At 48.8% G+C, this 141262-nt stretch overlaps 2 protein-coding genes and 2 long non-coding RNA genes across 12 annotated transcripts; 2 read left to right on the forward strand and 2 right to left on the reverse strand.

The window, feature by feature from the left end:
* Positions 1-11962: 11962 nt before the first annotated feature.
* LOC148220003 (thioredoxin-like protein 1) lies at positions 11963-16825 on the forward strand. The gene is made up of 4 exons (XM_088155497.1): positions 11963-12029; positions 13027-13199; positions 13443-13547; positions 15662-16825. The coding sequence occupies exons 1-4, from the start codon at positions 12005-12007 to the stop codon at positions 15689-15691; spliced, it is 333 nt and encodes a 110-aa protein (XP_088011623.1). The 5' UTR covers positions 11963-12004; the 3' UTR covers positions 15692-16825.
* A 2345-nt stretch (positions 16826-19170) lies between these two features.
* Positions 19171-21977, forward strand: LOC148220004 (uncharacterized). Of its 6 annotated transcripts, none has more exons than XM_088155639.1 (5): positions 19171-19424; positions 19952-20188; positions 20282-20360; positions 20608-20678; positions 20777-21529. In XM_088155639.1, the coding sequence occupies exons 1-3, from the start codon at positions 19210-19212 to the stop codon at positions 20313-20315; spliced, it is 486 nt and encodes a 161-aa protein (XP_088011765.1). In that variant the 5' UTR covers positions 19171-19209; the 3' UTR covers positions 20316-20360; positions 20608-20678; positions 20777-21529. The 6 variants fall into 6 exon arrangements, 5 of the variants coding, with proteins under 5 accessions (XP_088011765.1, XP_088011763.1, XP_088011764.1 ...); XM_088155637.1 differs by having other exon boundaries at positions 20951-21529; XM_088155638.1 differs by having other exon boundaries at positions 20282-20341; positions 20611-20678.
* On the reverse strand, positions 20251-29583 carry LOC148220005 (uncharacterized). 3 transcript variants are annotated; one of them, XR_015799081.1, is made up of 8 exons: positions 29370-29583; positions 25933-26085; positions 24173-24352; positions 23041-23198; positions 21676-21833; positions 21215-21341; positions 20624-20698; positions 20251-20542 (listed from the first exon to the last, which is right to left on the reverse strand). It is a non-coding gene; the product is annotated as an uncharacterized LOC148220005 (long non-coding RNA). The 3 variants fall into 3 exon arrangements; XR_015799082.1 differs by lacking the exon at positions 20624-20698 and having other exon boundaries at positions 20251-20532; positions 29370-29582; XR_015799080.1 differs by lacking the exon at positions 20624-20698 and having other exon boundaries at positions 29370-29582.
* A 900-nt stretch (positions 29584-30483) lies between these two features.
* On the reverse strand, positions 30484-81059 carry LOC148220006 (uncharacterized). Of its 2 annotated transcripts, XR_015798964.1 has the most exons (8): positions 80690-81059; positions 78330-78586; positions 69140-69245; positions 64270-64339; positions 58938-59042; positions 53799-53859; positions 36697-36843; positions 30484-36623 (listed from the first exon to the last, which is right to left on the reverse strand). It is a non-coding gene; the product is annotated as an uncharacterized LOC148220006 (long non-coding RNA). The 2 variants fall into 2 exon arrangements; XR_015798963.1 differs by having other exon boundaries at positions 30484-36843.
* Positions 81060-141262: the final 60203 nt, after the last annotated feature.

Here is a 141262-nt window from a genome sequence, read left to right on the forward strand (position 1 = left end):
CGACATTGCCAAGATGGGAAAACGGCTGTGTCAGTGTGCAGCGTCACAGAGCAGGGTCAGGGCTTGTCTCACAGTTAAATCAAGCACTGAACCAACAGTTAAGAGCTTCCTTTTTCATTCTCTTCGTTTAGCAGCCTGTCTTACAGCCTTCTTGGAGAATAAAATAATTATCAGGGGCGGTGGTTTTTCTTTTCAGTTTCTTTCCACCCTTGGGTTTTGTCCTATTTTTCGTACCCATTTGATTCTGACATCCTTTCTTTTTCTCTTCATCTACGTGTATGAGCAATGTTAGACTCAGTAAGTAGGTTCAGAGTCTACCATAGAAGAGGATGATCTTGGAGGCATTCAGGAGAGATTAAGTTCTTTTTCTAAAATGGTACACATTTCCTTCAGCATGGATGAAAATAAAACCTTACATTCTCACTTCTTTTTCAGCTACACAAAGGAGTAAGCAAATATATGACCAGATGAGACTTGGCAAGCAAAATGTTTCTGAGATAAATTTTAGAATATCTATATATAAACATATTGAGTGTTCTTGATCAGTTAACACTTGTTTCTATAGAGAAGGAAGTGCGTGATGTTTTGTTTTGTATAGTATCTTCCATCCAACAATATTCTAAAACATCCCTGATTTATGAATCTATTTTGCTTTTTTAGACCATTTATGTGGGAGATATCAAGGGAATTGGGAGTCTCTTCTTGACAGCTTTCTAGACACAGGAAACTCAGCTGTTTTACTGTCCTTTAAAGATCTAGAAAGCGATTTTTGAGGTAAAATTCTGGAATTCGTTCAGGAGGATAAAATGGTGTGTGCACCAGAGGTCCGAATAGAGCAGCATGATGCACTCTCCTGTCTGCTTCCTGCATTTGGCAGTAGGCTCTGAATTGACGCCAATAAAATACCAGAACCACGCTGAAGGAGACTGGAAACCCAAAAGCACAAGACCTGAAACAATTCGCTCTTATCCGCTCACCCACACAGGTGAAAGCAGGCTGAAATTTTGCCATTTAGAGCCATTGGCATAGACACTGTCTTAGCTATTGTGCATGGAGGATTTGTAAAACCTCCTTTCAAAATGGAAACTCCTTGGAAAGTATTCTTTCCAGGCGTGGAAAGTTGCCCTCCAATCTACTGTGAGAATGCAAGAAAACATTCAGAGACTCCCAAAATTATAGATATTTAGCACTTTAGACTCTTCAAGTAAAGTCTCTTCAAATTATTTTGCTGCATGAACTCAGTGGAGGAAAGAAAATATGTTTCCTATTTGTAAGGACTTTCTTGAATTCTGTCCTGAAAATTATATTTTAATTCAAACCCAGTGACAGGGAAATGAAAGCTCAATAAAGAGAACAGAAAATGGCACACTGACCTGAAACACAATTGGATTGGCAGGGACTGAGAGCACTGACAGTACGATAATCTGTATAATCATAGTTCTGTACAATTTTAACAAATGAAATACCTTCATTGTCTCAAATTCTGCCTGGAAGTAGTTGGTTTAATTTCTCTGTCATTATTCTTATAAAAATGTCATTCTATTTTCCATAAGTCTCGTCAGTGAAGTCAAAACCTCTGTGAACACACAGTAACTATAAATCTCTCTTTCAACCTCCAGAGCTCTGAGCATTTGGACACATTAACAAGCCCACACTGGAAAGGGCAGAGGAGAGAAAAGGAAAACAAATGAGGCTCCAGTAATGAAAAAAGGTATGGGGAGAGCCACTGCTTATGCTAATAAACTTCTGAGGTGTCTTGTGTTGAACTTGTGGATTTTGAGCAGAAATGCAAGTGGCTGTGTCTATATCCAGAGGAGCTGTCTGGTCTCCTCCCATAGCAGTGATCAGTCCATGATTTTTATAAATATCCCTGAAAGCAAGCCTTTGCTTGAATTATTGCTGAATTATTTTCTGCGTCACAGGAGATGGGAATGCTGAAACAGACTGGGATTTTTGCACTGGTTGTGCTTGAGTATATATGCAGTTAATTAAATGCTGTGTGGAGGTCACAGAGGATTTTAGTTTTGATTTTTCCTGAGACCATGCCTTAGCATTTGAGCCTTAGCACAGCTTTAAAGCCACTCATTGAAGCCCAAGACTCACTGTTCTTGAGTTGTCACTGGAAACAATGGATAGGAAAAGCACTGGGCATCTTAGAGAGCATTACCCTTTTTCATTGTGTCTGTTTATCAAATCAGTGAAGGGAAAGTGGACTTTCAGAAATTTTAAGCCACATTTCAACAATCCAACCCCATTTCATCTCTACTTCAAGTCATCTGGAAGTAACAATTGTTCTTTTTAGAATAATAGAATTATTAAGGTTGGAAAAGACCTTTAAGATCATCAATCCAGCCTTTAAAAAACCCACTTTTTTTGGCAGAAGAATTTCTTGAAATGTACCACAGTTCAAAAAGGACAATTAATATATTGAGTCCCGGTTTTCTGTGCTTCATCTCCTTGTCATCCAGCCTTGAAGATTCTCCCTTGCTCCTCCTCCTAGGCCAGCAATCTGTGTATGAAGTGTATTGTTGAATTTCAATTACAATGTTAATTACACAAGACAAGTGGTTACTGAATCTTGCACCATAATTAATCAACCTGATATTTACTTACTCCGTTGTTCACACTGGATTAAGCTGGGTCTGGACAAGCAGGGCAAGGAAAGTGAGTGACAGGAGCATTATCATGGCACACTGCCTCCCATTGGGAAAGTTCATCTTCCTTCTGAAAGAGACGCCTTCAGGGATCATGGAATTTGAATTCCCTGTGAATTTAGTGTCATCTTAGCTTGACCAGCTCTGGAAGAACATATTAACCTCCTCTTGTGATTTTCAGAAAACCATTCTAATTTAGCAAGTAATTAAGGGTCACATGTAGGATAAAGAGCTAGATAAGCTTGGATTACGCACAGGAAGCTTTGTTTCCAAGGCAACCCGAGCAGAGGGGGTGTTAATGCTGAGGTCAGGCACTTAATGAACTGGGAATGGTTACTGGCTGCAAAACGTATTCGAACTGGGCAAGGCGGACTAACAACTGCATTACCATTTAATGATTTGATGAGAGAAAACAAATGCCTACAGAGCTACTTATCACGGCGAATACTGCAGACAAAGCTTACAGGCGGTGGCATCGTTGTGCTAAGTGAGGTCAGGAGAAGTCCAAAACAATGACGCTTGACAAGACCAAAATACTTGGGTCAGCACTGATGGATTTCGTGACTTCCCGGTGTGAAGGTGTCGCTGTTTGCGTCAGCTGCCGTTGCTGACACACTCACCCTGTGCTGGGTCTTCTTTTCCTCCCGAGGTTTGTCTTGCCCGGAGGTTGCTGCCTGTGGAATCACCCTGGGGGATTTAAGCACGCTGAAAAGCAAGACAGCTCTTCCAAGAGCTCAGGACGAAATCCACTCCTGGGACTTAAGACTCTGGGAATTAATCCCACGGGAGATTTGACAGGGCAAATCTCAGACACAAATACCATGGACATGGATAAAATAGCCAAACAGCTCATCTGTGGCAAAATAGATGGATTTAGTAAATCACGTTGATATTTTCAAAACGAATTCTTGCATGGTTTTGTTCTGTATGATGTAAGGAACGGTTGGGAATGAGATCACTGTGCCTGAAGAATATTAGAGAGTATGGAAAGTGGATATCACAGGATATTCTGTAACAGCTGGGGCAGTCTTGTGGCAGGAGCACATGCACCTCTAACTTTGTGCCATGCTTTTTGGAAATATGTGGATGTATATATCAGGGCAATTTTAGAGGCCAGCTGATCTCCGTTTTTCTTCTGTGTAGCCTTGGCATAAAAGCAGGTGATTTTGCATTCGGCCACGTGTTTGCACAGGGGAAATTGAAACGCTCTGCTCTCTCAAACATGAACTGTCGGACTTTCAGTTAAGGGTAAGACTGTGCTGAAGGTGAGCTGGCAAAACATACGCCATTCACAATATTCAAAAACAAGCCAACACACACAAAAAAAGCCACCAACCAAAAAAACAAGAAACAAACCAAGATAACAAATAAACATCCAGAAGGGAATTTACCTTCTTTGCCCACAGGTTTTCAGAAGAAAAAAAAAAAGTAATAGCCTTAAATAAGTTAAAGGTTTGAACAGTGGCAAGGAGAATTTATGCAAAGTATTAGGGGATATTTTGCTTTTCTTCCAACTGCCAAATACCTGGTGAGAAGGCCAACAAGGCCACAGCCTCTATACACGAGATTTTTGAGGATGCTGTCACAGGTTATATGGTTGGTTTTTGTTTGAGACACAATTTGATATTTATTCCTGGATCAAGGCTAAATCTTACAAATAGTGAGTGGGCATCTGTTAATAAAGGGCATCATGCCTTCCCCAGCCTGCTTCATAAAAGAGGCTAGATTTCAAAAGGATGCATCAATTGGGTGGCTAAATCCACAAAAGGAACTGCAAAGAGCTTAACATGCCTGGGAAAATCAAATGCCTTAATCTAAATTTGGAGGCCTCATGGTGGCAATTACTGTTTTGATAGTGACCAGAGTTAGGCCATCATGGGATGGAATGAAGCTAAACCATCCTCACTTTCCTCTTCAGTGAGAGACCCCCTTCTAACCTGTCCTTCTGTGGTGCTGGATGGCTCTTTTTAATTTGAATTTTATTAAAATGAACAATTGAGCCATTCATGTTTATCTCAAACAGGGATGAGCCAAACAGATTTAAAGCTGTCTTTCTCCAGCACATTTCTCTCTCTGTTGACTACAGGCCTTCCTTCAGCTCTAGCCAAGTTTCCATGTTCTTATTGTTTCTCTAAAGCCTACATGTCCCGGTCTCCGTGGGGAGGGCAATATAGGTCATGATCCCGAATGCATCTCTTGATAAACAGAGAACCATCCAGATCATTTTCAGTGCAAGCACATCACTGCCACTTTTCTCTGTTTCTGTATGTGAGCAGGAAGTCCTCAGTGGATTGCTACTCAAAAGAATAAGTCAGAGGAAGTCCCCTTCAATTGAGTTTTATTGAGAAGAGCTCTCGGAAATATCACGAAGAAGAAACCTGGGGAATTCCGGGCAAAATAGACACACCCACTGACACACCCACACCAAGTCCTTTGCTGTCTCCCCTTGTGCTTTTTGCCTTCAAACGAAATTCGTAAACCTATTAAACATTACACCATGTGAATTCTTATTGAAGTAACATTTCCAGAGTGACCAAAACTGAGGAAAAGCCATTTTCATACTAAGACAAAGCAGCAGGAAAGAGGACAGGGAAAGGCAGGGGGATTTAACTTCCTAGCCTCTCCTCTGCTGCTTGCTTTCTCCAGCTTTATTGATGGCAGCAATTGATGGATATGCTGCCATCTGCCACCTGTCCTGCAGGGATAGCTGCCAAATTCCCTATGAGGTAAAATATGAGATTTATTGGCCCCTGATGGTAGGAGCCACAGATGAGATGGCCTGAAAACGCACTCAGGTCTCATCAGAATGCTGATTACAAAGGTGATTTGGCACATGGCACTCCAGGAGCTTTGCAACCACTGACTTGCTCTCTGCCTCTGCAGGAAAAAGCAGGGTTTCCAGTTTTGCATCTTTCTTGGCTGTGCTGTAGCTGGATGACTGTGGGCACCCATTCGGAGGTACAGTTGTAACTTTGCTCTCTCGGAAATTTCTTTCTAGCAGCCAGCAAGAAATCTCTCATTTTTGGTGACAACCAAAAGAAAAGCATGCATTAAACGGAAAATAATCCAGTTCAGAATGTGAGTAGAGCTACAAGTTACCAAGCATAAATACAAACCCAAGGAACTCGCTGTTTGTAAACTGATTGGGTTTTCTGTGCACAGACAAAAAAAACAATTCAGGAAAGGAGGAGCCCTGACACTTTATTGCTCATCTACATAAACAGATTATCGAACTCGTCTTACTGAAAAGTTCATTGTCTTCTTGAGCTGACTGATGAAGTTTCTGCTCCACTTTCCTCTTTTCCTCCAATAGGAAAATGCTTAGCTGCTGGATTTTGAAGAATTTCGAGAGTTGATTGTTGGTCCTGAGCCTGTGCCAGAGACTCTGAACCTGTCATCGTTAGGCAGCCTCTTCCTGGAGCCTTAAAGGTGTTGCTTACCTGGACAAACAGCCTGAAAAAGCATCCTGTGCCCACGTGTGCCTAGACTGCATATAAAAAGAAATTTGGAAACAGCAGAGGATTGTGTTTTACACATGAATTTGCAGTGTAATCACAGAATTATTTCTGCGTCTTGTTAGGCAACACCAGCAATACAGCAAGGTCTATTTGTATTTTCCTTTAGCACTCAGAATACTCTCAGGAGCTGGGAACTACAGAATTGGTCTTGAAAAACAGGGGCTAGTATCAACCCACCAACAGAATACATGGAAAATACGGAGTATTTAATGTTATGCAAACCCTTTTTTAGGAAATGCATTTGGGTATGGCAAAGGCAGGACCTCCGGCTCCAGATTTAGTGACAACAACTTTACCACTCTGATGGCAGCACTTAAAAAAAATTAAAAGATGCCAAGGACGCTGAACTAAGTGTGGGCATTCACTTAGTGCTGGAATTGTCCCTTTCTCTCCCTAAACTCAAACCCTCACAGCCATTTCCCTCATGCAGTCATTTTGCTTCTTGGTTGTAGTTTTGAACAACAAGAGTTAGTTTAGGTTTAGGTTTTGAGATTGGTTGGTTTTAGTGGGATAGTGTGGTGGTTTCTTTGGTTTGTTGTTTTTTTTTTTTTTTTTTTTTTTGGGGGGGGGTTGGCTTCTTTTTTTCTTTTTTTTTTTTTTGGTTTTTTGCTAAGCCCTCATTAACTCCACTCACGCTGTCTTACTCTGTTTGCCTGTGCTTAAGTAGTGCTTTTTTAAAAAAGCAACCAATTAGCACCTCATCAGCTTCAATTAGAGGAGACAAAAGCAGTGTAAAGATAACTCAATGAGAGGGGGTGGCACAACATCATGTAATCACTTAAGACAGCGGTGAACATTCACTGTGCTGGCTCTGCCGGACTGGGCCTATTCACCTTTTTTTGCTTCTTTCTGGATGCATGTAAGACTTTTGTTTTTCCTCCCCCCCCTCCCGCCACCTTCTTTTTTTTTTTTCTTTTTTTTTTTTTTTTTTTTTTTTCTGGGAAGCCAGGCCTCCCAGGAGTCTCAGAGTGTGTCATTCAGGGCTACCTGTTTACAGCTCAGCGACCAGAAGGACCTAAACAATCCTATATTGTACGCCCAGTGCTTCCTTAAACTTAGGCCTCCACAAAGACATGTTTTCAGAAACTGGGCAGAATAAGTTAAAGGCTGGCTTTATACTCATTAAGTGTTCTGCTTGTACTGTCTTCTAATTACATGGCAGGGCAACAATGTCTTTTTTTTGTCAATGGCGTTCTTTGGAGCAGTTAATTTGGTGCCTGTACTAAATGCCCCCAAACATTAATTAGTGTGGAAGGAACCCTAATTTCCTCGGCGGCTTTCCTCTCCATTTACTTCCCTTGTTTTCACATAGGCTTGGATGAGCCTCTATAATGAAATTACCTCATTAATGCCTTTATTCTTTCAGAGTAATTCATTCAAGATCTACCATTTAGTTTTAATTTAATGCTGTCAAAAGCAAAAGGTGCATTCATGTCTTTGATTAGTGCATTTTTTTCCTCTCTAAAGAGTGGACAGATTTAAATTATTAAGATGGCAAGTAGTGAGTTATAATTGGATACAAGCAGCACTTCAGTGAATATTAAATGCTTTCATAGCCTGGCCTATCTGCTCTGCTGACTATTAACTGTGTCCAGTGAGTTCTTCTGTGGGGTTTGAATTAACGGCACATTAGCTACTGTGAAGCAAATGAAGTTTAATTTTGTTTATAAAAAACGTTGCAGTTGCATTTATCAACATGACATTTCCTTGTAGCAGAGCTCAGTTTGCCCCATTATCCTACCCTGACCTCATTGCTTGGTTAGTCCAGCTCACGTGGGAGCTCATCCTGGGCCCAGCTTTGCAAAGCTCAGGATGTCTGTCTGGAGACCTGCCTGGGTATGGCTTGGAGGATAAGACCTGGGAAATTCTTAATATTGTCACCCTAGCTGCATTTAAAGCACCCTGATAATTTGCTTACAGAGGAGAGGGGCACAAAGTGTATTTATAATTAGTGGGGAATGCAGAGGCGTGGATCGAGCAGGGAGGATTTAACACCAGATCCTTGATCTTTAATTATCTCTACCTTCCTTCCTTTCTTTCACAACTCATATCACAAACTACCTGAGATGTATCAGAGAAATACAAATGGCAGAAGACTTCTGCAACTTGCTTGGCATGTGCAATTTAGGACTAATTAATTAGAGTTTATTGGATGTCTGCCGTGCTCCAAGTGGTCAAAGATCAGTCACATACTTGGGCTGGGACCTCTGCAGGGCCCTGTGCTCCCAGGGCCTTTCAGTTTGGAATATCTCCAAGGATGGAGATCCCTCAACCTCTCTGGGTACCTGTTGCAGTGGTTACTCAGCTCCAGTGATGTTTTCCTTCAGTAATTGGCAGGGAAATATTTTATATTCAATGCAAGCATCAACTGTAATAGGATAGCATGAATTGATAATATTTTATAACTAACATCTATTATAAATGTATTATGTATCATATTTATTACAAATACCTGATCTATCTAGTGCATGTTACATAGGATACATATGCACTGTATTATACATCTATTATGACTGCAATCACAAGGCACACACAGAGCTGTGCTGTTTATCTTTAGAACCTTTCCCACCTGTGCTGTAAAAGTATCTTGGGCTTGGATTAATTTCTCCTCCCAGCATGAGCAGGAGCAAATCTTTGTATTTGTTTGATCTGCGATGGAGCAGAGTCGGGAATTTTGAAATAATTTCTGGAGGCTTGGCTTTCACGATATGCTGTGTCTCACTGCCCTCTCGTGGTTGGATTATCCATGGATATATTACTCTCATCTTAGGTTCTTGCATGAAGGTTCTGGCCAGCATCATCTCTCTGAATTCCTGCCTCTCTCGGCACAGCCAAATACCCCAACTCCGTCATTCCAAAGGAACTGTAGCATTTGACTCTTCGCCCTTCCCCTTTTCCAGCAGACACAGCTAGGACCGGGCTTTCAGAAACGTCATTCCCTAGGCAGTTAGTCCCAGCGGGTGGGAAAAGAGTTCCCGGGAACATGAACACAACCCCCACCTGTCTGAGCTCGGAGTCCATGCAGCACTCGCTGGGAGCTGCGGGGAGCTGAAATTCTCGCAGGAAAGCGCTGCCCGGCAAAGCCCGCACCTCCCACCTCTGCGGCCAAGAGCGGCCGCCTCCTCCTGCTGGCCGCTCTCGGCTGCGGCCGCGGTGGTGGCTCAGGCAGCTTCGCACACTGTACCGAGGGCAGGTGACATTGCTAGTGGGTCACACCGATACCGAGGAACCTCAGGTTGTTTGCAGGGGATAACCAGCCAGGCAGGGATGCTTTTCCACTGAAAGGGAACAAACAGGAACAAGAACTAAAGAGGCTGGGGCAGCACAGCCCCCAAACCTGCCCAGTCTCCTGCTGCCACACGCTTCTGTGAACAGACAGGACCCAAATCCACACCCAGAACAGCCTGGGGGGGGAGGTCCAGCTGCTCATTTCCAGTCATGCCCAAACATCCAGTGCCAGTGTCTGTCAACCCCTTCTCCTCTGTGTCCTGAACTACAGGTCCTGAGACGTATTGGCAGCACTGCATTGATTGAATACCCACAAGCACATATATTGCCAATATCAGATTTCTCTGCCCACCCAGGACATACCAGTTAGGTGTGTCCCTTTCTCTCACTCTCCCAACAGACACCTCCTCATTCCACCTCCCATTCAGGGTACAGCAACTTAGCCCTGGGAAACAAAAAATAACAAACATTCAAAAAATCATCCCTGCCTTGAGGCGGTCTAGGCCTGGGAGAAAGCCCTCCCCACCATCCTCTATGGCCTCTTCCTCCACTGGCCTTTTCCCAGTCCAAGTAACTGAGGAAATGCACATTCAACCCCAGAGCAGACAGGCTGGAATGTTGTCTCCTCACCAAACAACACAGCCCTGAGCACCAGCTCAGGATTGCACTTCACAGCCTCAGTCAATGCCACATGGGAAAGACAGGTGATTTTTTCTTTGCTGAGAGACAAGAAACAACAGCAAGGGCTGTCCCAGCTGACCTGGCCCTCATGGACAGCTGCATCACTGAATAAGATCATCCATCATGTCTCACTCTGCTATAGGAAAATAATTCAAGCCTTGGGTCTGGAGTTTAAAAGCTACTTTCAGATCAGCAAAAAGGTCTCTGGCTGGGACAATTCACTGAATTTACTGGTAAACCCCCAAATCCGTTTCCAGGTGCATAAAAACCCAAAGGAAAAAGCTTGAAGCAACTGGAAGGGATTTGGAAGCGTAAAAACAAGCTGAGAAGAGGTTCAGAGATCAGGGTGCTCACTGGCAGCAGGGGCTGGGGTTAGGGCTGAGCAGGAGCAAAGCCGGAGCACATCAACCTCACCTCGTGTTTTCTCGGGGGCTTTATGGCCCTGGCAAGAGAGAGATGTTCACTGACGAGTCCCAGGCCGAGCCGTGAGCACAGCATGTTGTGTTGGAGCTGGGGGTTTTTTTTGAGACGTTCAGCAGCCACACTCTCTAGTCAAGAGTCCTGAGGTTTGTTGCTGCTCCACTTTCATCCTCATATCCAGCTTCCAGCCCTTTTCTTCTCTCTGTCCAGTGTGTCTTTTGTGTTCCTTTCTTGTCCTGTGTGCTCCCCATCCCATTCCCGTTCCCTACGGAGGGGGAGGGTGTGGAGACTGGGGGCTCCGACGTGGTTTGGGGCACCCCAAGGTCCCTGGGAAAGGGAGCCGGGCTGCGCTGGAGGAGCAGGTGAGTCGGGCATGGGGGGGGGGGGGGGGGGGGTCATGCTGGGTGCCAGAACATTGACAGGGAGGGGTGGGTGTAGAATGCATGAAAAACAGAACCATAAAAAATACCTAAATATAGTCTAAAAGGAATGTTTAAATGCTTTTTATTTGGTTAGAGGCAGGGTTTTTTAGAAATAATATAAGCATAAAAAATATACAAATATACAATAAATATATACAGACACATAAAATGATAAATATCTAAATATATGTAAGTGTAAGTATATAAAATATAAATAAATCTAGGCGTATATATGCAGTATTTAATAGAAATAATATTGTATATATTATTGTAGTATATGAGAAGCTATAAAATACATAATATAGAAATATAAATTACAGCTATAAATATGAAAACTCTAAGTAAATATATTGAAATCACACACAGCTCCACTCCAGGGATTGCTTGGGGTCACAGGGAGCACAGGTGCAGGGAGTGTTTGGGATGACAGGGAACTCCTTTCAGGGAGTGTTTGGGATCACAGGGAGCTCCAGTGCAGGGAGTGTTTGGGATGACAGGGAACTCCTTTCAGGGAGTGTTTGGGATCACAGGGAGCTCCAGTGCAGGGAGTGTTTGGGATGACAGGGAACTCCTTTCAGGGATTGTTTGGGATCACAGGGAGCTCCAGTGCAGGGAGTGTTTGGGATGACAGGGAACTCCTTTCAGGGATTGTTTGGGATCACAGGGAGCACAGGTGCAGGGAGTGTTTGGGATGACAGGGAACTCCTTTCAGGGAGTGTTTGGGATCACAGGGAGCACAGGTGCAGGGAGTGTTTGGGATCACAGGGAATTCCTCTCAGGGATTGTTTGGGCTCATGGAGAGTTTTCACTGTAGCAGCTCTGAGGTAGGCTTGGACAATGTAAGAAAAGCTCGGTTACTATTTTGTAGTGTCAGTACTTTCCACACTGAGAATTCCGAAGGGACAAGTCCCTTTTCTCTGCTGGCATGTCAGGGGAATTCCAGAATGTGTGGAATACATCCCTTATCCTAATTTCCTGTGCTGAGTTTTTTCCTAATGAAGAAACTGATGTATAATGGTGGTTTTTCCCTTCTCAGCTGCTTATCACTGTAGCTTTTAGCCAGCCTGTCAAGCTGTACTCGATGAAACTGCAGGGGCCAGACAACGGTGAGTGCTGCACACAGCATTATTTATTATTTATTGATTGATTTATAGGCTAAGATTATAGATTGATATACAAATAAAAGTGTTTATTAGATCTTGATACACAAGTAGAAGTGTTTATTGTCGTTTGATACACAAATAGAAGTATTATACCTTGATACACAAAGAGGAGTATTTATCATACCTTGAAATACAATAGTATTTATTATAATTTGAGATACGCAAATATAGGTATTTATATACCTTGATACACAAATAAAGTATTTATGATGCCTTGATACACAAACAGAAGTATTTATTGTTTATTATTGATTGATAGGCAAAGATTATGGGTTGATACACAAATAAAGGTGTTTATTCTACCTTGATACACAAATAGAAGTATTTATTATAGCTCGATACACAAATAGGAGCATTTATAAAAAGTATTTTAGTATAAAGTATAACAATTTTAAAAGTATTTCTTGTAGATTGATACACAAATAAAGTATTTATTATACCTCGATACACAAATAGAAGTATTGTAGTTTGATACACAAATAGAAGTATTTATTATAGTTTGATACACAAAAAAATCTTGATTACACATTGATACATGAATAAAAGTACTTCTTGTCATTTGATAGACAAGTACAAATTTTTAAAATAGAATGGTACCCAAATAAAGTACTTATTGTCGTTTGATACACAATTATAACTACTCATAATAGATTGATACACAAATCAAGTGTTTGTTATAGCTTGATGCACAAGTATAACTACTTAAAATAGATCGATACACAAATACAATTCTTGATTGTAGTTTGATAGCCCAGTATAACTACTGATAGTTTCATCCCCTGCAAAGAGACATGGGGATGTAATTCCAGGCTGAAGTGAGACTCAGCTTTTCCCTTTTGCAGTAACTCAGTTTACATGGCACAGCAGCATTGCGTTCCATTCCATAAGGACAGGGATTGTGGAATAACGCCCACAGACAATCCCACCCCTCTCTCTCCAGGACAAGGCCCCAAGTACATCAAGATGTTCATCAACCTGCCACGCTCCATGGACTTTGAGGAGGCGGAGCGCAGCGAGCCCACGCAGGCCCTGGAGCTGGGCCCCGAGGACATCAGGGAGGATGGCATCATCCAGCTGCGCTATGTCAAATTCCAGAACGTCAACAGTGTCACTGTGAGTGCCTCTGTCCTGGGGCAGCACAGGGATCTGTCTCAGTCAACACAATCGACGCGTGTTCATTCACTTCCTGCCAGATCCCACTGAGGCTGGCACTTCTTGGGTGCTGGGTCTGAATGGGGAAATCCCAGCTGGGGGGGCTTGAGCACACTGCCAGGAAACAGCATTGAAACGAGCACAGAGATACAATTAGCATTGGCAGTTGTCATTTGAGTTGTTTTTGCCTTTTCCCCTGTGCAGTTGTTTGTGCAGTCCAATCACGGTGATGAGGAGACGACACGAATCACGTATTTCACGTTCATTGGCACTCCGGTGCAGGCCACCAACATGAACGACTTCAAACGAGTGAGTGCCTTGCTGAGCCCTGGGGAGCAAACACCGGGGAGGGGGACACAATTCACACCTGGGGTGCTTGGGGAAAAGCTGCAGCTCTGTCCTGCATTTCTGCTTTTAACCATCAGCTGGGTCAGAAGAAATGGTAAGGACTGAAAGCATGAGGGGCTGGCAAGTTACACGCACCGATTTTTTTGGTTGTTTTTTTAATAGCTGTGAGACTTAGATCTTGATTTTGGGATTCTCTTTATTGGCACGTTCCTTGTAAAAAGTCCTATTTCAAAATACAGTGCTTTAATAATGAACTGATGGTACAAGCACCCTCTAATTGCAGAAGGTGAAAAGCACTAACACCAACATGGCACCTACTTAATTTTTAGCAGCAAAACTTGATCTTAAGTAAACTTAAAACTTAATTCCTCTGCTGCTAATAAGTTAATAAAGGAGTTTAACAGCTTTTGCTGCCCTTCGCTGCCACTCAATTAAAAAATGTTTTACTGCTCTAAAATAAATACAGATTTTGGACCTCCCTCATTCTCCCCAGACTAGAAATACATGAATTGAATTTTGATCTTTTTCCTTTGGATTTCTGTGGCTGTTTAAGCTGCCTGGAGAAGGTGGATACAGCAGCCAGGGAATGATGCTGGGAAGGAAAATGCACTGGGAAGGAGCAGCAGTGGATTGGGAGCTGCCTTAGTCACAGCCTCATGGACAGTGTGGAATGATCATATTGCTGTTTTCCTTCCTGCACATGGAGTTTGAGGAGAAGGGAGCTCTTTGCCTTGAGGGAGAACGTGCTGCTGGTGTGCTCAGAGAGCAGTGGGCAGAGCCAGAGATCAATACTGGCTGGCTCAGGTGTGCTGGTGTCCCTCTGGAATAATCCCCTGCTTTCTGCTCGGCCCTGCTCCTTTGCAGGAGGCTTTGGACACATTCTGCTGCTGCTTTGCTTCTTGTACCACTCCTTCTGTTTGTTTTCCAGCTTAACTCCCCATTCCCACTGAACTAAACAGGCAGAAGAAATCCAAAGTAATGCTGCCATTGGTGTGGCCTCGCTCTCCTCCCTCGCTGTGCTCAAATCCTGCAGCATTCCACCCCTGCCTCACCAGCTCAGCTCTCCCTGCTCACATCCTGCTTTCAGTGCTGCTCTTTCCCAAATTCTGCCCCATTTCTGTGCTGGCCTTGGCACTGGGAGGTGCCACCAGGGAGTGCTGTAGGATCCAGCCTGGACTGAATGTCCTGGTGGGAGGGAGGAGATTGGATCAACCTGAGGGGAATAAAGAAAATAAAAGGGGGAAGGTGGGGTGGGATGGGATACTGAAATATCCATATCCATGTGCTGGGTTTTCCAGATAATACACATGGGCCACTTGTCCCTCTCTGCTTCTGACTGGTATAGAATATTTCTGTTGATATTCCATACTTGCTAACACCTAATCCTTAATCCTTTAACTCTGGTTTTCCTTTTTTTCCCCTCGCTTCTTCACCTAATCTGTGTGAACGGAGTTTGGAATCACGCCAGGAATAAACAAATTCACAGGAATGCCAAGTTTAACTCTGGCAGTTAAAAATGCTTTTCCTAGCAGCTCCTAATGATTGTGGGGTGCAGAACTCAGCTGGACAGGGAGAGTTCCTCAGCACAGGGAAGCAGCAGAACAGTGTTTCCATTTTTATGGTTATTCTGTGATTTCTGCAGCTCCATGGGGTTCAGGGTTGGGAGGGCTGGGGGTTTGTTTGGTAATAAGCGAAACCCATGGATTTCTGGGGGATTTTCCTGGGTTCTCCAATTTCCTGGGAGTTAAAACCCCATGGATTTCTGGGTGGTTTCCTGGGTTCTCCCATTTCTTAGGAGCTGCATGCTGAGGTTTTTGTCCTGAGGGAGGAAGGGAAGGGACCTGGAGCAGCCACGGGGGTTCTCCCAGCAGAGTTTCTCTGGGTATTAAACCTGGCTTGGGGTGTTCTGCAGGCCCAGCTCTAACTAGGCCAGGCCTAGCACTAAACCCAGCAGCTGTGTGTGATTTTCCAGCCCTTTAACCCCACAGGCAATCCCTGGGAGCTGCACTTCAATCTGCCTGAACCAAGGATGTCCTGCCCGGGTTTGAAACTTTGGTTTTTTTTCCCTTTTCCAGGTAGTTGGCAAAAAAGGAGAGAGCCACTAGGAAGCAAAGCTACTGGAAGGCCTTATCCCAGTCCAAATTCCCACTTTTCTCTCCAATTCCTGGATACATCCTTGACCATAAGCAGAGACTCTCCGTTTGATTTCCTGCCATTTCCAATAAATCATTGCTTTCAGCTGGAGTGTGTTCCTGGTCTCCTCCTCCTCCTGCTCCATGGATTTGTAAATAAAATTCCTGACTTTTGCCAAGTTGCATTTTGTTATTGCAGGAATTGAGGCTCTTTTGTTCCATTGAAAGTTCCCAAGCCTGCTGAGAGTTTCAGATGTCAAATACAAGTAAGATTGGAGTTATCCCCACAAAATACAGGAGTTTCTTGGGTAGGAGTAACCTCACGTGTTTAATTCCCACTTCCCCTTAAAACCAGAGCAGAGGAGGCAGATTTGAAATCCTCATGCCATGAATTTCCTCCAAATTCCTGCCTAGTCCAGAAGTTGTGTGTCAGAAATTCCTTGTTTTCCAGGCAAGCTGGGATTTGGAATTTGTTCCTTCCTTTTATTGGATGGCTTTCCTCTCTCTGATTTTAGTAAGGGGATATTTATTACAAATGTTAATTTTCCATCCTAATTGGAATTTTTGTACTATTAGGGCCCATTTCCAAAGAAATTGACCAAATTCATGTTGGTAAATCAGGCATCGATCCACAGAATTCTGTCAGTTCCCAGGAAAACCTGCTAAGTGTTTCACTGCCATCATTAATCTCTTTGGAAAGTTCAGTTTACTGCATATTTAATGACATAAATCCCATTGAAACTTCAATCCTGCCCTAATTGCTGCCCTTGCACACAATCTGCCTTGGCACGTTTGGATGTTCATCCCAAGTGAGTTTCCTGCTAAAATTGAGATCTTTTTCCAAGCAAAAGTGGGAATTGTGTAGGAATGCCTTTTTTCTGGGCTTTGTTTTCCCAGGCTGCTGCGGGCAGGAGCCGAGAGCTTGCCCTGCTCAGGGTCCCTGCTGTGTCCTGGGCGCTGTCACCCGTGCAGTGACACAGAAATAAATCACTTGTCATACAAACTCCGGGCTGCTTTGCTTCACTCGTCCCCCTGGCACTTCTGCCTTTGCATCTGAATATTTTAATATTCTAAATATAATTTTTAATAAAAAACCATTTAAAAATATTTAATGTATCTATTTATTTTTATTATTTTAAGACGTAATTATTTTATTATATTATTTTGATTTTATTTAAAGTATAATATGTGTCACCCATGGGGGGGGGGGGGGTCAGAGCCCAGCCCCGGTTAATAATATAATAGAAAAATAAAAATATAAACAAATATAAGAAATATCTAGTATATAATATAAATAATGCAAATATAAGAATATATGTAAACTATAAACATGAAAATAAAAATATAAAAATATTTTAGTATAGTTTAAAATGAATGTTTTACGGGTTTTCATTTGGTTGGAGGCAAGGGGTTTTTTATAAATAATATAAACAAAAAATAGAGAAATATATACAGACATAAAATTATTAACATATATGCATATCTAAGTATAGATGTAGTTTTTAATATAAATAGTATATGTAGTATATATATACTATATACATAAAATAGATATATAAATATAAATTACAGATATAAATATGAAAACTATAAATAGAAAAATATATTTAAACGTTATTTAAAATAAAGGGAGTTTTTGTTTTTATTTGGTTAGAGCCAGGGCTTTTAAATAAATAATAGTAAAAAATAGAAATATACAAATACACATATAGATATACATCAAATAGAAATAAATATTGCTAATATAAAGATATGTATACAATAACAAAAATAATATTATATATGGTGTAATAGAAGTTAAGTTTAAAATATATGTATAGATTACAAATATGAATAAAAATTAAATATTCAAAAAATAAATTTTTTTTATATCTAAAGAGGGTTTTTTTTGTTTTCATTTGGTTGGAGGCAGGGCTTTTTTAGTTTTGGTCGGGGTTGTTTTGGGGTATTCACTTGGGAGGATTTTGTGAAGGGTGGCGAGTCCCGGGCTGGGCTGTGCGGCAGGGCTGCCACCTTGTGGGGACAGAGCGGAACTGCAGCCGCCCCCCCCCGAGCCAACGCCATGGCAGGGCTGCCACCTTGTGGGGACAGAGCGGAACTGCAGCCGCCCCCCCGAGCCAACGCCATGGCAGGGCTGCCACCTTGTGGGGACAGAGCGGAACTGCAGCCGCCCCCCCCCGAGCCAACGCCATGGCAGGGCTGCCACCTTGTGGACACAGACCGGTACTGCAGGGTGCCCCTCTCAGGACGGCAGAAGGGACCGCATGACGGGACCCTGCCTGGTGGGACTGCGGCAACGCTCAAGAGAGCGGCACGGTGAGACCCCCCGGCAGAGAAAGGCGGACATGCTGCTGCCGATCGGCGCCCGCCAGCTCCCTCACGCCCGCGGCGCCGCCGAGCCCACGGCCCGTATCCATACGCTGGGAAAAGCCGCAAAAAAAATAGCACAGGGGAGATCAGTGTTAGTGCGTCACTCTGCAACGTGAACACACAAAAGAAGCGCCAGACCTTCTACCCTTTATAAAAAATCGCGGAACCCACCCCCCCCTTCCCCCCCCCCCCTTTCCCCCCCCTTCCCCCCCCCCCCCACACCCCCCCCCCCTATCCCCCCCCTTACCCCCCTCCCTTTCCCCCCCTTATAAAGAATCTCGGAACCTTATCCCCCCCCCTACCCCCCCCCCCTACCCCCCCCCCCTTCCCCCCCCACCCAGGCCCCCCCTTCCCCCCCCCCCTTTCCCCCCCCTTCCCCCCCCCCCCACACCCCCCCCCCCTATCCCTCCCCTTACCCCCCTCCCCTTCCCCCCCTTATAAAGAATCTCGGAACCTTATCCCCCCCCCTACCCCCCCCCCTACCCCCCCCCCTTCCCCCCCCACCCAGGCCCCCCCTTCCCCCCCCCCCTTTCCCCCCCCTTCCCCCCCCCCCCACACCCCCCCCCCCCTATCCCCCCCCTTACCCCCCTCCCCTTCCCCCCCTTATAAAGAATCTCGGAACCTTATCCCCCCCCCTACCCCCCCCCCCTACCCCCCCCCCCTTCCCCCCCCACCCAGGCCCCCCCTTCCCCCCCCCCCTTTCCCCCCCCTTCCCCCCCCCCCCACACCCCCCCCCCCTATCCCCCCCCTTACCCCCCTCCCCTTCCCCCCCTTATAAAGAATCTCGGAACCTTATCCCCCCCCTACCCCCCCCCCCTACCCCCCCCCCCTTCCCCCCCCACCCAGGCCCCCCCTTCCCCCCCCCCCTTTCCCCCCCCTTCCCCCCCCCCCCACACCCCCCCCCCCTATCCCCCCCCTTACCCCCCTCCCCTTCCCCCCCTTATAAAGAATCTCGGAACCTTATCCCCCCCCTACCCCCCCCCCCACCCCCCCCCCTTCCCCCCCCCCACCCAGGCCCCCCCTTCCCCCCCCCCACACCCCCCCATCCCCCCCCCCCACCCCCCCCTAACCCGCGCATGCGCTCAGCGGCCCCACCGGCCTCTGCAGGCCCCGCCCCGCGCATGCGCTCTGCCGCCACGCACACCTGTGCGGGCCCCGCCCCGCGCATGCGCTCTGCCGCCACACAGGCCCCGCCCCCAGAGCCCCGCCCCGCCCGCGGCCTTCAAGTGCGGCCGGGCCCCTCGCGCCCCGCTCCGTTCCTGGATGTCTCTCTTGGGATGCGGCGGGACCATCGCGGGGGCTGCTCCCGGTGCTGCGCGGAGCCTCAGGAGCTCAGGTACGTCCAGGGCTCAGTTCTGGGTCTTTGTCGGTGTCCGCTGGGGGCTCCGAGCGGTGCCGCCTCTCCCCGGGCCGGCCGGGTGCGGTTCGCGGGACCGGGCCGGCACCGGCATCGCCGCGGGCAGCGGGAGCCTCTCCCGGGTGCGGTTCGCGGGACCGGGCCGGCACCGGCGTCGCCGCGGGCAGCGGGAGCCTCTCCCGGGTGCGGTTCGCGGGACCGGGTCGGCACCGGCGTCGCCGCGGGCAGCGGGAGCCTCTCCCGGGTGCGGTTCGCGGGACCGGGCCGGCACCGGCGTCGCCGCGGGCAGCGGGAGCCTCTCCCGGGTGCGGTTCGCGGGACCGGGTCGGCACCGGCGTCGCCGCGGGCAGCGGGAGCCTCTCCCCTGAACGGGTGCTGGGGCCGAGCCCGGCGCTGCCGCTCCTGCTCCGTTTGGGGTCCGGGCGCGATCCCGCTGCGGCCGCAGGGGACCGGGGCTCTGTCGGTAACCGTACCCAGGAGAACAGCGGCCGAATCTCCGCGTGCAGCCGCTGGATCGCCGCTGGAACCGCCCGGGGCACCAGGAACGCCGTACCGACCCTAGAGCCCCAAATCTCGCCGCTCTCGGTGCCCTCGTGCCGCGGGTGTGCGAAGCCCCCGCAGCTTTCAGCGGAGAGCAGCGCCTGGCTCAACCGTGGGGCTCCCTGTGGAACGAGCGGGGCTGGAGCACCGTGGGTGGGGCCAGGCACTGAGTTCCACTCAGGCTGCTTCTCCAACAGCCGCAGGTGAGATGCTCCCCCCTCCCCTTGCTTTGTAACTCAAAAAAGCTGTGCAGCGGTAAAAAAAATTTAGCTGAGAGTTTTCCTCTTTACTTCCAGGTTACAGGATACATTGAAGATATATTGGGGTTGAGAGGATTCCTAAAACCTGACTCTGAAGTAAATAGGACGTTTCCTGCAGATGAGTATTACCAAAATGATGGCAGCTGCTGAAGCTGAGGCTGCTTTTGTGGCCCGGAGTGCACAGAGGTCTCGTGTCTCCTGCTCACTGCCAGCAACGTTCCTTGGTGTTTCTGTGTGTCTCAGCTGGCTGGGAATGCAGGGCAGGGGGAGGCCAGGAGCTTTAAGAACTTGAAATAACTTGGAAGAAAAAAAAAAAAAAAATTCACCTTTTTTCTTCTGTGGTTTTTTTTTTTTTTTCCTTTCAGATGCTGGACTTGCCTCTGTGGATGTGTGCTGAGCTCTCGCTGCAGGGGACTGTCAGGCCTGAATGGCTGTGAGTTTGTGGTGTTCTCACTGGGCAATCAGAAATTATTTTTAATTAGACCACAAAAATGCTTCCTGAAACCTTTCCCCTTTCCTGCCCCTTGCCAGGACTTCTGAATTTATAGCTGTTCCCTGATGTCACTTCCCCTGCCGACTTCTGTGCAGTTCCTAGCTGGGAAAAACTGGGATAACTTAGGATAACTGGGATAACAGAGGTGAGAAAGTTAGCTGGATTTTTCTACAATTTCTAATTCCATACTGAAATTATTTCCAATTCCCCAGGGAGAAGAGCACAAACTCACAGCCGTTCAGGCCTGACGGTCACCGAGGGAAATCTGACACAGTATTAATAAGTACCCTTTCCTCGGAGCAGTCAGCACCCCAGTCCCTCCAGCCTTGGCAAGTTTTTGCAGTGAATGGAATGCAGCCCCTCAGACCTTGCTCCCCTGAACACCAGGAGAGCTGGAGTTTCACCCAGATCCCACATTCCCATGGCAGTTAACCCCAGCAGGGAGGCAAAGAGGAACCCTGCATCCTCTGACTCACCCCACAGCACGGGCAGCACCAGGAGCCCTCCAGGCTCAGACCTCTGGTGCTGAAGCCTCTGGGCTTTGGCTGATCAAACACCACAGCTCTTGGCAAAGATGCCAGGAGAGTCGTGATTCTTCCTGTCCTGGAAGAGAGGAGGGAAAGAAAATTAAGTCGACTGCAGCAATCAAAGGATCTCAGCTTTCACACTTCAGCTCTGATTGCTCATTATGGGGTTTTAATCCATGACAGGTGACACCAATTCAGAGTGCCCTTAGTTAGGAATAAAAACGCTGGCAATTTCAGACATTAAAAGGCTGCTCATTTTTCTTATTGCATTCTTTGCTTATTTTTAACAGAACCCTTTTCATCCCAGACCCCACTTGTCAGTTCTTCAATCCTTTAGCACTGGACTTGGCACAAAGGGATACCCGTGGTGCTGCATCACAAGAAATCCCAAAGAGAAACCCCTTCCAAACCTGATGGAGAAAGCTTTCAAGGCACTCCAGAACACAGACAGCTTTTCCTGCCTTGTCAGGCCACACCAATTCTGTCCCATCCACCTGAACTGTGCAGGTGAGGCAAAAGCTCCCCTTCCTCACTGTCTGAGACCACAGATGTCCATCCCGGGCAGCACCTGAAAACAACGTGGGAAAGGTAAAATGAGAGTGTCTTCTGTCAGAAAAGGAGTAATAATAACAGTAATAATTATCATTAGAACTTCTGGACAAATTTTAGTAACATCTCTTTCGTATGATAAAGACAGGCCATGCCCATCCTTCCAGCCCAGGTGGAAACAGGAAGGAGAAGTACAGGAAAAGCAGAGTCCCTTATTTGGATGGATTTCCTAAAGACTCTGCTGCACTGTGTGCTCTTTGTGCTGGACACAAGATAAAAGCCTTTAGCTAACTCAGCTCTAGTCTGGAGTTCAGCCTTCTATGGGCATCTATAAAAGAGAAATCTAACTTGGACCTTACCAATCCATTTGCTTGTCCTCAGGAATTATTTTCTAGCCCATTTTCATGCAGCAAGTTGCTGCGTGAACACCTTTGCTGAGCAGCAGGTACAGAGGTGGAGCTCCCCCAGGGGCAGGGCTGGTACCCAGCCACAGCTCCTAAACCATGGAATATCACCCCAACAGTGCAGTGCTACCCCTGCTCCCCCAGCCAGGAGTCCTTGCCAGATTCTGCCAGTTCCCACACAGCTCTCCAGCTTTACAACTGCTGGACGTGGCTCCAAAACCTCTACACATCGTGTTTTGATCCACTGAACAGACAAGCAATGCTGGCTGCCCATGTGAATGTACAGCTTGCTTTCTTTAGGAAGCAGCTGTTAAAAAAAGACTAAAAATATCCCGAGTTTTGCCTGCTGTTCTGGTGCACAAGATAGCAGCAGCAAGGGAAGGGAAGGGAACTGTAAATCAGACAAGGCACTGCCTGTGATCCAAGTGCTGGCAGAACCAACAATGGAAGACTGTCTCTCCTTTTACCATACCTGCCTTCTCCCACAGAGCTGCCAAGAGACAACGAGAAACCCTACAAATCTAAAAAAATCGACCTTTCTTCAGACTTGGTTATATGGCGTTTTCCTTGCAAATAAAAAAGCTGCCGTTTGGACCACTCCTTTTCCCCACAGTAACAGCATTAGAACTATTCCAGTCTCACTCCAGAGTACCATTACCAAACGTTACAAATATTCCTTTTAAATAGTTACATCTGACAACAAGAGTAACTTGTAATTAGAAAACTCCAGGCTGAGGATACAGATTTACAGGAACATCCCAGAACTGCTAAAACCAGTAAAAAACTCCAAGTATTCTCAAGTATGGTGACGTTTAAACATACCTGTCCACATCTGTTTTGATTGATAAGCTGGTCTCCTGCTATGAGGGCATCCCAGTTCTGTTGTTGTGGTAGGTCCTTCACCTCTTCATTGGGCAAATCTATTCGATGACTGAAGTCCCCACACCAAAAAATAAGTCATGGGAAAAGAGCATCCTTCCCTGTCAAACAGCAGCACACACTGGAGTTAAAAACAAGAGAGCGACACAAGTACTCCTTCCAGGTTCACAAATTCGGTTTTTAGCTGTGAAATATCCATCATTTCTGACTGATGGAGACAACTGACATACATTCTAGTTAACTCCATTAACTACACCTAGGGTGAAATTAGGGGATGACAAGCTGACACTTGCTATCCAAAAGACAAAAGTCTGCACAAAGGCTTTAGGAGCACGATAGGCTTTAGGAGCTCTTCCCCAACGAGTTCAACCTTCCCTAACGCCAGCAAACATGCAAAGCAGGCAGAGAAAACAATGGACACTGGGAATGTGGTGCTAGGACTGCACACACACTTATCTCTGCTATCACCCACCGCTGGGAAAAATACATTTCCATAACCCAGTCTGCTAGGAGTGAAAGATCCTAACTCCACGGTAATCTATCTGTGCAATACATGCAGTGGCAGTGAAAACTAACAGCATGGAAGGAATCCTTCCTTTACACAGATCACAGCCTGTAACATAACAGCACACCAACAACACATGCTTTTGGAAAGATTTCCACAGGATTTGCTGTTCCCAGCAATACAAGACACAGGAACTGAAGAACGCAGTGAAGAAGCTAATTCGCTTAAGAATCAAGACCTCATATATATATATATATATATATATATGTATCTATTACTTTTAAGAAAGAAATTCTTCCCTGTGAGGGTGGGCAGGGCTGGCACAGGGTGCCCAGAGCAGCTGTGGCTGCCCCTGGATCCCTGGCAGTGCCCAAGGCCAGGTGGGACACTGGGGTTTGGAGCAGCCTGGGACAGTGGAAGGGGTCCCTGCCATGGCAGGGGGTGGCACTGGATCTTTACAGTCCCTTCCTACACAGTTCTACGCTTCTGTGATACCTTTTCCAATGTTTGTGATCTACTTAGAAAAACCAGAGTTTTCAAGAAAAAGTAATGACAAAACACAAATCTTACTATCATGGAATTCGTGGATCCCGGCTGACTTTGGTGCATCCAGAAGCCAGTCAGTGAGGGTTTGATTTCTGAAGGCAATACTTCCACACTGCTTCCTCCCACTGACGTTCCACGGCACTGGTTTTGGTTTTGCAGACTTCTACAAGTTCTCACACGTGCTCTTCAGTACTTTCACAGATGCTGCAAAAACATTGGAGAAGAGATGACTTTGATAGCAAACGTTTCAGAGCACTTGGCAGTGAGATCTTTGCAATGGACGTGCACAGCCCAAGTTAAGCTCTCAGGGGAAAGCAGCCTTGGAGACACAGCACCCGTGTGCCTAAGACACCGACTGAAAACCAGCAGCAATTCGTTCAAAACTATACCCAGAGAAATCATACATGAAGGAAACAAATCCATGGTTTATAAATATCTTCTGCTCTTTCATCTCACCCGTGACTCTCAAAGGAAACCATCACCTTTCACACGTATCAACAAGGAAATCTCTGCACACTGGGCACTGACTGAGCTGCAGTCTGCAGGAACAGTGCCCAGCCAGCTGGGCTGAACAGGAGCCAAGGAACATGTGCTGCTGATGCACATGTAGCCAGGGCCACACACACCTCAGCGACAATGCCACTGCCACAGAGTGCAGTCTGGGCTCCATCCCAAACCTGGCTCTGCTCGTCTGGGCACACCAAAACCTCTCTGATCACTCGTGCTGCCGCGTGGGCCTTGCCTGTGAGCTGTCTGTGAACACACACTGCTGCAGGTACAGGAAATACAGGCTGTGATCCATCAGGGATGCTGCGAGGGATCGTGCTGCTATTAAAAAACACTCCCGAGTTCACAGCTTGCATTGTCCACGAAAGGCCCTTAAATGCGTGTGGCAAGGAGGCAAAAGCTGAACAAAAGCAGCCCAGGATTCAGCTCTGTGAACTGCACTGGACACAGAGACAGAAGGTGCTCTTTAGGCAAGGCCAAGGGACTTTGGCAGACAACGGGGATGAGCTGCAGGGAGCACCTGATTGCAATGGGATTGTGATAGGATGCACTCCCTTCCTGGCAGACAAGCTACAGCTGATGATCCCAAAAACCACACTCACCATCCACACGTCAGGCAATTCACTGAAAGGAACCCCGAGAGTGCAAAAGAAAGAGCAGCCAAGGAGTTAGATGGAACAGTATTATAATACTTGAAAAAGAACTGGTTTTCAGTATAGAAATGGGTATTAACACACTCAAGGTTAAAACGATTTTCTCCTATGCACAGTTTCTGTATTTTTACTTCTAAGTATTCTCGGGCTTTGAAGAATCAAACTGACAAATAAGAAATGGAACCATTTCAGGCGTCAAACTTTTCATTTGAGAAATGAGAATGCAACTTAAAAACTACATTTTAAAAGACGTACTCAGAGTACTCAAAACATACAGGGAGAAAAGCAAAAATACTCCACGAAACTAAAGCTGATTCGAATATTCATTCTTCTGAGCTATGTTCTAAAGAAATGGAAGATTTGAGCCTTATCCTTGCATACACAGTGGTGTTATGTGGGAGGCAGAAGCAGGGCTAGGAAGGCATGTACCGGAACGTGACCTGGTTTGCAGCACAACCAACCATTTTAAGTTAATTTTTTTGGTTGGCTGGGTTTTGTTTGGGATTGTTTTAGGGTTACAAAGAGCAGGTTTTTAAAGAAAATCTCATCGTTGCTATATTCATGGCAGAATTCAATCAAACCCTTATGGAACACTGCCAAAGCATTGCAGAAGAGGTACCTTACCTTTGCTTTTCCTCCAAGGGCTCCAGTTCCAGCATCAATTTTCCTGACAGAATCACCATTCACAGACCACGTGCATCAGAAAACTTCCTGAAAGCGAGGAACTCGCTGAGGCTTCTCAGCTAATCCTAATACCTCCAGCTGTTCTGTCAGCACCTGGAACAGGCGAAGACGCGTGAGCAAAAACCCAAACAAACCAAACACAAACAAAGAAACCCCAGTGTCAATAGATTTCTGAAAAGGCACATCCTGGTTTTCAGCATATATGCATAAGAACCCCACAAATCTTGAGTTTCTATGAACCATTCACCAGATCATGCCTGAAAGGCTGCAGTGCAATTTAGCACCAACACTTCATTTGCCTTTGAAGGTAGGTAGCAACAGAGGAAAAAAATAGGTAGCTAATTTGTAAATGTTTTCATCTTAAAGTTCCCCAAACACAACACAAAAGCTATTTTCAAGAGCTTTTATAAGTCTTTGACACCTTAGGGTATCTGACAGCAAGAAGAAGGAGCCTCCAATAATAGACACAAAACGGCCAAGGCAAAATTCTGAAGGCTGGGCAGGAATCAACAAAAGACACCAAAGGAAACTTGCAAAACAAAACTATGAAGAAACAGACAGGACCATGTTGGAAATTGGCTCCTTGCTCTTATAATTTTAGGGGGCCATCTAGAGTTCAGTACCTGTTCTTTTAAGTATCTACTGTGTGACATAAAATAAGAATCCGTATAGCTCATTCAATAGAATTTTTAAATTAAGTTAGCAGTTCTTCAGGATTAACCATTTCCCTTCTTATTCATTAGCTTTATGCTTTTAGCTCTCATACTTGAGCTGAAATCATCACTTAATTCTCGGTGCTGAAAAATCTGGCACACCTGGTTTAAAAAAACGTTGTATTTATGCAGTTCTTAAAAGGCTATGAAAGGAGAAAACAGAGCTATGAAGCCAAGTCTGGCATGTAAGTACTCTACACATCAAGAGCACAGGAAGATATTCTTCTGCCACAGAAAACTTGTGCTAATGCAGCAGCCAAGCACTACATTGCCAGAATTAGGAACGTCTGTTCTACAAGCAGTGCCTTGTAAGTTCTCACAGCAATTTCTCTTAAGAGGAGCATTTGAAGGAAATCCAATTCAGCAAACAGAAGGATAATGATTTTCCTAGCTTTCCAGCACCTGGATTGTTTCATTTTCCGACATGAAAACAACTGAAATAACCTGTTCAACACATCTTCTCAGCAGAGGCAGGGCCAGGGACATCTGAGCCAGGGCAGTAAAAAAAAAAAAAAAGGAAAAAAAGAACGAAGTCACTTCTTGAATTGTATTTAATAAAAGTAACAAGAATTTGCGATATAACTAAAGCCAACTCCAACGCCTCATTTTGCTGATAAAAATGAAAAACAAGCCTCTCCCCTTTAGCTGCAGGGATGCTGGAGGCCCTCAGGCACTCAGAACTGCTGCACTTCCTTTGGGAGAGGCTCAGGAACTCCTGCTACAAAGCTCTCCCACGGATCACGTTAACACCCACGTGCTGCTTGCTCAGCCACGAGTACAAAATTCGAATGCCTCTCCCAAGGACACACACTGCTCCCTCATTCTGTCATTGCCACTGCACTCTTTGTCCACCGAGGTCAGCATGCTATCAGCACCTTTACTTGGAGACCTAACCACAGTGGCGACAACTTTTTCAAGATTTTTTTTTTTGGCATTACTATCTCTGCGTTTGATTTGAAATACAAAGCAAAACGCCGGACATTTCCCAAAGGAGATGCTCCACACCTGGATGTGTCATTAACACAAGTCTTTGAGCTGTCACAAGACACAACTTTGTTTTGCTTTCAGTCTGTTGCTTTTCGATTTGTGCTGGCATTACTCGAATCCCCCTATTCAAAATTTCAAAAAGGCACTTTCAAAGCTTTTTGGAGCTCACGCCCCCATCACTCAGCAACTGTTTCTCAGAAGAACCTCACTCAGCACTCTGCTCTGCATTAATCTAAAGGAGGAAGGCTGTGGAAGGGAGAAGAGAAGGAATGTTGCCTACTTCTATCCCTGCTTCTCTTGTCCCGCTGAGATAAGCACAGCTTTCCCCGGGGATCAGGAAGAAGCAGAGAGCAGAGCAGCAAACGTGCATCTCCATCGTGCTTTGGGAGAAAGGAATCTCTCCAACGGGGATCCAGTGCAGTGCAAAGCACGGCCCTGAGCAGGAACATTTACAGCTCACAGGAAACGGAGGGAAATGCTCAGCGTGCTCTACAGGAACAACAGTCACTGCATGTGGCCGCCCACCAGAAAAAGGACTATCGACCACGTGCACTAAATCCTGAGGTCAAAGGCCTGAAATTCATTCCTGTCCCCTGAATGTCTCACAGAAAGCCTCCTTAGAGATTTTTAGAGCCTACACAGAATGAGACCAGACCTTAGCAGAGTCAAACAGTGACTCATGTTTCAGCTGTTAAGCATCACCCAGGAGACACTGAAACCACAGTGGCAGAGGCAACATTCTTGATCTTCTTGCTGAGGGCTGAAACACAGCCCAGCACCACAGCTTAATCTCAGGAAATGTACACAAGTTATACACACAAACCCCTTCGCTTCCTTTCCATCAAAACCAAAACATCCACGCTCTAAGAATTTCTGGACTTGAGGCTTAAGCACACTGTGTAGTTTTTCTGCCTTTCCACCTTTAACCATCTGATGATAGTCCAAGTTCACCATTTGGATATCAGCTGAATGTTCAGATGCTTTCAAATGGCTCTGGCATTGTAAACATAAAAAACCCCAAAACCTAGAAATATACCGGTAGCTGAACATACAGAAGTAGGAGCTAATCAAGAGATTACAAATATTTTAAAAGCTCTGGCACACAATTCCTTGTGCTGGTCACTAAACCCTGTTAATAATGTGCTGTGGGAGCTGCCATCTGTCCATTCAGGAGTGCTCCTGAATGTTGTGTTACTGATGGTACATGATATTGTATTATAGCATACTACATTACATATGATCTATTACATACTCCTCATAGAATAAGTGATATAGCACATGCTTTATCAAATAACATATAGATAACAAGTGATAAATCACACACACTCAGACACATTTGAGAAAAGCATCACTACAGATTAATAATACAGAATAATACAGAGTACGTCAAAAAGTGAAGTGTTCGCTATGCCAGCTAACAAACCACTAAAAAATACTTTTCAAGCATACCGAGTCACACGACGTACCTTCCTCTATTAGAAAAGAATGTTTAAAAAGAAACAGAGTATTAGGATTTCCTGTGCTAGAAATGTTGTGCTGAATTGTAACATCTTTCTCTGTCAAAACATTTTTAGAAGCTCTGGATGCTATGCAAGTTCTCTCATCAAGAACTAAAAGTACCGGTCAGCTCTTTGACACAAACCCCAGGGAAACTGCCCAACGGCCCCCACGTCTCACCTCTCTGGCCGAGAGAGCAGCTGCCTCCTCCTTCCGGCTGCTCCCGGGTGAGGGCAGGGCGATGGCTCAGGCAGCTCCGGGGCCTGTTCTTTTTTCCTCGATGCATTTCTGTTTTCCTCCGTTTCCCCGGCCTGGAGGGGAACGAGTTGAGAGCGCGGAGAGCAGCCGGGACGGGAGCGGGGCCGCTCCCAAGATGGCGGCGCGGCAGGACCCCGGCAGAGATAGGCGTCCCTGACGGTGCCTGTCGCCGCCCGCCCGGCTCCCTCACGCCTGCAGCGCCACTGAGCCCACAGCGCGCGTCCGCACGCTGAGAAACGCCGCGGCAAAAACGCCCGGGGGGGATCGGTGTCGGCGCTTGCCGCAGGCGGCCCAGTTGACGCATCGGGGTCCTCATTTTCCCGCCTCTTTTTGCCGCCATATTTGGAAGGTCAGGGTGGTGCGGCCGGAGCCGCCATGTTGGGAGTGCTGCAAAAAAAAAAAAACTGCCGGGGCGCCGGCTCGGGGGCGCCTGCAGTAGCGGAGCGTGTCCACAAGGCGGCGGCACTGCCGGTGAACTCCAGCTCCGCCGGGTTCGGGTACCCCTGCCCCCAAAATTGACCCCACTTGAAGGGGACACGGGCAAGCAGCGGCATGTGCTGGGGGGCTTTTCTGCCAACTACCTGGAAAAGGGAAAAAAATAAAAACCACCAAAATAAAGTTTCAAACGTGGTGTGATAAATGTGATTCGTGCTAATTGAGTTGTAACTATATTAACAAAATTGTATTTAGATCAATAGAAGACAATTGTTACAGAGTGAGGGGGGAGATGGGTGAGACAGGACAAAGGACATCTTCCAGATGTTGGGAGTCGAAGAAGGAGGTTGGAAGAAAGTCAAATAAGAATAGTAGAAGGACGTAGGTCTGACAAGCAGCATCTAGAAATAGAGCTTCAACCTTGAAATGGGCAAAAATGGAATGATTCCAAGCATGGGACTTAATTAGAGTCATGTTATGGAAAACATCTGCTCAGTCACACAGGGCGCCTGCGCTACCTGCAGGTCACACCTCGGTCACTGAGGAAGACGATGAGCCTTCATCGGAAATCAGACCCTCAAAAGGATGAGAGACCCCTAAGCCATTAGTGGAGCATGCGCCGTGCAGTATAGTTACGTAGATTTTAGGAATAGAAACGAGGAGGAGCTTTCTAGAAACTTCTGTAGCCTACAGTCAATAAGTGGGATTGTTAGCCTGGATGCTTTGGTACGTGAGGAATGGGAGCCACTCCCCGTACCCCCGGTCGGAGGGGGGCCCCTCCCCGGTCGGTTTTGCTTATGCTTTATACGAACCTCAATTATACTAAATTACTTACTGCCAAATTTTGTATATTCTTAAATATATGCACTTTGATTGTTTCATCTCCAATACTTTAATTGTCATCTCCAATACTTTGATTGTATTAATTTTGTTACTATTAAAAACTTACTAGTAAATTTAATCTTGTTGCTTGATAAATTGGAAAAAATAGAACATCATTCATAACAGTGGGCAGGACATGCTTGGTTCAGGTAGATTGAAGTGCTCCCGGCGCCGGCTCCGGCCCAGCATTCCTGACCAAAGCCTGGGGGTTCCAGCACAGCTGCCAGCACAGCCCGCTGCTTCCCCACGTCCCCTTCAGGCGGGATCAATCTTTGGGGCAGGAGCAGCCAAACCCAGCAGCGCTGGCTTTAAGCGATCTTGGGGGATCTCCCCTCTCCCGTCCTCACCCGATTCCCGCTGCCAAAACGCAGCCTGAGGCTGAGCTCCCATGGCCTCATTCTCTCCAAGGAATTGCCGTGCATTTCTCAGTGCAGCAGGGCAGCGATGCTGTTCCCCTCACGGGGATCGCCAGGGCAGACGCGTGCACGGCCGGGCTGCTGCGGGCAGCAGCCGAGAGCCTATAGTTTATTTTTTACTATTTTAAATTTATTTAATTTATTGCTTTTATTTTCTTATTTTGTTTAATTCCATCCCATTCCCTGTTCCATGTTCTGTTCTTTCACTGTGCGCTGTTGTGTCAGCGGAACGCCACGAGATGGCGCCGCGAGACCGGGGGAGAGGCGGTGGTGACACCGGCAGGTGACACCGGCAGGTCACCCGGATTTACCTGGGACACCTGGGCCCGATGTGACACCGGCAGGTCACCCGGATTTACCTGGGACACCTGGGCCCGATGTGACACCGGCAGGTCACCCGGATTTACCTGGGACACCTGGGACCCGTTTGTGTCACCTGGGGTCACAGCCCTGGCTGTACCTGGGACCCGTTTGTGTCACCTGGGGTCACAGCCCTGGCTGTACGTGGCTGCAGGACCGAGTTAAATCCAGGATCCCAAAGAAATGTGCAGGTTCCTGATGTTTTTTTCCCATATATAAATTACCTGAAACCCAAGTTTGAATTGAATTTAAAGCAATCCTTCCCCTGGTGTCCCCTTGCCCATTTAATGGGCAGACCATTCATTTCCATGGGGATGTTTTTAAACCGAAATATCCAGGAGTGAATATTATTGGGATTTTTCAGAAGATTTTTGTTCTCCCCAGTGGCCTGAGGTGCCTGAATTCCCAAGCAAGCAGGAGCTCTGGCCATCAACACAGGGAAAAATGCCCCAAACAGCAGCAGAATTCCCACCTGGATTTTCCCTCCCTTCCCAACCTGTGTTTTTCTCCCTCCCCGCTGCTCCCAAAGACCATTCCCTGGGAAATGCCTTCTTCCCCTTAAACAACCATCAGGAAATACCCATTTCTTTTTATCGCTCTTCAAATTTTGTCATTTCGTGTGCTTAAACCTCTGTAAGTTCCAAGTCCTGCACTGGGATGCAGGAGTTGAGGGAAGCACCAGCATGGGATAAAACTGGGATCATGGATCACATACCAAAAGGCTTTTTTTTTCTTAGCACGCAAAGAAATCCACAAGGAAAAGGAAAAGGGAAAGGAAAAGGAAAAGGAAAAGGAAAAGGAAAAGGAAAAGGAAAAGGAAAAGGAAGTTTGAGGTGGTTTCTCTGTTTATTATATTTTCGTGTTGATAGGAAAAAGGGAGAAAAAGGACGGCATTTGGTGAAATTCCCCCCTTTCTGAGCAGCAGAATTTAAAGCTTTTACACTTCCCGGGCAGCTCCAACGGGAGTAAAAATGTTTTTTGAAGATATTTTTCCTCCTCAGCTCTGCTCAGAGCACGATGTGCTCTCCCAGGTTCATTTTCCTGGGAGAAAGGACTTTTTAGAGGGATTCACGAGGCATCATTTCCTGATTCCAGGGAAATGTGAAATATTCACATGCAAAAGCTCTAGCCTGCATTTCTTACACAGCCCCAGGTAAACGTGAGCCAATTCCTCAGCCCCACCTCAGCTTGCACATCAATTAGCCCTCAATATTTTCTTTCAGCTAAAACCTGCGTGGCAGAGGATTATTTGTAGCTATTGAGGTATGAATTGAATGCCATTTTCCTCCAGGGATTTAAAGCGGAGGGAAGGGCCGGCAGGTTTTAATTTGGAGTGCTTTAGGCTGGCTTTAGGTGCTCCTGAGGCAGGACAGGGTGACAGCGGCTCCAGGGGGAGCTGCCCGCAGCAGCCGGGGCCGGGCTCGGGCTGTCAGCTCCAGCTCCGGGAGCCGAGCTCGGCCTGCGATTTCCCTGCACTAATTAGTCTCTCTGCGAGTTTTTAGGCTCCGTGTCACGTTGTGAAGGCAACATGTTCGACAGCGGTACCTGCCGGGGGAGGATCCGCCCCAGCCGCATTTTTCATGGCAGACAGAGGAAAAATGGGATGTGGAATTCGGGGGCGGCGACTTCCAGCGACAAGGAGGAGCCCGGGCAGGTGGCGAGAGTCACTCCGGGCTTCCTGCCACTCCCGGGGGCCTTGGGAGCCGCGGGCAGGGGGGGGGGGGTCCCCTGCTGGAGTCACAGAGCTGGAGTCCCGTGCCAGCCAGAGCGATTCACTGCTCTTCGTGCCGTTCCATGGCTTTGGGAATTGTTCAGATGTCTGAGGGAATGAGATCAGGGCAGCTCTCCTGGAGAGCTGGGTGGGCTCAGTGAGGGACACCAGAGGGATGGAGTGGACACCACGCTCAGGAGCAATTCCCATTTTGCCGGAAGGTCTGCTCACAAATCATCTTGGAGCGTGTCATCCATCACCCCCAAATTGCTCAGCGACTTGCAGGCCAGCAGGAGGGGGAGAGCATCTGTTCTGGTGCAAGGAATGCAGCGTCCCAAAGAGCTGCACAACTGGGGATGTGCTGCATGGAAAATAAACTCCCAGGACACTGCTACTCCGAAATGCCCACAGTCGTAGGAATTGTAACCAAATACCTTTTCTGACACAGCCCGAGGGATTTTATGGGTGGCAGCTGTGTCCATAAAAATCTGTACTCCAGGCAGGAATTCTGCTGCCTCTGTGCTGGGATATTCAGAAAAATGTCCCCAGTTTTCTCCTTGCAGGAGCCAGCAGAGCTCCCTGGAGCCCCGAGGGCACAGATCCCCGAGCAGAGGCAGGATCTGTGCAGCTCTGGCCGTGCCTCAGTTTACCTGCGGTGCCCTCGCCGTGCCCCCTGCCCTCGGAGCACCCCGTGCCGCTGCCAGGTGGGGGCTGGCATTGGTGCCGAGGGAAATGCCAGCCTGCCCGCGCTTCCTATCGCTAGGCAACGGCTCCATCCCGCTTGCTGTGCTCCCAGTTGGCACCTCCCACCATGTTCTTGCTGTGCAGGGGATGCAAAGCCCGATTTCTATCTTTGGGTGCCAGTGCACGTCGGAGGCACGGCGCGAGGACCGGGAAATCGCTGGCACGGAGCGGGCGGGTGACACGGGGACCCTGGAGCTCCTGGGAGCGGAGCCGGGGGCTGCCGAGCCCCGGCCAAAAAAGCTGGGAGGGGGCTTTTTTTGGTTTTTGTTTTTTTGGGGGTTTTTTTTGTCACATTCCAACTCGGAGCTGCTCAAAGCAACAAACACTTTTAATGGAGCATATGCGGGCGCCGGAGAAGGAGAAGCCTCACAATGCATCTGCTGCGGGACCAGAAGGCTCTGCCGAGGTGTGAAGTGGGAGGAGAAAAATTCCGAGTGGATGATGCCAGAGAAGATTGCAGAAATATTAAGCAGAAGGAACGTAAACACGTGGAGCTGGGAGGGCTGGCACAAAGAGCCCTGGGGCTCAGGGCCCAACACCCAGTGCAGGGCGCTCCCAGTCGCCGCTGCTGGGCTCGCACCTGTCCGGCTTGGGCGAGGCTCGGAGTCACCTGGGCTAGTGCGAGGTGTCCACGGCAGGGGTGGAACAACACGCTCCTGAAATCCCTCCCAAGCCAGAGCAGCGCACGATTCTCTAAGGCACCACCAGAGCATCCCCAGAGCCGGGAGTCGCGCAGATTGATTTCCATTTTCCATAGGGAACGACGACTTGGCCGCGATCTCGATTTCCACGCAGCAAAACACAAACACTGGGAGCAGCCGCCTTTGCTGCTGATATCAGCGCGATTATCGCCTCATTAGCCCTGTTCCGCAGTCAGAGCGGGCACGGCTTATCTCTTCCAGCCACTGGCCACACTCTGCTCTCCCTCAAGCCTCGGAGAATCCAGCAAGGCGGCTGGAGCTCTTATTCCTTCATTCTTTGGAGTAAAGGAGTCATTTCCACTTTCAGAGCTGTCCCCCTCCGGCATGAGCAATGCGCTCTGCCACCAGCAGCTCCAGCGCAAGGCAGGACTGCGTGTCCTGGAAGGGTCTCTGCCCCTCCTCAGGTTCTGGGGCTTTTTCGGGAACTCCAGCACACAGTGTCCCCCCGAGCGCAGGCTCCAGTCCATGCTGGGAATGACCAGCACGATTTCTGGGGCTCAGCCACCGAGGCTCAAATCCAAACTGACCCGAGTCCAAAAACAAACCCAAAGGGTGCGATTCGAGTTCCCAAAGTGGAGTTTTGCCCCAGACGAACAGCAGTGCCATGGCTGGCTGCTGTCCCAGAGCTGCCCTTCAGTCAGGACTGACTCCCATCCCTTTTCCTGGGCCAAGTTCCTGCTTTTCCTGTGCCTGGGAAGGGTGACTCTGTCCTGCTGGGATCCCCAGGCGCTGTGGCTGCTCCAGGTTCTGGCCACAGAAGAGCCAGTGGCATCTGCCCAGGTGGCCAGGAGACAATTTAATGTATTCCTCTGACCTTTCCAGGAGCTTTCCAGATGCCTGCTGGCCCAAGAGGGAGCTGTGAGCTCTGTCTGGGAGATGGAGCTCCTGTCTCCTCGGCCAGAGAAGGGAAGGAAGGAGCAGCTTCCCAAATGCTCCGAGGCATGTGGCAGGTGCTCCCTGGCCTTCAGTGGCCGTGGCTGCCAACAGCAATGGAATGACATGGAATATTTTCATTGACCCCCCAGTTCACTGCCTGTGGTAACTGGGATTCACTGGGATGCAGATGCAGACATATTCCACCGTGCTTTTCCAAGGTCACACGTGCAGTGTTGAACGGGATTCCCAGAGCTTTGGGTAAGGAAAGAGAAAATACCCACAGGCAGATCCCGATGGAATCTATTTCCCGTGTGTACCGATCCCACAGCACGTGGCTGGGGCTCCCAGCTCCCTCCCCAAGGGCACATCCAGCTATCCTGGCTGTGCACATCACGAAGCTGCAGCACTGCAGAGGAATAATGAGGGAAAGATGTTTGCCCCGTAAATGAGCCTCATTAGGAAGGTGATCTGAGCCATCAGGAGCGAGAGGTTCCCCAATTCCTTTAATATCCATCCTGGGTGGTTCCTGGAGAGCCATTGCAGCACCTGCACATGGTGATGGCTGCTCCAGGCCCTGCTCACACCACACCCCAGAACTGTGTCCCTCCCTCCGGAGGAGCCAATGGTTTTGTGGGAAGCAGGTAATGATTATTCCCATCTCAGCAGCTTCCTAATGCAAGCTCATCCCGAGAAATATGCCACATCCGCCTCCTTTGGAGGCAGCTCATTAGAGGAGGAGGCTTTGCACTCCCACTGCTCCAGGAAGATGGTGCATTTTTCAAGTTTGATTCCTAACCCAATTCGTTTTCCATCCTCTAAATGCCTCCTTGCTCCTCCGCACATTAGCCGGCAGCGCTGGGGCTGCTTTAATGGCAATCATGATTTGAGCTGGAACGTTGGGGCTCGTGGGTAAAGCACAAACGGAGGTGGCATTTCCAGAGGGGACCCAGCCCTGGCACAGGGTGCCCAGAGAATCCGTGGTGCCATCCCTGGCAGTGCCCAAGGCCAGGCTGGATGGGGCTTGGAGCAGCTTGGGATCGTGGGAGTGTCCCTGGAATGAAACAATCCTTAAGGTCACCCAAACCATTCTGGAATTCCTCAATCCCATAAAAACAGAGCCTTACCTGAATCCTCATTAGCAGCAGACACCAATTCTGTTCCTTTGAGCCTCGGAATCGTGCCCATGCAGACAGGAGGCAGGTTTGTCCTCCCTTGCTGCCCTCAGGAATGGTGTCCAGAATGTCATGAATAACTCGAGCAGCAGTAGGTGCCTGTGGAGGGAAAATTAATTCCTGAAACCAGGACACACATGGCACCCCATCCATCAGCCAGGAGTTGGGAAAGCATTCCCAACAATTCCCTCAGAATGCAAAAATTCCCTCAGAATTGTTTCCGTGTCCAGCTTTAGCTGGACTGATCCGATCTCTGCTAAAAACCAAACTTCACTCGGATTGATGCTTCCCTGACCTATAGCCGCAGTTTCCTGATGGAAAAATAAATATCTAATAATGTCCTAATAAATACAAATTCATCATGCAGAGAATTTTATTCGATACAACTTTATGATATCTATAACATTATATATAACCATTATTACCCCTATATAAACACATCATAATTTGATGAATTCCAAACTATTTGGTTTGAGCTGCTGCTCACCCAGAGTTCTCCATTTGGAACAAATCCAGACACTGAAAACCCTCTGGAAAATCCTCCCAGGCACAGGAAGCTGCTGGCTGGGGCACTGTGTCCATACCTGATAAATCCATATTTTAAAGGGCCACTGACTATTTTTGGGGCTCAGAAGCTCCCAAACACCTCCCGCATTTCCCAAAATCGGCTCCTGGGAGTGTGTCATGGAAGTGCCTTTGGGAAAGCTGCACAAATATTTTGCTTTTCTGCTCTTTCCCTCATTGACACAGACAGACAAACCCAGAACTGGAAGCAGCCACGGGACAGGATACTGGGATATCCCAGGAGTCATCCTGCTTATTCCCTGGAAGGTGCCAGACCCAGGAATGAGGTGTAAATAAAATCCAGGTTATGAAAGCACTGTGATGTGGTGGTAAAGAGCTTAGAGGCTCTGGAATTAAACGTGCTGGCAGGGAAACACCGTCCCAGTCATGGAGCGGGACATTCCAGGACTGTCCCTCTTATTTAGTAACTCCCAAATCCCCCCAAAACTCCCCCCTCTCACCCAGAGCATCCTTTGGTCTCCAGGCTTTGTGTCTCCCTCGTGCCACCCGAGCCAGGGAGCCAGAGCCGGAGTGACTTCGGGAAATTAGTGCTGTGCTAATCAAGGAATTGGCAGTGGGATTTCTGGGAGAAAACCGGAGCCCGCAGGACCCGGAGCCCGCAGGACCCGGAGCTTACAGACCCGGAGCTTGCGGGACCAGAGTTTGCGGGACCAGAGTTTGCGGGACCGGAGCCCGCAGGACCCGGAGCCCGCAGGACCCGGAGGTTACAGATCCGGAGCCCGCAGGACCCGGAGCCCGCAGGACCCGGAGGTTACAGATCCGGAGCCCGCAGGACCCGGAGCCCGCAGGACCCGGAGGTTACAGATCCGGAGCCCGCAGGACCCGGAGCCCGCAGGACCCGGAGGTTACAGACCCGGAGCCCGCAGGACCCGGAGCCCGCAGGACCCGGAGGTTACAGACCCGGAGCCCGCAGGACCAGAGCTCACAGACTCGGAGCCCGCGGACCCCGAGCGCTTGCGCTCCGCTCCTTGTTGTCCAAGCAGCTGCTGCCGCTCGTGCTCCCTGCAGGTATCGCACTGGGGATTAGTGCTGCTTCGCCTGCTCGTGCGGCACAAGAAGTGGATGTGTAATTGCATTACCCACGCTTCAGCTCCCCGCACTCGCTTAGCCCCCGTGGCTGGCAGTGCCTCCATCCCGTGCATTTGCTCCCTCCCCGCGTTTGTTTTCCAGCCCGATGTCCCCGCTCCAGGTAGGAAGCCGCACACCTGGCAGCACCTTCCAGCTTTCTCACCGGGCTCCCCAATTTGCAGCCTGGTGCTTCCTCTTCCAGAGGAAATCTGCTGCTTTTCCAGCCCATCTGGGAGCGTTCCCAGGACACCGCAGTGCCTGGGACAGGGAGGGGTTTTTGAGCGATGCTTATTGCACCTCAGGAGTCTCTGGTGGGTGAAAATTGTGCAAATCCTGGCATGAAAACTTTGAATGAGAACCTCGTGCCCCTCGGGGTGAGTCACATGTGGTCAGCCCCCCAAAATCCACAAAGATTTCGTGTGTTCCCAAACTCACCCCCACACTTCCCACTCTGCATTACTGAGTCTCCTTGATTAAATCAGCTTTATTCCACAGCTCCAGCCTAGCAAACCCGGCATTTGCCTCCATCTGAAGCAAACCACTCTCAAACCTGGCAAGTTGCTCCAAGACTCTGTTAAGTTTTTCTAGGGATGATGCTGGTTTGGGAATCTGAGCGATTGAGAGACCCTTAACCAAATCAAATGCACAGCCTTGCTGCCATCCCCATCCCACTGACTCAAACCAGGGAAAAACTCGGATTTGGGGGTTTCCAGCCCCCCTTGCCCCCCAGCCTGGCAGCAGGAAGGAGCTGTGCAGCCGCAGGGCAGCTCCCGGCTGAGCCCAATCCACGGTGGCTTAAGAGACTTAAAGGCCTTGGTGCTTCCCTTTGGAGCAGGATTAGAGCGTTTTTGTCCTCCAGGTTCACAGCAGAAGGAGAGAACTTTAATCTCCTCCAGGGCCTTGTTATCCTCTTTTCTGACACTCATCCCATTGGATGTGAAGCATCTCCAGAGGCTCCCGGCGGGGGACTTGGGCGGTGCCCCTCAGCTGCCCATGGTGGAACAGGGGAATTGTCCCCTGCCTGTGGCTGGGTTGTGTGGGGAGGCTGGGAAGGCTCTCCATGGCCTGGATCTGCTCTGATAAGAACTATTTGGGGCCACACCACTTAACTCCCCACCATCCACATTCCCTGTAATGTTCTGGAAGAATTTCAGAGCATCAGGACAGTCGAGACTGTGATAAAAAGGTGCTTCCTTCACCCCTCAGGTACGGGATGTCATTACATTTTCCAGTGATCTGGTACTTCCTACGGATAAGGGACAAGGGGAATGATCAACTCCCATTTTTTGGTGGAGGGAGAACAGAAGATAGAACAGGAGAGAGCGAGGAAGGAAGGGAAGCTATAATGAGACACATTCCCATGTAGTTATGTTTGAAGAATCACAGAGTACGGTTCTTTCACCCTCTGCAAAGCCACAGAACATTTCAAAGGGACGTTCAGCCGGGAATATCGCAGTTCATCCCCTCATTCCACCATTCCCCAATGAAAAATTCCACCAGCAATAAAGCAGGGAACTGGCTGTGCCAGTGGCAGCCTTCGAACGGATGGCTTGGCGAGGGAGAGGAGGGAAGGAAGCACTCAAAGCTCTCATCAGATGCTCCGAAAATTATTTCAGCTGCTAAAAATGCTAAACAAATTTGGATTTCAAAGGACATGTTCCAAACCCTTCCCCTTTGCTAATTGCCTTTTTGGTTTTTTTAAGCCATCTGTCATAGATTTCATTCCAGTCTCAGAGGGCCGATGTTCCCCGCCCTGGGATGGGGGGGATGTGGCAGCTCCTCAGGGACACTTTGGGACCTTTGCAGTGCCCGAAGGGGCTCCGGGAGAGCTGGAGAGGGAAGGGAAGGCCGAGACAAGGGGGAGCGGCTTCCCTTCCACAGAATGCGGGGTTATGTGGGATACTGGGGAGCACTTTCTGGCTGTGAGGGTGCACAAGGTGCGGCCCCATCCCTGGCACTGTTTCAGGGCAGTTTGGAGTTACCTGTGCGGTGGAAGTTCGGTTCCCCGGGGCCGCCTCCACGCCGAGCCGCTCCGCCATCCCCCGGCTGTGCCGTGAGGGGAAACCCGGGACAACAGCGCCCCCTTGTGGCGGATTGTGCGGCGGCGCGGCCCGGGAATGGACCGGGATAACGAAACCAACCCAGCGGGAATGGACCGGGATAACGAAACCAACCCAGCGGGAATGGACCGGGATAACGAAACCAACCCAGCGGGAATGGACCGGGATAACGAAACCAACCCAGCGGGAATGGACCGGGATAACGAAACCAGCCCAGCGGGAATGGACCGGGATAACTAACCCAGCGGGAATGGACCGGGATAACAAAACCAACCCAGCGGGAATGGACCGGGATAACGAAACCAACCCAGCGGGAATGGACCGGGATAACTAACCCAGCGGGAATGGACCGGGATAACAAAACCAACCCAGCGGGAATGGACCGGGATAACGAAACCAACCCAGCGGGAATGGACCGGGATAACGAAACCAGCCCAGCGGGAATGGACCGGGATAACAAAACTAACCCAGCGGGAATGGACCGGGATAACGAAACCAACCCAGCGGGAATGGACCGGGATAACGAAACCAACCCAGCGGGAATGGACCGGGATAACGAAACCAACCCAGCGGGAATGGACCGGGATAAACCAGCAGGGCCTGTCCTGGGATAGCCCAGCCTGGCCATGGCAGTGACACCTGCAGTGTCCCAGGATACTCCATCCCCACAATGGCAGTGACACCGGTACTGTCCCGGGATAACCCAGCCCTGTCCAGCCTGGCCTGGAACACTCCCAGGGATCCAGGGACAGCCTGACCCTCCCCGTGACAATCCCTTCCCAAATGCCCCCTGAAATCCCCATTTGAGGGCCATCACACGGCCTTAATTGTCCCTGCAGCTCAGCTCGGTTGTGTTTTATTCCCAGCACAGCGCAGTGGCAAGCTTGGAGATGTACAAAACGCTTTCCATGTGCTGATGTTGTTGGAAAAACATTTTCTCGCAGCTCAGGGTATTACACGGCTTGTGAGGAATGAGGAGCAGCCTTTTCCCACTGCTGGGGAAATGGGACGCCGTGCACAGAAAACAGGATGTTATTGCCTGACGCTTTTCTTCTGGGCTTAGCATTTCAAATATCACTGGCAAATAGCAGAGCTCGTGGTGCTCCGTGCCAGACCGATAGCCCACACTGCGCTGTGCAGTCCTTGGGTGAACATCCTGGAGCGTTTATGGCTGAGGCACCGGGATAGAACAGAGCCTGCTCCTGTAGGGCTCGGGCAACGCTGGCATTTCTGCTAATGCTCAGTGTGTCCAAGCCAAACACGCCGTGCCACTGCAGTGGTGTCACCTGGGACCCCACACATCCCTCGGGGTGGCCCTTTGGGGTGACCCTGCTGCCTTGGAATGGCCCCACAGAGCGCTCACACCCCGCGGCATCCAGCAGGAGCTGGCTCAGTGCTGTGCTGGAGAGGGATTTATCCCCATTCCAGCCCCCAGCTTCCTTCCATGCGCTGAGGTCCTTGGGCTTTATTTTTTTAAAGTCAGGCCTGTGAAATCTGCTGGTCCTAAGGGTCTCTTTTGACATTCTAGCAACATTTGAAACGGATTTGTAGGGAGAGAGACAGAGGGAAAGTCTGGCTACTGTAGCAGGCTCCTGTGGTGGCAGTGCCAGGGGAGCCAGCGGGGCTGTCCCTGCCAAGAACCCCAAAACCACCAGGGAAGCACCTCCCGCACCCCTAAAGCAGCAGCGGCCCCAAAGCCTCGCCTTCCCCGAGGCGGAGCAGAATTGCGGCTTTAGATGGGGAACAAAGCTGAGGAATTCGGGCCGGGCCAGCCCCGGAGCCGGCGTGGGCTGGGTCTGCCGTGCCAGCAGGCACAGCTCAGCTGCTGGCAGCCGGGAATGCGCCGAGGGAACGGCGCGATTGGATTAAAAAAAAGGCTATAGGGTGACCAGATGTTGTGGGCACCAAACCAGAACAGCGAGGGGGGGCCGCGGCTCCCCGGCACCGCGCATTAGGGAGCGCCTGGAGGCTGCGCCGGCGTCTGGGGTGGAGGGAGGGATGCAGGGATGGAGAGATGGATGGAGGGATGCAGGGGTGGATGCAGGGATGGAGGAATGGATGCAGGGATGGAGGGAGGGATGGAGGAATGGAGGAATGGATGGAGGGATGGAGGGATGGAGGAATGGAGGAATGGAGGGATGGAGGGATACAGGGATGCAGGGATGGAGGGATGGATGCAGGGATGGAGAGAGGGAGGATGGATGGAGCCCTAAAAGCCCGGCAGGGTGGCAGCAGAGCCAGCCGGGGTTTCCCTGCAGTTTGGAAGGGATTTTATCCTGCTCTGGGGTCCCTCCTGTCCCTCCCAGGGCCAGCTCCTTCTGCGGGCAGGGCTGGGGCCCTGCCGGGCTTGGTGCAGCAGGAGCCGGCTCAGGAGCAGCCGCAGGGCACTGAAATCAGGACTGGAGCTGCTGTCCTGAGGAGGGCCTTGGTTTCAAGGTGACGCCTTGATATTAAAGGGGGATGTGGCAAACGGGTCTCCAGGGAATATTGCTGCAGTTACAGGGAAAAATGAAGTTCCCAGACACTGCAGGAAGGGCAGGGATGGTGGCAGCAGCACAAAGCTCCCCAGTTCCAGTTCCCAGCCCAGCTCAGCCACTTTGCATTTCCCTCCCTCCTCCTCTCCCCTTCCTAAATCATCATTTTGCTGCTTGGCCCCTTCCATTCCATCCCATCCCCATTCAATTCCCGTTCCCAGCCCCATTCCCATATTCCCATTCCCAAACCAGATGCAGGAGCGGAGCCTCGCGTGACTCCTGGAGCAGCAGCAAACCCAAAAAAGCAGGAGAGAATCCCACTTGAGATGAATGCAGATGGTGAAGAATAGTGGGAAACCAAGTCAAGTTCAAAGTCCTGGGAACTCTTCCCTCCTGCTGGAAGTTTGGGACTGTACAAGAGCCAAGTCCCCAGACATCAAAGTGTTTAAAATTCAAATAAAATCAGCTCTCGTGGTGCTGTAGGAGAAAACCCAGAGTGGGGCTCTTCCCAAGAGGAGAATTCAGCTGGGAATGGAATTCATCATTTTCCCCTGTGGAGCTGACAGGGAATTGGGGTGGTGGCAATGGAAATGACCCTTTAAAGCCACATCTCCAGGGCAGGTGGCATGGGTGTCCTGGAGCAGCCAGGGGCCTTCCCATGGCTCCAGGAGAAAGCAGAGCCCAGATTCTGGAGGGTGAAATGGGGTGAGATGAATTCCTCTTTTGTTCTTGATTTTACTGGGATCAAACAAGCAACTTAAGAGTGCAAAGCTTTGGGGCTAAAAATAGCTCAGCTGTTCAAGTGGTGATTTGGTCTTGGGGGAAAAAAAAAAACCAACCTCTATTTCAATCAGCTCTTTTAAAAGCCATTTGAAATTTCAGTTTTTAAAACAAACTTTGTATTTTCTGGTGTTCTTCAAACTTTGCTGGTGGTGACTCCAGAGGATGGTGGAGAACAAGCCTGGCTGGGCTGAGGGAAGCTGACAGGGATGAATTCCTGCATTGGAGCAGGGCTCTTTCCCTGCTCCTCATCCCATGCTTGGAGAGGCAAAGTTGGTGCTGCAATGTTGACAAAAACCAGTTTACCTGCGATATTGATATCCTGGATCCCTGGAGCCACAAGAGATGGCAATGGCAGAGAGGGAACCCTCAGCTCTCTAGGAATGAGCAGTTGTTTTCCAGAACTGGCATTTCAGCTCACGTCAAATGCATTAAACTCCCAATTAAAAAAACGAATCTGTGCTCACAAATGCAAATAAGAACCTGCCCGTTCTTCCAGCCCTGATCCAAGAGAAAATTCCTCTTCCCTTCCCTCCCCTGGCCCCCTCAAGCCTGGGCAGTGCTGGGTGCAGGGACATTATCCATAAATCCTGTAATCCAATCCAGCCCTTCCTACAACAGTTTCACAGCACGCCGGGATTTTTTTTAAGGATATTTTCTATTTTCATCCCGTGATCCCATGTAATACATAGTCTTGGCATTTCTTATCACTTCCAACCATGCCTTTCGCAATTTTTTTTATGTTTGTTCCAAATTTCAGGGCTGTGCATCCTTTTTGCCTCAGACCAAAAGCCTATCGCTCCTTCTCATCATTTTAATTAAACGAGGGCCAAGCCAGGGCAAATGTTTGATTTTGACTCCAAAGGTGCATGCAAATCACCAATTCCATTTGATTCAGGATGGAAAAGGCTCCCTGCTACATCCTTCCTGGATATGGAATTAAGCTGCCTGCCAAACTCAGCACTGTGGGCTGGAAATTAAAAGCTGAATTCCCACATTAAATGCAACTTGTGCAGGCATTGTTTTGAAGAATCCGCATCAAACTCGAATCTTCTCACTCGAGGCGAGCGCCGTTGGAATTCATCAACTCCCAACAAGCAAAGAGTGAAATTTGCATGAAATGGCTCCGGAAACAAAATTTCCCAGCATGGGAATGATCTCCAAATGACTTCCTCTTGTAATGGCTTCCCATTAAAGGCACTTCCAAGTGCAGCTGCAGAGATGGCACCCATGGAAGGGATGAACCTGCACCTTGAAATCTGCTTTTTTTATATCCTGACAGGACAATTCCCAACATTTTGGGAATGGCTGGGAGCAGCCACGGGACAGCTGAGCTGCTCCGTCTTGCTGGCCTCAACCAGCTCTGGGCTGGAAGGGCCAAATTCCCTGAGGAATGGAGCAGTGGGAAATCCTCCTTCCCCTCCTGTTTTTTTTTCTTCTGTTTGTTCAGGCCAAGTGGATTGGAGTTATTTATTGGGAGTGTATTTTCCCTGGAAATAAATCGGCGGGGCTGTAATTTGGATGTAATGTTCCCCAAAAGCCATTCAGGCAAAATCTCTTTTTAACTGTGGCTAATTAGGGATCTGCACCAAAACCAGGAGCAGCCGACGGAATGTTGATTATTTCTCTCACAAAGGGGAAAAATCATCAATTCTTTCTAATGGGATCTTTAATAATAAAAAAGAACATAATCATTACTATCCAAAGATGGATGGCTTCCATGGGGCTTCCTCACCAGCATTTTGTCTGATTCCATCTCCACTGCACTCGCAGCATTAATTATCAGAGACTAATTAGGCAAAATTGCAATGAAAACGGGTCTCCCAAAACCCTGAACTCCTTTGGTTTCTCCCTTTTTTTCTGGGTGTTCTCACAGAGTTGTGGGGTTGGGTCTGCTGATGCTGGGAGTGACTCCCAGCCCTGGCAATTCCCAGGAATGCTCTGACTCTCATTACTTGGAATCATTACTCCACGCCAGCATGGGGATAAAAACAGGGGAAAAATCAGGAAATGGTGTTCTTTCTTTTGTTGGATTGATTCCTAGGCAATACCTTAATAAAAATAATCATTACCTGAAGCCCTGTCCTCTCCAGTTCTCTCAGCGAGGTACAGTTGAAGTTTGCTTTCCCTTTTTAAAGTTTTTCTTTAACCTTTTTCCTCACCATCCTTGCTGTGGATTCCCCATCTCTGGAAGATGATTTTGTGTGCAGCTCGTGCTTAATAATTATTCTTTAATAATTCGATTATTTGTTAATGATTAGCCTGCTAAAGGCAGGATCTCGTTGTGATTTGGGAATGGCACTTTCCGAGGGCTCACAAATCCTTTCCCTCTGGCATCACAAACTTTGGGAGAGCAGGAAGTTTGGTTTTTTTCCCGCGGGATTTTTCCCCTTGGCTCTGCCCAGCACCCTTCGTGTGCCACAGAGCCGCAGTTTGGATCCTTGGGATCCGCTGTGATTTTCCTGCTGCCCCCAAACCTCCTTCCTGCGATCCTTGTGGAATTAATTAAAGGGCAAAAAGGGCAGGGAAAGGCCTTGTCTGGGCTGCTTCTCTGGGAGCTGCTTTTCCCTTTTCATGGGGCTGTTTATTAACAACGAGGGGGGGTTCAATGGAACGGGATCAACGGAGCAAGAGCCGCAGTTTTCCTGCAGCCCCCAATCACCGGAGCCGCTTTCTCCTCGGAGAGTCACAGCACTTTTCCCCTCATTACCTAAGAAGATTAAAGGCTTTGGGTTTGAAAAGTCCACTCTCTCCTCGGCGGGTATTTAGAGGGTGTAATTCCCGATTAAGTTTCAGCGCAGCTTCCCGGGGAGCAGAGATCCCCGCAGGAGGAGCGGGGTGAGATGCGCTGCCAGATATCGCTGTCAGATGTGTGCCACAGCTCCGGCGGAACTTAATGGGATTTGCATTCAGCAATAATCTGCCCCCAAAGCTCTTGCCATCACACTTGTTAAGCGTCTCGAAAATAATAAGGAATAAAAGTAAAGAGCTGGGAGGGGGAGATCAAATCGCTGCCTGTGGAGGGGTAACCCTGAGCAGCAGCTGGGATGTGCTGGGATCTCGAGCAGCAAATCCAGGGGCACACCCTGATCTTACAACAACCCCTGCTTTTTAAAATTTCATTTCACCGCTGCCCCAAACTTCCCTGAGTCCAGAGAAGATGAAAATCCAGCCGAGGAGGGGCAGAGCCCGCAGCCGTCATTGCCATTCCTAGATCTGCTCTTTGTGCCTCGAATTTTGGAGCTGCTGGGGAGGAAATCCCACCTGTAAGTCCTGATCCCTTCAACTCTGTGAGGCAAAGCCTTCCCCAGTATTCACAAGCCATGAAAATGCACATTGGTATGAAAACTCCTGGAGGAAAAAAGAAGGAATTTCCAGCCCATCCCCAGCAGATGAAGCAGAGTTAAACCTGTTGAGCTGGACTCGATGCCTTTGCTAAGGGACAGATTTTGGGGTGACACTGCTGGGGTGCTCTGTGGGTGCTCTGTGGGTGCTCTGTGGGTGCTCTGTGGGTGCCTGGGGTGTTCCACACACCTTACTCCCAGGTGTAGGTGTTACTCAGGGTGTGCACAGGCACTGGGGAGGATGAGCCATGCTTAAGGAGATTATTTTCCCGGCATTGCTTTTCCCCTCCTGATCCCTGAGCCCTTTGCTTTGGTGGCACAGCCCAGGCCAATCCGCAGGGAATTACTGGAGTCATTTCCCTAAGAGCAGGCTGTTCTTGCAGCAGGATGGAAATGAGGATTTCTCAGCACTGTCAGCAATGTCTAATCCGCCCTCTCGAACCTGTCTGGAGTGTGCTGGGAGTCAGCAGCCACTGGGAATGTGCAGGACGGGAAAAACAAATCCGTACAAAGGCAGGGAAAGAGTTGGAAACTTGGTGGGGTGGCTCTGCTCGGTGAGGATGGAGACAGAGCTGGGACGGCACTGGGAGGACTCAGAGGGACACAGAGGGACACAAAGGAACACAAGGAGACACAAAGGAACCCAGAGGGACACAAAGTGACCCAAAGGAACACAAAGAGATACAAAGTGACCCAAAGAGACACAAAGTGACCCAAAGATACCTAAAGAGACACAAAGGAACCCAGAGGGACCCAAAGGGACACAAAGGAACCCAGAGGGACACAAAGAGACCCAAAGGGACATAAAGGGACCCAGAGGGACCCAAAGGGACACAGGTAGACTCAAAGGGATGCAAAGGGACACAAAGAGACCTGAAGAGACACAAAGTGATCCAAAGAGACACAAAGTGACCCAAAGAGACACAAAGAGACCTGAGGACACCCAAAGTGACCCAAAGAGACCCAAAGTGACCCAAAGTGATACAAAGGGACACAAAGGACCCCAAAGTGACCCAAAAGGACCCAAAGCAGTGACCCCGCCCTGCCACCCAGGCTGCCCAAGCATGCCCAGGGATGGAGCAGCAGCTCCCAGGAATGACCGGGCTCGGGAGGGAGCCTTGGTGGCAGCTGGGTGGGTGCTGGGTGGGCGCTGGGTGGGCGCTGGGTGGCCGGGCCGGCTGTGCTGGGTGCTGAGCGCCCATGGGCGCGGCGCTGGGAGCGGCGCTGTTGCAGACACAGCCAGATTGGCCGGCAGATGGTACATCCCACTCGCACAGAAATATTTGAAAGGGCAACAAAATACAGCAGAAGCCATTTGACAGCCCACATGGCTCGGCAGGAATTCGCCAAACTGGCTCCTCTGGAAGCACAGCCAGAGTTGGAGTCACCCAAACATTGCCACTTTTCCGTGCTGGCCTCTCCTTCCTCTCCTGAACATTTGGAAACAGCCGCTGGTGAATGGCAGTGGTCACATCTGGAGCAGAACCTCTGGATTTCCCTGCAGGGCTGATCCTGCCCCGTGCTCCTCACACAATCCTCGTGGAGGAGAGGAAATCTCCTGTCCCCAAAGGGCTCCAGGACAGCACCCAGGCAATGGCTGCCCGTGGGATATTGGGAATATCCCAGCCCAAACCAGGCCGTGGCTCTGGGAAAGGACAAACTCCCCGTGCCCAGAGGGATCGTGGCAGCCCTGGCACCTCCTGTGGCAGAGCAGGAGCAATTTCCCTGTTTGCCTTTTCCCTCTCTGCTGCCCACGAGTGCAAGCCAGCAACTGCTGACTGGAACGTTTCTATTGTGGAGTTTATGCTAAATATGCATATCTTAATTGCATTAGTCAAAATAATTAGCTAATATATTTTTGCATAATGACGAGGTAAGCAAATATCACCAGAGCTCAGTGCTTCGTGCCTGAGTAAATTTGGGAAATTAATAGACTCCCAATTTCCTAATTATCTGTCTTTTATTCCAAACTCAAACAATGAAATGCTCCTGCGTTTTGTCATTTAGTTTGCACCTTGGAAAATTTTAAAGCACCTGTTTTCTTCCATTTTTTTTACCAAGGAAATAGCAATGATCCTTCCTTCCCTTCTCTGCTTTAGGCACTCAGAGTGGAGGATCACTTTGAGTTTCCTGATTTCCAGGGACTTTGGGAACCACCAAAACAATTTCAGAACCAGGCAGCTTGAGCAAAAAACTCCATCCCAGGGGAGCTCCAGGTTGGTTTTAGGAAAACTGGAAGAGTGAGGGAGGCAGGATGGAGTCCCCATCCCTGGAGGGATGTCCAGCCCTGTGGATGTGACACTTTGGGGACATGGCTCAGTGCTGCAATGTTTGAACTCGGGAGTTTGGGGAGGCTTTTCCAACCTCAATAACTGAGCCCCAGAGCAGGAATCCTTGCCCAGGCCCCTGGCTGGGTTTTCCTGCACCAATCTGGGGCTGCTCTCCTCATTTGATGCAAATGCTCTGCTCTGTGTTTGGGATATCGCTGTCAGGAGCTGTCTCGGGAAACTTCTGCAATATAAATGAACCAGCTGGTATTAGGGAAAGTGTGAAGCTCTGCTTTCCCTCCGTGGGGCTGGGGGAAGGGAACAAGGGAAGGCAAGGGGAGTGGGTGTGCTGCAAGCTTTGTCACATCGAGCTGAGACATTCTCAGTCCAGCCTATTCTGATGGATTTATTTTTATTTAATTTTTTTTTTTTTTTTTTTTGCTCCACCACCCCGTTCCAGGAAATGTGCCGATCCTGTGGCAGCTGTTCCTCAGCCCTGGGGCACATTTCCATCTCGTGAGCTCTGCTGGGAATTCCTCTGGGAACGCCCTGAGCCAGTCCAGGGACCCTCAGCATGAACCTTTTGCTTCATTTCCTGATCTGGCAAATCTGGAAAACCCAATGTGAGCAGAAAATCGCTGAGAGAAACCCAGGATTGAGGGATGGGGCCCCACACTGCTCCAAGGTGGAGGTTTGGGACTGAGGATGCTGTGCATGCACAGGATGTGCTGGGATGGGGAGATGCTGGATCCCCTAAACCCACCAGTCCCTTTTCCTGCTGGATCCCCTAAACCCACCAGTCCCTCCCTCCTTTTCCTGCTGGATCCCCTAAACCCACCAGTCCCTTTTCCTGCTGGATCCCCTAAACCCACCAGTCCCTCCCTCCTTTCCAGCTGGGATGATCAGCACAGGGATTCAAATCCTCGGGCAGCCTCCAGCAGCTCCCCGGGGATCCTTTGGGATGCTCCCGTGCACCTCTCACAGGTTTCCCACCCTGCTGGGGATCCTGGCTGTGACATTTGCAGCCTTTTGTGCCAGAGCTGGGTGGGACAGAGCCATCCCCAGCCCATGGTGACAGCCCAGCCCCCGACTGAGAGCAGCCACAGCTCTGCCTCCGTTGGCAATGCTGCTGTCAGTGATACCACACGAGTGATTTCTTTATCAAAGGTCATTAGCAATTATTTAGTCAAGAACTGACGCTTCGGTAATGACCTGATTTGATCTGTTTTTGAATGCAGGTCATTTCTATTTCATTATTGTGGTGTTATGGCCTATCTGCTCCCAACGAGGCACCCATTAAACACGGTGCTGTGCTGAGTTATGGCCTCATATTTCATCTCCCAGTTTATGTCCTGCTCTGGAGAGCATCATTCCCTCTCAGCTCAATCCATAATCACACACACTCCTCCCCAGCACTTGCCCTCTGCATTTCCACTCCATCCCTGAGGACAGCACGAGGAATTTCCCTTTGATTGCAAATCCAGAGCTGGCTGCAGGTACCTGCAGCTTCTTCCATCACTTCCCTGCGAGTGGAGCCACGAGGAAATGCTGGAATTGTTTTGGGATGATGCACATGCTGATTTTTTGTTTGTTTGTTTTAATTTGGGATAAGCACAGGTAGACGGATGCTGAATTTGCTTCTCCATTTTTGGGGTTGCTCAAACTGCTGCCACTGTTCTAATGCAAACTTTCCTTCTAACCCAGAGGCAGGACAAGGACAGAGCTCCTTTGCCAGGACTTCCCGTGTGACTCTGTGCTCTGATCTGCTAAAGCATCCCAATGGATGGAGGAAAATAGCTCCTCACACACACACACACACACACACACACTCGAGTTCTCAGGCCCAGCTGGGATCTCTCAGCTAAAAACAACAGCGACAAACCCAAAAAATCCCCCCCCAAGCCCTGAAATCTCAGCAAAGACAGTAATTCCCACTGCAATCTGTTCTTTCCGTGCTGCCTGGTTTATTATTAACCAGCACTACTCTCGATTTCTCTGAGTAGCAATTCCCTGAAGGAATGGCTGGGGTTGGAAGTGATGTGTAAAAGGGATTTAGGGGGGAAGAGGGTCAGGGCTCCCTCGCTGACCCCTAACCAAGGGTGTCACAGAGCCCATTAAATGTGGGAACTCCATCCTTATTAAACCCTGCTGGGCTTTCAGGGATTGTTCTGCTTCTCCAGTTCATCCTCACTGGCTCCTCCACATGGGTGGGAATGGGTATGGAAGGAAAAATGATGAGAGATAACATTTCTGGGGGTATGAAATAAAAATACACAATCAAATGTATTTTATGTCAGGCTCAAAGCAGAGGAGCTGAGTGCTGCAGAGAGGGAAATGTCCCAATTAATGGCACCAGCAGGCAGGGCAGGACAGGGGACACAGGACAGGGAGGCCCCTCCTCAGCCCTCCCCAAGCCCCCTGAGCTTTCTGGCCTCAGTGTTTTTAATTTCCACAGGGCTGGAGATAACAGCACCCCCAGCTGGGATTGTTCCGTGTCCCCAATTTTCCCAAGAATTTCTGTACAAATCTTTGATAACTTCATGAAAGCATTTACCCAGCTTAATTAAAGCAGCAGCCCTGCCTTGTCCACCAAATAAGGCAAAGAGTTGGAAAATATTACACTCAATTATACTTATAAATCTTGCCCAGGTAATGAACATATTCTTTGGCTTGCAGAAGAGCTGGACACTTATCTTTGTGCTGAAGATAAACCACCACATCCATATAATGCATTGCTAAGCCTCCCTTTGCCAGCAGCAGCGCCCACAATCCCATTTTCTATTAAATAATAATCATTGTAATTAATAGACTGGTTATTTTATCTCCCTAATCTGGTTACAGCCATTTATCAAAGCTATGTAAATGAGGGTGGCAGAAAGGCGTTCATTATGATTTTCCAAAGGGCCCGTGTCTCTCTCTGGAGCATGGAAAATGTAATTCTCTTGAACTTAATAAGATACTTGACTTCGTGTCATTCCTGGGAAGCAAATCCAGTCAAGACTTGGCTTTTTTTTTTTTTTTTTTTTTTTTTTTTTTTTTTTCCCCTGTCACACTCAATTTGTTTGACTCACGATCCTGCAGCAGTTCAGGCTGTGTTTCCCAGGGATGGGACAGAGCCCAGTGATGCTCTGGTGTCCCAGGGAAATGACATTCCCTGCATTGGCTGGCACAGAATCCGTGCATGGCTCCTCCCTGCTGCAATCCCCACCCACAGCACAAATGCTCCTTGAAATCCCTCCCAGGCAGCAGAGCCCCCGGTGACCACTGTGTGTGTGTGTGTGTGTGTGTGTGTGAGATTTCCACACTGTTAACTCCAAACCACTCGGAAAGGAGAAGGAAAACATTCCAAGGTGTCACATGATGAAAGGGAGCTGATTAATGACAGCCCTGAAGATAAGTGGCACTTTAACCAACTTTCCCTGTTGATGTATGATGACATAATGTCCCCTCCAATTAATGACAGGGACATAAAACACCTGGATTGAGCGGAGCAGATGTTGCTTTCCTGGTTAAGCACATGCAGAGACTGATTTTAAAGGATCAGGGGGAATGTGGCTGTTATTTGTTCTCCTGCTTTGTCCCAACTCTGAGCTCCTTCCTCCCAGGAGTAACTCCTGGGTCACCTCAGGAGCCCAGGCTTGTCTGTGCTGCCACAGATCCCTAAAGGAAAAAAGAAAAAAACTCCCAAAGGAGCTCAGAGCAACTTCCAGAGGCCTGGAGAGGGTTTGAGATTCCTGCAGGAATGGTGTCCCCAGCTGGGAATGCTCAGCCTGGACAAGGCAGGGATGCTCAGGGGATGTTTGTACCCTCTGAGTGCACAGGGCAGCGCTGTTTTGTCACCTGCCTGCTGTCCCCAGGTGATGGCAGGCCCAGGGAGGAGCCCCCGGAGCCAGGAGCTGTCAGTGTGGGGGCAGACCAGACTTGCAGGGCTGGCTGCAGAGAACGGGGAGCTGCAGATAACACAGCCGTGATTTCCAGAGCACGAGTGTTCCCGAGCCTGCCCACGCACCCTGAGCCCTGCAAGGTTAGGCTCAGCCCTTAAAGGCCCGGGTTTTGGGATTCCCCAGGGCTTGCAGGGTGAATCAGGGAGCAGAGAAATGCTGCAGGACATTTCCTGGCACTGAAAGCCACGGGGATCCCCTGGGTTGTGTCAGCCCCTCAAATCCAGGGGCACCTTCCCTGCTCTGAGCTGCTGTTCCAGAACATTCCTGCCAGGATCTCCTGGCCCATCCTTTGGGAATCACTCCCTGAGGAGCTCTCAGGGTTTCTCCTCAGTGCCACCACCCCACTTCCTCCCCATCAGTGAACACCAAATAACCCAGCATCACCCACCAGTGGATTTGCCCCTTTTGCCATAGTCTCTGCCACAAAATTCAACACCAAATGTAAAAACTTCTTTTCCTTCACTCCACCCCCGGATCCAACAGATAAAAATCACAATTTAATTTGGGGTTTCCCCCTTTCTGCTGCACTCACCCTTTGCAGAGCCCGGGGAGGACAGATCCCACTGCAGGAAAGCACAGGAACATCCCAGCTCCTAGACAAGGAACAAAAACCGTGTCCAATTAGCACAGCTTTCCTAAAGATCCTAAACTATTGCTTCCACGAGTCAGGCTGAGGCAGAGAATTCCATTCATTTCAGCCTCCTTAGATTAGAGAAAAAGTTCAAGTTTCTGGTCGAGATAAATAAGATTTCCTTAAAGCAGTTTAACAGCTGCACCAAAAAAAAAAAAAAAACACCCAAAACTAGGAAAGAAAAAAAAAAAAAGAAGTGAAGACATCCATTTTCTGCAATCAGTGGCAGGTGCAAGTCAAGGGCATGGCCTTTAGCAGGACCCAGGGCTTGGCCACAGCTCTGCCAATTAATCATCCAGCAAAATGCACTTGACAGCTTGGAGAAGGCTCCGATTCCTTTTCTCATGATTGCTCTGCTAATTCCGTCTTGGAAGTTGCAGAGAGCAGCAGAGATTTGGGGAAAAGCTCTCAAAGCTTTGGGTGCTGGGGGGGGTTTCAGCATTTTGAGCTGGTTCAGACACTCAGAGCTCACTGGGGGAGGATTTCTCCAGGGCTGGAAGTTCTCCTGTGCTGGTTTTTTAATAAAGTTTTTCTTTACACCCTTTATGTTTTAAACCTGCCTTGCTTTTACTCCCAATCCTATCTCACAACAAAAAATAAGTATTTTGCTGAACCACCACACTAAATTAGTGTTTCTGCCCAGTTTCAAACTATAACCAAAACATCTCCCCAGTGTTCATCTCTGCCTGGTTTCTTTTAGGAGTGCCAGAATTCCTTCTCTTGTTTCATTGCAGGCAAAGCTGGTGAGGATTGATTCCTGAAGGCACAGCTGGAGTGCCAAAGGTGAAAAAGGACCAAAGGTGATCTCCGAGGTGACCCCAAGGAATCAGAGCTGCCTACAGAGCAGCGGGGATCCCACAGTGTCCCCCTAAAACTGCTGGGGAAGAGGAGGAAGCAGCCACTGGTGTGTGTGAGTTACCCTGGGGCTGAAGAGGGGTAAAACTGGCTGAGATGTGGGGTGTCCCACAGCCCCAAACCCCCCCTTCTGGGCAGGAAAACCCCCCAGGGCAGGTCAGAGCAGCTTCACCCCACGTTCCCCTCTTCCCCCTGGCGTCTCCCAGACTGGAGCAGCTCCCAGGGGACTGGGCCATGTCACTGCAGCTTTATGTAAGGGCTGCCTGCTGGTGCTATTTTTAGGCCTGTTAATAAAAAGGATTGTTCATCATTATAGCAGCTTAGCAGGCACAAATCACAGCCCTGCTGAATCTTTGGGGGAAGTGATGTGATTCATCCCACTAATCCCCTAAATCCCAGCTCCACTAAATGGGTTGGAGGCCCAGACCTCTGGGTTCCTCTTCCACTCTGCTTTCTGGGGTGGCAAATCTCCTATTTGTGCTCCTATTTCCCTCCCAAACCCAGAACCTGAGCCCTACAGCACCACCTAAAGCTGAGCTTAACTGAGCCAAACATTCCTAAGGTGCAGCCTAAAGAAGTTTCTTTTTTTTTTTTTTCCCTTGAAATAGAAAAGTAAAGATGAAAAATGCTTTTGCTGGAAGCAGCTCCAGCAGTGAATTATCCCCGAGGTGGGAATGCAGGGCAGGAGCTGGGAGGGCTCAGTTTGGGAGGAAGGACAGGTGGATGTGGAATGGAATTTGCATGGACACAGCTCCTGTGGAAGCTGAATGAGCCAATGGAAGGGACCCAGGAGGAGCAGCAGAGTCCAGCTCCTCATTTATTCTGTTTCCTCAAGCTCAAAAAGAGAGGTGAGCTCTTCAGTGAAAAAGGTGGATAGGGACAAGGAGAGTGAAAATCCTTGGAATATTCTGGATATGTGAAGCCCTCAGAGAGCTGAGGATATTTACTTTGGCCCCAAGGCAAAATTCAATGACTTCAGGTTGTGTCTTGGTGGAAATATCCGAGTTTGCCACTCACCAGGGAATGCCAGGGGGGGGAAATCGCTGAAATTCCCTTTCTGTCCCACTCACCCAGCAGGGCTCTGGGGTCACTGCCCACATTGCCTTGACCTTGGGAATACAAAGAGAATTTCTGGGAAACCCTTTCCAACTGAACCCCACGGCTGTGCCAGCAGCACGTGGAGATCTTCCCACTGCAGCCCTGCCCCTGGGGCTTCAGGATTAAATTAGGATTACATTTCTCAGCCTCTAAAAAAAAAAAAGAAAAAACAAAAAACCCAGCAAAGGATGAAACGTGGGATTAACAGTCTGGGCAAATCTGTTGGTTGCTCAAAGATCTTGAGCGGGTAATATGGAGATTTTGGGAAATTAGGAGTTTGAAGTGCTGTGGAGCAGCCTGAGCTGGGTTTACAGCTAAACCCCCCTAATCCCTCGGATTCCCAAAGTCCATGTGAAGAGCTGGAGGGTGCTGCAAGATTCCCTATTTTCCAGAGCTGTATATTTTTATGGGATGCTGTATTTCCCTGTGTGGTGGCTGTGAGCAGTTGGGGTCACCTGGGATAGTGAAGGTGGATGGGGAGGAATGAGCCAATCCTTAACTGAAATCATTCTGGGCTTCTGTGGCTCTGTGACCTAAATCCACCCCCAATCCACGAACTGGTTAAACCCTCCTTCGCCTCACTACCAGCTATAAGAGCCTCAGGTGGCTCTTTAAAATGCTGTTTATTCTATTTAGATGATACAGCAATTCAGGGCTCGTGGGTGACAAGAGCCCAGCCCACAGGTTTTCCAGCTACAGGGTTTGTCTGAAACCTCTCTAGTTATGGTTACAACGCATTCTATACTTTTTTTTACAGAATATCATATTCTATGATAACTAATTAATACTTCTACTATCACCTATATCCTATCCTAACTACTACCATCACCATATCCATGGTACTATTCTCCAATCGCTAAAAGTTAGTGTGTTCCAGTTTAAGCTAAAAGTTTTCCGTTTTCTTGCAGTGGAAATTGTTGAGATCTTTCTTTCTACTTGCATCATGGCATTTTTGTTTGCTCAGGTACCTGTCCCCGGCCAGGTGTGTGCTGCTCTGCCTCTCAGCCATCCCGAGATGGATGGAAATCATTAAAATCCTGCCCACTCAGCACAGCCACTGCTTTTCTGGGGGGAATATGGGACAGGAGCACGTGGGACAACCAAGGGCACTGCTCCATAAATCCCTTCCTTAAACACTAAACGGGGTGGGGTTTGTATTTCATTTGTATTTCCCAGCCCTTTCTAACCCAAACTATTCTGTGATTCGATGAGGAGATTTTCTCCACCAGAAACTTGAGAGCAACGAGGAAAAGGAGGGGATTGAGAACGAATCAGTCACATTAGGCCACTGTAGAAACAATTCCATTTGGAATTAAAGTGACATTAATTAGTAACTTGATTTTCTGAGAGTGGAACTGAAAACACTGTGCACTGGGATATTAACACTTAATAAAGCACATTCCCACGATTTGGCTGCTGCTTGGATTTGTGTAGTCATTCTTTTTATTCTTATTCAGTTTGACTGGTGGTGTGGATGGGAATGGATGGGAATGGATGGATATGAAATTAATGGGTCAGGACACCTCCAATTTCCTGATTCCAGTGACTCAAACTTGGATTTTATTCAGTAACTAAAAGAAAATTCCCCCTTAGTGTAGAATTACAGAAAAGAGTCTTAGAGTCAGGGAAAACAGCATCCATTGTGCTTTTCCTTGGAAGTTCCCTTAAAAGGTTTAATTTAGAATTTTGATGCTGAACGAATTTTTTTTTTTTTTCCTTCAAAAACAAAATTAATCAGCTGTCAATGCTGCAAATTTAAATTCTCTATTCACTAATGTTTAATAATCCCACTGCAGAATAATGCATTAAGGAGGAAAAGAAGCCAGCCCACTCCATGTGGCTTTGGTGTGCCTGGAGGACTGGCACTTGAAATCCTGCAGATGAAAGGCTCCCCCTTTTATCCCTGCACCGACAGCGGCAGCCCTGAAACTAAAGGGCTTGAAGGGGAATAATTGGCTCTTTAGAGGAGCACAAACCCAACAATGTCCTCGCTGCCTCTCCAGCTCTCTCCTGCATCTGTCTCGGCGCTCCCTGCTTTGTAGAAATTAATTAAATAATGAGACCTACAGCGTTCGATCGCAAAAATCTTCTCCCTTTACACTTCGCTCCAAATTGATTTCCAGATGGCTTTGCTGCCTGGGGGCAAGGAGGAGATCCCAGCAGTGGGGAATGGCAGGGGACCCCTCCCTGCCTTTCATTGTCGGGACACCACGAGGTGTCCTCCCAAAAAAATGACACGTGAGGAGAGAACTGCACTTTATTCCCCATATTTTAAATTGGCAGATTGGAAACAGGAGGATTTTGTGGCTGATTTTCCTGCCGGTGTGGCTGCACTTTATTCCCGATATTTTAAATTGGCACGCTGGACACAGGAGGATTTTGTGGCTGATTTTCCTGTCGGTGTCGCTGCACTTTATTCTCGATATTTTAAATTGGCAGATTGGAAACAGGAGGATTTTGTGGCTGATTTTCCTCCGTGCCTGGGATGTGCTGGGCTCATGCCGGCCACTCTGGGGCTCCTGCATCCCTCCCCAATCCTCGCTCAGGGCTCGGTGCCAGCAGGGTTCCACTGGGCCAAGCGAGAAGTGGGTGCTCACTCGAGCTGAAAACATCCCCGTGCTGGCACTCCTGGCCTACTTAAACCCTATTTTAAGCCTGGAAATGTGGCTTCAATGTCCTGAGGGCTGAGTAACGCCCTGAGGACCGAGGTGAGCTCCAGCCCAGGTCACTGGGGGTGCTGCAGAGACTTTTTAAGTCTCTTTTTAATTTAATTCCTTGTGCATTTGCTCCACTAACCACTGGGATTTTTTTTTTTTTTTTTTTTTTGCCGTGCAGCTTTTAAAGCTCAGAAGTGGCCCCAAAGCCGGGGGAGCTGAGTTCTCTCCCTGCCCTTGGTGTTTGTGCGCTTTTGTTTCGCAGCTGGATGGGAGCTGGAGCTGCTCTCTCTGGCCACAATCCTGCAAACAGGAAGCCGAGCTAATCCGAAAAGGATGCTCCCCCTGCTCCCTCCCGAACGGAAACCGGGCTGTGTGTGACTGACGAATCCTAATGGTTCCCAAATGTGCTCAACCAAAAAGCCCTTCCTACCTGGGCGTGGACATCAAAGCGGGGCTTTGGACCACCCGTGTTCGGGGGTTTCTTCCTCGGGATGAACTTTCCAGCACATCTGGAACGGCTTGAGCTGAGGGCAACCTGTGTGCACAACAAAAATGCCGATGAAAAGCTCGCGGCCAATCTTTGGTGCTGTGCCGGCAGCTGCAGAGGCTTTGGGAGCCCGTTCTGCAACACCGGGGCTCCTTTCTCACGGATCTGTGCCTTTAAATGCAGCTCTTAACCAACACCAGAATAGTTCTTTATATTACTGAGAAGTAAAAACTCAGCTCGAACCCCAGATTTCAAGAGGTCTAAATCTGAATTCCCTCTGCTCCAATGCTTCTAGAATATCCCTTGATTTGTGACGGCATGTGAAAGTCATTCTTATTTTTACCCTCCTTCTCCATATGAGAAAGGAAACACAGTCCATTTGCTGCAAGCCCCTCAGCATCTGCTGATTTGTCAGTTTGATTTAGCTGAGAAGCCTTCACGGTGCTGCAGAGGGGCTGCTCAGGCAGCCTGGCTGCACAAAATTCCTGCTCCTGGACCAGCAGGAGAGGCTCCAGTGGGGCACTGAGACAGCTCTGCTTTGTCACTGCTGCTGTGGCCCACAAATGCTGGGAGCTGGCCACTCCAGAATTCCCTGGGCAGCCCCTGCTAATCCCTCACCGCCTTTCCCATGGGGAAATTCCTGCTGCTGTCCCCCCTCAGCCTGTCCCAGCACAGCCTCTCCTCCTGTCCCTGCTCCTTGGGATAAAATCCCAAATCCTCCTTGGTGTCCCCTCCTGTCAGAGCCACAAGGTCCCTCCTGAGGCTCCTTTTCTCCAGGCTGAGCCCTTCAGGAATTCTCCAGCCCCTCCACGTGGCTCCTGTCCCCGGGATTTGAGGTTTGGCCCTGGTGACACAATCCAGGTGCCATCAGCCTTATGCCAGCCTCTCCCTTCTCTGGCTGTAATTTTATTTGTGGGATGCTGCACTTGCTGGTGCCTCTGATCCTGGCTGGGATTCTCCCTCTCCTGCTGTGTGGCAAACAGAGCTGCAGGAAGAGCCTGCAAGTTCCCAGCAGGTTGTGCTGCTCAGCTCCAGCTGCTGGAGCCTTCCTTGGACTCTCCTGCTCCTGAAATCAGGGAGTGAGGAGCTCCTGGCCAGCATCCCCTCTTTGGAGCCTCCCACAACTTTGGATCTGCTCCTTTTCTCACAGTGAGGAATTCCAAGTTGCTTTTCCCATTGCAAATATTTACCCTGAGCATCCTCTCCAAAGCTCCTTTTTTTTTTTTTTTTTTTGCAACTGGCTTGGAAAATCCCAGTGTCCAGCAGCAAGAATTCAGGATGTGGCAGCTCTGGGCCTGGGATCCTTCTCCTGCTGTTCCAGCCCTTTGCCACCACCTGCCTGTGAGCACAGCCCTTCCAGGGGCTGCTGAGCCAGGAGGTGACATAAAAGTGACATAAAAATAGTGCTCAGACCTTAAAAGCAGCTGTGGAGCATTTACCCCAGAGAAGAAATAGATATAAAACACGCAGGGAATTTTATTTCCCTTTGCATCCGTGCTTCTTAAAGCCAAAAAAAAAAAGAGGGAGCTGGCCTTTAAGCCTTCAATTAATTGAACAAAGATTTCAAAATTGTTCAATTGGTTTCATTAGGAAGTGTATAATAGAATAATAAAGTAAAACAAATGATATAAAGCAGACCCACTAATTAGCTCTACATGATTGATACAGCTTTGGACGAGGCATTTGATCTCAAACAAAATGCAGTTCCTTGTTAAGAGGATTTTTAATTGATGTGCAGAGAGGTATTAGATGATGTTGGAAAATAATTACTCCAAAGCTACTCATGCATTTGGCTGAACATAACAAATGAAGTTTGGGCTCTGGATCTGGCGGAGTGGACACGTGCTAATTAATAATGAGAGGAACAAGCATCTTCCAGGGGCTTTAACCCAGTGTTTACCAGGAGATTGCGTTGCAATTATGCTCCATAATGAGCTTGTCATCCCAGAGAAATCCACATTACTCACATGTCAGTGGCGACTGGGAGTGGCACAGCCCAGCTCTGGTTCTGCTCCTCCCAGGAATGGGGGAACAGCCCTGAAGCAGCCTGCAAATGGTGCACAGGGACATTTGGGTTCCCTTCACCCCAAAAATCTGAGATTTAGGCTCCTGCAGCTGGGCTGGGGAGCCTTGGAGAGGGAGATGCAGGATCAGGCTCTGGGGTGACCACTCTGCCATTTCCAGTGGGGATAACAAACCTGCCAAGGAGCTGCACATCCAACCTGTGGATTCCCCACTCCTGGAAGCCCCAGACTGGGCTGGCAGCACCCTGGGATAATGGGAAGTGTCCCTGCTCTGCTTTAAGGTCCCTCCAGCACAAACCATGGGATGTTTATTCCACAATCCCTGGGGATGGCTCCTCCTCACCCCCAGCAGCAGGAGCAGATCCTTTCATCCCTGCAAACTCAGGCCTGAATCCTCTGGGTCCTGCTGGCCCTTAGAAACCAAAGAAACTCTTCAAACTTCGCTGCTTTACGGGAAAACTCCCTTTTGATTTGGAATGAACACCACCAGACTTAATCCCAAAAATCCCTTTTGGATTTTGGGTTTTCTGGATTTGCCACCCCGGGAAAAGGGATTATCTAAAGCGAGAGGAGCTCCTGCCTGCAAACATTCCCGATTCACTGACTGGCCAAGTGTCACTCCTTTGTCATGTGCCACATTCCCTGCAGCTCCAGCACACAACTCGTCGGATTTTTCGCCCCAACTCTCACTTTTTCCTCCTTCAAAGCAATGCCTGTGACACTTCCCCGCCATGGCTTTATATTTGTACTGAAATGTGTGTTTGGTGGGTGAGAGTGCGGCGTGGTTTGAACAGTTGTCAGAAGTTTTATTTTTGGAAGAACACACAGAAGATTTGGTGAGCTAATTAAGAGTTTGTGAAGTTTCCTGAAGAAATGAGAAAGGCCCAAACCTGCTCCAAAGCGAGTTTTTCCACTCTATTCCTCGTTTGCCACCTCCTCCTCCTCCTCTAGTTTATAAATCTGTTAATTAATGGTGTTTATTCTCCTGCTGGCCCCGCCTGAGCCATGGCTTGGTGATTATATGATTAGGCAGCGATGATAACGCATGTGGGAAAAGGTATTTATTGTGTGTGTGGGCTCCCCATCGCTATGGAAACAGGCAAATATTTGCAGACCTCCACTCCTGATTAATACCTCCCCTATTATATAAAGTCTGGATGAGGAGAATTCCCGGTGACAGTTTCCCTACGTGTGTAGCAGGCTCATCAAACTCCGGTAATTTAAGGCTTTAAATTTCCCCACCAGCCATTTCATCAGCGACACAAGTGCTGCGAATTATTTTTAAACCTCTTGCTTCCCATCTCGGGGAGAGAGAGAGAGGAGTGTTATTACAAGCAGGTTTCTCCCTGGAGGGAAGGAGGGAGGCAGCTACAGTGACAGTGAGAGTGTGGGATCACCCCTGCAATGGGAAATGACGATGGCAGGATTCCGTGGACACCGCGACTCCTGTGACGAGCGGGGACAGTGGCACGGGGGAGGGACGGTGCACGGTCCAACTTCCTGGGGGGATGAAACCTTTTTCCACCTGGAATTCCCTAGTGCAAGAAAACCTTCAGGAGAATCTGCCCGACGTGGCCTTGCAGCTCGTGACACAGTGCTGGGAGCTCCAGGTTTCCGGGAAGGATTCCTTGGGACGGCTCGGAGCAGGCAGAAAGAATTCTGCAGGAAGTGAGAGGAGCCTCTCCCGCTCATCTGCAGGGCCTTGGGGCATCTCTGGCAACATCTGCAGGCACCTCGGGCAAAATCCTCTCCCTGCTGAATGGAGAATTCGCTGTGACCTCCAAAGGGCCACGACTCTGTCCCCGTGGCACCCCAAGCCCAGGCCTGGGGAGGGAAGAGCTTTGCCCTGCCCTGTCACTCTTGCTCCAGGAATTCTCTTCTCAGTCCAGTTGGGTTTCACAAGTCCCTGCTTTAATGGCTGTGCCCAAGGTGCTGAGCCAGGCTTAAATCCGTGTTTACAACCCCAGCAAACAGAGGTTCCAGCTGCTGCCAGCCTGTGCTGGGGTGCCAATCCCAGGTGCCATCCCACGGGGTGTGGAGCAGGTGCCTACCTGGATGTGCTTTGCATGCCCCTCTCCCTATGGAGAATTTGGGAACTGAGTCATGGAGGTGATGGCCGAGACCGAGTTCTTGAGAAGACCCAAAAGATTTTGTGAAAAATGCTGAAATAATATCATCAAGTCACGGAATCACAGAGTGTCCTGAGCTGCAAGAGAACTTTTTCCAGCTGAAACGCTTCTGGGAGCCTGGGATTGGTATTTCGAGTGCCAAAAGGATCAGTTCTACCTGGTGCTCCCCCCAGAATTTGGGCACATGGATGCTGGCTCTGGTTCCCTCCACCAAGGAACCTCCAATTCTTCATTCCCTCCTCTGAGGAGCCCCATGACTGCCTGGCAATTTGTCACAATGACAGAGGTGGGCTCCTGCACGGGAAATGTTTAAATCAAGCAGCAATTAATGCATTGTGAAGCACTTGAGGTAATTGTGTAATGAGCCCCGCATTACCTGGAGTAGGAACACATTTCCCAGCGAACCCAGCAGGGAAACAATGTGGGTGATTTTGGGGTGTGAAATGTTCTTGTGCCAGGGCACCGTGAGCCCAAATCCTGCAGAAATGCCATCCTGCCTGAGCTGTGTGACCAGAGCCCAGCGCTGCTCCCAAATATCCGAGCTGAGCCTGCTCCATCCTCCTGGACTTTTGTTATTTCCCAAAAAATCAGCTTGGGGAAATCCTGCCAGCCCAGCAGTGCCCCAGGGAGAGGGGGAAATCAGCCCCTGCTGCCTGTGCAGGAGTTTCCCACTGCCCCTCTCTGGAATCCTGCTTTTCCAGGAGCTGGCAGGGACAGGCAGCAAAGCTCCTGCCCCAGGGACCCCAAAAACTCCCCCGTGTGGGAAACTCCTCCCATCATCTTCCTCACTCCCAAAGAATTGCCCTGGACCCTCCCAGCAGCAAACACCCTCTGTGGGAAGGCAAAGCCTGACTCAATGCTTTTTAGTTTGTAAGGAAAAAGATTTCTTTTTGAAAAACTGAGCTGGGGGAAGGTGTCCCTGCCTGAGGCTTGCAATGAGATGAATTTCCAGGTCCCTGCCAGGGATTTGCTGATTTTCCAGCTCCTCTTTGGTTTTCCCAGGAATCAGCCCAGCTCTGGGACTTTGAGAAGAAAGAATCCCTGGGACATCACATTTGTGTTTTTCATGATGCTCCCAGAGCTGCTGAGCAAGGCAAGTCCCCCCTGTGCTGGCACCTTTACCTTTCAAAGATGCTGATCCCATTTTCTCCTTCTCAGCTGCCCGCTCCCGGAGTTTATTCAATTCCTGGTGCTGCACAATAAAAATCAATAAAAAGCATTTATTATAAAGTACCAGAGATTCAAATAACTGGCAGAGCAAGGATGCACACTTCACACAAAATGTGATTTATGCTCTGCAGAGGGGAAAACATCCAGTAAGCAGAAAAGGAACTTTTATTGTCTTGCCAATGAATCGCTGTCCCGCTTTAGCCACACTTAACAGACAGCAAAATGTTATTTAATAACATTCATTTAGCAGTTTATTATCCATAGCACCGAGGTAAATAACGAGCTAGCAGGGACTTTAATCAGGTCAGTGCAGTGGCTGCCTCAGTTTCCAAGGTTCCACTCATTTCCCAAAGCCCGGGGCAGCTGGGGCAGAGTTCCAGGGATGGGTGGCACTCGCAGCACCCTGGCACAGTGGAAGGTGCCCCTGCCACCTTCCTTTGTGTGACAAAACATTCCAGGATGCTCTCACAGCATTCCCTGGGGATAGGCAGCTTCATTTTCCATGGGGAGCTCAGATCCTCACCCACAGCCAGTCCTGTGCACTTCCCAAAGTGTTCCCATTGTCCCCAGGCTGTGTCCCCAGGGACCATTCCATGGATCCCTGCTGCCTTTCCCAGCCAGGCTGTGTCCCCAGGATGTTCCTGGAATTCCAGGCTGGAGTTTCTCAGGAGGAGAAGCTGTTGCTGGAACCCTGCAATTCCTCAGAATGTTTTTGCCCCATGGAGCCAGCCCTTTTCAAGGCTGTAAATATATAAATATGCCTTGGCTCCTCCTGGCTGCTGCTCCTTCAACATTTATGAGCCCTTATGAATATGCAAATGGCAGCTAATGGCTGCAGACTGGTGCTGAGTTCATTCATATTTCATAGCAGGATGGGAGCAGAGCCACGCCCATCAATTTTGGACAAACACGGCCCTTTCATTAATTAATCATTCATTAAAATAAGGCAGCACTCTGGATTTGGTGTTTCACAGAAAAAGGGGTTTTTGGGAAAAGTTTCCTGGGAATTTTCCTCCTTGGGAATCTTCCAGGATGAGCAGAGTGGGAGATGGGCTCACAAAATTCTGCCTGTCTTGTTCCCAAGGATTTGCTGCCTTTGGAATTCCAAAGGGTTTCAATTTGAAACTCCTGAAAATCCCTTTTTTTTTTTTTTGTGGGGATTTTGGTGCCCAGAGCACAGCCAGTGCTGTCATTTATCCCAGGGCTGGGCAGTAAGAACCTGTTCAAAGTCTCCAGATCCCATCAAAAACCCTCTGGTTTATGGCTCTCTGTGGAAAGGGAAAGCTTTTGATGAGGTGCATGAGCAGTGACCTCATAAATTGCAAAAAAAAAAAAAAAGAAAATGTAAACATGGATTGGAAAAAAGCTTTTGGAAACCTAACTTTAATAACAATTTAAACTGCCTTAAATATTTATGTGCCTGGTCTCAGCACAGCTTGTAATTAGAGAAGATGATTTCTCTTTTTGTGCATTTTTGGTGCATTTTGAGGCTGTGCTGCCACCAGGTTCTGACATTCCAATCTCAGCAGAGTTAAAAAATGAAATAAAAAAAGGATAATTTCTTTTTTTTTTCCCCCCACCTTAATAGAAAGATAAAGCAGTGCCATCATTGCTGCGTTTGCAGTACAATCTCAGGGTTTAGCAATGTTGATAATCTTCTTTTGATGCTAATTAATTACAAGTAATCATAAAAACAAATGAAAAGCACTATAGTTGCAGCAGGGTTGATTTTTTTTTTTTTTTTATGCTTATGAAATAATGCATCTTTATGCATTTGTTTATTTGCCATGGAAAAAAAAATGTAATCTATATTCATAGGCAAAGAGCCTCAGCACGTGGGGCTGCACAGCACTCCCAGCTCCAGCTGCTTTTCCCTTTTTCCCAAAAGTGCAAATCCCAAAGTCCATCATCCCTGCAAGGATGGATGTTTGTCCACAGCGTTGGGAATAGGGATTTTAAAGGAAATTCTATTTGTTTGGAGCTAAAAAACTCATCCAGGACGACTCCACATCAATCGCAGGGACTCCTAAAATAAAGGGGGGGGAAAAGGGACCTGGTGCTGCCTCCTTCAGCCCAGCCTTGTGTTGGCCATGAAATCTCCCTGTCTTGGGGTTTTGGGGATGGAAAAGCCTCATTTGCCATCCGGGATTTGTGGAATGAGAATTCTCTGGAATTCTCGGAGATGTCGCTGCCCATCTCCTCCTGCCTGGGAAATCAATTCTTGTCGGGGTGGCTGCAGCTGCTCCTTGGGATCCTCTGGGATCTTTTTTTGGGGAGGAAGGAGCAGAGCCAGCTCACAAAACTTCCTCGTGGCCTGGCCAGGGCTGGGGGGGGGCTGAGTCACAGACAACTCATTATCCTCATTATCGCCACTTTGTGTAATGACCTAATTGCTGGAAGGGGGCCCCCAATTCCCTGGCAGCTTCCAGGAGTGAGAAACAGAAGCTTTAATGGGACTGGGGTGAAAACGACTCCAACAGGGCCGGAGGCCTCTCCCCAGAGCTTTAAACTTCGTCATTTCCCCTGTGCCAGCACAGCGGGGTCTGGTGGGCTCCGAGCCGGGCAGTGCCCTCTGTGTGCCCATTGAGTGCCCACTGTGCCCTCTGTGTGTGCCCTGTGTGTGCCCTCTGAGTGCCCTGTGTGTGCCCTCTGAGTGCCCTGTGTGCCCTGTGTGTGCCCTGTGTGTGCCCTGTGTGTGCCCTGTGTGTGCCCTGTGTGTGCCCTGTGTGCCCTGTGTGTGCCCTGTGTGTGCCCTGTGTGTGCCCTCTGAGTGCCCTGTGTGTGCCCTCTGAGTGCCCTGTGTGCCCTGTGTGTGCCCTGTGTGTGCCCTGTGTGTGCCCTCTGTGTGCCCTGTGTGTGCCCTGTGTGTGCCCTGTGTGTGTGCCCTCTGTGTGCCCTGTGTGTGCCCTGTGTGTGCCCTGTGTGTGCCCTGTGTGCCCTGTGTGTGCCCTGTGTGTGCCCTCTGTGTGCCCTGTGTGTGCCCTGTGTGTGCCCTGTGTGTGTGCCCTCTGTGTGCCCTGTGTGTGCCCTCTGTGTGCCCTGTGTGTGCCCTGTGTGCCCTGTGTGTGTGCCCTGTGTGTGCCCTGTGTGTGCCCTCTGTGTGCCCTGTGTGTGCCCTGTGTGCCCTGTGTGTGCCCTGTGTGTGCCCTCTGTGTGCCCTGTGTGTGCCCTGTGTGTGCCCTGTGTGTGTGCCCTCTGTGTGTGCCCTGTGTGTGCCCTCTGTGTGCCCTGTGTGTGCCCTGTGTGTGCCCTGTGTGTGCCCTCTGTGTGTGCCCACTGTGCCCTCTGTGTGCCCTGTGTGCCCTCTGTGTGCCCTGTGTGCCCTCTGTGTGTGCCCTCTGTGTGTGCCCTGTGTGTGCCCTGTGTGTACCCTGTGTGTGCCCTGTGTGCCCTCTGTGTGTGCCCTCTGTGTGCCCTGTGTGTGCCCTGTGTGTGCCCTCTGTGTGCCCTGTGTGTGCCCTCTGTGTGTGCCCTGTGTGTGCCCTCTGTGTGCCCTGTGTGTGCCCTGTGTGCCCTGTGTGTGCCCTCTGTGTGCCCTGTGTGTGCCCTGTGTGTGCCCTGTGTGCCCTCTGTGTGCCCTGTGTGTGCCCTGTGTGCCCTGTGTGTGCCCTGTGTGCCCTCTGTGTGTGCCCTCTGTGTGCCCTGTGTGTGCCCTGTGTGTGCCCTCTGTGTGTGCCCTGTGTGTGCCCTCTGTGTGCCCTGTGTGTGCCCTGTGTGCCCTCTGTGTGTGCCCTGTGTGTGCCCTGTGTGTGTGCCCTCTGTGTGCCCTGTGTGTGCCCTGTGTGTGCCCTGTGTGCCCTGTGTGTGCCCTGTGTGTGCCCTGTGTGCCCTGTGTGCCCTGTGTGTGCCCTGTGTGTGCCCTCTGTGTGCCCTGTGTGCCCTGTGTGTGCCCTGTGTGTGCCCTCTGTGTGCCCACTGTGTGCCCTCTGTGTGCCCTGTGTGCCCTCTGTGTGCCCTGTGTGCCCTCTGTGTGTGCCCTCTGTGTGCCCTGTGTGCCCTCTGTGTGTGCCCTGTGTGCCCTGTGTGTGCCCTCTGTGTGCCCTGTGTGCCCTCTGTGTGTGCCCTGTGTGCCCTCTGTGTGCCCTGTGTGCCCTCTGTGTGCCCTGTGTGTGCCCTGTGTGTGCCCTCTGTGTGTGCCCTGTGTGTGCCCTGTGTGTGCCCTCTGTGTGCCCTGTGTGTGCCCTGTGTGCCCTGTGTGTGCCCTGTGTGCCCTGTGTGTGTGCCCTGTGTGTGCCCTGTGTGCCCTCTGTGTGCCCTGTGTGCCCTGTGTGTGCCCTGTGTGTGCCCCCTGTGCCCCCTGTGCCCCCCTGTGCCCCCTGTGCCCCCTGTGCCCCCTGTGCCCTCTGTGCCCCCTGTGCCCCCTGTCCCCCCTGTGCCCCCTGTGCCCCCTGTGCCCCCTGTGCCCCCTGCCAGCCGCAGGGCTCTCGGCAGGGCTGGGCTCGGCTCCGGTTCGGATCTGCAGCGAGAGCAGAGGTGCTGAAGCTCCTCAGCACGTTTTTGTTAATCAAATGCTACGGAATTAACACGAGCTACAATAATTGCCTTGTTAGATGGAAATGAAGCCCTGCTCCCAGACACGGAATCTGGAGTGTGACTCACTGTTCCAACCACATTTAGATTGTTGTCAGTACAATTAGGATTTGGAATTTACAAGTGGAGAAGGGGGGGGGTTTATTTTATTTAATCAATCGCTATAGCAACGACAAAATTCAACAGGAGACGTTCCCCGTGCCACGTCCAGGGGGTTGGATTTGTTCCCCCCACACCCCCGGGGAAAAACAAACTCCCAAACTTTGAGAAAAGTAGATTTTTCAGAGCTTACCCCGCTGAGGGATTCCAGGCCAGCTCCTTCTTCCCTTTGGAATCCACAAGTTCCCATCTCAGAATTCCTGTCTTGGCACTTTCCCTGGGAATGGGGGAATCTTTCTCTGCAAGGGAAAAATGAACAATTTCTTTATTTAAGCTCTGATGAACTCTTCATACGGAGCAAAGAACAAAAGAACTGATTTTCCAGGAATGCTTTCCTTAACCCAACCAATCCGGAGTGATGCCAAAGCTCTGTGCTGCCATTTCCAGCTGTGGAACACAAATCCCAATATCCCTGAAAACGCTCATGTGAGGAATGCAGGGATTCTGCTTCCCTCTCTGCCTCTGTCTTTACAAGGTGCTGCCTTTTCAGGAGCTTTTCCCGGATTTTCTCCTTCCAGAAAAATCTCTCCAAAGGGCTGAATTCCCTTCCTTGTGAGTGCCCGAGGGGAGGCAAGCTCCAGCTTTTTTGCTCCGGGGGGGGGGGAAATTCCATCCAGAATAAAATGGATGGCTTTGAACCTTCAGGTAAATATTATGGGATGCACACAAAGGTGGTGATGAAGTCCTGACACCCTACACGGGGCAGGAATATTCCTGGAGCTGGGAGCTGCACCTGGCCCCATTAATAACCCCCTTCAGGTTGCTTTTGTGCTGACCCTGAGCTTCCAGGTGTAAGGAAGCAGGCACATGTGGCAGCCAGATGTCCTGCACCTCCTGAAATATTAATCAGGAGATGTGCCTCGTTATTAGAGCCCCAGTCTTGCACGTCGGCTGTGACAGATGGAAAAAAAAAAAAAAAAAAAAAAAAAACAACGGGGAAATGTATTTAACATTCCTGCTCGTTCCTTAAAAAATAATTATCTGATTAAATGTGCCAAATGTGATTTTCATTTTTCCGTCGTCCTCGTCGTCCTGGTAGGAGTGGAGTTCAATCGGCAGCGAGGCAGTGCTGAGCTCTGACAGGAATCACAAAAGGAGCAGCTCAGGCAGGCAGCTTAAACTCGGACTGAGCACTTAGGCCAGGCTTAGGCACTGACAGCCAGGGCTTTGGACTCATAACATGCAAATGACACCGGAGGAGCCTTGGCGCTGGGCTGGGATTGTCAGGGATCAGCAGGATTCCCTGGGATTGTCAGGGATCTCCAGGATTCTCTGGGATTCTCTGAGATCTCCATCCTGAAAAAGGTGCTGGGATTCCCTGGGATCTCCAGGATTCTCTGGGATTTTCAAGGATCTGCAGCCCAAAAAAGTGCTGGGATTGTCAGGGATCTCCAGGATTCTCTGGGATCTCCAGGATTTTCTCTGGGATCTCCAGGATTTTCTCTGGGATTTCCAGGGATTTCTGAGAGCTGCTCCCACTGAAGCCCCTGGAGCTCAAGAAACTCCTGCTTGGAGGTTTTTAATTCCTGCTCCCCCAGAGCTGTGTTAGAATAAGGCCCGGCTTTAATTGCAGTGTGAGGAGGGGTAAAAGGTATGATTTCCAAAAGGACACAATACTCGGGATATTTATGGCCCCATTTAGTGCCTTGCTTTGCTTTAAAGAGGTGGGGATTTACATGTGTTAAGTGCTCCTACAAATCTCCTTTACCCTTTCCTGGAAAAGGCCAACACAATAATAATTGTTAAATTTATGTGTCAAGACGTCTGTACTGTAGAGTTCCCCACAATTCCTGCCTCTGCTTCCTTTCCCTGAATTGTCTCCATCGGAATTCCAGGGATCCAACCGAGCTGCTGCCCGTGCTAGCCAGAAATTTGGGAAATTTTTATGCTTAAATTTAAATAAAATGTAATGACATGATCACAATTTACTCATAGAATCCTTTGGAATCACAGAATTGAGGTTGGAATAGAGCAAGCTAAAGTTAATAAAATGTAATGACATGATCACAATTTACTCATAGAATCTTTGGAATCACAGAACTAAGGTTGGAATAGACCAAGCTAAAGTTAATAAAATGTAATGACATGATCACAATTTACTCATAGAATCTTTGGAATCACAGATCTGAGGTTTGAAGAGATCCAGGACCACGGCACATCCACAGGGTTGTTCAATGCCTCCAGTGCCTTTTCCAGGGTGGAGTTTTTCCTAAAACCCAAGCAGGAGCATGCAGGCAATCAGGGGAGCATCCTTTGCCGTGCAGCCGGAGCCGGAGGGTGCAGGAAATGTCAGAGGCGCTAATCAGGTGTTAATTACTGTTTGTTTCTCCTCTCCCGAAGCCCTGCAGTTCGTGTGGCTGCAAAAGGCTCTCGGTGTTTGTGTGCTGCAGCCCTGGAGAAAGCGTTTTTTCCCAAGGCCCTGCTAGGCAGGCAGATCTTCGGCAGAACGGTGTGTTCCCAGCGAGGCGTGTGAGGCTGAGATTTATCACAGTTTGCTTTTTTAGAGCCTCCCGTTTTCCTCAGCCTCTGCTGCGTGCGCTGCTATTCCGAGCTCTGCCTCCCCTGCTGGGCTCGGCTCGGTTCACCTACCTGTGGATTTGGGATGAGGGGTCACAGTCCCGGCAGGAATGTGGCAGGAATTCCAATTCCTTGGCAAGGAATTCCTTCCCAAAATCCCACCTAACCCGACGGGCAAACCATTCCCTGTGTCCTCCATCCCTCTGCAGCCCCTTCGGCACCTGAGCTCTCCCTGAACCTTTCCTGGACCCTGGGACCTCCCCCCCTAACCTGGATCTCCACTTCCAGCTCCAGAGAAAATCCCAAAGTACAAATCCCAGCTCCTGGTGCCAGATTATTTCATCCTGCCCTAATCTGGATCTCCAGTTCCAGCTCCAGACAAAGTCCCAAGGTACAAATCCAACTTTAAATCCCAGCTCCTGGTGCCAGATGATTTTGGTTCGCTTTTCCCACACACTCAGGATCATTCCCAGCTCGTGTTGTGCAGCTGTTCGCCCCCAAAAATCCTTTCCTGAGCATCCCCCATTCCCTTCCCTCTCTCCTCATTGCTCTGCCCTAAAATTTCAGTCAGAATTTTGAATTTAGTTCCAGTCAGAGCAGCAAACCCACGGAACAGAGGAGTTAAGAGTTAAAGGCAAGATCATTGCAGGGTTGTTGGAATTGTCTTGATGACAATTTCCAGGTTAGGACTGAGACCCTGCAAAAGTTCAAGCTGTGCAGGAATGGCTGCTCAGGGGGGACAAATCCACAACCGTAGGGATCTGAGGGACTCCCCAGGCTCCTCTGAGTTTATCCATGGCCTTGTCTCCTGTCCTGTCCTGTCCTGTCTTTTTTGCCTGTTTATCTCCAATCTGTCTATTTAGACTCTCCCTAAACAAGATGGGAATATCTCAGTGCCTGTTTGTAAGACTATTCCTCATCCATCTGTTATTTACATCATTCGTTTTCCTGAGGTGTCTCCAACAAATCCTGGCTGGGTGCTCTGGATGTGTTATTAATAAAACAGCTGTAAAAATATTAACTCTAGGGTCTAATTGTCACTCGTGCCTGGGAGCCAAATCCCTCCTGAACGGATGCTGGGCCCTGGAATGTGGCTGCTCTCCAGAGCCACCCCTGCTCTGTGCTCTGCTCCTGCAGGGATCAGCAGGGACCTTTCCACTGGGCCAGCCTGGCTCTGGGCACTGCCACTGCCCTGTGGTGCCAGGAATGCCACGTGTGCCGTGGTCGAGTTCTCCAAAGCAAGATCATTCTGAGGAAAATCCCGGGATTGAAGCCACCCACAGGTTCTCTCTGTTCTTTATTGCAGTTCATGGCCCTGCTGATTGCTCCTCCTTTGGAAGGGCACCCAGCTCTTGCAGGGACACTTCCCAGAGGAATGTGCTCACTGGGTTTGCTATGAAAACTTCACTTTTGGGGATCTGTGTCTATCCAAGCTCCTGAAGGGAAAGGACACCGGGAATTGGGCTCAGTCCAGGAGCCATGGCTGTGCTTTACCCTGAGCCCTGCTCTGCTGGGAGCTGGAGGCTGAGGATGAGTGTTTGTGGCATTTTTGATGTTTCCATGGGGATTGCTATAGAAACAACTCTGCTACCCCTTCATTTATTAATTTACTTTGTTAGGGAACCAAAGGTAAACCACAGCTCCAAAGAAACAATGGCTTGAAAGAGAATTTTGCCGGCTCCTCCATCCTCATTTCGCAGCACAAGGCCTTGAGTTTGTGTTTAAAGGACAACATTTGCAGCTAATTTAATGCAGTCAAAGGAATGAGATTCCACAAGGTTTCCTTTGAGACTGGAAAACAACAGCTGATCTGTGTCATAACACATTACAGCGAGCTGTGCTTGGTGATTCTGCCGTGGAGCGTCCTGAGCTCCTCAGCCCAGGCTGCTGCAAGGGAGCTGCCATGGCCAGGGACACCTTTTTGGACACCTAAAACCTGAAGGTTTTGAGCTTTCTGTGCTTTTTGATCCTCTGGAGAACACTGCTTTTCACCTGAGGCCTTGGAGAAATCTTCTCAATTTGAGGGATGTAATTAAAATCGTGGTTATTTTGTAATCCTGCCTCTAAGTGAAGACACGAAACCAGTAATGAAGTGGTGCACTAATTAAAAACCACCCACCAGTGATACACACCTTCACCTGCCCGGCCCCAAATCACCTGGGATGGGCAGGGACACAAAGGAAAGGCAGAGCACGGGGTGCTTTTGGTTTTGCACATCCCTGGCATCAGTGGAAGTGCTGCTGATGTAACCCAATACCCAGAGTGCCATAAAGGACCCCGAAGGGTCCTCACATCACTTCGTTTTTGTGGTGGGGATGTAAAAGCATCAAAAAAGCCACCCTGACATTTGAGAGAGTTTTCAAGCCCACCCTGGGCTCCAGCTCCTTCCCAAGGTCTCAGCCCTCAGTGATTGTTGTGTCTCTGTAGCTCAGCTTGTTTTCCTCCTGTTCTTTTCTTTCATGTAGGAGTTTTGTTGATGTGCTTTTTTAAACAACAAAGAGATATTTTCCTCTTTTTATGAGAGATCCCCTGCCTTAGCAGCATGAAAATGTGCCACGGTTTGGGTGGGGAGGTGCCATGGGCAGAATCCATCCCAGGTTTCTCCCAACCCTGTCCTGGAGCTGTGCATTCAGGAAAAAGCAGGGAATGTGTCTTTGGGATGGGATTAATGTCACTGTGCCCTCAGCAAAAACTGCTTTTCCCTGTGGAACAGCCCAGGGGACAAACAAGGTGAGCTGGGAGCAGCTGCAGTGCTGGCCTGGATTCTGCTCCATCCCAGCAGCTCAGGCTGGAATTGGGGCTGGCATTGTCTCCCAAGGGAGATAAAAACTGGCTAAAATCCCCCAGAATTGTCCTGGAGGCTGCAGAGGGACTGGGACTGGTGCAGGAATGGCCAGCACATCTCCATATGGCAGCCAGCTTCTCCTGGCAGCCCCAAATCGAGTTAGGCTGAGGAGCTGGAATTACATTTCACTGTTATTTTTAATATTTGAAATGGAGCTTAGATTGCAGGCCTGGTGCTGCTCCAGGGGGACAAGTATCCATGGATAATTTCTCTGCTTCAGAGGGACCAGGAGAAATGGCAGGAGGAAAAAAAAAATAAAAAACCATATTCCAGAAAGGATTGCTTGGATCTTACATGGGAATGCTTGGAATCCAGGGGAGCACATTTGGAGAGGGAGGCATTCACTGCATCCTGTGGAAAGGAAAGATTCCTGTGCAAATGCAAGGGAAATCCAAATGTCCCAGTGCAGAACCCACCCTCACTGGGCAGGGATTTATCATGGAATGGACCCCAAAGGCCAGGCTGGCTCCTCTCTGGACAAGCTTGTCCCCATTCCACAGTGGTGGAAAAAAACAAAAAAAAACCAAAACCAAACAAACCCCGTGCAAAGCTGGCATCCAGGCACAGCCTCTCTGACACAAAGAACCCAAATGATCCTTTGCAAACCTGGCTCCTTGTCTCCAGAAAGGATCTGCAGCTTTTACAGATGAACAGACATTTCCTGCCCTACTTTAAATTGGGGCAGATTTCCAAAAATGTTTGGGTATGAGAAGCCAGGGGGTCCTTGGGAAGTGGTGACACCTGTGACAAGGAGCAGCCTGTCTGAGAGTGTGTTCTCAGGAGAGAAAAGGCACTTCCTGAGGCGTGATCCCAGATCCTCAGAGGTATTTTGGGACCTCTGAAGCCAAGAGCTTGCCCAGAGCTGTGGAATTCTGGAATGTTTTAGGCTGGGAGGGATTTTAAGGATCAGCTCCTTCCATCCCACGAGGTTGCTCCAAACCCTGATGTCCAACCTGGCCTTGGACAGGGCCAGGGATCCAGAGGTCTCCCCACCCTCCCAGGCAGGAATTCCTTCCCAAAATCCCCTCTAACCCTCCCTTTTTCCTTACAGCTCTTCCCTGCCATCCCCAGCCTCCTTTAGCCCCAGAAATCCTAAAAAACCTCCCTCTGCTCTCAGTGCTTGAATATTTTCCATTTGACAACGGCCTGGACAGACTCTTGCTCTGAGGGAAGGTTTATGAAAAGTGGTCACAGCCCAAGCCCAGTTAGGGATTCCCCAATGAATGATGGAATTCAGGGGAAATGAGGGATTTCAAGCAGCCCAGTGCCCGTTTTACAGCACTCATCAAGTGGCACAGAGGGCACTGGTGGCTCTCTGGGGCCAGCTCAGTGTCCCCTGCTGGGGCTGCCGTGGCAGCAGCTCCAGCACAGCCTGCAGCTGCAGCAGGAATTGCACAGGATGCTGTGTCACACATGAGTGACTCCCGGGCAGCCCAAGTGACAGATGCATTTCCTCGACTCCAGGCCAGGCTCCAGCACAAACCACTCTTCATTTATCAATAATTGGGCCTTAATTTCATTTGGCAGTGCTGGAGCAGCATGCTCAGCTTCCTCTCCAATAGACTCCTGCTAATTAGGCTGGCTTTGGGCATCAATCTCTTGATTTGAGCCTCTAATAATCAACCCAGATCCTGCTTTTTCCACAGGACGTGGTGGCTTTATCCATAACTCATTATTAGCCCATAATGGAATGGGAATGGGAATTGTTCTATTATTGATGGCTGGGAGAGGCAGGAGCAGGGATCACACTCTGCCTGTTCACAATGTCTTGATGCCTTTGGCACCCCTCTGCAATAAGAAATGTCATTTTCCATCAGGCCTCGGGCACCAAAAAGGGCATTTTGGTTCACCTGCAGTCCATTTGGCAGGGAGAAGTTTGGATGTGGCTTGGCCAGAGAGGCTGTGACTCCCTGGCAGTGTCCCAGGCCAGGGTTTGGGACAATGTTTGGGACAGGAAAATGTCCCTGCCATGGGAACAGGAGGAGCTGTAAGGTTCTCTGTGAACGAGCAGCTTCCTTCATTTCCCAGGTAATGATGGCAAAGTGGAAAATCCACAAGGAATTCTTGGATATCCTTTTTTTCCCCCCCCTCTCTCTCCCAGCCCACAGAACAGAACCTGGCACCCAGAGGTGACATCCTGAGGGCTCTGCTCCCACTGGCAGCTTTAGGGAACGTTCAGCCCCAGTGGTGTTTTTGCTCCTCTCCTCAGGGCTGATTGCTGTGCCCAGATGAGCTCTCTGAGTTTGCAGCACAATCCAATCCGTGGCATAATTGAAGAGCATGAGGAATAAAATCCCTGCTTGTTTCACCCCAGTAACTCCACCAAATTCAGCAGAGACAGCTCCATATGGTCCTGCCCGAGTGTGCTGTGCCAGAATCAATGAAATCTCCCAGCTCTTGGTGCCTGGTTATTATTAAAGATCTGTCCCAGCAATTCATTGGGATTGGAAGAGATTGCAGCTCCTGAAAAAATGATGGATAGTGCTGCTGTGCAGCTGGGAGAGGGATGGAAAAATCTGAGCTGAGCAGCACCAAGCCCACGTGTTCCCTCCACTTCTGGAAAATTCCAAACCCACTGATTCCCAGCAAGAAAGCAGCAGGATTTAAAGGATTATTCCTTATTTATTCCTCCCAAATAAGCTGCTCTCCCACCCCAGAGGGTGAGAAATCTGCTGTTGCAGCCCTGGAATCCGGGGTTTAGGCACCCAAGGAAGGCAAGCCCAGGCCCACCTCAGCTCAGCACGTGGATTCCAAATCCAATTCCTGATTATTTGAAGATGTCCAACTCCTTCTGGTGTCCTTTGCCCTGGGCTGCAGCCCTGCCACTTAAAAAAGATTTGTTCTGAGGCTTTCAGTGGCCTTTAACATTTCTTTGGGCCTATAAACAAATTTTATTGTTTTATTGGAGTCAGGAAAATTGCTGCATCCATCTTGGAATGTGGAGTATTATCCCATTAAAGACAAGTAGCTGATTAATAAATTTTTTTAAAAATAAAGCTTTAAAAACACTCTTGTGGAGTATCAAGTTGCAAAGCTTGCTTTGATTGTGGGATTTTTTACTTTCTTGTTTGCTCACCTTCAACTAAAAGTTGAAGTTTAAAAGTGGGAGATGTGTGCTGCAGAGGGAGGGGGGGGAATTGCTGGAAAAATCACAGGATTGATTTCTGAGGTTGGGAAATCACCTGCACCCCAAAAATGCCCCCAACTCCTGAGTGTTGTGCCAGCACTGGGGGGAGCTGAGGCAGAGCTGTCCTGCCCTGGCCCAGGGAAATGTTCCTCCAAAGAATTCCTGCAGCAAAGCAGCAATTTCCCAGCCCTGTGCCACTCTTCCATCCCAGCAGAGTTTCCCTGCAGAGCAGGGCAGGCTTGGAGCACATCCCAGAGCCCTCATTCCCCGGCCCCTTCCCTCTCATCGATCCTTTCCTCATTCCCAGACTTTTCTGGGTGGTTACCATGGCAATGCCTTGCCTCAATAGGGTCCTTGTGAACTTGTTTACCATCCCAATTATAACATTTTCCAATCCAGGCTCGTTCTGACAGCTCTGTGTCTCCCATCTGTGCCTGATCCCGGCAGCTCTTCCACAACAATCCCCACGCCCAGCCCAGAACTTCTCACCTGCAGGAATTGGGGCTCCAAGTCCACAATTCCCAATCAACAGAGGAAATTGGGAAGAGCAGTTTTTCCTTTGGTTTTGTGGGATGGAGGATGGAGGGAGCAGCCTTAGCTGGGTGGGGATGGCTGTGCATTAGATGCCTCAGGAGCTGTGGGATGTAGGATTTTTTGGAGAACCTAAAAATGGAACTTTTTTCCCCCTCTGCAGGACCTGAGTGTGGATATTGTGGAACCAAGGAAGGGTTCAAGGAATATGTGGTGTGTTGTCCACTGCTTCAACACCAACATTCCCTCAGGAAAACCTGCAATTTTATCAGGAAATACAAGAAACCAGAGGATTTCACACACCTGCCAATGGAGAGATTGGAATGCATCCCTTCATCCTGCACTGACATCCAGGGGGGGAAGCTGCAGCCAAGGAATTTCAGGCTGGAGATAAGCAGGCCTGGGACAAAGTTCCAACTGGGATGAGAGTGCAGCCACTGGAAGCTCCAAGTCCCCAAATGAAAACCTTCTGGAAGTTTCCTCTGGCAGGATGGGGCCGGGGGCAGCTTTTGTGGGGTGGAGATGAAGTTCAAGCTGATAAAGGTCCCTTGTCTGTGGATCTGGAAAAGAAAAGTGCACTTAAAAAAAGAAAAAAAAAAAAAAAAAAGGAAATCTGTGCAGTGCTGGCCTCTGCCAAGGCGTGACTCAACCCCAACAGGCACAGATTCCTCCCAGCCCCGAGTTTTCCAAATAACTCCGTGTTCTCAATGGCTTCATTATGAGCCTCTGAAAGAGCATTGTGGGATGGGGCTGGGATGGAGAGCTCCCTGTGCTTCCTTTTCCCCTCCTGGGAACGCTGCTTCCACAGGCTTTTCCTGAGCTTACAAAAAAAAATATTTAAAAAAATCCAAAGGGCTTTGGCAGATAAGTGGGAATGGGAACGGTGCAGATGGTCAGGAGAAGTTCCTGAGGCACCAGGGAAAAACAATATTGCTGAGAAGGAGCAAAACAAACAAAACACAACAGGAATTCCCAGTCCCTCAAAGAAAACATTGGAGTCTTCCCCAAGGATCCCAGAGCTGCCTGAACACGGGGCCTGTTCTTTGGATGAGGGCTGGACACGAGGAGCCCAGAATTCCAGAGTCAGTTCAGTTGGAAAAGAGCTCCAAGAGCATCTTGGAGTCCATCCCACCTTGTCCCCAGCCACATCTTGGACACTGCCAACCTCCCTGGGCACCCCTTCCATGGGGCAATCGTTTCCATCCTGAATAATTCCCTGCCCAGGGAAGGGGGGGATTCCCCTCTGCACTGCCCTAGTCTGGAATGCACCATGGATTTATTGTCTCAGCACAAACAGCACGGGAGATCTGACACTCAACAGCCTTCCAAAGCACCATTCCCTCTTCTTTTTGATTTCCCTCATCTCATTTTCATCCCAATCCTCTTTCTCTCATTCCAATTTGCAATCCTGGACCAGCAACCAAGAGACATCAGCAGCAAAAGGCACTGGGAACCTACTGAGCATGGAAAGAGCCCAGCAAGAGCTCTGGAGTCACAGATCTCCATCCCATCCCCATTTCCATTCCAATTCCCATCCCCATCCCATTCCATTCCCATCCCATTCCCATTCCCATTCCCATTCCAGCACTGCCTGCCAGGATCTTTGGGCTGGACTTTGTTTTTTAATCCCACTAAGCTGGGAACATTTTTCATTCCTGGAAAAAGGAGAGCACAGAAGGGTTGTTTGAAAATTGAAAAAGGGATGGGTTTGGATTCTCTGCAGGGCCATGGATGTGGGCACCCTCATCCTTCAGCCACCTGGAGCTCCCAGCCCCAGAAACCCCCGTGGATATAAATTAGATTTATTGCAGCCCGTGCCATGGGTGGTAAGGGGAGCAGGAATCACAGCTGGGGTTTGTGGATACTGGGATGGAGTCTCCTTCCTGTGGAGATCTCATCCCATAAAACATCTCCTCCCAGTGAACCATCACTGCCAGCCCTCTCCAGCTCTGCCTCTTCCTCCTTGCCCCTTTAATCCTTGCTGATTTTCAAACATCTTTCCCACTCCCAAACTCCTCAGGAGAAGGTGATTTGCTAAAATTTGATATTCCACTTCCTGTGTCATTCCCTCCTTTGGATGGTTTGTGATGATGGAAGGAAGGAGGAATTGTCAGCGCTTGATCCGGGTCACTTTTAATGGGAATTGCACGGGGAAAATCTGCAAAGCTGCGGCTCCAATGGCTGCTGTAATTAAACAGGAAGGGAGGTGCTGCCAGTGCCAGCTCTCCATCTGCAGCACAAACACTTCCCAAAACGACAAAAGCGAAGTCTGGGAGGAGCAGCTCCCCACATCCACGTGAAAATCGTGTGCAAGGCAGTGGGAATGAGCGGGGCAGTGACCCCAGTGCCTGCCCCTCCTGCATTTCCCCGCTCCGAAATGCTTTTGTTCGCTCCCGGGAGCTGCTTCTCTTCAAGGGACAAGCAACAATCGCCGATGTTGAGCTGCCGGGAATCGAATCCCGGAGCTCTGGGGGGACGTGTGTGCCATCTCTGTCCCCATCCTCCAGCCTTCCTCCTTCTCGTTTCTGCAGCTCCTCCCCACCCTGAAGGCAGCAAAGGCTGTGTGTGCAGCAACTATTCCATGAGTGGAAACTAGGGGGAAGAGTTACACCGGCATGGGAGCTGCCGGGAAAAGGCTGCCGACAGCAGCGTCCCCCTCTTACCTCGTGCTTCTTCTGCAAGTCACAACTTTGTGAGGCTGTGAATTCCCCAACCCTGCGGGCTCCTCCTTTTTTTCCTGAGTCTCTCCTCAGCGCCCGGGGAAGCGGGGAGGGGAGGGAATTGCATCTTAGGGAAGGAATCACCTTGTCCCGGCAATTCCTGTGACTTTGGAATGGCTCTGGAAGGGAAGCAAAGCCCTTTGCAGCTTTGCCGCTGGATCCTTCCCTTCCCTCCACGGTGCCCATCCCCAGTTTGTACAACCTTAGGAAAACAGGGGGAGCAGAACGGAATTCAGACACCCCTGGGAGAGGCTGCCCCGGCTGCAGGGGAGTGAAATCCTCGGGGAAAACAGGAGATTTGGAGCTGCCTGTGAGGCTTCCTCCTCCTCCTCCTCTTCCTCCTCCTCCTCCTCCCCCCGGGTGTGATGCAGAGCTCCTTGCCTTGGTAGACACTTCTCCCGCTCATTCCAAGCAGAAGGGAGCCATGGCGACTTGGCAGGAGCTGCAAATCCGCCTTTGGAGCATGAATCAGCCCCGTCATTTGTGAGGCAAGGAACATTTTGGGAGGATTTATGGCATAGCACGCTCCCATCGGATCTGCTGTCACAGATCTGCCTGCTAAAGGCTCCAGATAAAAGGGATGCAGTTTACAGCCCTGGAAAATTGGAATGAATTCCCTGCTGGGAGCACACGGTGAGGATTCGCAGGCATCCTGCCCGAGATGTTGCCCAGGATCAGGAGGGATGGAAAAGCAGCTCCAAGGGGATGGGGATGGACCTGGCCCTGACAGGGAGCATCCAGACAGGGAAAAAAAAAAAAAAAAAAAATTTGGAATAGTTTGATGTGAGCTTTCTATCCTGCTTTTCCATCCAGGAGCTGGGAGCTGTCATGAAAATCTTTTCCCTGCTATTTATTTTTCCTTGTTTGAAGTTAATATTTCATGATGCTCACAGGTTTCTGCTGTCCAGAATTGCAGTATAAACCCAACTGAGGCAGGCAAAAGCTGAATTCAGGGATATTCCCATCCCACAATGAACCTCCTGATGTCCAAGTGATGAAATCCCATTTTGTAGCATCCCAAAATTCAAGAGTTGCACTTAAAACTGCTGGGAAATTCAACTTTTAGGAAAGGCTGATGGGCTCCTGACTTTCTTCCAGGATATTCCAGGAACTTCAAGCTCCAAAAGCAAAGGAAAAAAAATCTCTCAAGTTTGAAACGAGTTAATACATTACTTAGGAAAAAAATAAATTAAGAAGCTTGAACAAAAAAAGATAATTTTGTAGAATGAAACTGAGTAAATTTGCACCAAAAAATTAAGGAGCTTGCCACAGAATTAAGAAGTTTGCTGCAAAAGCCTTGTGAGAATGTTTCTCAGGGAGGAGCTGCACAAAAGCAGCTCCCTGAACATGTTTTGCCTTTCCCAAAGCTGTTCCCTAAATGTCACTTTTATCGCCTTCTCTCCCAGCCTTTATGACCATATGTGTTTTTATGATATTCACAACATGCTTGTGCCACACAAGATGCAAATGCAATTTCCTGCTGGAACAGCTCAATATGCACAGTAACAAGTGAGGGACACAAAAGAATGAGGAGAGGTTTTTCCAGGGCTGGGAATTCCTGCCCAAAACTGGGGGTCTGAAATGTCCCTCAGCATTTCCTTCCTCCTGGAATCACAAATGGCAGGATGGCTGAGCTGGAAACACCTCCAGGATTACAGGGTGCAAGTTGTGACTTCCTTGGACACCTCCAAAAATCTTTTCCCTGGGCAAATTGCTCTTTCTGGTGTCCTGTCACAATTTGTGCCCTGGATTGTCACCTTGTCCTGTTCATTCCAGAGCAGGTAAGAAATGGTAAATTCCAAATTGGGATTGATAATCCTGCCTAGCAGCTCAGGAAATATAAAACATCAGAGAGGGAATCTTAAAAACCATCCCAAAATAGGAAAGAGGTAGGGAAATCCCATTTCCTGAGGAATTTGAAAACCCACTGGGACTGATTTTTCCAGTGCAGCAGTTTGGGTTATTCCTAGGAAAAAATGGGAAAAAGAAATTGTTGTCCTTAAAATATTCATCCCTGGGCTCCCAGCCTGACACGTGTAGTGGTTTGGAGGGAAATTCCTCCAGGCTCCAGCTTTTGGCCTGGGTTGGAAGAACTCATGGAATTATAAATTTCCATGAATTATTTACAAATTTCTCGTGTATGACACTGCAAGACAATTCCCACCCTGTGCTGTGTTCCACCTTCTGGGCTTGTGGAGTCAATCCTGCTGGATCCCAGGTGGGGCTGCCTCCATCTGTGAATTTGGGATGAGCATTCCTGCAAATGGGAAAATCCCAAAAATCCCATCACTTCCTGCAGGAGCAGCTGATGGAGTCACTCATGGAAAAGAGGAGCTCCCACTGATCCTCTTTTCCCTGGAAAAAATCAAATCCTGAATTTTCCAGTGGGATTTCCAGGGGGGCTGCTGCTGGGATTTGGGATGATCCTGGTGAGGATCCAGCCTGGGATCAGTGGGATTTCCAGGGATTTGGGATGATCCTGGTGAGGATCCAGCCTGGGATCAGTGGGATTTCCAGGGATTTGGGATGATCCCAGAGTGGATCCACCCTGGGATCAGTGGGATCATGAAGCTGGGAAAGCCCTTTTGGACTCCAACCCCAGCCTAATATTGGGAATTGGAAACGGGAATTTCATTGAAAATATCAATAAAATCCTGACTGAAGCCCAGGGAATTAATGGAATTTGAGTGAAATAATCCAGGATCCCACAGGGATGTGTCCAGACAAGGAGGGAGCCCCTGTGGGGGGAATTTGGGAGCTGCTCCCTGCCCTGGGCTGAGCTGCAGGAGAATCCCCCCCTGCACGTTTGGGATTTCTCCCACTGTCTCCTTGTCCTCATTGAGGAGTTTTTGTGGAAGTGCCCAACAAGAGGATTAAGGGCAGAATTCCCTTGGAAATCCCAAGGGAATGATTTTGATCTCATTGATCACAGCATTAATTCCCCCTGATGTCTGCTGGGAAATTCCTGAGCAAATCACACCTAATTCCAAATTGGACTGAAAGGCACCTCCCAATTTTTTTTATTATTTTTTTTTTTTACCTCCCAGCTCGGATGGAGCCCAAAAAAAAAACCCAAAAAAAAAAAAAACCAAACCAGCAAGACCAAAGGATTGGGGATGGGTCTCTTCTCATCTGGGCTGAATCAAGGAGATTTTTTTTCTGGATTTCATCCCAGGGTTCCTCATCCAGGTGCTCCCCTTTGACCCCAAGCTGTGAAAACCTCTGAAGGTTTCAGGTTCCTTGTGTTTGGAAAACTCCAATAAAAGGTGCTTTATTGATTCTAATTAAATCTTTTTTTTTTTTTTTTTTTTTTCTGAAGTTAACTTTAATTTAGGGCTGACATTTACCTGCTGCTGGAGGAGGGGGAATTCCAAGTGGACAATTCATTGTAATTTGGGGGAAAAACATCCTTGAAATGGCAGAAAAGTGCATATTTAACATTTGCAGTAATTAAGTGATTTTAATTTAATAATAAATCCCTCTTGTCTCTATTTCCCCTCGTCCTTCACTCCTGACCTGGCACAGGGATTGAACTGCACTAATTTCAGTGTAAATAAACTTGATTTCCTTTTTCCACCTTTAGAATTTCACTTTTTCTCAGCAATTCCTTCATTTGGAGGTTTGGGGTTTTTTTTTTTCCTGTAATAAGTTTTTCCTTCCATCCCACAAACCAAATCCAGACTATCCTGCACCTGGTCTGGGAGGGAATTCCTCTGCAGCACCATCTGGAATGGTTTTTATGGAAACACAAAGAAAATTCTGCCATAACCCCCCTGGCTGCCCTCAGACATCCTCAAACTTTTCTCTAAAGCTGCTTTTGTAGGGTTTTTTCCCCTTGGAAGTTTATGGGAAGGAAAAGGGGAAAGGGAAAAATGGAAAGGAAAGGAAAGGAAAGGAAAGGAAAGGAAAGGAAAGGAAAGGAAAGGAAAGGAAAGGAAAGGAAAGGAAAGGAAAGGAAAGGAAAGGAAAGGAAAGGAAAGGAAAGGAAAGGAAAGGAAAGGAAAGGAAAGGAAAGGAAAGGAAAGGAAAGGAAAGGAAAGGAAAGGAAAGGAAAGGAAAGGGAAAGGATTTTGGGGTTTTATTTCCCCCTGTGTTATTAAATCCTGCCTTTTGTGTGAATATAACTCAGAACAAAAATGTTTTGCTCCCATTTGAAAACATTCTTTCCAGGTTTCCTTTTGGAATCACATCCAGTGCCATGGGATTTCTTCATCTGCAGCCTCCTGCTCTGAATTTCCAGACAGGACAAGAGAGCTACGAGCAGAAATATTTGTGTTTACAATGTTGACAGGAGGAGGTGAAAACACAAAATATTTGGGCTGAAACATGCGTGCCTTGCAGTGGAAACCTGCTTCCCACATTTCCTGCTGTCCCTGGGAGTTTTTGATGGAAAAAGCCACAAGGAGGAACCCCAGTAAGGGCTGGAGCTGGGAGTGTCCATCCATTCCCTGCTTTGATTTAGCTTTGCTGGACTAAGCACATTATTAATTGAGTTTCTTTTATTTACACTTCCATTGCCCACAATATCTGCTAATTGAATTTTGGGAACCCGGTAATTAAAAAAAATCCAAGGAGCAATCAAGGGGAGCGTTTGTAAATAACGTTTATGTCACAGAAGGGACATCCATCACCAGGATTAAATAATTCCACGTCATATTTGAACTCCTTCATTTTAACTTATTCCTTCCTGAGCATTTACAGTCACTGCTGACTTTGTTTGTCTCCTCCTGTCCTGGAGAAGCTTTGGGAATTTGGGGTTGGAATCTCGGTGTCCTGGGATATTTTGGTGTTATCTCCAGGGAGAGTCCCAGGTATTCCAGGCACTGGGATTTTTTTCCAGGATATTCCCAGGGAATTCTGAGAGCCTCTCCAAGGACACACAGAGCCTTTCCTTTCCCTGGGATGAAACGTCAGGGATTTCATGGAGGAATCTGCCCTTGGAGGGAGGGCAAGGGGCAGTTTTATTCAGGTTTGAAAAGAATGAAAATAAAGAATGAAAATAAAGAATGAAAATAAAGAATGAAAATAAAGAATGAAAATAACGATTGCCAACCTGGTCAGCAATAGGGAAATCTGCTGAGAAAAATGGGGAATTCTGCTGGGGCAGGAGTGCAACATGATGAAGTTTTAAATACTGATTTAACATTTTACATGGCATTTACAGCTTTCATTTCATTCCAAATTCCTGCAAGAAGGAAATTCCTGGGTTGCTGAAGCTGCTGCTGTTTGCAGTTTATTTATTTACCTGTTTTTCCCTGCCTGTCCTGCCTCTTTTGGAGCGTGGATCTTTCTGGAATGCACTTGCTGTGAAGAGCAGGGATCAGTTTGGGAGCTGTGCTCTCCCACAATTCTGTGTTTTCCTGGCACGGGATCAAAAGATGACAAACATCCTGCAAAGGAGAAGACAGAGGATTTATTGTTGCTGTTTTTGGGGGGGATGTGCACGTGTGAGGTGGAGCTGGGATGGGAACGGGGCTGGGATTTGGGACAAGAGATCCCAACCTGCACATGAATTCTGGATTGATAATTCTGCCTGGTTTGGGTTTTTTTTTTTTGGGAATAAAAGCTGTAAGGATGGAGAGCTGCAGCCACGTGACAGCGCTGCTCTTTCCTTTGGAAAATGGCATTTGGGAAGTGCTGCTGCCAGAGGCACTTTTTCCCTGGCACGGGGAGGGAGGGGCATCTCTTGGAAAAATGGGGGAAAAAAATCCAACTTGGAATGCTGCATGCACAAAGGGATGAAGGGAAAGGAGTGGAAAATGCTGCTGGGAATATTGAAAAGTGTTCCCAGCCCCTCATCCTGCCGGGTTATTTGGGGTGCTGGAAGTGTGAGGACACAAATATCCAGGAGGATTTTCCCGGGGAGGTGCTGAGCAGGAATAATCTGAATAAAAACCGTTTCCCAGTATTTGCACTATTTGTCTCCTCATAAAAAATCCCTAAAATCCTAAAGCACAGGAGTCATTTGAACGAATCCATGTTCTTACATCCCACATTTCCCGAGCTCCCAACAGCCTGTGCTGTGTCGTGCCAGACACAACCGGTGCCAAACTCTTCCCCAAAAAAAAAAAAAAAAAAAAAAATCCCACTGAAGGAACACCTTGCTCATTCCCAGACACGGGGCACATGTCAAAAGAGAGGAAGGAAAGAAAATTGGCCTCGGAATTGTGCAGGGGGGAAAAAGCTGATCTGGGGAAGTGGAGGATGGAGGGATAGGACGAGAGGAATTTAAATTGGGATACAGGAAGGGATTTTTGCCTTGTTCAGCCTCAGCTGCTCCCCTTATCCAAGGCTGGCCCCAAAGGTGGGCTCAGAGGGGCTGAGGCTGTCCCAGAATCCCCTTTCCCTGCTCCTCTCCCGTTTTCCCAGAGCTCCGTGTGGTTGGAAGGGGCAGAGCCCGAGGCTGCCAGCTCTGGTTCAGGGCTCAGCTGCTCCGGCTGCTGCCAGCTCCATATGAATATTAACCATCTGTGGGTGGGAGCTGCAGCTCCCAGCTCCTTCTTCTGCTGCTTTTTTAGTGTTTGGGTGGAGCAAACCACCCCTGTTTCCCACTGGGCTGCCTCTCTGGACACCACCCCCCCCTTCGGATTAATTTGGAGAGATAATTATTATCGATATTTTGGTGGGTCATTGTGAGTTATCCCATCCTGGCAGTGGCCAAGGATGGGATTTGGAGCACCCTGGGATGGTGGAGGTGGCAGAGGGTGGGATGGGATGGGATGGGATGGGATGGGATGGGATGGGATGGGAGCTCCTTCCTGACCTCAGCTATTCCCACATTTTGGGCCTGGCATTCCCATGAAGTCCCAACCCAAATGTGGGAGCAGGAAACGTCCTGATTATTCATGGAAGGAAGAACCTTGTCTGGAATTCTGTTGACTTCAAGGGAATATGAAGCCCAAAAATTCCAAGAATTCGGCCCATGCCCTGAGTGAGTTTTTTCCAGGATTCTCCCAGCTCAGCTTCCCATTCCTTTGCCTCCATCCTAATTCTCCATTCCCAGGAATTTTGCAGCCTCCTCGTTACCAAAGGTTGTATTTAAGATTCCCAGTGTAATAACCCCCAAATGAGTCTCGCTGGAATTAGCCCTAATTAAGGACATTGTGAAATATGGCAGGGGCAAAGGGAATTACACTGTATTACTTTATTAATAATATTCCTTAACGACACTGGAAATTGCTATTAGGCCTGAACATTCCTGCCTGGATATGGAAATAGTCTTTTGCTATGCTAATCTAGCACAATTTTCTTTTCAATGTAAACAAATTATCCTCTATTAATATGCTGTTCTCCTTGCATAGTTAATTATTGTAACAGTAAGGAATAAAATGCTCTGGCTTTCGCTGTTTCGGATGGAAAAAGGGCTCCATAAATACTTTAATAGGGAGCTAATTATGCACAGAATTCCAATGCTGAAAATGTGTTTGTAATTGCATTAAAATGGTCTTCTGTTCAAATATTGGGAAGCTGGCTAATTGGAGGTAAGCTGGAATTTCAATATTGTGAATCAATGATTTTTATACATCCCTGTTTGGTTTTGTGTTTCAATTCCTATTTGGATTTGGGAATGAAGGGAATATTTGATGGTGCTGAAAACCTGCAGCTCCAGGTTTTATCTCAGTGAAAAGAAGGAATTTCAGAGGTTTGGGCTGAATTTGGTTTTATCCCAATGAAAAGAAGGAATTTCAGAGGTTTGGGCCTGGATTTGGTTTTATCCCAATGAAAAGAAGGAATTTCAGAGGTTTGGGCTGGATTTGGTTTCATCCCAATGAAAAGAAGGAATTTCAGAGGTTTGGGCCTGGATTTGGTTTTATCCCAATGCAGAGAAGGAATTTCAGAGGTTTGGGCCTGGATTTGGTTTTATCCCAATGAAAAGAAGGAATTTCAGAGGTTTGGGCTGGATTTGGTTTTATCCCAGTGAAAAGAAGGAATTTCAGAGGTTTGGGCCTGGATTTGGTTTTATCCCAATGCAGAGAAGGAATTTCAGAGGTTTGGGCTGGATTTGGTTTTATCCCAATGAAAAGAAGGAATTTCAGAGGTTTGGGCTGGATTTGGTTTTATCCCAGTGAAAAGAAGGAATTTCAGAGGTTTGGGCTGGATTTGGGTGCTCTCTTCTCCCTCATCTCCCAAGGAGCAGGGACAGACACAAAGGCTGTGCCAGGGGGATTTTAGGCTGGATTTTAGGGAAAACTCCACCATGGAAAGAATTTCCAGCCCGGGATAATGGAATTGTTCCAAAACCACAGGGATGTGGCACACGAGGAGTGATCCAAAGCTCTCCGATGTCTTTTCCAAAGTCCAGGATTGCATCCCTGGAGGGGGGGGATGTGGCAGGACGAGGAGCAGAGGTGACAATAAGGGACAATGGGATCACGAGGCCGGCCCCGGGAGAGGGAACAGCCAAAGAGTTTGTGGCACAAAGCAAAGGAGAGAATTCCAAATGGCTAATCTCCAGCCACCCACACAAGTTTTGTCTCTCTTTAGCACCTTTCCCTGTTGCTAAGTCTCGCATCCAAAAAACTGGAGAGGAGACACTCCAAATTATGCAGCAATATTGTGTGGAGCAGCTGAAAACAGGCTGGGAGAGCAGCTCGGCTCCTGCTTATCTTTAGGAAAATGCTGATTATCTTTAGGAATCATTTAGGAAATGTTGATTATCCTCAGCTTGCTGACTTTTTTTATCCCTCAAATCCCGTGTGTGTCCCTGGGATGAAGCAGGAGCACCTACAGTGGGTTTGAGTCCTGACCTGAGTCGGGTTAAATTCATTTCTGAGGGAAAAAAAATTATTTCAAATACACCTGAAAGTGCATGGCATGGACAGAGGAGAACATTCCAAGTGGAAATTCCCAACAAATTAGCTCAGGCCACGAGTTAGCACTTCAATTTTGGTAACAAATACTCCAGCAAACCCAATTCCTTAAGCTTGCTTGTAGGAAGCCAAAGAAATCATCTGCTTCAGGGAAAAAAAAAAAAAAAAAAAAAGAACAAATGGGGAAAAAAAGCCGGAAAAAAAGACATGTCAGATCCCAGCTATCCTGCCAAAATCCCCAAACAGCTTCCTTAGCTTTTAAGGGAAGAGAATTTGAAATATCTTTGTGGAGTCGTGTCTGTTTGTCTGACAGATGTCTGCAATGTACTGGGAGCTGGAGTCATGCTCCGAATGTAAATAAGATTATGGGCCTTGCAATATTCCCATTCCCTGGGATTTACCTCCATGCAGAGGAAAAGAAAACGGGGTTTTGTTCCCAGCAGCTTTTTTCTCTCTGTATCCCACAAGCAGGATTAACATTTTTTTGCCTTGTCAGTAAAATACCCAGGTTTGTCCTTTTAATCCAGTGGCTACTCCAAAGGATGCAGCTCTTGGACCAAAAGGGCGATTTTTGCTGAAAATAGAAATGATTCACTTGGAGGCATCATCTCCTTTTTTTCCCCTGGAAATGAGTGACAAAATGGAGTTTAGAGAGGGCTGTGCTGCTTCATTCCCAGGGATGTCCCAGTCGTGCAGGGATGTTCCCGGGGAAAGGCAGGACCTTGGGGAGCACGGAGCAATTCCTGCTGTCCTGCTGCCACAAACCCGAATTCCAGATATGAAATCACCAAAATTCCTCGAACAAAGCCTTTCTTCAGAGCTCCAACCTGCCAGATTTGCCCTTTCCTTGCTCTGTCCCAAAGGGTTTGTGAGGTTTTCCCAAAGCAGGATCCCAGCCTCAGATCCCCGATGTTGCAGCTTTAAAAGCAGAGTTGGAATTTGGGATGGGAATGCCGACAGAAATCCCACAAAGTCAATCCCATAATCGATCCTGACTCTTACACGGAGCCACATGTGCCGGGCCGGGAATAGCGTGCCTTTCACCTGAACAAATGAGGTCTAATTAAATTAATGTGCGAATCGCTGCTCCGCACTCGGATGATTAATGAGCGCCTCGCCCCTCTCCCGAATCGGAACCCGGGATTGTTGGATTTTATGGCAAAGGAGAGTTTTCCCCTCGGTGCCAGGGAGGGGAGCAGAGCAGTCGGCTCGTCCTGCTTTTCTCCTCGGAGCTGAGCTCCGATGCCGCGGGTGTCACACGGACACTCTCCAGCTGTTCTGGAACCATGTGTCAACATTATTTACCAAGCTAATGTGATGATAATTATGGGATAAAGTGCGGGACGGGCAGGATGGCCATACATACTTAATGATGCCACTTTGCTGCCTTTGAAATCACCGGAGCCCAGCCCATCGCCGCAGACATGTGGGAGCACAGCCCAAGCTGTGTGCGCGGGATGCGGCCGTGGCTGCGCGCACTAAAGTAAAAAATTCATTTCCAAATGGCTTTCAGGGTTCCCAGCAGATGGAAGAGCACGGAAGTCACGAGCAGCCCTTCTCTGCCGTTTAACCCCCTCGCTGCCGTGCTGGGAACACAGGGACAGGGAGGCCCAGGCACGGTTCCTTTTGGAAATGGTTCCTTTAAAGCCCGGACACCTGTACTTTTACTGCTGCGACATCACACGCGGGAGGCAGATGTGTAACCCGAGCCGTCGGAGCTGCTTGGAATTAGAAAAACATGCCTTGGAAAGGAAGGGAGGGGGCTCGGGAGTGCGGCTTTTATTTCCAGATCAAACCTCGATCTTTAAAGAGTTTCCTCGCGTCACCTTCAGCTCCTGCTGAGCACGGCTCTCTCCACAGCCAGTCCCGGCGTGGGCAAAGCACCAATTAATTCCAAAGGATCCACAGGGATCGGGCCCTGCGGGTTCACTTTGGATATGGGGAATGGCTGCTCAGGGGTGCTGGCCACTCCCAGCAAAGCTTTATCTGCTCCTCAATGGAATTCTTGCTCGGCCCGGTTCCGGCCCTAAATAAAACCTCCGTTGTGGGGGATGCTCCCTCCCCAGTTCCAAAGCAAAGCCGTGGATGCACCGAATCTCACGGGAGGAAAAGAATCCCTGGAGGGATGAGCTGCCCTTCCCCTGCCGTCTCCTGGAGGCGCCTCTGGCACGAAGGAATCACGGAGCTCACCTTGACCCGGACCTTGTCCAGCCTGGACACTTGCACGGATGCCCCACATTCCCAGCCCCACTTTTCTCCAGCAGGGAAAAGCTCCCGGCTGTGCTGCACACTCCTCTCCATCCCAAATCCCTCCACGCTGCTCTGGGGTTTTCCTCCCGTATTTTTCCTAAATTGGCTTTTTCCTCCAGCCCTTTCTCTACCTCTTGGGATTATCCCGTGTCTCAGCAGAGTGACCTGACCCCAGTGCACGCTGCCCTTGGTTTTTATTTTTTTCCCCCCCTTTTTTTTTCCCTTAAGTGTGAGCTCATTTGAAAATTCCAATTTCTCCAATAATTCGCTGCAGCTGCCGAGATGTTCCCGTGCTTTTGATCACTGTTATTAATGATGTGCTGTAACATATGCAAGGCTTGCAATCCCAGCTACTCTTTCTTACAAAGATCAGTTTGTACTTCCCCCCCGCTCCCTTCTCCCCCTTCCCCTCCCTTCCCCTCCCTTTTCCCTCCCTCCCTCGCCTCTGATGGAGCTCATATGTTTTAGGAAGTTCATCTCCCAGCTATTAGGAAATGTGTGGGCAGCTCCTCTGTGCTACAAAAGACATTGGAGGAAGAAGCCGTTCCCTTTTATTCCCTAAAGAAGGATTTTGGCTTTATTTCGAGGTCTGAGTTTGCTGTTAAAAATGTTGTGCCTCACTCCTGATGTTGTCTTATTGACTTCCTTATTTTGAGAATGGATTCCAGCTTTGTATTTTTTTGCATTTCTCAACCACTCCCAGCCCAAAGTGAGACCTCAGTGCCGTAAATACAAATTCCAGGTAATTCCACAAGCACCATAAGAAAGTGTTTGGGCTCTGCCATTGGTGCCCATCAAAGCCCGTAGAAAACTGGGCGATTTCCACGGGTTTTAATTTCCCTCCTGTCACTGCTAATGAAATTAGGAATGACTTTCCCCGGGATGCCCCATGCCAAGGACAGGACTGTGAGGGACTCCAGGTGTGCCTGTGCTCATCCCAGGCTGCCACCCCGCCGTGTCCCCGTGTCCTGGGTGTGACCGTCACCCCTGCAGGGGCTGGGGGACACCTCGGGGTGACCTCCAGAAATTCCCTGCTCGGAGGCTGCCGAGGAAGCGGGGAGAGCAGAACAGAGCCCCCGGATTCCAGCCTGGAATGGTGGCAGAGCCCCCCCAGCCAGGAGAGGGGGTTCAAATTCATTCTTTTTAACACCAAAACCAGGGCGAGCAGGAGCTGTTGGGAGCGGGAGGGGGGCTGTGCCTGAACGCCTTTTTATTCCCGTGGAATGTTGTATTCCCTAAATTTCTCCCCCTTCTCATCCGCGAGTCGAAACAACCGTGAAAAAAATAACCCAGGCTGCGCTTCCCCCCCTCCTCCTCCTCCTTCTCCTCTCGCGTCTTTTTTTTTTTTTTTTTCTTTTTTTTTTTTTTTTTTTTTTTTTTTTCCCGAGCAGGGCGAAACAGGTGCTGAAATGTGAAACCCTACTGAGGGATTTCCTCGGCTGGGAGCGCGGAGCTGGAGCGGGATGTGCTCCCAGGGCTGGCGGAGCAGGCTGCGAGCGCCGGCAGCGCCGCGCTGTCGCTTTAAGAAAAAATAAACTCGGCTCTGAACTACCCAAAACCCTGCCATTTCCAGCCTGGGCTTGATTAATGATTTTTCTATCTAATAAAAGGTTCACAAACCATCTGTTTTTCTCCCTAATGCCTTGCCCAAAGGTTTTTCGTTCCTATTTCAGGCTTGGGGCCAACTGACATTCCCCTCTTTTTTTTTTCCCAGCCTTGTAAACAAACCCTTCTCTCTTTTTAATCTTCCAGGGCTGTTTCCTACCCATCGTTATGCATATTCATTGCGAGTAAACATTTTTAGTGTCTACACTTAATCTCTTCCACTGGCAATTACTGTTCTATGCTGTTTTGTAATGCAGAAGGGCCAACGCTTTCCCTTCTAATAACAGCTGGGTCGCAGATGGGGCCTGCAGTCATTGTAGAAAATAAAAATTTACAAGATGCCAGTGGAATTTATTTCAGTTTTATGGAGTCACAGGAGGAACCTTTCTGTTATCCGCCTTCAGTGCAATCTGCAGGCACAAGGCAGGCTTTTGACATTTAATCAAAGGGGGGTTCAGGTAGGGGCTGGGAAGAAAGCAGGTGGATCCTATTAGGCAGTGCCATGGTTAATTTATTTGGGAGTGATTGGCTGAGATGTGTGCAGCCAAGCTTTGACATGCCGTGGATCTCTTGTTTAGCATCTCCGAGCTGGGGCAGCTGCCAGGCAGCCCCGGGCCCCGCCGGGCACCTCCTCTGGGCTGGCACCCACCACAAAGGAGCTGCCTGCACATTCCTGCCATGGCGGCCACTCCTCTTTAGGCGCAGCCCTGGTGGCACCGTGCGCCTTTGGAGCCGGCAAATCGGGAAATCGGGAAATCGGGAATTCTAACGTGGCCAGGCCGTGCTGTGCCCTCAGCACAGCGGCTCTGGGGAGGATGGAGGGGCTGCAGCGTGCCTGCACTGCTCAGCTCTGGGTGGGTGAGAGCAGCCCGCGGCTTCCCACCGGGAAAAACCAGCCCAGGAGCTGGGAAAAACACGAGACAGGGAATCCCAGAATGGTGGGAGCATGGCACAGGGAATCCCAGAATCCCAGAATCCCGGGACCATGGCACAGGGAATCCCAGAATCCCAGAATGGTGGGAGCATGGCACAGGGAATCCCAGAATCCCAGAATCCTGGGACCATGGCACAGGGAATCCCAGAATCCCAGAGTCCCGGGACCATGGCACAGGGAATCCCAGAATCCCAGAGTCCCGGGACCATGGCACAGGGAATCCCAGAATCCCAGAATGGTGGGAGCATGGCACAGGGAATCCCAGAATCCCAGAATGGTGGGAGCATGGCACAGGGAATCCCAGAATCCCAGAATGGTGGGAGCATGGCACAGGGAATCCCAGAATCCCAGAGTCCCGGGACCATGGCACAGGGAATCCCAGAATCCCAGAATCCCAGAATCCCAGAATCCCGGGACCGTGGCACAGGGAATCCCAGAATCCCAGAATCCCAGAATCCCGGGACCATGGCACAGGGAATCCCAGAATCCCAGAATCCCGGGACCGTGGCACAGGGAATCCCAGAATCCCAGAATCCCAGAATCCTGGGACCGTGGCACAGGGAATCCCAGAATCCCAGAATCCCAGAATCCTGGGACCACGGCACAGGGAATCCCAGAATCCCGGGACAGTGGCACAGGGAATCCCAGAATCCCAGAATCCCAGAATCCCAGAATCCCAGAATCCTGGGACCATGGCACAGGGAATCCCAGAATCCCAGAATCCCAGAATCCCGGGACCATGGCACAGGGAATCCCAGAATCCCAGAATCCTGGGACCATGGCACAGGGAATCCCAGAATCCCAGAATCCCAGAATCCCGGGACCATGGCACAGGGAATCCCAGAATCCCAGGACCAGGGCACAGGGAATCCCAGAATCCCAGAATCCCGGGACCAGGGCACAGGGAATCCCAGAATCCCAGAATCCCGGGACCATGGCACAGGGAATCCCAGAATCCCGGGACCAGGGCACAGGGAATCCCAGAATCCCAGAATCCCGGGACCATGGCACAGGGAATCCCAGAATCCCGGGACCAGGGCACAGGGAATCCCAGAATCCCAGAATCCCGGGACCATGGCACAGGGAATCCCAGAATCCCGGGACCAGGGCACAGGGAATCCCAGAATCCCGGGACCATGGCACAGGGAATCCCAGAATCCCAGGACCAGGGCACAGGGAATCCCAGAATCCCAGAATCCCGGGACCATGGCACAGGGAATCCCAGAATCCCACAATCCCAGAATCCCAGGACCACGGCACAGGGAATCCCAGAATCCCGGGACCACGGCACAGGGATTTTGGAATTTTTGAAGCTTTTCCTTCATTTATATTCCCAAAACTTTCAGCTAAGGGCAATAGAACTTTTCCAAAGGATTCTTAGTTTTTCCTTCTCAGGAAATCCTGATTCAGGTGTTGGAATGTGAGGATCTTTACGATCCCTTCCAACCCAAACCGTTCTGTGTGGAAGGAAAACACAACTTACATGGGGAGAAAATCCTTCAGCTCTGGCAAGGAGTTTGTTCTTCCCTGGCAAAGATTTCCCAGAGGTTGGCTTTGGGAAGGGGGGGAAGCTGTTAATGTGTGTGGCTCGGCTCAAACTTTCCCTCCCTCCTTTCAAAAGATGATATTGCTATTTTTTAGATGCAGACTCTGCAGAGAATATTGCATTTCTCATGAAATACCAGAGATGAAGGCCTGAGTGGCTTCTAATGAAGAGGAGAAATTCTCCCAGCTCCATTTCCCTGTGTGTGATCCCCAATCCCCTTTCCCCAAGCCTTTCCCTTCATTTACAAACTCCAAAGCTGCCATGAAGTTTGTTAGTCTGGCTGAAATGCTGTTCCCACCACAAATATTAGTCAAGATCAACTAATCCCAGTCACTGGGAGAGGGCCCAGGAGAGAAAATTCCTGCTGGGTGTTTGGGAAACAGCTGAGAAATGGCAATGGGAACAAAGTGTTGATCCCATGGAAAGGTTCCCCAAGGCAGAATGAAGTGGGAATGGGAGATGAGGAGAGGAACTGGAGAGTCTGGGATGAAGACATGGGGTGGGACAAAGCTCTGAGCACCCAAACCCCACATCCAACACCCCAGAGCTCTCCTGAGTTCCCAAACCCCATCCCACAGATTCCAGGAGCTCTCCTGAGTTCCCAAACCCCATCCCACAGATTCCACAAACCCCATCCCACAGATTCCAGGAGCCCTCCCGAGTTCCCAAACCCCATCCCACAGATTCCAGGAGCTCTCCTGACTCCCCAAACCCCATCCCACAGATTCCAGGAGCTCTCCTGAGTTCCCAAACCCCATCCAAGAGATTCCAGGAGCTCTCCTGAGTTCCCAAACCCCATCCCACAGATTCCAGGAGCTCTCCTGAGTTCCCAAACCCCATCCAAGAGATTCCAGGAGCTCTCCTGAGTTCCCAAACCCCATCCCACAGATTCCAGGGGCTCTCCTGAGTTCCCAAACCCCATTCCAGAGATTCCAGGAGCTCTCCTGAGTTCCCAAACCCCATCCCAGAGATTCCAGGAGCTCTCCTGAGTTCCCAAACCCCATCCAAGAGATTCCAGGAGCTCTTCTGAGTTCCCAAACCCCATCCCACAGATTCCAGGAGCTCTCCTGAGTTCCCAAACCCCATCCCACAGATTCCAGGAGCTCTCCTGAGTTCCCAAACCCCATCCCACAGCTTCCAGCCCTTTCTCCTGACTCCCAGTTCCAGTGTAACTTCACATGGCAAAGTCTTTCTGGTGGTTGTTGTTAAAATTTCTGTTTTCCATTAAAAATTTTCCTGAATATCCAACCTACCCCTCCCCTGCTGCTTCCTCTTGCCCTGTCCCTTTTTCCCTGCACTTCCACAAGGACATTCCAGTGCAGGAAAAGCCTCTCCAAGATTCCAGGAGTGGATGATCCTGGTGGATCCCTCCCAGTTCTGCATATTCCACCATTGTCAGAGGAATAATTTCCAGGGTGATGGGAGATGGCTGCTGCTCCTGCCCCTGTGCAAGAGGCATTTTCAGGCTGCAGCCATCTGCACTGTGGCTCTGCAGGCAGCCAGGCTGCTGTAAAGTCCCTGGAAAAGAGACAGAAACACTTGGACAGGTGGGATGGCTGCCTCCCCGCTCTGGCTCTGCAGCAAATGGACTCCATGCCATAAAAAAAGAAGGCTGGGATGGATATGGAGGGACCTGCACGTGTTTTTTCATGGATTGTTCGTCTGCTCAAAGTGACTTTGGAAACAGAAAACGGGGAAAATGTAAAATCTGTGGAGTTTGGGTCGTTTGTCAAAGCTGGGAATGTCTGAGCAGAGCTGCAATGAGGCAGCATCTTCCAAAGCATCCGCTGCAGCACCTGGAGTCGCTTATTCCAAAGGGTCTGGGGGAACATTTTTGGGGAATGAAACAGTGAAATATCAACAGAAAACTCCAACTCAAAGATTTCTGAGGTTTCCCAGAGAAGCTGTGGCTGCCCCATCCCTGGAAGTGTTCAAAGCAAGGCTAAAAAAGGATGAAAAAGAGCAGAAAATCAGGTTGAAGGCTGGATTTGCTCTAAATATTCAAGATGAAAGCAGGAAATGATCAGCTCTGCTCCCCATAATGAAGCTCTCCATGAAATGATGCTCATTGTCCATGTGTTGTGACAGGGCTTGGACACGAACCAACGTGGAGCTGGCAATGAGGGCGGGCTCGGGGTCCTCTCCAAATCCTTTCAGAGCATTTTTTTGGGGGGCAGAAACTTTGAGAAGGTGATTGCAGGGATTTGCCCATCCCAAAATCCATTCCCCAAAAAGCTGCAGAGAAGCTGGTGGCTTCTGGGAAGTTGTCCCTGCCCGTTTTACCACATTGCCGATGGTCACACTGCCTGGTAAAAGCAGGCAGAGCCTTTAAAATCTGCACTCCAGAAATGTCAGCCCCGTGCTCGTTCCTGGTGTTTTCCAAAGCAGCAGCTCCGGGGTTGGCAGGAGGAGTCCTGGAGCCCCTGGTTTTGTGGCTGTGCCCGCGTGTCTGTGATTGCAGCATTGATTGTGCCCCCCGTGCCCCCTCCTCCTGGCACTGTGGCCACTCCGAGGGAGCTTTGGCAGCTGCAGGGCAGCCGTGCCAAGTTCTGCTGGCACTGGCCTCTGGGTGTCAGCTCCTCTCTGCTCTGTTGCATTCAGGATGGTGAAGTCAGAGCACAGCAGGGAGAGGGGTGGGAGGGAAAACTTGTAAAGTTTGTAGGGAATAAAGAAGATTCCAGACTCATCCAAACTGGCAGCAGCACACGAGGGTTGGGATGACTCCAACCTGGAGTAGGGGAAGGTGTCCACTCCCATCCCTGCACGTGAATGAGATGAGATTTAAGGTTCCTTCAACCCAAATCATTCAGGGATTTCACAATTCCAGTTGTGTTTGAAGGCTAAATTCCCAATGGTCACTTGGAAGTGAATCCCAGCGCCTCAGGAGGATTTTAGGAATTCCCAAGGATTTGGTTTAATCAGTGATCTGCAGTAATTTAATATATTTGCAGTGCTCTCTTCTTTAATACTTAATGAGTGATGATTAGGTTTGTGTATCAGAGCTGAAATCTGCAAGTTAGGTGGCAATTAATGTTTGAAGTGCTCTGTAACTCCAGATATAATGATCCTATTTGCCAAGTAATTATGGAATGTATGTGCCTAATAAACACTAACACTCCTGTGCTCACCTGAGGAGCTCCCGTGCAAAAACACAGGTACAGGGGGAGGAAGGAACCTTCCCTACCTCTGCATCCATCCTCAGCTTTGGGAGCAGCTGGGATAGGGTGGGACAGGGGATGGAAACTTCGGGAAGTTGGATTTTAGGAGGTGAGGCTGGGGAGAACGTGGGAAAGGTGCCCAGAGCAGCTGTGGATACCTGGAAGTGTCCAAGGCTGGGTTGGAGCAGCCTGGGTGAGCTTTAAGGTCCCTTCCAAGCCAAAGCATTCCAGGATTTTGGGATTCCATAAAGACCAGGTCCCTACCAAAGGGACCTCCCGGCTCCCCCTCCCCTCCCTCTGCTGCCCTCAGGTTTTTTGGCAGTGATGTAACCCAGCAGGGTCTGCACTCCCTCTTTTCCATTACCCCAACTTCCTCTCTGCTTCATTCCAGCCTGGCCTTGGTGCTTAATTAGCAAAAAAAAACCCCATGACATCACAGAGGCGGCCAACCCAAAAAAAACAAGCCCAGGAGGGCCATGTGCCACCGAGCCCAGGAAAACCAGGAATCAAATTCCACTCCCTGAATTCTTTACAATATTCCACTCGCAGAGCTCGGACTGTTCTGCAAACTTCAGTTCACAATGGCTCTTTCAGCAAGCACGTTTCACGTGAATAAATATTCCAGGGGGATTTTATGATTCCAAAACCAAGGTTAGATGGAGTTTTCATGAGTCAAATACCCCAAAAATGAGGCTGAACGAGGCATTTCCTCCCAGGCTGTGGAGTTTAGGAGCAGCTGAGCTCCTGAGTAAACACAACCAAGTGAATTCTTTATTATTTTAATTGAATTCCCACTTTTTATTGAGCTGGGAAAATGAACAATGGCTTATTTTATATCTGTTTGCTGGGATTTATCTTTCTGTGAGTGTCTCCAGCCACACCACTGTGGATATATCCTGATTTTTAGTAGGGAGCAGAACTTCCATCCCAATGGATCATCCAATTAAAGACTGAAATGGCAGCACTTGGATTTCAGAACCAGCACCACTGTCCTGGTTTCAGGAAAAAAAAAAAAAAAAAAAAAGAAGAAAAGCAGGATAATATTTGCCTGCACCACAGGAAGCTCCTGAGGGTTGACTCCAAGGAAACCATGGGATGAGTTTATTTTGGAGAGACAGAGCTCTTACAGCATTTATTTGCTCCAGGTTATAAAAACATGGATATATCTGTGGGCTGCTCGACCTGGAGCAGAAATTCCACCTGTTCCATGCCTGACTGCTGGGAAAACCAAATTGTTCCTGCTTTTGCAGGAGTGTTTTCCCTGCATCTCCATCCTCTGGCTAGGTATGCATCCCAAAATAAACTCCTGCATCCAGCTCCAGGCAGGAATTGACAGCATGAATCATGCTGGGCCAACGTCATCCCAGCCATGGGAACCAGGATATGTGGGAATACAGCAAATAAGTGAATGACAGAGCTCAGAGGAGCAGGCTCTGCCAAATCCTGACAACATTCCCTGGGGTTTTGGTGATGGTGGGAGTGATTTCCTGCACCCATCTCCAGGTGGGATTCCAAACTGGATTCACAGAGGAGCTGGGCTGAGCTCGGGCTCTTAAGGAATTTCTCTCTCCATCCTTTTCTCCATCTCACACCTTCCCACTGTCCCAGGCTGCTCCAGCCACTGCAGGGACGGGGCAGCCACAGTTTGGGCAGCAGGATAAATGCGGGAATGTGGCAGAGCAGCCACCTTGCAGGGTTTTATTTGAGGCAGAAGTGATCTAACCTCCAGAGACACCCTTGGGAACAAACAGAGACAAAGCAGGAGCCGCTTGACAGAGGAGCAGCTTGTGGCTGATGGAATCAGCCGAGCTGGCAGCTCCCAAACACAGAGAGGATCTCTCTCTATCCAAAGTGTGAAAACCCCAGAGAACAAGGAACACAATGTCCAGGTGTTCTGGAGTCACCAGGGCGGGATTTGCCATCTCCTCGTGCCCAAAGTCTCGGGGAAGCACCAAAAAAAAAAAAACCTGCCAGCACATCCTGAGGCAGGTTTAACTGCAGCCTGCAACATCTGAGAGAGCTCCCAGCTCTCCCCTTCCCCCTTCCCGAGTTTTTCACCTACTTGGCTGTGGCCCAGAAAGAGCCTGCACACAAGTGAGAGACCCTGGAGCTCGAAGCCTCTCTAAAGCTGGCAGCAGAACTAAGATTAGAGAGCGAGAAGTGTGAGGGAGCTGAAAGCCTGTGAATCCTGCTAAGGATAGAAAGGCACGAGTAGGAGGCAGCCAGAGCCCAGCCCAAGAAATCCAAAGTTGAGCACTGAAGTTGGATGGGATTTATGGATGGGGAGCACAGGCTCTGCCTGCTCTGGAGGCAAGGCAAGGATGTGCTGTTGGGATCTGCTAGCCTGCTTCCCAAAATAGGGATTTTGGGATGGGACACCTCCTATAATCCCAGAGCACTCCCAGTGAGTGTATCCCAAATCCCACAAATCCTACTGTAACAGCCCCTGATTACTGGATCAGGGAGGAATAAAGACAATTGTAAGATGTAAATTGTGGAAAAAATGCAATTTCCAATTGCAAAGTGGTAAACAGCACCTTGGACCTGGAAGGATTTTGGATATAAATTCTCAAGCATTGGAGTAAAATATTCCAATGTCTAGTTAATAGAAAACAATCCGAGGAAATGCCCCAGGAACTGCTGAATCTGAGATTTTTTGGGATCTCTGAGGGCTGCCTGGAGCACAGACCACTGGGGAAGGAGCTCCCCTGAACTGAGCCAGGGTTTGACTTCAATGGAGCAGAGGGAGGTTAATGCTGACTGTTTGGAAAACACCATTCCCCCTTGCCAGGCTGGCTCCTCAGAGATCTCCCCATCATTAATTTCACTCAGCCATCAATGTTTGCAATGGCAGCCCAGGGATTCAATTGCTGCCTTTGGAAATTCCTCTTGTGCCGTGGAAAACTCGGCACGTGAACCTTGCTGTGACTCATGGAAACCCCACGTAGGGATCCTGCAGGAAATATGGGATTGGGGATGTCACTGGGATCTCTCCCAAGCCCTGTCCAGCCTGACACAGCCTGGAGCAGCCTGCTCCACTGGGAAGGCTCCCTGGCTGGAACAAGGTGGGCTTTAAGGTCCCCTCACCCTAAAACATTCTGGGATTGTCTGCAAGGGGCTCTGACAGGGGCAGCTGAGAGCCTGCCTGTCCCATCTCCCATTTCCCTTTTCCTGTTCCCCTTTCCCCATTCCCCATTCCCCAATTCCCATCTCCCATTCCCCATTTCCATCTCCCATTTCCCATTCCCCATTCCCCATCTCCCATTCCCCATCTCCCATTCCCCATTCCCCATTCCCCATCTCCCATTTCCATTTCCCATTTCCATCTCCCATTTCCCATTCTCCATTTCCGTTTCCCCAGCTGTTTGAAGCTGCCCCTCCCCTGGTGATTTTACCTTTGTGCCCAGGTGATTTCCCAGCTCCCTGCCCACCCTCAGAGGTTCTGGGCCGTGTCCCCTGCTCAGCCTGGAGCAGCTCATTAAGCAGAGCAACCCTAACGAGCTGTGGCCCCCAAATCCTTCCCCAGTGTTATTGTTTGCAAAACGTTGGATAAAATATAAATGATGCTTTCAATTTAAACCAAACCTCACACTGTTCCCAGCTTTAATAACAGTTTTGACAGATGAGATTTCCATCATCTGTTTTTGTCTTTGTCAAGGCTCCTCCAATAAATGCTCTAAACTAACAGATGTGACTATAAAGGCTGAGGCATCAGGAGCTGAGCTTTGTCAAGTGCTACCAGAGATAAATTAATTCCTAGTTTAAGCTTCCACTGAGCACTGGAACATCCCTTTGCCTGGTTTTGGTGCCTGACCTTGTGCAGGTTTCACATCCTGGGAAGCCACCACAGGTACAATTGAATTGTGTCAGTGATTGGGGCACTGAATAAGGCACCAGTTTAGCCAGGGTAACAACTGGGAGCCAGAACCTATTGGAAATCTGATCTCCATCAAAAGAGCTTTTCCAGCTCTGCTGGAATTCACAGCACACCTAAAACACAGGTGAGTGAATTATCTGAATGCTAAAGCAGGTTTTAGGTGAGATTTGGAGATCCTACAGCCTGATTTCCTCCCTGACATTCCTGCACATCCCTGCCCTGGGATGTCTTTATTCCCTTCCCTCACAACCCCGAATCAATTCAGGGCCATTTGGGTGCTGGAGCAACAGGTAAGCTGTGGGGTTTTTACCAGGAATTACAATTTCCAGTGGTAGGAGGAATATTGTATCATCCACGTCTCCAGATTTTATTCTAATACACGAAATAATAAATAAGACATAATTGGGTCTGGCCTCCTGACTCCCACTCTTCCAAAGGCATGAATAAATGAATTAATCACAACCACCAGGGGTGAGCAGAGCAAAATCCACGGGGGAAAAACGGGAGGACGGAATAAAAGTCCCGATGTCAGAAAAATTCTGTGATAAAGTTCTTTCCCAGTATTGATTTGATGAGTGAGAACTTCAATAAAGACTTGGGAAGAGAGACGTGCCAAAGACACGGCTCCTCGGAGAGCGAGGCTGTCGGAGGCGGCCGAGGTGCAACAAGGACGAATCCTCCAGCTAAAGAACCTGGAATATTGAGGAGATTCTTGAACAAGTCCACCACGCTGGGTTTTATGTGATGTTTTTCCTTCCTTGGAGTGCCAGAATGACTCCTCGTGGCTGGAGTTTTTATCCCCAGCCCCGACCCTCTCTCCGAACTGCGAGAGCTGTTCATTAAATTCCTCCTTCTCCGGAGCCATAAATGCCATCATCCCGATCCTGATAAGGGCTCTAAAGCTATCCCATAGGATCCTTGTGCTTGGAACTGATGGAACATTAGTGTCAGCAAAGACTATTATTTGAATCTCAATATAATTAATAAAGCTTTTCTCTCCCCCCCAGGAACGTGCTAAATCTCCCAGTCTTGTTTGTGTTCGGTTCAAGATTTCCCTACCTCGCCCGGAAAAGAGGGATACGGAGAAAAAAAAAAAAAAAAAAAAAAAAAAAAGATGAAAAAGCCTTTAAATATTTAACAGTTGAAACCCGACATAAATTGGAGATTTGAATAAAAAATCAGCCCAAGTATATTTGTATGAAACTGGTGAACAGAAGGAATACACATGCTCCGAGGAATAGATTTTATGCCAAACATCAATCAATCCCGGCTCCGAAGCCTATTTATAATACTGTGGGGGTTCTGGACGGTTGCACTTCACACTGGGAGGACCAATCCATGACATTATCTGGTGAACAATTGAAGGCTTTTACAAATAATTAAAACTCTGCTTGGAAATGGGGATCTTGCCGCAGCTTTTGTGGCCACGCAGCGGCTCGTGGTGATGGCAGAGTGTAAATAATGAGTAGTTACTGTGGGATTTACTCCACCATCCTCTGCCTGTCGGGGCTTTCTCCCTGTTTATCGATCTTTTTTTTGGGCACAAATCTGCATTTACTCTCCTCAGCTCCATCCAGGACCATGGGGTTAGGTGGGATTTTGGGAAGGAGTTCCTGGCTGGGAGGGTGGGGAGGCCCTGGCACAGAGTCCAAGGCCGGGTTGGCCGGGGTTTGGAAAGCGTCGAAGGAGATGAGCTGTAAAAACCAAACCAGAAGGAAGAGCCCTGATTTGCTAATCCCATCAGCGGGGAGAGCTGATCCCGTTCCTGAGGAGGGGACTGACCCCTCCTGCTCCCTAAAGCAACACCAAGCAGGGTGACAGATCCCCTGGGAGCCAATTCCAGGCCTTTGCCCCCGGCCTCGTGGATGCCCGAGAGGCTGAACCCAAAAGATCTGGGGTGTGGTGTCCACGGCACCCCAAGCGATAGGACAGGCTCGGCTGGAGCCCTCCAGGAGGGTGCTGGGTGGCTGCGTGCAGCAGAGCAGCAGGGGGAGCTCAGACATCCCGTTTGGCTCTCTCCAAATGTCATTCCTCAAGACCTTCTGAGCAATTAAACCAAATTTAGCAGGAATCAATCATACAGACACGAGGGTGGGAAATAATGAAGATGGATGTTGTTTGAAGCTTTCCAAGAGTTCCTGCCGGAGCTAGATATCATCCTGAGTGGGATTAGATTATCCAAGTGACCTTAGGAGCGTTCAGTGTCCTCCCCAGTGGGAGTGGGAGCCCCAGCAGGCCCTTTCCCCTGGTTTGATCCTTCTTTTCCAAGGGAAGTCCTTCCCTGGAGCGCTGCTGGCATGACCAGGATGCACGGAGGCAGAGCCAGAGCGGGAGGAACACTCTGTTCTCCCAGCTCTCTTTCTACAAGCAGAAGAAAAATCTTTGCTTGGAGACTGAAAATCCTGCTCAAAATCCCTTTTCTTAGGTGTGGGGCCAAGATATTTCATTTCCCCTCAAGTTCCCACTGGGATCCACCGGGCTCCCAGGAAAACAGGTGGGTTTCAAACCTTCTGAAGACTTCTTTACAAAGTGACTTGCAAAGCAAAAATATAAAAAAAAAAAAAAAAAAAAAGAGAGTTTTTTTTTCTCTCCCGATTCCCCAGGGATTTTTGAGCATATGAAGCACAAAAATAATCACAGAAATGACGCAAAGGAAGAAAAAACCCAAGGATTTAGTCAGAGTCAGCAATCCAAAGGCAGCTCCCTGCTGCTGCTGCTGCTTCACCCCCACGACACAGACTGGATTTGAGGGACTCTTCTGCTGAGCCAGAGGCAAGACCTGAAATCCCTGGGAACTGCTGGAAGCTGCACTGAAAACCTTGGGATGTGGGAAGGTGATGCCGTTCTGGAAGGACAAACTGGGCAATTTTTTTAATAGGGAGCAATTATTATTTTTTTTTAAATTCTGCTTATTTGTAATAATTAGCAATAAAGAGAGGGAATATTGTAATGAGGGCACTGCCACGTCCAGCTGCACCTTCCTGTGCCCCATGGGTCCCTTCCCTGCAGGGAGCTCCCCCCGGAGCAGCCCCCCTTGAAACCCAACACGTGTCTCCCAGACAAACCAAAGGGCTGCAGGAGTGGGCTGGCTGTGTCATCTCCAGCTGTTTCCCTCCTCTGCTGGAGTTTCAAGGAGTAAATATTGAAATAAAAACCCCTGGGCTCTCCTAAACCAAATCTAGATCTGTAGCTCCCACCTCTGGGAAGACACGTGGAAATCCCCTGGCACCTCGCTTATCTCCTCCCAAGGCTTGAAATCAGGTTTTGCTCCAGAAATCGCAATTTTCAGCAGGAAATCTTGAAATGAAGGGGAAGAAATCGTCCCCGGGAGCAGCAAGCGGGATTCCAGTCGGGGTTTGTGACCCTAGGTTTGTGTTTTCCTCCTGCCAACAACCAGGGTGTGCTGGGAGTGCCCATGCTGGCAGGGGGACAGGGAGGAAAAGCAGCCCTGAATTTGTCCTGCACACTTCCAGGACATTTTTCCAAGGGATTTTCACAGAGGTTTTGGCTTACAGGTGCACATTTGGCTGCACATTTCCCTGGGGATTTGGTTGTTTTGTGTCAAGCTGAAACAAAAGTGGCAGAAAATCAGCTGAGCTTCTGCTCTCTCACTACTGTGGTGGGAAAGGAGGAAACTGGCTTTGCCTTGCAAGGAATGCTGCTGCTCTTCCCTAATTTCTCTAATGACATTTGATATTATGGTGATGAGTGCCTTGGAAAATACATATGATAATCATTATAATCAAGCACATGTGTCTGGAGAGTGTAATAGGTACATTCTATAAATTAGAAAATAAACATGTGTTAAGGAACGACTTTTAATATTAATTTCCATTTTTAGAAAGCAAGGCCCCAGATCTGACTGGGGATTAAGCAGCCAAAAGGGGATTTTATAGAATCCTGGTGTTCCACAATGTGTTGGGCTGGGAGGGACCTTGGAGCCCATCTCATCCCAGCCCTGCCAGGGCCAGGGACACCTTCCACTGTCCAAGCTCCATCCAGCCTGGCCAGGGACACTGCCAGGGATGCAGGGACAGCCACAGCCTTGGAGAGGAGAGATCCCAAATCCCAAATCACAATCCACAGCCTTCCTGCCCTGTTGATGCTCATCTGATGACTCAAAATGCAAAACATTCCTGATAAAAACCTGTCAGGAAGGGTTTGGAATCACACCAGGGCACTCTAGATCTTCCTGCCCCTCTGGCATCAGCCCACACTGCCCTGGAGCTCCAAATACTGCAGGGCCAGGAGCACCTCCCACCATCCCAGGGTGCTCCAAGCTCCATCCAGCCTGGCCTGGGACACTGCCAGGGATGCAGGGACAGCCACAGCCTTGGAGGGGAGAGATCCCAAATCCCTGGAGCTCCAAATATTCCTGGACACTGCCAAAGGAGTGCCGGGTTAGGCAGGGTTTGAAGCAACTGCTCGGGTGGAAGGTGCTGCAGCTGAATGGTGCTGAAGTTCCCTTCCAACCCGCCCCATCCCGCGATTTTGGGATCCTGCGCCTTTGGAACAAGGAGAACGACAGCAGAAGGTGCAGAGTAACTCCTGAGAAGCAGAAGGAGCCCAGCAGCCGGGCACCGGGCTGAACTGGGGAATATTCCCGAATTCCCAGCCCTCGACAGGAGCGCCTCTCCCATGGAAGCCCCGGGGCCTGTGAGCTGCACAGCCAATTGATTTCAGGAGTCATCGATGGATATTGTGTGTCTGTGGCATTACCAGGACAAGCAGGAGGTGCACAGAGTCATTTGCCTGCTGAAGCCAGTTGTCCCATGCTGTGCCCTATGGGAAGCCACTGATTCCTACACTTGGAGCAGGGACAATGCAACTTAATCAGAGTGACAGGAAACAGGCAGCAATTACAGTGTGCAGCTACATCTGCTGGGTTCCACTTCACTGAAGGAAGAGTTATCTCAATTTTAATGTACAGCCCTTTTTCATGTTTCATTTAACCTCTGCTGTATTATTAACCACATCAAAATATAACGAGGGTCGTTAGGGAAAAAAAAAACAAACCGAAAGCCGAGAACATTTGGGAAAATTTGGACTCTTCCCCCTTTATCTGTAATTTAACATTCTCGGTTTTACTTTAGTGCTCCATTCCACGGTGTCATTTAATAGACAGGTTTGTTTGCTTTAAATACCCAGTGCAGCCCCCATCCTGCTTCCTCCAAACTCCGCGAAAACAATTCCCCGTGCACCGGAAGCAAGATGTGACCTGCTGATATTCCTCTCTCCCTAATTGTCACAGCGGAACGAAACCTCCCCGATAGTTTGCTCCGATCGAAAAATTCTCATTGTTCGCGTTTCGCTGGGAAAACAATCGCTGGGAATTCTGCAGGATCTGTGGGAAAACTGGGAGAAAGGGAACAAAACCTGGGTTGGGGCAGCCCTGCCTTTATCCATGGAAAGCAAACCCTTGCTTTACCACAAAGTGTCACTTGGGAAGAAACAGCACCAAAAATCCTGGCTTTGGGACACAGAAGGTTCTGGAATCCCAGAATGAGTTCTGGAATGGTTCGGGTTGGAAGGGATTTTAAGGATCATCCCACTCCATGATTCCCTAATAAAGCAAGACGATCCCAGTATGCCGTAACCTAAATAAAATCAAATAAAATAAAATACAGAAAACAACTCCAGAGTGTGGAGAACAATGAAGAACCCACCCGGAGGGGGTAATCAGCATCTGAGGAGTCTTTAATCTAACAAGGACATCTTAAGTGAAGTTGCCTGAAAAAAAAAAAAAAAAAGGTGCTGTGCAATTGCCAAACAGCTCCCTGTTCTGTGAGGATTCCTAGGAAGCACCGAGTGCTAATTGGAAGGAAGTTGGAAAAGCTTTCTGGCAGGATCCTCTAATAAGCTTCATTAATCCGGGGGACGGTGGTGCACTGCATATTAATAAAAAAGGCAGGGAACAGAATTAGAGGGTGGGGAAACTGGGGATACTGGGAAGAAATTCTTCTGTGGCATCCCTGGAGTGTCCAAGGCCAGCCTGGGCAGCACGTGGAGCACTGTGGGGTAGGGGCAGGTGATCTTTACATCCCTCCCGAGCCGAGGCACTGTGGCATTCTATGGAGTGTGCTGTCTGGATGTCACGGGGCACTCTGTGCTGGTACTGCCCCATCCCCATGTGCTCAGATAAATGGCTGGGTGCCAATAAAAGCACTCGGGGAAACTGAGGAAGGAGCACGAAAGCAAAAATGGACATGAAAAATCCCGTTTTCTTCAGATTTTGGGAGTGCAGGGCCTACGGAGGTTGTTGGTTTGGAATAAAAACCTGGAAATTGTGCTAAGAACGGGCATTCAACTAAAAGACTCCTCCTGTTGAGCAAGCCCATGGATTAGATATGAATTATCCTGTTTGCATTTCATTTAGTTTGATTTTCTCTCTATTTCCTATTTTCTAAATTAGATAACCCTTGCTTGATTTAAGGTAATTCGCCTTTACTGACTATTACTTAAGGCTAAGCATTTGCAAAGCCATTCTAGGAGAGGAGGCAAATTAAACCATGGAAATTTAGGGTTTAGAGAACAAAAGGAAGGCAGGGATGGAAGGGAAGTGATGATGAACGGGGAGCTGGCAACGCCTCAGCCCCGAGAGCTGCCTTTGACCGATGCCACGAGCTTTTCCAGACACTCCGCAGCTTCCTTTGAGCATCCTGTGCTTAAAAATTTCATGAGCCGAGCTCCTCGTGTATTTACCACTAGCACAGCAACAGGGACCCATAAGCAGGAATATGGAGTTGGATGATCCCCTCCTTTTTCTTATGGGCTCTGATAATTTCACTGCCTGCTTTTATTTCCACCTTATATTGCAGTTGCATCTGGAAATCGGGAAATTCAGTTTGGAAACGACAAGGGGGAGGAGGGAAGTGGGGAAAAAAAACACAAGAAGACGTGGGCAGCAGAGCCTCTCTGTGACACTGCACCCTGCAAACCTCTCCCAGATGAATGTGGGATCTCTTTAGGAGCTGCTAATCTATGCAAAGCAAATTGTTTTGGATTTGCCCGGCCCATCCCTGCCCACCCTGTCATTTGTAACTGCTGCCTGTGGTGACAGAAACTCTTCATCAAGCACAGGGCTGCGCACACACACACCTCAAACTCATTAAAAGCGGCGAGCTTTGGAAGGACACGGCACCGCCAGGCCCGATCCCGGCTGTTTTTCCCTTTGCACGCATTGCCGTGCCTTGCACGGTGGCTTGGGGTCCCACCTGCTGGGAGGTGTCCCCATGTGTGTCCCCAGCACCCCTGTGCAGCCCGAGCAGCCTCCTGTTGGAAATCAGGATGTTCCACCCCGCACAGACAGATCCTGCTCCATCCAAATGTCTCTGAGAACAATTTTCGCCTGGAGAATGTTCCTTCATTCCCATCTGTGCAGATCACAGTTTGAAATGCTGCCTGCACTTTCCAAACCCTTGCTTCACCAGAAAAAAAATAGCCAGAGCAAACTAAAAAAAAAAAAAATAAATAAAATTAGAAAACAAAGAAAAATCCCAACCGATCAAATGAATAGGGAATAAAAAATTAGGGAAGGAAATGCTGAAGCAATTTCTCCTCCATTTGTCTTGCTGACAGCCCCAGTAAGTTGTCCCAGTTCCCAAACTGGGTTTTACACGATGCACACACACACATCCACAAGCCTGGCTGCTCCCTGGCACACCTCGGGAATGCCACTGAGTCCTCTGGTGGAATTCTGCACCCGTGGCTTTCCCAAATAAATCTCGGGGCTGCCTCGTATTAATGAACTGTCACAGCTCCCATTGTTTTCCCAGGGCCTTGCAGCTGCATTCTTTCACAGGTGCTTGGCAAATCCGAACGAGGCTGCTTTGGGCTTTCAGGAGGGGAGCAAATCCCTCCTCCAGCCGATTGCTGCGGAATTATCCATGCGGGAAACTTGACTTTCCCCTGCCCCACTCCTCTTCCTGCCCCCGGCCCCGACCCTTCACCTTCCTCCTCGTCCTCCTGGATGATGAATTTCACCATCCTGGTGCTGAAACTCAAATCTGAGAAGAATCCCGGAAGGGTTTGGGTGGGAAGGACCTTAAAGCTCACGGGCAGGAGCAGCTTCCACTGTCCCGGAGTGCTCCAGCCTGGCCGTGGGCAGTGCCAGGGACCGGGGGCAGCCAGAGCTCACCCAGCACCATCTCGAGGGATGTGACATCCCAAGCTTGGCTGCATTTTGGGATGCAGAATTCGGGAAGGCCGATCTGCAGGATCCCTGTGTGCCCAGCAGGGAGAGGTGGGCACTGCCAGCAAGAACCAGCCTTGAGTGCTGGGAGATGCCAGCTGAGCTTTGGATGGAGTTCAGCTCGGGAATATCAGATGTTTCCTCTGGAGCCTGGAAAGGCCCATCCTGGGGATGTCCTGGCTGCTGCACCCACCCAGTGACAGGGACAGGACAGCTGAGTTATCTTATAAACGATCTGTATTTATTACAGGGTTGGATACTCAGCTGGTGTCAATCCCTGAGGGTTTTTTCCCCCCTAATCCCTCATTTCTTTGCAACCTTTTCATCTCCCTCTCTAACAGACAACATAATCAATGGAGCTGAGCAAGGCCCTAGAATTCCTGCTGGGGAGCTTTTAGGGAGAACTCCACACATTTCCATGACTGCTTCTAAACTGTGATTGGATATTTAATGATTCCATTTAGTGCGTGAAAAGGAGCGAGAGAACATCGCAGCCCGAGGTTCTGTTCCTTAGGGAGGGGGATCCTGTGTCCCTGTCTCGTGTGTGTGTGTGGGAGGCAGCCCAGAGACTGCAGAATGCTCCAACTGGAATGTCTGGGAGCTGCTCCAGGCCTCTGCTGGGGACTGTCACCAGCCCAGGCTGCCCCGGGCTGGCCCTGAGCACCCCGAGGGGTGACTTCACACCCAGCCCCTTCCCAACAAGGGACATTCATTTCACTCAATGTGTCATCTGTCATCTCCTAGAGAAAACCTTCGAGCTCCAGGATGGTGGAGCCCGGGCTGTGCCACATCCAGGTGTTCCTTGGGCACTCCAGCACCTCCCTTCCAGAGCCTTTCCATGCAAAAATTCCTCCCCTGGCACAGCTTAAAGCCATCGCTTTAAAAAGGAATTTCTTTCCCTCCAAAATATTGAAACAGGTTTGCCACGAAAATGAGTTCAAGTAGAATTTCCTTTCTCTTGTTCATTCCAAATCATCAGCTTCTCCTAGACCTGGAAATGACATAATTGTGTGTCCAGTTCACAGGATTTAAATCCAACCTCAATTTCTTCGCTAAGCACAAATACTTGTAATTTTTTGTAAAGTTAAATCATGTCCTAGGCTGCTCCCAGAAAAACAACGGTTGGAATTTCTATGGTTTAATAAAAGGAGATTAATATGGAAGTGAAACAAATCTACTGCTAGAAAAATAAGCAGAATCAAAATCCATTTAACTGAAACCTGCAGCTCTTTATATTGCAATCATAATACACTTAGAGGAGCAGCTTCCCTAAAAACTGGCCTTGTCACCGATAGCCCTTTATCCTTCCCTCTGTGTTCCTTGTCAAGGAGCTAATTCAGGCAGCTAATTGGGACAATAACTAATCCAGCCATGTATTCCCCCAATTATTTCTTTCTTCATCCCTCTCCTATTCTTATTCCCATGTATTTTTTTACAGCAGCTTTTAATTCAATTATAAGGACAAGCAGCACACGGGACTCAGCCCAAGGGTCCCCTGGCATCGACGGGTCCAGGCTCAACAACAAACAGCAGCAACAGAAGTCAAATAGAAAAGAAGATATAAAATAAGATATAAAATAAGATATTAAAGGATTTATAACAACAACAACAAATTTTTACCAACAGTGGAGCGACTTCAAAGAACACTCAATAATTTAAAGAATACCATACAGGGGAATAAAGTCTTAAATCTCATAAACTCTCCCAGAGAAGCTGTGGATGCCCCAAACCTGGAATTGTTTGAGGGATTTTAAGCACCACCCCTCTCCCGCTAGCCCAGGTTACTCCAAACCCCATCCCAAATCAAACAAATCCAATGAAAAAACATCTTTCCAGATTTAAGAAATAGGAACAATTCCTGCTGAAATCGTGATAAGAGATTGCCTTATTGTATTTTCTGTATTCCTGTCATCACAAGCCATGAATTTCCATAATGACCTACATATGCCCATTACAAAAATTGAAAATACATGGAAAATCTCTTTACATCGCCTGCACCTCTTGGCCTTTTCCCAAATCCACTGTTTTCTCCCTAATGGACTGCAGTATTCCATATCCATTAGTACAACTGAAAATGATGACATTTCGCTTTAATTGAAATCAAACATCCTATTTCATTAGGGAATTAGAAAACAAACCAAATTTTAATCGGAATTCAGACAAGTAGAGGAGACTATTTTGCCACCTCCAGGAGTACCTTTCCATGGAAATCTGCAGCATTTCTGAGGCAATGAACGAAACAGGTTCTTTGTGAAGCTGTGCTGGAGCCTACATTCCCCAAACCAGCCTCACGCTGACACCACAACAAGGAAACCCAAGGGCAGAAACTGAATGGAAATTCCAAGGGATTTTTTTTTCTCCATTTTCCCACTTGTATATTTCTGGGAAGTGGAAAAACAAACACTTTGGTGATTTGAGGGTTCATCTTATAAAATGTTTTACGTGTAATTTTGTTTTATCACAAACCCCAAAGTGGCAGCTCCGGATCACGTGGATTCATTCATGGCATCAGCTACTGCAGCTCCATAACATTCATCAACTTCTTTTCATAACATTCATCAACTTCTTTTCACAACCACCACAGAATCACGGAATGGTTTGAGATTTTCAGGATTGTCCAGGTTAACCACTCGTCCAAACCCCATCCCAAGTGTCTGTCCCTGGACACTGCCGGGGGAGTCTGATAAAATTTCCCGAATCTGCTTCCTACGAATTCTGAGGTGACCAAAGGTCCGCATGGAATTCCTGTGGTCTGCTGAAAACAGGACATATGGGAACAGCATAAAATCCAGAGGATTAAAACTGGAAAATTAATAATACCGGGGGCCAGGGTGGCAGTTGGGTTAGCCCTTTTTCTACTTAATTTCCAAATAAAACCTCCCAGCTCGTTATTAACCAAATCCATCATTAATTTGAAGGCAGCATCCCTGGAAGTGTTCAAGACTAGGTTGGATGGGGTTTGGAGCATTCTAGTGACAGATCCTTCCAACCCAAACCATTCCATGATTTTCTATCATTCTCCGTTCCCGTCTTTATTTCCATTTCCACCACCCGCTTGTGCAGCAGCCCCACAGCGGGCTCAGCACCCAAAAACTATCGAAAAAGGAATAATTCAAACCTACCTCATTTCGCTGAGGGCTGAGAGCCTTCGAGCTTCCCATCACGGCTGAAATCCCTCACGGGCTCCGCTGATGCCGAGGGGGCTGGAGACCCCCAGGGCGCCTCATCAGCGGCAGGAAGGCGCCAAACCCCGCGGGGCTTCTGAGTGCCCAGGGCTGGTGGCCAAAGCCCCAACGAGGTCGGTGCGAGCCCAAAGTCCCCTCAGGTGGACGAAGCGTGAGCCCCTTCATGGCGGAGAGGCGGGAGCCCCTCACGGGGTCCAGGGGCCAATCCCCTCATGAAGGAGCGGCGCCAGCCCCTCATGGGGTCCAGGAGCGAATCCCCTCATGGGGTCCAGGGGCGAATCCCCTCACGGGGTCCAGGTGCGAATCCCCTCATGGGGTCCAGGGGCGAATCCCCTCAGGGATCGAGGCGCGAGTCCCCTCACGGGGTCCAGGCGCGAGCTCCCTCAGGTGAATGAGGCGCGAGCCCTTCAGGTGGACAAGGCGCGAGCCCCCTCAGGGCGGAGCTCCCTCAGGTGAATGAGGCGCCAGCTCTTCACCTGGAAAAGGTGCGACCCCCCTCAGGGCGGAGCGGCGCCAGCCCCCTCAGGTGAATGAGGCGGGAGTCCCCTCAGGTGAATGAGACGCGAGCTCTTCAGGTTGGCAAGGTGGGAGCCCCTCATGGCGGAGTGGCACGAGCCCCTCAGGGCGGAGCGGCGCCAGCTCCTCAGGTGGACAATGCGCGAGCCCCCTCAGGTGGATGAGGCGCGAGACCCTCATGGCGGAGCTCCCTCAGGTGAATGAGGCGCGAGTCCCCTCAGGTGAATGAGGCGCGAGCTCTTCAGGTTGGCAAGGCGTGAGCCCCTCATGGCAGAGAGGAGCGAGCCGCCTCAGGTGAATGAGGCGCGAGCCCTTCAGGTGGACAAAGCGCGAGCCCCCTCAGATGGACGAAGCGCGAGCCCCCTCAGGGCGGAGCCCCCTCAGGTGAATGAGGCGCGAGCCCCCTCAGGTGGACAATGCGCGAGCCCCCTCAGGTGGATGAGGCGCGAGACCCTCATGGCGGAACGGCGCGAGCCCCCTCAGATGGACGAAGCGCGAGCCCCCTCATGGCGGAGCCCCCTCAGGTGAATGAGGCGGGAGTCCCCTCAGGTGAATGAGACGCGAGCTCTTCAGGTTGGCAAGGTGTGAGCCCCTCATGGCGGAGAGGAGCGAGCCGCCTCAGGTGGACAATGCGCGAGCCCCCTCAGGGGTCGAGGCGCGAGCCCCCTCAGGAGAATGAGGCACGAGCCCTTCAGGTGGACAAAGCGCGAGCCCCCTCAGATGGGCACAGCGCGAGCCCCCTCAGGGCGGAGCTCCCTCAGGTGAATGAGGCGCGAGCTCTTCACCTGGAAAAGGCGCGAGACCCTCAGGGCGGAGCGGCGCGAGTCCCCTCAGGTGCATGAGACGCGAGCCCTTCAGGTTGGCAAGGTGGGAGCCCCTCATGGCGGAGTAGCGCCAGCTCCTCAGGTGGACAAAGCTCGAGCCCCCTCATGGCGGAGAGGCGCGAGCTCCCTCAGGTGAACGAGGCGCGAGCTCCCTCAGGTGAACGAGGCGCGAGCTCCCTCAGGTGAATGAGGCGCGAGCCCCCTCAGGTGAACGAGGCGCGAGCCCCCTCAGGTGAACGAGGCGCGAGCTCCCTCAGGTGAATGAGGCGCGAGCCCCCTCAGGTGAACGAGGCGCGAGCTCCCTCAGGTGAACGAGGCGCGAGCCCCCTCAGGTGAACGAGGCGCCAATCCCTCAGGCCCCTCACGGGATGGGCGGAGGGCCGGCAGCGCGGAGAACCCTTGGAGGATCTATAGGAGCCGAAACCCCCAGACGGATGCACGGCGGGAGGTGCGCGAAGCCCATGGAGAGCGTGCGGGAGCTGCGGTCCAGGTAAGTGCGGAGGCGGCGGCTGGAACAAGTCATGGCAGCCGAGCGCGGTTTGAGGGCACGCGAAACCCCTCGCAGGGTTTGCCGAGGGCCGGGCGGGATGAGCGGCCTGAAAGCCCTCACGGGACTGCTGAGGGGGCTGAAACCTCTGCCGGGGTTTGCTGAAGGGTCTGAAACTCTTGACGGGTCTGCTGAGGGGGCTGAAAGCTGTCCCTGCTCTTGCTCGGGGTGTTGGAACCCGTCATGAGTGCGTTGAGGATGCTGAAAACTCTCATGGGTGTGCTGAGGGCGCTGAAACTGTCCTGGGTTTTCTGAGAGCTCTCGTGGGTGTGCTCAGACCCCTCCCGGGTGTGCTGAGGGTGCTGAGACCCCTCTCGGGTGTGCTCAGACCCTCTGGGTTGTGCTGAGGGTACTGAGACCCCTCTCGGGTGTGCTCAGACCCTCTGGGTTGTGCTGAGACCCCTCTCGGGTGTGCTCAGACCCTCTCGGGTGTGCTCAGACCCTCTCGGGTGTGCTCAGACCCTCTCGGGTGTGCTCAGACCCTGTGGGTTGTGCTCAGACCCTGTGGGTTGTGCTGAGACTCTCTGGGTTGTGCTCAGACTCTCTGGGTTGTGCTCAGACTCTCTGGGTTGTGCTGAGACCCTGTGGGTTGTGCTGAGACTCTCTGGGTTGTGCTCAGACTCTCTGGGTTGTGCTCAGACTCTCTGGGTTGTGCTGAGACCCTGTGGGTTGTGCTGAGACTCTCTGGGTTGTGCTCAGACTCTCTGGGTTGTGCTCAGACTCTCTGGGTTGTGCTGAGACCCTGTGGGTTGTGCTCAGACCCTGTGGGTTGTGCTCAGACCCTGTGGGTTGTGCTGAGACCCCTCTCGGGTGTGCTCAGACCCTCTGGGTTGTGCTCAGACCCCTCTCGGGTGTGCTGAGACCCTGTGGGTTGTGCTCAGACCCTCTGGGTTGTGCTCAGACCCTCCCGGGTGTGTCGCGGTCTCCGGAGCCGCTCATGGCCGAGTCCCTGGGGACCTCCCGGAGGCCGCCGGGCTCGGCGGGAACACGTGAGGGGCTCAGCGAGGGGCGGCGGGGTCCCTCCATCTTCTCCATCTTGTGAGCCCCGCCGCGCCGTCCCGCCCGCTTCCTCCCGCCCTCCTCCTCCTCCTCCTCCTCCTCCTCCTCCTCCTCCTCGTCGTCATTGTCTGCGAGCGGCGGCGGCGGCGCTTATAAGGCGGCGGGCATTGCCCGGATGTGAGCGGCGGGCGATGCGGCTGCCCGGGCGGGATGCGATCGGCCGCGGCTCGGCGGGGGAGGCCGCGCTGCTGAGCCGGACGAGGCGGCGGGCGCTGCTCTAAACTTGGATCAAGTTGGGCAACGGGCGGCCCCGCGCTCCCCCGAGGGGGGAGTCGCCTGGTTTTGGTTTTTTTTTTTTTCCGGGATTTGGGGTTTTTTTGTTTTTTTTTTTTTTTGTTTTTGGGGTTTTTTAAAGGAAGGACAAGGAGGGGGCAAGTCCCCGAGAGCCGCGGCGCTGCGAGCCCATCACCATGTGTCTGTAAAAACAATAAGGCAAAAGTTGTCGGACTTTTCTTTTTTTTTTTTTTTCATTTTTTTCTTCCTTGGTTTTTTAATTTTTCAATTTTTTAAATCTAATTTATATTTTTTTCGTGGCCGGTGGCCGGGCCCCCCAAATCCCAACAAAGCCAGGTGTAGTGTGCCTGTAAAGCTGTGGAATAACCCGGAGCAGGACTGACACTTTCCCTACTTTTTGGTGGTTTTGGAGGGTCACACACGTGTGAGACAATAAAGCACTTTGGCAGAAGACTCCTCTCTTTTTACTTTGATTATTTTTATTCCTTTTCTTTTTTTTTTTTCATTTTTTCCCCCCTTGGAATATTGTGAACATATTTGTGGCCATTTAAGGTAAAGTTCCAATTTGCTGTTAGACTAACTTGTCTGTGTTTTTTTTTTTTTTCTTCTTTCATTTTTATTTTTTTGATTGAAATTGTCGATCCCGATGTGTTATTTAAAGAAAAAAAAAAAAAAAAAAGAGAGAGAGAGAGAAGAAAGTGCAAGTTCCGGGCAGTGTAAATCTATACATTGTGTATACATTGCATAGAGACGATGTAACTACACGTGTGGCAGATACACCAAGGTGCAGACGCGGGGACTCGCTGCTTTATTTCCTACCGGAACACGAACTCCGAGCAGTTCGTTCGAGTGGTGTCTGGCCTGCGAGAGGAAAATACGGAATAAAAGTGGCAGAGGGGATGAGGGAAGAAGGAAAGGGAGGGGAGGTGGGGGGGGCTGGCAGCATCCCCAAAAACTTGCGCGTAAATCCAAGGGGCTGCTTTGCAAACTTTGCGGTGATGCTCCGGGAAAACGGCAAAGCTGGCGTTCAACCGGGCTGGATGGAGACGGGGGGGGTGCTGGCGACTAAAGCGACCAAAACAAAGCAGCGTTCTATAGAAAAAAAAAAAAAAAAAAAATATCCGAAATAAAAAAAAAAAAAAAAAGACGAAGGGAACGGGTAAATCCAAAGGGGGGAAAAAAATATTGTTCCTTTCGGCCAAGTGCCCGCGTCACGTGCGTCCGCGGCCCCGTATAAACGCGCTTGGCCATGTGTGTGCGCGAGCTGGGCGAATCCAACGTGGAATCCTTGGAAAAGTGCGGCGGGAGCGGGCGGGAGCCGAGCGCGGAGCTCCATGAGCGGCTACCGAGGGTACGGAGGCGGCGCCGGGGGCTCGCCGGGGGCTCGGGGCCGCTGCTGTGCCGGGCTGGGCTCGGCTCTCCCTTTCCCTCTTCCCTTTTCCCTTTTCCCTCGCCTTCCTCGGCTCCCCTCCCCCCGGGCGCTGCCTCCGCACAGGCCCGAGCCGCTGCCGGGTTGTTGTCGGCCTTATCCCCCCCCGTCCTCTCGGCAAATTAGGAATCGGGGCTAATTGTCCCCCGCTGCCCCCCCGCCCCCGGAACCTGCACTTCGCATCTCGCCGTGGCTTTTTTTTTTTTTTTTTTTTTTTTTTTTTTTTTTTTTTGTCTTCCTCCTCGCTCTTTGCCGTTTCTGCCTCCAAACGTTACTTTGCGTGGAAGAAGGAGAAGGGAAAAAGTTGGGAGCGGATGGCTGTAGTTTCTTCTCTGGGATCCTCATTCATTCCTCGCTGAACCTCCTGTTGCATAAATGATGCTCCGGGAGCGAGGCTTTGCCTTTTTTTTTCTCCTCCGGATTTGGGTTTAAGAGTGGATGTTCCCGGGTTTGGCTCGCCTCTTTGGAAATACAATATCGCTTTTTTTTTTTTTTTTTTTTTCTTCTTGTTGTTGTTGGGTTTTTTTTTTTTTGGTTGGTTTTTTTTTTTTTTTTTTGCTGCCCCTCCATCTTTTTTTTTTTTCCTCCCTTCTTCTTCTCAATCACCCGCCCCCGACCCCCCTTGAAAAAGCAAAATCCGACTGTGTTTCCTGCAAGGCTCGGGATTTCTGATTGCGGTTATTTCCATGTTTCTAGGTTTGTGTGATTTTGCTAAAATGCATCACCAACAGCGAATGGCTGCCTTAGGGACGGACAAAGAACTGAGTGATTTACTGGATTTCAGTGCGGTAAGAAACAACGGTGGAAATTAGCAACAGCTGTAAAAAAAAAAAAAAAAATTCTTCTAGCTGCTCTGTTAACAAAAAAAAAAAAAAAAAATCCAGCCAAAAAAAAAACCCCTAAAGCAACAAAACCAACCCCAAACTGTGCTCTAAGTACATTGGGCAATTTTTAATCAGCAGCTAGAAGCATGGTAAATAATTTTTTCGCTTTAAAAAAAAAAAAAAATCAAAACTGAGTATTTTTAGTCTTTCTGATCGTGTGTGATGGGAGATGCAGGCGCGTTCGCAGCTTGGTTTCATGTCTCGGACGGCTCAAATAATTCCTGCCAAAAAGAAACGCCCCAAAAACTGACCATTTCTCATCGTTCCATCATACCAATATTGCACTTTTATTGTGCTTGAGATTTTCAAGCCTTGTTGGCACACGAACTGATTAATTGCTAATGAGTCGCTGATATTCTCCTTTCGGTTCTTCCCTTGTTTCGATTTTGGCACACGGAAAGTGCAAAGAAATCCACGACTGTCTCAGTTTAAAGTTTGCCCTGAAATCTCCTCTGGCTTCTGCTGGCGTTAAAACTGCTCCCACCTTTTCCTAGCCGCCCTAGCCGGGATGTGGGGGTGATTTTGGAAGGAAAAGTGGCATTTTCGTCCCCCTGGGCTGCTTTGGAGGCCGAACGTTGCGCCGGACGCGTGCACTTGTCTAGTTTTGTCAGGCTCCCCCTCCCCCTCCAGCCCCTTCCTTCCTCTCCCCTTCCATCCCCTCCCTTCCCCCCAATATGTCAGGAATATCTCTCTATCCACTCCGTTATTTATTTTAGGGAAGAGCTTTCGCTGCGAGAGGCAGGGTCTGCTCCCAAAGCCCAGCGAGCCCCCCCACCCCCCGCCCTTTCCCCCGTGCGCTCCAGGCTGGTGCTGCTGCTCCAGCCTCGGCTTCTGAGGGATGGCTTGGGGAAGTTTGGCCAGGAATCGTAGCCTGAGGCAGCTTCGCAGCCCCCTCTCTGCTTGTTGGTGCACTTTTCCCATTTGTTCCTTGGCTTTTTGCAGGCTCTGACTCAGGGAAGGTGCGTATTATCCACTAGACACGTCGGAGAAGGGAGAAACCAATTAGGGTCGAAATAAATGCTGGGAAGAGAGAGAGAGGAGTGCGAGAGGGAGGGAGAGGGGGCGAGGAGCGAGCCTGGCTTCCAATTGCTCGGTGGGAGAGACGGAATGAGAATTTAGGGCAGGTGGCACTTTGCATTATTATTATTTGGGTTCCCACATGCCAGGCAAATCCTGGAGCGGGATGGAAATGGACGTTGCGACGTTGATGACCAAGGTTGCGACCCAATCCCAACTTTTTGTGGCGAGAGGGGAGCGAACCCCGCTTTCCCCAGCTGGGAGAACATTGCTGCCCACTGGCACGGCTCAAAGGCTCCAGCAAGGGCACATTGTTTGGGCAGCTAATGAGCCTCATCCGAGAGGGGGATGCTGGAGGCTGGGGGCTGCGACAATCCGCACTCAGCCTTTGCAGGGCTGATGGTTCGGGGGAGAGAAACTCCGAAGGAATGCGCCAGCAACTTTGCACCGCCAGCCGACTCGGGGATTGCTTGTTTTGCAATAGTAATGCCTCTTTGTTTTTTTTTTTTTTTTTTGTTTTGTTTTTTTTTTTTGTTTTTAGATGTTTTCACCTCCTGTGAGCAGCGGGAAAAATGGACCAACTTCCTTGGCAAGTGGACATTTTACTGGCTCAAGTATGTAGCGTTTTTTTGTTCCATCCGTAGTGCAAATGTTGGGATTTATTTATCCATGGGCATTACCTTTGTTGTGGTGCTTTAATCTCTTGTGGGGAGCAGATTCGTTCGGATTGCAGCGGAATTATTCCTAAGCGCTGGTTATTCTTATTCTGATTTTTATTATTATTATTATTATTATTGTTATTTCCACAAGCCTGGGAGGTTTTTTAGAGCGTTGCCGCACATTTCTGATTTTTTAAAAACCCCTGGACTTCTCCTCTGTTTAATCATTGCTTAAAATTGTTCTAGTTTTACAGTAGGTTTATCTTTTTCCTTTAGCAATTTGAGCCTTGGAGAATTTTTCCTTTCCAATTCCAAAGCCTCTCTTTGTCTGTCAGGGACGATAGTCAAAACCTCTTGCGTGCAAATGAATTTTGTGCATTAGAATTGAAGCAGAATCGAAGGCAGTTGCAGTTAAATAAATACACCAAATATCCGAGAATAAACAGCAGGAAAAGAAAGTCTTTAGGATTATGCTTTTTTGGAAATGGAAATATCCAAGTGAGTTTCTCTTGCTGCTTAAAGCCAGGCAATGATGTTTTTAAACAGGAGAGTGTTTTGGAAGAGTTTTCTGAAATTTCAGTGCCTGATTTGTTCCTTTGGCTGTGCTGGGGCTGATGGGCATCTCCCTAAAACGAGGAGCGGGATGACAAAAGCGGTGGCGGGGCTCTCTGCGGTACAACATGTGTGAGCAATAATTGTCTGGCAACTCAAGTTTATAGAGGGGCTTTTATGTGCCTGACAAACGAGAGCTCCCAAAGATCCCCGCTGCACGTTTGCTTTTCCGTGCACAGGTAGGGAGTCGCAATTCTTTCAATTCCCACACCATGGCACATGCCAGCACAGCGGCCGGCACGTTGGACCCGGCTCTGCCTCGGGAATTGAGGCAATTTCCCTGGAAATCCGCAGAAAAAACCCCTCCTTGCAGGGAGTTTCAGCAGCAGCTTTTGCTCGGTTCGAGACACTTCTTCTCTTTATTCAGTATTTTAGTAAATGAGCTGGGACATCGTTTAGCTTTTTATTTCCAGAGCAGGATTTCTGCCTGGAAGTTGGTCTGCTTTGTGCAGATTGCTCTCCACCTAAACACTCATTTTGCGCCTTTTCTCCTATTTGGACTCGCAAAATAACAACCTGGGTTTGTTTAATCTTCACAAACTTGTTTGTATTGTCAGATAGCAACTTGGAGAATTTTGCTGTTGGGCTGGGATAACTTTATCCCAGGTTTGAATCCCACTTTTTGTCCTTTTCTGCCATAATTTTTGAAGTGATGAGGCCGGATCTAAAATCTCCACTCTATTTGTTTTCACTGGAGTGGTTGTGCCAGACAAATCAATTTGTCATGCTCAGAGCCCAGTCCATGCAGCAACCACCACTTGGGCTGACAGCGAATGACTCCAGAGTTATATTAAATAATTCCTCCTAAACCTCATCTCCGGAGTCATTTGGATCAGGAGGACAAATCGGAGCAGGGAGAGATTAAATTGTGTTTTATTGTCCCGCAAAGCTGAAAGAACCGGAGGAATTTTTTGACGCATCCTCACGTAGCCAAGAGGGTGATTTAATGAGCTGCTAGAAGTTAGGAACGAGGAGATAAAGACCACTTAAAACAACACCTGAACCGTGCCACAGACAGAATTCCAAGAGAATTCCCGTGCTGGTGGCTGGTGCTGGAGGATGAAGGAGAATCTTGGTGGAGCGGCGGGCGCCGTGCCTTGCTGGTTTTGTGCACAATGGCACCAAAGGCTGTGGCTGCAAGGGAAAATCCAGGGAATTTTTCTACTTGCAATATCCATCCCTTGGTTATCACACCCCCCAAAAAAAATAAAATGTGGGGTTCATTCCCCTGGCTGCTTCCCAGCGGCCTGAGGATGGAGTTGGTGGCTATTGTTTGTTTGTTTGTGAGGAGCCAGGGCTTGGCAAATTGGGAGAGTACCTGGAGATGTTTTCTGTGGCAGGATTAAAGGCAGCTCCGTGAATAATGGCACACGTAGTCTGTTATTCTAATTATGCAGATGGCTAACGGGGAATTTCAGTGAGCCCTGCTTTTCCTCCTGGAAGTTGTCCCTCTGAAGTTTGAGCTGACCTTTAAATATTCCTCTCGAAAACCAGATTTCTTGACATTGTCTGCATTAACCCCAAACTTCTCTTCTAGAGGGGAGAAAACAGAGATTAAAAAAAAAAAAAAAAAAAAAAAAAAAGTAATCCCAAGCAGGGAAGTGACACTAAGTGGACTTTAGGAAGTGTGGGAATAATTCCTGCTTAAAGTCATCGCCGTGGCTTTTCCCTCAGCTAATCCGTGATGCCCTGTTGTGATTTGCGAGGTGTGAGGGAAAAGAAAGTAAAGCCCCGCTGCCTTTGAATCTCGAATTCCACAAACATGGCTTCTCCCCATGTTCCAAAGCGGGGAGGGCTGCGAGGGAGAAAGGAATGTAACCTGAGCTCCAGCCGTGACATTCCCAGGGAGCATTTTTCACATGAAAGGCTTTTGTCAGCCCAGGAAAGGAGCAGGAGTTTGTGTTTGATGTTCGCAGGTGTTCGGCACAGAGCACTGAACCAAGGCTTGGAGCCTCTGACCCGCACTGGGACAACTGGGGGACACTGGAGGGACTGGGAAGCAAACTCCCCTGGAGTTGCCTCCAATTTAGATCGTATTTGGAAAGTGATTTAATAGCTGTTACTTCAATTGAACAATGCACATTCACTGCGCTGAAGTGGGGGGTTGCTTTTTATTTTTTCCTTGCTTTGTTTGCCCTTTTTTTAGGACGGTTGCCAAAATCAAATTCATTTTCTCACATCCCCTAAAATTTCGGGAGGAGTTTGCAATCGCTTCTCTGGTAAATTTATCTGAAATTTATCCTCATTTAAGTGTGAGGAACTATAAAACGAAGAGATGATTGCTGGGGATCGGATTTTGAAGCAGCTTTTCCCCCAAGAATTCCCCGGGTCTGTCACATTTGACATATTTCTGGTTTTTATCTGTTAATCAAAGCCCACATCTTCCTGATTCCGTTCAGTTTCTGCTCCTTCTATTTAAAGGCTGGAATTTTACCTCCGTTTGGGAGCATCTGTTCTGGATTGCCCACTCTGTAGCTGTTTGAATAGCGTGTGGGTGGGAGCAGAATCAGAGAAAAGAGGAATTTTTATCATTGCCCATTCCCATGGCCCAGAAAAAAAAAATAAATAAAAAAAAATCTCCAATCTTTGCCTGACCAAATCAAGCAAAGTCCCCTTAAAGGATTTAAATCCTCGCTTTTCATTTTGCCATTAGTTTGATTAGGGCTTGGCCTGCATTAGAGTAACAAATTAATACATCTCTAACGAGGGAATCACAAATCCAGCACAGTTGAAATTCCTTGGTTTTTTATTCTGGATGTTCGGTGAGAAAATTATAACGAATATTTTGGGATTTTTTTTAAGTACAGTGTCTGATTTTGCAATGTGGCCTGGTGGGAAAGCTGCAGGATTTTGCTATTATTGTTTGATCATCAAAAAAAAAAAATGGAATTCAATTCAGGTTTTCTTAGGAAGATGTTTTGGAGCTGCCCAGGTGAGGCACACCTGGGCTGTGTGCAGGGATCCCGCTGCTCTCAGTGGGAACAGCGCGAGTGCCAGGGAGGATTTGGGAAACCAGGGATGTGCTTGGGGTTTATCGTGCAGAAATACCATTCAAAAGAATAAAAAAACAGGAGGGGGAAAAAAAAATATAAAAGGGAAATTTCTGCCTAAAAAAAAATCTGCTTTTAGAAGGAAGCGGTGCGGCAGGTCCGGAGCCGCTCCGCACGGGAGCCCCGGTTTCGCACGGGATGTGTCACAAAAGAGGGAGAACGGCGCTGGGGTCCGGGCGTTGGCTTGGCCTGGGTCACCCCACATTTCCAGGCGCCATTGCGGGGTTGTGGGGTGTCACGGCACCCCTCCAGCATCGGCTTTTCCCTGCTCCAAACTCCACAGCAGCGGCTCCTTCCCTATTTTCCACGGCGAACGTTTCGTAATTATGATTAAGAAGAAGAGGAATGCTGTTACCTCCCATCCTTGCAGCTATGTTTACTCGGGATCCTCCTCCCCTCCCAACCCCATCCCAGCCACTTCCGTGGGGGCAGCAAAAGAGCCACGCTCTGGGATTTGGAATTGGCCTGAGCCAGACACTCGGAGGAGGAGAGGGATGCTGGAGCAGAAATCCTGCATCTTCCTGCAAAGGACGCTTCAATCCCAAAGATATTGCAATTAAACACACCAACCCCCGTTGGAAAAATGGAGATGGGCATTTTGGAGGTGCTTTTTTTTGTCATCCTCATTCCTTGTTAACCTCGTCAGGGCTCTGGAATATATTGAATAATTCAGAATTCTGTGTCGGAGCGACTGAAAACGCTCCGGGGCCGCACGCTGCCAAATGTCACCGGTGTGGGGACGCTCTGCCTGTCCTTGGCAGGTTCAGCAGGAACACGAGTGATGGTTCACATTATTCTCAGGGATCTGGGAACAAAGTGTAGCTGTTAAACCAGGGAACTTAGGCCTGGCTCGGAGTTGAGGGAAAAAAAAATAAAAAAATAAAATAAAACAACATGTGAGGTACAATTTGGCTTCTTCCCGTTGGATTTGTACTCGTGCCACTCCCAAATTCATCTGGATTTTTGTCAGAGACAAAAGTGACTTGCACAGCCTCAATTCCCAAGGAACATGAAATAGGCACGAATAACCAAATTTTCATCTCTCACCGCTTGGGGGTTTTTTTTTGCTACTGCAGAAATTAAGTGATTTAATTGTTTTATCTCCCCTCCATTATTTAAAGACAATTTGGGCATTACTTGGATATTTTCCTTCTGTAGGAAGTCAAAGGATTTAAGCCCCTGCTTTGGGATCCCAGGAATGTTGTGAAGAAGCTGCTTGATTTTTTGTTTTGTTTTGTTTTGTTTTTTTTTTAATAGGATCAGCAAATCTCTAACTTAAATAGCACAGGAACATCTAAACCACATGAACATATAGAATGGAATTAAGTTATGGAAGTTTATGCTGTTAATTGCTGAAATCTCTCTGGAATCTTGGAGCACTAAAAGCTGTCCTATAAACAGTTTTGCTTTGAGCTCCAAATTATTCCTTTAGCTTTTTTTTTTCCTTCGTCTGCTCTGATAAACAAAGTCATTTTGGAAGCTTTACAGCTCAAACATTTACTCCTCGTGGTAAACTTCTCGTAGCTGGAAATTTGGGGCTCTGCAAATCCCAGGAAAAAAAGGGGTGACCTGTGGTTTTTCAGGGACTGATATCCTGATGGGATTTAAATCGGCTCCCATCAGCTCTGCAGTTTTATAAGGAACAGTTACGGTTTAAAGATCTTTTCCCACATAGCAGAGTGAAAAGCTGAACTAACCTGGGAATATTTCAGATGATGTAGCATAAAAAATGAATATACATGTCATAGGATGTGCCATCTGCCACTGGCTACTCCGTGCACTTCCTGCTGTACCTCGGCAGCTTCACCCTCTCCCTGCAAGAATTCCATTTGCTGTCATTTATTGGGGAAAAATCCTCACCAAATTTCCTCCCTCAATCAGTGGCAGCGAGATGGTGGAGGGACCTCCACGGATTTTTGGTCAACGTTCACCTCTGTGCCCTTCAGAGCTTTCCAGCCTGGAAATTCGGGCACAAATTTCTACGTTTTCATCTCTGCGCTGTTTGCAAGGGAAAACTTCCTGGCAAATGGTGAAATTCTTCATTAATTTGATTTATTTTTAAAAAAAATGCTGCTGTGGAATTTCTTTTCCTAGCAAATTCTATTAGGAAAATACTAGAGTGGAGCGAATATGGAATATGGAGTGAGGTTGGAGTGCTGATTCCTTCCTCTAAGGGAAACGCACGGAAAAATGGGCTCATTTGGGTGGATTTGGGGTGCTCTGCTACCGACAGAGCTTTGTGGCAGCCACCACAGCTCTCAAGACTACTCCTGGTAGTAATGGCAGCAGTGGGTGCGTGTCGTTGTCTCGTGTGCCGCTGCTCACCCAGTCTGGGGTGCGGAATGTGCTTTGGCACCGCGTGCTTTACTCAGGCTTTACTCAGAGCTCAGGGCACAGCCGTGACCCTGGCACGGGGGCCCGCAGCAGCAGCAGCAGCAGCAGCAGCAGAGCAGCCCAGGCCCCCAGGAGAGGGGAAGCAGCCCCGGCTGCAGGCTGGCAGCGCTGGCAGGTGCCATGCAGGATGCAGCCGGCGTTCCTGGCACCATTCCCGGCCCTTCCTGCCCTGGGCACGGCTCCCAGTGCCAGGCCACTGCTGCCACTCTGGGGCACCCCGGCACGGCTGTGCCTGGGGATGGAGAGGCTGCTGCTCTGGGCTGGGGTTACAGGGTCCCTCTTTGTCATCGGTGTGTGTGTGACACTGCTGGGCTGGGGTTATAGGATCCTTCTTTGTCATGGGTGTGTGTGACACTGCTGTGCCACACGTGTGACACTCTGGGCTGGGGTTATAGGGTCCCTCTTTGTCATGGGTGTGTGACACTGCTGTGTCACATGTGTGTGACACTCTGGGCTGGGGTTACAGGGTCCCTCTTTGTCATAGGTGGGTGTGTGACACTGCTGTGTCACACGTGTGTGACACTGCTGGGCTGGGGTTATAGGGTCCCTCTTTGTCATGGGTGTGTGTGTGACACTGCTGGGCTGGGGTTAGAGGATCCCTCTTTGTCATGGGTGTGTGTGACACTGCTGTGTCACACGTGTGACACTCTGGGCTGGGGTTAGAGGGTCCCTCTTTGTCATGTGTGCGTGTGACACTGCTGTGTCATGTGTGTGACACTGCTCTGATATGTGTGTGACACTCCTGTGTCACACGTGTGACACTCTGGGCTGGGGTTACAGGGTCCCTCTTTGTCATGGGTGTGTGTGACACTGCTCTGTCATGTGTGTGACACTCTGGGCTGGGGTTAGAGGATCCTTTGTCACATGTGTGTGACACTGCTGTGTCATGTGTGTGACACTGCTCTGCCGTGTGTGTGTGTGTGACACTGCTCTGTCACATGTGTGACACTGGTCTGTCACATGTGTGACACTGCTGTGCCATGTGTGTACCCCCCACCCCATATGTGTGTGTGTCACCCCATGGTCCCAGCAATGTTAAAACCCCAAACCCTTTGGAATACGGAGGACTCAGAGCTCAGGATTTCTGCCTCGGGGGGGGGGGGGGGGCACCCACGTGAAAACCCCCAAACCAGCGGGTCCACTCTTAGCCGTGGATGTCACCCCTAAAAACCAGGGGTTGGCTCCTTTGGGTGCTGTGGGATCTGGCAATCTGCTCTTCTCCTGCCTCTGCAGATTTGGGATTGGGGGTTAACGTGCTTTTCCATTGCCTGTACATTTAAATGCGCTCGACCTATTTGATAAATAACTGCTCCCAAGCTTTGGTGATATTAAATCCAGCTAAATAAGATTCCCCATGGAATATCAAGGCTCTAATTGAATCTCAGGGGTTCTGGGCCCGTTCACAAACAGCCTTTGAGTTGTTTTTGTTGCTGACGTCAGCCCCAGGCTTGATTGAATTATGTCCTTGGATTGCAGGAGCACCTGCCAGGGCCACTGCGCTCAAGGGTCCGGCAGCGTTTCCAGGACAGACCTCACCGGCAACTTCGGGGCTGCAATAAAAACTTCCAGCCTGGCAGCAAAGCCAGACCCTAATAAATCCCCTCAGCTCTCCCTTTTCCTCCTCTTTGAGGTGACCATGGGAGATATTGAAATATTGGGATAGAAAAAAAAAATTAAATGATACAAACCTTGGTGACAAGTTTGGGGCTGGAATAAAAACTTCCAACCTGGAAGCAAAGCCAAACCCAAATAAATCCCCTCAACTCTCCCCTTTTCTTCACCATGCTGTGTGAGGTGACCATGGGATGTGAAATATTGGGATTGAATTAAATCACACAAGCCTGATTTGTTATTTTGGGATTTCAGGAACAAAGACAAGGCTGGGGCAGAGCGTTTGGGGCACGAGGCTGTTTGGGTGGAATTGGGGAATAGCTGTGAGCACATCTCTGCTGGCACTTCCATAGGGCGTGGAGAATTTTCCTGATTTTTGGAGGGACAAGTGACAGCAGGTATTTTGGGAGAGGCTGCTGCTTTCCTGATAAAGCAGATCCAACATCAGAGCTCCAGGAAGTTTTACCTGCCACTACAGCAGCGTGTCCTGGCTTCATGCACAGGAACAACCGAGTTCCTGGCCCTTTGCTTTTCCCAGCTTTGCTGTTTTCCTTGGATTGTGCGTGGAATGATGTGTTAGGGCTGAGCAGAGCCCAGATGAGTCTTTATTCAGCGGGCTCGGAGGTGTCGGCGAGCGTCGCTTCGCTTGGCTTTTCTGTCCCTAATCCCTTTGTTGATTTTATACTCTTTGGAAACGTACTCTTACTTAGGAAATCCTGGGTCTCGTTGGATAAACACAGGAAAATTCCCATTCCTAAAATTAGCTCTTTTGTAAACACCACCAATTAGAGCATTAATTTATGAAGCAGCACATCAGCGAATGGACATCGGGCTTTTCCCTCTCCTCACCTCCTCGTTTCCATCCCATCCATTTTTTACCCTTATTTATAAGCCATATATATTTTATTTATATACCATTATTTTTTTGGATTTTATACCATCCATTTTTTTTTCTTTCTCTACCCTCTATTTCCCCATTTTTCTCCCCCCAGATCCACTTTTTCCTGCTGCAATCTCTGCCTCGATGTTAATTAGCGGCGGCGCCGAGCGCTCGCACCGAGCTTTGCTCCACAGCTTTGGTCAGCGTGGAGCTGCCCGTGGCTGGAGTGCACAGCAAATCCTGGAAAATCCTAAACCCTAAAAAAAAAAAAAAATCGGGAAGTTCACCTGGAAAAAAAAACCAGGATGAGAAGAGAAAAGCAGAGCTTGGCTTTTACCCGTAAAGACACAAACCTTGGACCGGGCAGTTATTGGCATGAAATTGTCCTTTTCTTTATAGCCACGAACCCCAATTTAACTGAAACACCACAATATTGTCAAATTGAAACGAAATTTCTACACCATGGATGTAAAGTGACTCGTTTAGGGCAGGAACGACCCTTCATTGTCTGAAGGATTTTTGGGGTAAAAACTGAGATTTTTGGGTGGTTTTTTTTTTTGCAGCACAAAGGCAGAGTGGAAAGCTCTGCCGTTTCTTTGTCAGGGTGATGTGGGCACTGGTAAAACCCTGCAAACCCAAGGGTTCTCCTCTACCCACCCATGGCTGGGATTTAGGCAGAGACTCCTTGAATTCCAACCTTCTCTTGTCTTGTCTAAGGTACAGAAAAATTTATTTTTTTTTAACATTTAGGAGGGGAGGAAGGAAGTGAAACCCCTGTAAGCCCAAACTGAGCAGATAAAATCATTTTTATTTGCATTTTTTCCGCTGTCGGAATCCCCCTCCCTGCAAATGCTTGTAGCCATCAAACCACACCGTGTGTGACTAGAAGGGGAGCATGAGTTCTATCAAATGTGATATTGAAAGTTAAAATCGAGATAAAACTGGTTTCCAACATCTTTTGAAGTGTAAAATAAATCCTGTGGCTCTCGGGCACAATTGTGATGTTGATAAACAGGGCAGGCCCTAATGGCGAGTTGTTCTTTCCTTAATCCAAAAAAGCAGGAGCTTAAATAGAAAGTGCAGGATTATAAAAGAAGCTGCTTTTTTATTTCAATTCCTTTTTTTTATTTTTTTTAGAAGAGAAAGTTGTTTCCTCATCCTTAGCTCAGCAAAATCAAAAAATCCAAACCCGTGGTTGTGTCCAGAGGGGTGGGATGGAGCATTCACAGGGAACAGGGAATATTGAAGGGTCACCAGTGCTTTGGAGCCACTTTGGAGTTGAATTCATAATATTTCCAAAGATATTTTGCTGGTTTAAACCCATTGCTGTCAGAAAATCCTGGATGAGGGGGGGAACTGTGAGCAAACCGGGATAACTGTGGATAATTTGCTCAGAAAAGGGGAATGAAGGGGGGGAATGGAAAAGGGAAAGGAGGGGAAAAAAGGAAATGGGAAAATGGAAAAAAAGGGAAAAGAAGGGAAGGGAGAAGGGGAAAATGAGGGAAGGGAAAATAAAAAGGGAAAAGGGAAAGGAAAGGAAAGGAAAGGAAAGGAAAGGAAAGGAAAGGAAAGGAAAGGAAAGGAAAGGAAAGGAAAGGAAAGGAAAGGAAAGGAAAGGAAAGGAAAGGAAAGGAAAGGAAAGGAAAGGAAAGGAAAGGAAAGGAAAGGAAAGGAAAGGAAAGGAAAATAAAGATGCTGGCTCGTGTCACAGATGGCACCCATCTCCTACTGCCACTGGCATCCTCATGGAGGAGATAAGGCAGCTTTATCTCCCTTTGAGATAAGGTTTAAGGTGCCTCTTTCAAGGGATCCCTGGGCCCTGCTTTGATTTGGCTGGAGTTACACAGGATGAATCCCATCCCAAGCTGAAATTCCTGCTGAAATCTTGATTTTGTGGAAGTTTGTGTTGGTTGTTTTTTTTTTTTCCCACCCCCAAACACTTGTGCTGCGTCTGAAAACTCAGAGCCCACCCGATGCAGCCCGGGCTGTGATGGTTTTTTGTTCTCATTTCTGGATTTCTTCCATTTCTCCCATTTATTAAAGACTGCCACGGAGCTCGGTGTTGTGCTTTTGCGAGGGTTAATTGGTTCCAGTTGCAGAGTTAATTGATTTCTCTTGGCTCCCAAGGAGGAGATGTGAAATGGGGGCTCTGCTGAGGGTGACACTTCCCAGGAGAGTCAAACACCTCGTGTCCCCCTTCCTGCCAGGTACAATTCTCCTTTACACCTCACCAGAGGCAAATATTTGCCACCTCACCCTTTCATCTCATCCTAGAAAATTCCTTCCAATTGCCAGGGAAGTCTCTGCACTCCTCAACATCCCCAGCTCTGCATTTGCTTCCAAGGCAGTGACTAATAGCAGCACATTCCAACTCGTTATTCCAACACTTTTGACTCACTCCCAATTTTGCCTTCCATCCACCAGCTCTCCTAAAATCACTGTGACAACTTCTTTTTGCAGCTTGAAAATGCTTTGCATCTTTCGAGTTTCCTGAGAGGACTTGGAGGAAAAAATTTCTCTTTTCGTGAACGAGAATCGAAATCAAAAATCGTCCAAAATTTGGGCAGCTCGCTGCCTGATCCTGGATTTAGGAAATTTTTTTTTTTTTTTTTAAATTTTCTTTGTCATTAAAGGCAGCTAATTAGTAAATGTGGGAAAGATAACGTGGAAAACGCTGTCTGGGCGACCTTGATTTTCTTTTCCTGGAATCCTGGAATGGTTTGGCTTGGGAAGGACTTGACCTCTCACTCCACCCTCTTGAGCATTTTATTCCAGCCCTGTGCCATGGCCAGGGAACCTTCCACTAAGCCCAGCTTGTTTTCTGGGATAAGAAGTGCTCCAGCTCCATAGGCACTTCCTCCCATCCTTCCCTTTTATCCATCAATGGAAAATTAAAGCTCCCATTTCCTGCTCGCTTCGTGTGCTGAAGCCTCCTTCAAGCTCACATCCCATAATTTGCCTTATTCATCTCCTCCTTGTGTTCCATTCACCTCCAGCACGCACTGGGGGAGAGGGGAAGGATGAATATGGATGAATGGATGAGCACGAGTGATTTTTTGGATGTGCAAAGCTTTGGGAATTGTCCTTTCACTTCCCCGGGAGGAGATTTCTCCTGGAAAACTTTGGAGTCCTCATTCCTGGGATGGTGGAGCTGTTCCAACCTCACTGATCCACTCAGGAAAAGGTGAGCTTGGAAAATGAGGGCTCTGCTTATTTATTTATATAAAAGCTTTCTTTCCTATTCGATTTCACTGATCTTTGCAGGGCATTTTGAAACCATTTAAAAACACTTTTCTCCATCGATTTGTAAAAATGTAGAAACCATTTTTCCCTTTTGAAAAAAAAAAACCCAAAAAACTTCCCTGCCATCCTTGTCACCACATTTCCTTGTCCTACTGTTAGATATAAACAAGTTTGAAGAAAGCAGGGCTGTGTTCCCACACACCACATCACCCCCATCCCGGAGTAAGCATCTGCACTTGTAAGTGCACTTCATTTCACCTAATTAAGTTATTTAGTCATTTACACATTAGTGATGTGCTACAGATTCCACTCTGACAGCAGCACTGTGTAATTACACCCCAGTTCTCCCTGCTCCAGCACGGCCACCACCGTGGGGCTGCGTCCTCCCCACCCCAAAGCCAAAGGGGTCAAAGCCATCGGGGCAGCCCCGGACACGGGGCAGGATCCTCCCGGGAGCCCTCCTGGGGTCAGCCACGGAGCCAGCACCACTCCCTGGCTGCTGCTGTGGCTCCCCAAGGCTGCAATTGCTGACATGGAGAACCTTTGTGAGGGCACAGCTCTGATTGCTGCAGTTTAGATCCTGCATTTGGTGATTTCCAAATAGGAATTGCTGAGATGGAGAAGGTTTGTGTTGTTTAGATCCTGCATTTGGTGATTTCCAAATAGGAATTGCTGAGATGGAGAAGGTTTGTGTTGTTTAGTTCCTGCATTTGGTGGTTTCCAAATAGGAATTGCAGAAATGGAGAAGGTTTGTGTTGTTCAGCTCCTGCATTTTGGTGATTTCCAGTTTGGAATTGCTGAAATGGAGAAGGTTTGTGTTGTTTAGTTCCTACATTTTGGTGATTTCCAAATAGGAATTGCAGAAATGAAGAAGATTTGTACCTATTTCAGTTTGTCTCCTGCATTTTGGTGATTCCCAGTTTGGAATTGCTGAGATGGAGAAGGTTTGTGTTGTTTAGTTCCTGCATTTTGGTTGTTTCCAATTCTGGAATTGCTGAAATGAAGAAGGTTTGTACCTATTTCAGTTTAGTTCCTGCATTTTGGTGATTTCCAAATAGGAATTGCTGAGATGGAGAAGGTTTGTGTTGTTCAGTTCCTACATTTTGGTGATTTCCAATTCTGGAATTGCAGAAATGAAGGTCTGTACCTATTTCAGTTTAGTTCCTGCATTTTGGTGATTTCCAAATAGGAATTGCTGAGATGGAGAAGGTTTGTGTTGTTCAGCTCCTTCATTTTGGTGGTTTCCAGGTTGGATTTACTGAAATGAAGAAGGTTTGTGTTGTTTAGTTCCTACATTTTGGTGATTTCCAATTCTGGAATTCCAGAAATGAAGAAGGTCTGTACCTATTTCAGTTTAGCTCCTGCATTTGGTGATTTCCAAATAGGAATTGCAGAAATGAAGAAGGTTTGTGTTGCAGTTTAGCTCCTGCATTTTGGTGATTTCCAAATAGGAATTGCTGAAATGGAGAAGTTTTTTGTGTTGTTCAGCTCCTTCATTTTGGTGGTTTCCAGGCTGGAATTGCTGAAATGAAGAAGGTTTGTGTTGTTTAGTTCCTGCCTTTTGGTGATTTCCAATTCTGGAATTGCAGAAATGGAGAAGGTTTTTGTGTTGTTTATCTCCTGCATTTTGGTGGTTTCCAGGCTGGATTTACTGAGATGAAGAAGATTTTTTTTCAGTTTATCTCGTGCACTTTGTGGCCTGCTGATCCTCCCGAGCTTTGGTGTCCCTCCATTGCCTCCCTGCTCCATCAGCCCTGCTGGGTTTTCCCGAGGCCTGGATGGGTTTGGAGCCCCCTGGGACAGTGGGAGGTGTCCCTGCCTGAGCCCACCCAAAGCCTTCCCCTGACTCCCTGGATCCCAGCAGGGATGAGTTCAGCTCTGGGAATTGCCTGTGACTCCCTGAAATTCCCTGGAATTGTGCCAGGCTGCCTCCAGCTTTGCTGTTGTGTGTGTGCAAAGCCAGCTCTATTTGAGGCACAGGAATCACCTCCAACCCTGGCACGTGGCAGTGAGATGGTGACCCACTCCAGAACCTTCCACCAGTGTCCCTGTGCCGCCAGCAGGGCAGCTCTGCAGGGCCTGAAACACCGATGGCATCTCAGAGCATCACACACGGCCCCAGGCACGGACCCGAGGTGCTCCCTGCCCCAATTCCCATGTGGCAAGGTCTTGGAATGAGCAGGGAAATCTCCTTGAGGTGGAATTTTTCCATCTGTGTTCAATTATCGATTTGGTTTTTTTTTTTTTTTTTTCCTTGGGATATAATTCCAGGCAGCTCTGAGAGAGCTGGAGAGGAACTTTGGAATGCCAGGATACAGGGAATGGTTTCCTTCTATATCAGAGGACGGGGTTAGATGGGATTTTGGGAAAGAATTCCTGGCTGGGACAGGGTGCCCAGAGCACTTGGAAGTGTCCAAGGGATCCCTGAACTGGATCAAAAGTAACTGTGGATGGATATGGAAATAATGGGAGCAATCAGAAGGATAAAACAGGTGCTTCTTTGAAATTTTGCTCTGGTTTTAACTCCAAACAAATTCCAATCGTTCAAACAATTCCAACAGGTTGGAATTGTGTTTATTTGAACTGCAAACGTGAGGACCAAGGTTCCCACTTTCCTGTCACACCATCCAAAGGGAAATATCTCCCATGGAAAAGCAGAAAAGTCTAAGTAGATCTCTTTGGTCTCACAGGCAGCCCATTAATTTGCTCAAATTAAATATTATCTTTAAATATTGCAAGGTTAAATGTCCACTGATAATGGATTTAGACGGCCATTAAGGTCTAATTGCTCCCTAATGGAGTTGGCCAAAGACATTTATTTGATAGAACTTCTTGAAAAGGGACTAAAAGCACCAGGAGGGGTTTTTTCCACTGGTTTGGTTTTTTTTTTTTTTTTTTCATATCCATGTAGGAGATTAAATTCCATTTTCATTTAATGCTCTGGGACCTGGTCTGGAGAATCACAGAATCCCAGAATGGAAAAGACCTTCAAGGTCATGGAGTCCAAGCTGTGAAGCATCGTGAAACAAAAAGAAATTCCAGAGTGGCTGGGACAAACTGGGAGCAATTTCCATGGAATTTCTCCATGGAAAAAAAAATGCTCAGCCATGAGGATATGGAGGAGAGGGTGGGAAAAACCATCCCTGCAGGTATCCAAAAGTGATGGGAATGATTTGGGTCTCAGAGTGGGGATTTCACCATCCTGAAACTCTTTTCCTACTGCAATCACTCTGTGTTATCCCATCCCATCCCATCCCATGGAAGTTTCCTGCTCACTTCTCAGCAAGAGATTTTTTTTTTTTTTAATGGCAGGAAGGAGATAAATATCCTTATTTTCTTGGATATTTCAAGCCTGGAAGGGCTTTAATCATAAGGAGATGTTATCCTGTAAATGGGATGTTTTTCTTTTCTAGCAATGTTTAATGAGATCCTATCAAGGAAAAGCTTTCCTTAGAAGAAAGGAAGATGCTGCTCTCCCTGTCACAGGTTTATATCAGCAATTAAAACATCTCTGGGCCATGCTCCTGCTTGGTTTTTACCTTTTCCATGCAATTCTTGCCGTGGCAATCACCAATCAGGCAGAGCTTTGCTTTCCCCTGCTCCGAGTCTCCTGAGAGAAAATGAGAATCAGGGATTTGGAATGAAATTTCAAGTTAAATTTTGGGGTTTTGTGTGGAAACCACCAAACCAGTGAGAGCCCCTTGGCAGGAAAATTTCCTTTTCCACGGAAAGCTCTTGTTGATTCAGAATGAACGAAACACATTTGGCAAATTAATTATCTATTAATTAATCCTTCCCCATTCTTGCCGTATTTGATGGCTTTACCTTATCCATGCAATGCTATTTTTGTGCTTTGTGATTGGCTTGATGAGGCAAGGAAGGAAAACAAACCGGGATGGCTGCAAAAACTGGGGTGGGAAAAAAAAAAAAGAAAAATCCAACAAAACCTGTAAAAACTAATAGACCTCTGAACAGGGATTTTATTTTTTTTCCAAGAGGAAATCAAGGAATGAGCTTCCTTTTTTTTCTGGAGCTCCTTCCTCGGCCTGATAATCCAGGTGGATTTGGGGATAATCCAAATATCAGTAGGGAAAAGGAACTCTGCTCTGCTCACGTGGAGAAACGGGCCAAGGAGCAAAGAGGAAATCCTGGTTTTTCACAAACAATGCTGTCTTTGTGCCATTTACTTCCAAAGTTTGAGAGGTAAAAAAGCAGGAAGCAAAATCTTCTTGTTTTGCTCAAGACAAGTCACGTTGTTTGCTTCCCTTTTTTAACAATTTCTCGGGAATTGAGGCAAAGATTGCCCGAAAAAAAAAAACCGAGTCGGATCCAAATAAAACGCTAGCTTCGATTTATTTATTTGGAAAAAAATAAAAAATCGGTGCCAAGGGTGGGCTGGGTCTGAACTCCAACCTCCTGGTGAGGGAGCAGAGGCGAAACAAAGAAGGAGGATCCTTCCCCAGGAGCTTCAAACGGGAATGTAAAGCGAGGCACAACAGATGGATGGACAGATTGGGGAGCCCGGCAAAACAAAGAGCCGGTATTGTCGGGCAGCCGTGGCTGAGCTCGGCTCAACCCAAAGCAAAGCATTTATGGAGCTCTGGAACCGGCTGGGAGAGCCAGGGCAGCTTTGGGAAGTGCAGGAAATGATGGCTGGGAAACCAAAGCATTCCTCAGCTCCGGGGGGCTGCGAGAAACAAGGGGGGGAATGGTGCTCGATTTGTGCTGAGTCCCGTTAAAACCGGGTTTTATTCTCAGTTCGGGTTCCATGATGGGGAATTTCAGGAGTTGAGCTGTGCTGGGATCGCTTCTCTCTTCAGGAATGGCTGAGCTCGGCTCAAACCAAAGCAGGGATTTATTGAGATCTGGAACAGCTGGGAAAGGCTGGGGAGCTTTGGGGAATGCAGAAACGAGGAGAGGATCGAGTGGGAAGAAAAGGAAATTTTGTGCTCAGCCCCTCCAAAACCAGGTTTTATTCAGTCCGGGTTCCATGATCGGGAATTTCAGGAGTTGAGCTGTGCTGGGATCACTTCTCTCCTCTGGAATAGCTGAGCTCGGCTCAAACCAAAGCAGGGATTTATTGAGCTCTGGAACAGCTGGGAGAGGCCAGGGAGCTTTGGGGAGTGCAGGAAACGAGGAGAGGATCAGTGGGAAGAAAAGGAAATTTTGTGCTCAGCCCCTCTAAAACCGGGTTTTATTCAGTCTGGGTTCCATGATCGGGAATTTCAGGAGTTGAGATGTGCTGGGATCGTCTCTCTCCTTAGGAATGGCTGAGCTCGGCTCAAACCAAAGCAGGGATTTATTGAGATCTGGAACAGCTGGGAGAGGCTGGGGAGCTTTGGGGAATGCAGAAATGAGGAGAGGATCAGAGGGAAGAAAAGGAAATGCTGCTCGATTTGTGCTCAGCGCTCCCTGCTTCAATTCCAGATTAAACCACTCCAAACTGTCCAACACTTCTCCTTTTCCACGCCATTTCCCACCCCAGCCACGGAGAAAAAAAATATTTTTGGGTTTTTTTTTTGCTGGGGAGCAAATAAGAAATGCTCTGGTCACTGTGAGCAGGGCTGGGATTGCAGCAAATGGAATCCAGCAAGGAAGTTTTTATCTCTTGGGACTCTGTGGAACCTCCCAAAAATCAGGAGCGTGCTCCCAATGGGCAGGAAATTACAAATTGTGCAGGTCTCGAGTGCCCTGACAGATATTTACTGATATTTCTTTATCTACACTGATATTCTTTTATTTTATCTCTACTGATATTTCTTTATTTTATCTATATTGATATTCCTGTATTTTATCTATATTGATATTTCTTTCTTTTATCTATACTGATATTCCTTTATCTATACTGATATTCCTTTTTTTTACTGATATTCCTTTTTTTTACTGATATTCCTTTATTTTACTGATATTCCTTTATTTTATCTACACTGATATTCCCTTCTTCTATCTATATTCCTTTCTTTTATCTCTACTGATATTTTTTTTTTTGTTTTCCCTGTACTGATATTCCTCTCTGTGGGCATCCCCTGTTTGTTCAGGTAGTCCTGCAATGCTTTGGGATCAAAAGGATTTTTTTAGGGATCATCCCATTGCAATCCCTGCCAGCTTCCAGGTTGTTCCCAGCTCAGCTTTGGACATTTTGCTGTTCCTTTTCCTTGATTTTTTTCCCTCTTTTCCCACTTTGATGGATGGAAACGCTCCCTGGGAGTTGTTTCTTGCCATCCCTGAAAAAATCCTGGAAGCATGAAATGTTGGAATAGTGTGAAATCCGTGTTTGACAGGAAATGGAAACCTGGAGGGAGGCAGGATTATTAAATCCTGGGAAATTGTTAATTTATTAATTTCCTCACCTCGCTTTCATTTCTGGTGCCACCCAGCTCCGAAGCCGAGTGAATTCTCAGCTCACAGGAAATGGAAATTTTACATTTTGAAAATTATCAACAAAATCCAACGGATCCCTCCCGTTCCCTGGAGGGAGGCTTCAAACTTTGGGAAAAGCCCTTTGGGAAAGGCAGGATCTCCCCGGGGAAAAAAAAAAAAAATAAAAAAAAAGGGATTTTCTGTCCTCCCCCCCCGATTGCTCCGGGGGAGCAGGAACGTGCAGTGGGAATTCTGATGGGAATTGTGATGGGAATTGTGATGGGAATTGAATTGTGCTGGGAATTCTGATGGGAATTGTGATGGGAATTCTGCTGGGAATTCTGCTGGGAATTTAATTGTGCTGGGAATTCTGATGGGAATTGTGCTGGGAATTTAATTGTGCTGGGAATTCTGCTGGGAATTCTGCTGGGAATTTAATTGTGCTGGGAATTCTGATGGGAATTGTGCTGGGAATTTAATTGTGCTGGGAATTCTGATGGGAATTCTGATGGGAATTGTGCAATGGGAATTCTTGTGCTGGGAATTGTGCTGGGAATTTTGCTGGGAATTGTGCAATGGGAATTCTTGTGCTGGGAATTGTGCTGGGAATTGAATTCTGCTGGGAATTCTGCTGGGAATTTTGCTGGGAATTCTGCTGGGAATTGAATTCTGCTGGGAATTGTGCTGGGAATTGTGATGGGAATTGAATTCTGCTGGGAATTTAATTGTGCTGGGAATTATTGTGCTGGGATTTCTGCTGGGAATTGAATTCTGCTGGGAATTGTGCTGGGAATCCTGCTGGGAATTGTGATGGGAATAGAATTGTGCTGGGAATTCTGCTGGGATTTCTGCTGGGAATTGAATTGTGCTGGGAATTGTGCAATGGGAATTCTTGTGCTGGGAATTGTGCTGGGAATTCTGATGGGAATTGTGCAATGGGAATTGAATTCTGATGGGAATTCTGATGGGAATTGTGCTGGGAATTCTGATGGGAATTATTGTGCTGGGAATTGTGCTGGGAATTGAATTCTGCTGGGAATTGTGCTGGGAATTATTGTGCTGGGAATTTAATTGTGCTGGGAATTATTGTGCTGGGAATCCTGCTGGGATTCCTGCTGGGATTCCTGCTGGGATTCCTGCTGGGAATTCTCACCTGGAGATCCAGAGATCCCTTCCACATCCAAAAGGAGCTCCAGGAGAGCAGGACAGGAATTGTCTTGGCTCCATTCCTTTCCATTCCAATCCTGCTTTTCCTCCTTTTTTCCTGCAGACTTGTTGGAGACGTTCCAAACTTAAACAGATGTGAATAAGAGCCTGGACTAGAAATGTGCTTTTGGTTTTATTCCTGATTTTCTTTTTTTTTTTTTTTTTTTTTTTTCCTTTTGGGAACACCCACCTAAGTGCACCTTGCTGTTTTGATTTCATCAATCCTTTCATTGTGGGTTTGCTCCACTTGTGGGGAGGATCCTGCTGGAAGATCCAGCTCTAATTAGGGCCTGAATTTACAGACAGAGATCTGATAGGATTTGGGGAAGCACAGAGCTCTGCTGGGCGTGTGTCTGACGCTGTCTGGGAGGGTGGAAATTGCTCATGGAGCAGATTTCATGTTCCTTCCATCCCAAAATATCCCAGGATTCTGTG

Source organism: Sturnus vulgaris, chromosome W (assembly GCF_052056855.1).
Source record: "Sturnus vulgaris isolate bStuVul1 chromosome W, bStuVul1.hap1, whole genome shotgun sequence".
NCBI classification, from domain to species: Eukaryota; Metazoa; Chordata; class Aves; order Passeriformes; family Sturnidae; genus Sturnus; species Sturnus vulgaris.

What these genes read in the sequence shown, in the direction of transcription:
- LOC148220003 (XM_088155497.1), top strand. Translation starts at nt 12,005, where the DNA reads ATGAAACTGCAGGGGCCAGACAACG. An exon ending in ACTGCAGGGGCCAGACAACG is followed by an intron (nt 12,030 to 13,026) that starts GTGAGTGCTGCA and finishes CTCTCTCTCCAG; the next exon opens with GACAAGGCCCCAAGTACATC. An exon ending in AGAACGTCAACAGTGTCACT is followed by an intron (nt 13,200 to 13,442) that starts GTGAGTGCCTCT and finishes TCCCCTGTGCAG; the next exon opens with TTGTTTGTGCAGTCCAATCA.
- LOC148220004 (XM_088155635.1), top strand. Translation starts at nt 19,210, where the DNA reads ATGCGCTCTGCCGCCACGCACACCTGTGCGGGCCCCGCCCCGCGCATG. An exon ending in GCGGAGCCTCAGGAGCTCAG is followed by an intron (nt 19,425 to 19,951) that starts GTACGTCCAGGG and finishes CTCCGCGTGCAG; the next exon opens with CCGCTGGATCGCCGCTGGAA. An exon ending in TGCTTCTCCAACAGCCGCAG is followed by an intron (nt 20,189 to 20,281) that starts GTGAGATGCTCC and finishes CTTTACTTCCAG; the next exon opens with GTTACAGGATACATTGAAGA.